Source organism: Taudactylus pleione, unplaced genomic scaffold, assembly GCF_031769625.1.
Source record: "Taudactylus pleione unplaced genomic scaffold, aTauple2 ptg000602l, whole genome shotgun sequence".
NCBI lineage: Eukaryota > Metazoa > Chordata > Amphibia > Anura > Myobatrachidae > Taudactylus > Taudactylus pleione.
The window spans coordinates 4,182,308-4,326,486 of record NW_028285004.1 but is presented as its reverse complement, the minus strand read 5'-3'; the positions used below and the strand labels follow the sequence as shown (position 1 = coordinate 4,326,486).

At 42.9% G+C, this 144,179-nt stretch overlaps 1 protein-coding gene across 5 annotated transcripts; it reads left to right on the top strand.

The window, feature by feature from the left end:
* Positions 1 to 75,534: 75,534 nt before the first annotated feature.
* On the top strand, positions 75,535 to 136,123 carry LOC148480751 (beta-1,3-galactosyltransferase 2-like). Of its 5 annotated transcripts, none has more exons than XM_088453890.1 (3): positions 76,083 to 76,119; positions 96,808 to 96,910; positions 134,830 to 136,123. In XM_088453890.1, the coding sequence occupies exon 3, from the start codon at positions 134,949 to 134,951 to the stop codon at positions 136,101 to 136,103; it is 1,155 nt and encodes a 384-aa protein (XP_088310016.1). In that variant the 5' UTR covers positions 76,083 to 76,119; positions 96,808 to 96,910; positions 134,830 to 134,948; the 3' UTR covers positions 136,104 to 136,123. The 5 variants fall into 5 exon arrangements, with proteins under 5 accessions (XP_088310020.1, XP_088310019.1, XP_088310016.1 ...); XM_088453889.1 differs by lacking the exon at positions 76,083 to 76,119 and adding an exon at positions 76,211 to 76,330; XM_088453894.1 differs by lacking the exons at positions 76,083 to 76,119; positions 96,808 to 96,910 and adding an exon at positions 75,535 to 75,606.
* The last annotated feature ends 8,056 nt before the right edge of the window (positions 136,124 to 144,179 follow it).

Sequence of the window (144,179 nt, the reverse complement as noted above, 5' to 3'; positions counted from 1 at the left end):
TCCAATTAGCAGATAACTGCAAAAAATGATATTGATGGTAAAGACTGGTATTGAATCTTCAGTCGACAGGGATGGTCCCTCAGGATTAGGTCCACTTAGCAGGTCACTGCAATGCTGGTCGTTGGTAGAGGTGTTGGATAGCAGTCTCCTTACACAAAAAGGATAGAGCCTGGTAGATATTGCAAGGCTCACTGGATCCACAATTGGAGATTCCCAATGTCCATAGAGAGACTACAAAGTGGCTTAACGCATTTCGCTGGATGGCAGAACTCTAGCTTCATCAGAAGCATGACTGGACTGACTCTAAAATGCTCCTTATATACCCCTTTAAAGGATACAACAAGAAACACCTGTGTGTATAATCAATAGACTTCCGCTTCACTAAACTCATTACAAACCAGAATATTTGATGCATCAATGAAGGCAATCCTTTTCTACATGACAATACTACATATCTTTATTTCAGACATAAAAAATGAATTCACCAACCTATCTTAGTTGTGCTGTGTACTATTATTTATCGAGCAGTTCCGGATACTCGTCCGCTCACGTGACTCCAGAGTGTCACATGATCAGATTGGAGCCAATAATACTCGTATCATGTTTAAGTTTGTTGCTAGGTAACTAAAAGTGTCATAAATTTCGCCGGTCATATGACCGCATCAAACATCTATAAAAGACTAATGTCATTCCACCAAGTACGATCAGACCTGTTCTAATAGTTGTCACATGGCAGACAATAGCAATATAGACTTATATAATGCACAAATAAATCAGATTTAACAACCCATCTCAATTATGCTGCACACTGTTATCCATGGACCAGCTCCGGACACTAGTCCGGTCACGTGACTGCAAAGTATCACATGATCAAATCAAGACCAGCTACACTCGCATCATGTTTAGATAGGTTGCCAAGCAACCAACTGCGTCATAAGTCTCGCCGGTCACGTGACTGCATCAGATGTCTACAAGAGACCAATACCATGCTGGTAACAGTAAACCATGGTTGCTAAGCAACCCTTTGCGTGCCACTGGGTATGAATGGACTTGTTCTCATAATAATTACATAGCATTCAAACATGTAATAGACTCCCCAGTCACATGACCTTATCAGGTGTCTAAAAAAATCAATGATATATAAATAACATTACACCAGGTTGCTAAGCAACCATATCAAGGTTAAGAAAACTAATTTACATAACTGTCTAATTTATAAAGATAATGATTATCTAATGAATAAAATATACTAAATAAATAAATGGTAAGTATCTGAGAACAGCCATCGATTAAATCACGACTTTATGGTTGTCTCATCTTAATTGCCAACTAAAAGTGTCTACTTGGCAGATAGATATTCCAATACAACATCTAATAAAATTAATGGAATTAACATATAATACAAAGTTTATATAGATAATAATAATACATATTAGATATTTAGTATATATCTCCCATCTTAAAAACTATAAATATGTATAGGTTATATTATGATCATATTATATATATAAGTATAGTCACATTAACTGCCTATTAAATGATATCTAATAATTACATAGCCCCTGTACATGTCATGTTTGGAATATATATCATCATCTTATTAGCCAATAAAGAAACGCCTCATCATATTTATGTATTATAGAATCTGAAGGGATATACATGAAATGTTTTAGATGACAGTGTTTAATTTGATTGTTTCATTCAAACCTGTCGGATGTAGTTTTAATTGATCTATTTTTCTTATAAATTATCTGTGGATTTGTAGGTAGAAGAGCATTAAGTAGAGAGTCCTGTTTTAATATATGATAATTATGTTTAATAATACCTTTAATAGCCGAAGCTTGGTTATTATACTTGCAAATGAAAGATAGATATTTATTGTCCTCATTATCTATAAACCTCGGTGTCTTAGGTTGACATAATTTTTCCCTCTCCATTAGTAAAACCTCTGAAAAAGCTTGTTGTAATAAATCATCCAGGTAGCCACATTTTCTGAAAGAATTTAACATGCTATGAGCTTGTATCTTAAAAGTCTCTGTATATGTGCAATTGCGCTGAAGGCGCATAAGTTGGCCCTTCGGGATATTGCGTTTCCAAGGGCCATAGTGTGCACTGTCAAAATGTAATTAATAGAATGTATTGACTTCCTTTATGTAATTTGAAGTCACAATCTGATTATCAATGATCTCGAGGGTCACATCCAGGAAGTTAATGCGGGTGGGGTGAAAACAATGAGTAAAGGACAAATTATATGTGTTACAATTAAGTGATTGAATGAAAAAAGTGGCAGAACAGAGATCCCCGTCCCAAATAATATAAAGATCATCTATATAATGGCCATAGAAGACCAGAGACACAGCCCAGTCACTCTCCCACACACATGGGCGTTCTCAAATTTGCCCATGTATAGGTTCGCATAACTGGGCGCGAATCTGGTCCCCATGGCCGTTCCCATCACCTATAAATACATGTGATCGACAAAAATTAAATAATTGTGTGATAATATAAAAGAAATTGAATCCAAAAGAAAAGAATGGTGAGCATCACTGAGGTCTCCATCCGAAAGTAACCTCCTCAATATAACATCACATCCCTGAGAATGAGGGATGTGTGTATAGAGGGCTGACACATCTAATGTGAGAAAAGCAAATGTATCTTTCCAATGAATGGAACGGATGGATTGAAGAAAATGTGTGGTGTCCTTCAGATGTGACCTCAATGTGCTCACCCGTGGTTGAAGAAAAGAGTCAACATACAAAGAAAGATTGGAAGTAAGAGAATTGACACCAGAAACTATAGGGCAACCAGGAGGTGAAGAAAGGGATTTGTGGATTTTAGGAAGACAATAGAAAGTGGGAATAGTGGGAAAAGATGGACAGAGACACCTGCGTTCCTCCCTGGATATGGCCCCCGAGTCCACCGCTGCCCCCAGTAGTATTTTTTAAGATGTTAGATATTCTGATGTAGGGTCATTTTTAAGGATGGTATAGAATCTTGAATCTTGTAATTGACTTAGGGCCTCAGATATGTAATCTACTCAGTTCATAACTACCAGGGCACCCCCTTATCATCCTCTTTGATAATTATCGATTTATCTTCAGTTAAGATTTTTATAGCTCTTTTTTCCTCCCTAGAGAGATTGGTATTATATTTAGTTGTATTTGACTCCTACAACATAGGTTTTTAAAATCCTGTAATGTAATTTTATAGAAAGCTCCACTGTTACTATTTTTAGCAGAGATGGGAAAAAAATCAGATTTTAATTTGAACTGTTTTTGGTTCTTCTGAACATCAAATATTTTCTCCATTACTGGAGATATTTCATTAACTGTATTGTTTTCCTCCCAAAGTTCCTCAAGGGAACATAAAGCAACATCATCTGTTTTGTCCAAAACAATTGGAATCCTTTTGTTTCTTAGCAAAAAATCTTTTACAACATAACGTTCTAATGAACCTATTTAGGTCCACAAACAGATCGAAAATATCTGGTTGCACTATTAGATCATTACGTGTGCGATTTATGGAACATAGGCGTAATATCTTGAGATGCTATCATAGCATTTCAAGACATTACTCCATGAAACATGATGGTAATCCCAGCTGTCTTTCAATTGTAGGGATCGAAATAATCCCACATACATTACGAGGAGGAGACAGATATAATAAATTATGTCGCCAAGAGGTGTACTGGACCTTGCAATTTAATTCTCTACATCCGACAGGTTTGAACGAAACAATCGAATTAAAGTCTGTCATCTAAAACATTTCATGTATATCCCTTCAGATTCAATAATATATAAATATGATGAGGTGCTTCTTTATTGGCTAATAAGATGATATATATTCCAAACATGACATGTACAGGGGCTATGTAATTATTAGATATCATTTAATAGGCAGTTAATGTGACTATACTTACAGTCAGGTCCATAAATATTGGGACCTTGACAGAATTTTCATATTTTGTCCTCTATTCACCACCACAATGGTTTTGAAATGAAACAAACAAGATGTGATTTAACTGCAGCCTTTCAGATTTAATTTGAGGGTAATTACATCCAAATCAGGTGAACGGTGTAGGAATTACAATGGTATCTATATGTGCCTCCCACTTTTTAAGGGGCCAAAAGTAATGGGACAAACTAAACAATCCTAAATCTAACTTTCACTTTTTAATACTTTGTTGCAAATCCTTTGCAGGCAATTACAGCCTGAAGTCTGGAATGCATAGACAACACCAGACGCTGGGTTTCATCCCTGGTGATGCTCTCCCTTCCCTCTACTGCAGATGTCTTCAGTTCCTGCTTGTTCTTGGGGCATTTTCCCTTCAGTTTTGTCTTCATCAAGTGAAATGCATGCTCAATCGGATTCAGGTCAGGGAATTGACTTGGCCATTGCATAACATTCCACTTTTTAGCCTTAAAAAACTCTTTGGTTGCTTTTGCAGTATGCTTCGGGTCATTGTCCATCTGCACTGTGAAGTGCTGTCCAATGAGTTCTGAAGCATTTGACTGAATATGAGCATATAATATTGCCCGAAACACTTCAGAATTCATTCTGCTGCTTTTGTCAGCAGTCACATCATCAATAAATACAAGGGAACCAGTTCCATTGGCAGCCATACATGCCCACGCCATGACACTACCACCACCATGCTTCACTGATTAGGTGGTATGTTCTGGATCATGAGCAGTTCCTTTCCTTCTCTTCTCTTCCCATCACTCTGGTACAAGTTGATCTTTGTCTCATCTGTCAATAGGATGTTGTTCCAGAACTGTAATGGCTTTTTTAGATGTTGTTTGGCAAACTCTAATCTGGTCTTCCTGTTTCTGTGGCTCACCAATGGTTTGCATCTTGTGGTGAACCCTCTATATTCACTCTTGTGAAGTCTTCTCTTGATTGTTGACTTTTACACATATACATCTACCTCCTGGAGAGTGTTCTTGATTTGGCCAACTGTTGTGAAGGGGTTTTTCTTCACCAGGGAAATAATTATTTTGTCATCCACCACAGTTGTTTTCTGTTGTCTTCCGGGTCTTTTGGTGTTGCCGAGCTCTCCGGTGCATTCTTTCTTTTTAAGAATGCTCCAAACAGTTGATTTGGCCACAACTAATGTTTTTGCTATCTCTCTGATGGGTTTGTTTTGATTTTTCAGCCTAATGATGGCTTGCTTCACTGATAGTGACAGCTCTTTGGATCTCATATTAAGAGTTGACAGCAACTGATTCCAAATGCAAATGTCACTCCTAGAATCAACTCCAGACCTTTCACCTGCTTAATTGATAATGAAATAACTAGGGAATAGCCCACACCTGTCCATGAAATAGCTTTTGAGTTGATAGTCCCATTACTTTTGGCCCCTTAAAAAGTGGGAGGCACATATTGAAACTGTTGTAATTCCTACACCGTTCACCCGATTTGGATGTAATTACCCTCAAATTAAATCTGAAAGTCTGCAGTTAAAGCACATCTTGTTTGTTTCATTTCATAGCCATTGTGGTGGTGAATAGAGGACAAAATCTGAAAATTCTGTCAATGTCTCAATATTTATGGACCTGACTGTATATATATAATATGATCATAATATAACCTATACATGTTTATAGTTTTTAAGATGAGAGATATATACTAAATATCTAATATGTATTATTATCTATATAAACTTTGTATTATACGTTAATTCAATTAATTTTATTAGATGTTGTATTGGTATATCTATCTGCCAAGTTGACACTTTTAGTTGGTAATTAAGATGAGACAACTATAAAGTCGTGATTTAATCGATGGCTATTCTCAGATACTTACCATTTATTTAGTATATTTTATTCATTAGATAATCATTATCTTTATACTTTAGACAGTTATGTAAATTAGCTTTCTTAACCTTGATATGGTTGCTTAGCAACCTGGTGTAATGTTATTTATATATCATTGATTTTTTTTCAACACCTGATAAGGTCATGTGACTGGGGAGTCTATTACATGTTTGAATGCTATGTAATTATTATGAGAACAAGTCCATTCATACCCAGTGGCACGCAAAGGGTTGCTTAGCAACCATGGTTTACTGTTACCAGCATGGTATTGGTCTCTTGTAGACATCTGATGCAGTCACGTGAAGGGCGAGACTTATGACGCAGTCGGTTGCTTGGCAACCTATCTAAACATGATGCGAGTGTAGCTGGTCTTGATTTGATCATGTGATACTTTGCAGTCACGTGACCGGACTAGTGTCCGGAGCTGGTCCATGGATAACAGTGTGCAGCATAATTGAGATGGGTTGTTAAATCTGATTTATTTGTGCATTATATATGTCTATATTGCTATTGTCTGCCATGTGACAACTATTAGAACAGGTCTGATCGTACTTGGTGGAATGACATTAGTCTTTTATAGATGTTTGATGCGGTCATATGACCGGCGAAATTTATGACACTTTTGGTTACCTAGCAACAAACTTAAACATGATACGAGTATTATTGGCTCCAATCTGATCATGTGACACTCTGGAGTCACGTGAGCGGACGAGTATCCGGAACTGCTCGATAAATAATAGTACACAGCACAACTAAGATAGGTTGGTGAATTCATTTTTTATGTATGAAATAAATATATGTAGTATTGTCATGTAGAAAAGGATTGCCTTCATTGATGTATCAAATATTCTGGTTTGTAATGAGTTTAGTGAAGCGGAAGTCTATTGATTATACACACAGGTGTTTCTTGTTGTATCCTTTAAAGGGGTATATAAGGAGCATTTTAGAGTCAGTCCAGTTATGCTTCTGATGAAGCTGGAGTTCTGCCATCCAGCGAAATGCGTTAAGCTACTTTGTAGTCTCTCTATGGACATTGGGAATCTCCAATTGTGGATCCAGTGAGCCTTGCAATATCTACCAGGCTCTATCCTTTTTGTGTAAGGAGACTGCTATCCAACACCTCTACCAACAACCAGCATTGCAGTGACCTGCTAAGTGGACCTAATCCTGAGGGACCATCCCTGTCGACTGAAGATTCAATACCAGTCTTTACCATCGATATCATTTTTTGCAGTTATCTGCTAATTGGACTGCCATCCCAAAGGATCTCAAGCTGGTAATTATCTGCTGTAATTGAACCCTAAACATTGTCTCCTTGACTTTTTCATCTGGACATTAATTTTAACATCTTTACCCAAGATGTCCATAGATAGAGATTAACTATCTGACTCACCATCGATGCCCCATATCAGTGATTTTATCATTATTCCTTTTAATATTATATTTTATTTTTGTTTATATTTGCATTGGTATTCATATGTATAAACTGTCATTAAATGTGCTTATATTATTCATTTAGACTTCCGCTTCCTACTCATTTTACTATATTCCATCAATTGTAATATATATCAGTCCTTAGCGCCAGTTATTACATTTTCTATATATACTGGGTTAGAGGCTGACTACCTCTGTCTGGCTGCTTTAGTGACAGCGCACCTAAATACTTTGCTATTTTAAAAGTAGATTAGGGACTGAAATGTGATCCTATATACTTCCTATATACAGAGCAGGATTGTAAACATTTATTCAGATACATTCTCCTCTACGGGAGGTTTCTGTCCACTCTGAGCTTGCCTTAGGACACCTACAATACGGTTTGACAGGTGTACCGCCCAAAATACACAAGGACATGAGCAACCCTCCAGGCCCCCCGATAATTATCACCAGGAATTCCATCTATTCTACAATCGCCAAATATCTGGATTTTTTTTACAGCCCATTATTCAATCACAGGAGACGTTCCTGAGGGACATCTCAGACATTTTACTTAAATTACAGGGTTTAACTGATTTACCAGAGTCCTATCTGTTCTGTTGCATTGACATAATTAGTCTTTATACTAATATACTGCATAAACAGGGTTTAGATGCAGTTCTTTCCTTATTGTTTAACAATGGTGACTATAGGGGTCCTGATTTGTCATTCTTTTTGTGTTTATTGGAGAAGACCTTGACACGCAACCTCTTCTATTTTGATGGAGTATTTTATTTGCAACCGCAGGGGTGTGCTATAGGCTCTAATGTGGCCCCTGCTTTTGCAAATGCTTACATGTTTCAGGTTGAGCCGAAGTAGTTTTTATCCAACAGGGCCTTCTCTGAGAAACTGTTGTTCTACACCCGCTACACTGACAACATTTTCATCTTGTGGGCGGGTGATAAGAATCAATTTTAGTCAGATATGCATGATATCAATCAAATGGATGAAACAATTAAATTCACGTTTAGTTGTGATAATGTGTCAACTAACTACTTGGATGTTAACATTTGTAGAGGTGGGTCGGGCTTGACTACCAGTCTCTTTACTAAACCTTCTGACAGAAATACCCTGTTACATGCCAGCAGTTATCACCCCCAGCTATGAAAAAGGGACTCTCTTTTTCACAGTTCCTTGGAATAAGGCATATAGCAAGCAATTCAGATGATGCCAGGTCACAGGTGGACCTGATGCTTAATACATTTTTGGATAGAGGCTATCCTTTTAAAGAACTAGAGGCAGCCAAATATAGGGCATTAAATATAATGAGGGATGATAGTTTGAAAAAGAAAGATAAACTCAGGGAATTCATCTTTCCCCTGATTACTGAATATTCAAATGTCAGTGCAGTTGTGAAGAATACTTACAAAAAATTCTGGTCCCTTATTCATTCTGACAAAAGTATCCCTTCCTTAAAAAATTCTCGTTTACTACCTTGTTTCAAAAGGGGTAGAAATTTGAGGGATTGTTTGGTCAAAAATTATGTAACTGATAAACCTGAAAATTACCAACATTTCCTTTCCAAGAAACCTGGCTCATACCGATGTACTGGGTGTATGGTGTTCGCTACATAGAAGTTGGAGCATTTTTTACCCATCCTCACTTGGGCACTAAAATTCCTATTAAGCATGTATTGAGGTGCACTAGTAAATATGTTATCTGCTTGATTAAATGCCCGTGCGGTCTTGCCTACATGGGTAAGACGATCTGCCCCTTTAAGGAAAGAGCAGCATAACATAGGTCTTCAATTAGACTAGCACTGGAGGAAGGAATTCCCCAGAGGGGGAATATATAGCAGCACGGAGGCATATAGGGGAAGAAAGTATACATGCATAGACAGAGTATGATATTTTTAAAAATAAGGGAGCTGAACATGTATTCTAAATTAGATAAATGTATGCAGTGAGAAGGATGTTGGAAACCAGTGAGATTGTTTTGGTGATCAAATGGGAAGATTGTGGGCACTAAGTGGGATGTGGGAGCCACATAACTGCACAAACCTCAGTTGCATAGACTGCATGTGTGTATTTCAATGAGCACACAATTATGTGAATTAGCAGCTCCACCATTTTGTGAGTGACAGCAATCTCATTCTGTGAGAGTTCTGAATCTGCAGTTAACCACAGGATGTGATGGCATACCACATCTGTATTGGACAAGGAACACATCCATTATGGCATCAGCCTTAATGATAGTAATTTCATTGCTTTTTGAAGTTTGAGTGGCAGAAATTCAATAGGTTTTGTGAATTTTCAAATAATGTCTAAGCAGCCTCAATGGGACATGTGAAACCATAAGGTATTTTGTCTATAGAACTTCATAGCTTTTTTAAAATGTATTAACTATCAGGGTTTGGATGAGCAAACCGGGCCACCTGCATGGGAGAAGGGCAACAAAATGGTACACTAACACAAGAGGAACAGGGGACAGCACACAGGAGGTTGGTTTTGGAGGTGCAGAGAGCAAGATGGCTGTAGGCATGTGGGGTAGTGGCAGCAGCGGGAGTGGTGCAGTGCAAAGGGGGCATCTGTGGGTGACAGAAAGCTCATTGGTAGTGCATATGCACATGAGAAAATCAAATCAATAAGTCACAGATGCACGAATGCAGCAGTGAGATCCAACTATGCATCTGGTTAAAAATGTAATGTGTAAAAAAAAAGCATAGCCCTGCCCCCTAGGGGACAACCAGCACCAGGCTTCCCAGTACTAGTTGTGCTAAATACAGGGGGACAAATGACATAGGGGTCCCCCGTATTAAGCACAACCAGCACCAGGCTTTTCAGAACCTGACCGGGTTGCCAAAATACGGGGTACAAATGATGTAGGGTTACCACGTAATTAGCGCAACCAGCACAGGGTTCTGATCCAGTCCTGGTTCTGGAAATACAGGGGGAAAAAATGCATAGAGCCCCCCTGTATTTCTCAGAAACAGGACTGGACTCCTTCTAGTGGGGGGGTGATGCCACAGCCAGGGGAGCCCTTTCACCAGGCCCCCCAGCCACAGCATCACCCCTGACTGCTATTCAGCCCAGGCTGGGGATCCCTGGGGAGTTGGGGTCCCCCTCCTCAGGGAACCCCAGGCTGATAGCCCAGGGCTATCCCCAGCACCCCTAGGCGGTGGGTGCTGGGTTGATTTGTGTTGTGTGGTGCATATGAATATATAAATATTGTCTTTTGCAGTAGTACTACAGGTCTGAGCAGGCATCCCCCGCATACTGGCACTTGGAGACCTAGTATCCCTGAAGCCAATCTGTCCTCTTCTCCAGTAGGTAATCCAGAGGTGTACCTGTAATAAAAAGTCCATACTCACCTCCTCCTATGCGTAGATCTGTCCTCTTCAAAGTAGGCAAATCCTGGGTCTTGGCAAAAAAAAAAAAATTACCCAAGCCCATGGACATTAGTAGTGTTCTCTAAGGAACTGGCTGAATGACACGATTGTGCCCTTATAATATATATGTATTATAAATATATATATATATATATATATATATATATATCATATATATATATATATTCATTCTCAAACATTACACTTAATTTACCAGTATCCGACTGGTATTATTTACAGAGTGTCACTTCACTATGTTTTTATTACTAGGTATAAGGTGATAATGAGACCATATTGCAATTATACACCTACAAACAAAAAAAAAATGTCCATACAGACTTGTATTGCTGAATGGTTAATATGATTCTTCCCTCTCACCTAGTAATTCCTGTCTCTAAATTATTGTGGAAGGGGTGCACCCAGGAACCGAAATAACTTGTAAACAGCAAAAGAACATGTGTTCCTATCTCGCGGCATTCACAGAGTCATACAATATATTTATTTATTATTATTATCCAATCTTGATCTGGGAAACAAGAATAAAGGCAGTTGTACCATTCTATGGTCAAACTGCGTTTATTCTTGTTCCCCAGATCAAGATTTGATTATATACCCATGGTAGTTCCATCTCACAGCCAGCATGGTACCGTGAAAATAGAAGAGTGGCAGTAGAGTTCCTGACCCTGGAGGTGCCATGGCTATAGGCATTGGTGTGTCCATTCTGGGCATTCATATGGTGTTGGCAGTGTTTAGGGAGACTGCCCTCACCCTCCCTGTAACTGTCCCCTCAGTGTCCCTGCTCTCACTCTCCCTGTAGCTCCCCCTCAGTGCCTGCCCTCACCCTCCCTGTAACACACCCTCAGTGTGCCTGTCCTCACCCTCCCTGTAACTCCCCCTCAGTGTCCTGCCCTCACCCTCCCTATAATTCCCTCAGTGTCTCTGCTCTCACTCTGCAACTCCCCCTCAGTGTGCCTGCCCTCACCCTCCCTGTAATTCCACCTCAGTGTTCCTGCTCTCACTCTCTCTGCAACTCCTTCAGTGTTCCTGCCCTCAACCTCCCTGTAACTCCCCCTCAATGTCCCTGCCCTCACCCTCCCTGTAATGCCCCCTCAGTGTCCCTTCCCTCACCCTCACTGTATGTGCCCCTCAGTGTCCCTGCCCTCACCCTCCCTGTAACTCCCCCTCAGTGTCCCTGCCCTCACCCTTGCTGTAACCTGCCCTTAGTGTCCCAGCCTCTCATATTCCCTGTAACTTAAAAAAGCATCTAAATTTAATTTCACTCTGTCATAATCCTAAAACTCCTGGGGTCCTCGGCCATTCGCCTCAATCAGGAGTCAAAAAGGATGACCTGATAATAGGGATATGGCTAAAAATCTTTACTGATGCACTAATGGTCATAAAACAGAATGGAAAACTTTCAATGTAACATAAGTTCTTGCAAGGTATTGGAAATGGGGCTACCCAATTGTCTAGTTTCACCTATGCTATCACATTTATAGCAACCATGACATTTCTTCAAGCTGTTTAACACATATGTGGTATCTGACCAAAGGAGACTTTGGAGGCAGTATTTCATTTAGGTTCTTAGTTTTCCTAAAGAAAATATTTGGTTACAAAGGGAGGACTTGACCATCACGACCATCGGACTTGCGAGGGAAACCATGCGGTCGGGTTTCCCAGCCGCAAGGCCAGGAGTGATTTTGGCTCTATCAGAGCCAAAATCACTCCCACTGGCATCACTAGTGATGTCAGTGGGGCCGGCTTCAGACGGTAGGCGTTCCCATGGGAACGCCTCCATCTGGCATGCACGCCCCCGGCACGCCCACCAAAGGGGGCTTGCTGTCAATCAACATCGACAGCACACCCCCTTTGGTGCAAGACCCCGAGCAATGGAAAGCCCGTCGCTCACCGGGTCTCGCGCATGCGCACGATGGAGCTCCCTCCGTCGTGCGCATGCACAGTGGGGAACATCGACCCACTTGCGAGCATACTGCCGCTTGCGAGTGGGTCTGAATGACCCCCATAGTTTCCAGTTTCTGGTGTGGCAGCTTATAATACGCAGGTAGATGTTGGCATCTACCTCTTTTATAAAATTGCAGGTAGTATTCTTCCCTTCTTCACCTTTTATAACCGTCCAAATTTTTTTTTTTATTATGTGGTTGATGAACTTTAAATTAAAGCGGTTTGTAGAGATATCTTGGAAAAATTCTATAAAAGGAGGAATTACTTCCCTCCCAGATGATGAGGATATCATCAATATATCTAAAACAAGATGTTCATAAAAAGGGTTGGACAAATATATTGACTCCTCTTCCCAGCTTCTCATTAGCAAACTGGCAAAGCTTGGGGCAAAATTGTCCCCATAGCTGTCCCACAGGTTTGTATAAAAAAGATATCCAAAAACTTAAAATAATTATGACTTAAAAATAATCTAATAAAATCAAAAATTCCTTTCTTGTGTAAAACCAATACATTTGAGTCTCTATCCAAGTATTTCCTAAAGGCTGTAATACCACTTTTGTGTTCAATGCAGGTATATAGGCTCTGTACGTCAATGGTGATCCATAAATATGTATCATCCATTCTATATTCCCAAGAAGATTCTGTACACTGTTTGTATCCTTCTAGTATGATGGCAACTCAACAACATATTTACTTAAAACGATATCTATATACTCTAACAAGTGTGAGGCTAGCGAATCAATGCCTGTGATAATTGTTCGGCCTGGTGGATTTACATGAGAAAACTACAAATAAGGAATTTGTTCCTTTTATTACTATCTATAACTGTTAGGCAGACATGATTAAGAAATCTTTGAATAAACACTGGGACATTCTGCTTATGGATCCGGTATTATAGGAAGTCCTAGAATTAGTGAAATTCGGAGACAGAGTTGGTGACATTCTGAATAAGTTAAGCAAGAGAGATATTTAGAATTTTTGAACTTCAGACAATGTTTCCTTTGGGTTTCAATAAGAGTTTCGAGATTGCACCTTTTATCATTAAACCATTTTTATTCACTTTTTTATCTGTTGGAATATTGTGAGGTTTTAATCTATTTTACCTCCATCAAATGTAATAATAAATTTTTGTAATTTGTTAATTATAATCTGACTTTTTTAAGTACATTATAAATTGATCTTAACTATATTAACTTATTATATATATATATATATATATATATATATGTATATAATATATATATATATCAAAGTATATCCCTGATAAGAATTACCACTAACCATACTCTACTGTTTTAGTCACAAAGTATTACTTTCCCATCCATGCCACTGTATCACTGTGTTTATTATATCTTTGGACTGGACTCGTTAAAATGGCTTTAGTTTATATAAAAAACTTTAATAGAATATCCCTCACAAAATTACTGCCACAAGCTCTGGAGAATCAGAGTCACCTTCCTCTACATCTAGGGAATTTACTGATAAACATGTCAGTGAATGGGAAAAAGTATCTAACAAAATGAAAAAAAGAAGAAATACAAAGCATCTAAGATCTCCAGACACTCTTTTGACCAAAACAGCAAGGAAAAGAACAGCCATAACTGATTCTTCAACCAAACAAGGAAGCACTATAATATAAATGCAGCCAGTGAGGGTCCTTACTATGCAAGGGAAACACGGGACAACCTCACCCGTACTGCAGTCATGGAAGTCCCGTGGACCAGAAGTGAACTGCACACTGTCACGATTGGAGTCTGAGAATTACCTGACTCAGGTGTTGAAGTGGATTCAGTGGAGACCGGCTTGACTGGAACCAAGGTTGAGGTAAATAGCTCTATTTGCAAAATAATTGTATAGCAGTGAGAACTGCCTTTGGTGATAAATGACAGGAACAGTAAACTTTTAACATTGGAGTGGAACCAGTAGAAGACTTGGAGGAACCGGACTGGGACTGGCAGGACGACTTGCTGAACTGGACAGGTATCAGTAGGTGACTTGGAGGAACCAGACTGGGACCGGCAGGAAGATTAGCTGAATAGACTGAAGGAAAGAGTCTTCCAATAATCACTGAACCTGGAAAAGAAACTGTAGACTTGAAACTTAAGAGAACTGGTACTGGATCTCCGGACAGGAGTAACGAGGTTTGAACTTGAAGGATTTGGAACTTGACTCTGGACTGGAATAATGAGGATCGGACTGAAGGACGGACTCCGGACTGAAGTAACATGGACTGAGATGGTGAACTTGGAACTTGACTCCGGACTGGAGTAATGAGAACTGAACTAGTGAACTTGGAACTTGACTCCGGACTGGAGCAATGTGAATTGATCTGATGAACTTGGAACTTGACTCCGGACTGGAGCAATGTAAATTGACTTGGAATATCACTCCAGACTGGAGTATCATGGAATGGACTTGGAATATCATTCCAGACTGGAGTTTTGTGGAATGGATTTGGAATATCACTCTGGACTGGAGTATCATGGAATGGACTTGGAATATCACTCCGGACTGAAGTATCATGGAATGGACTTGGAATATCTCTCTGGACTGGAGTATCATGGAATGGCCTTGGAATATCACTGCAGACTGGATTATCATGGAATGGACTTGGAATATCACTCCGGACTGGAGTATCGTGGAATGGACTTGGAATATCACTCTGGACTGGAGTATCATGGAATGGATTTGGAATATCACTCCAGACTGGAGTATCGTTCGCTGTGCTGGGAAGCACTGGTAACACACAGGGAACTCAGGATCATAAGTCATGCAACAGCAATGGACATTATGCACTGGCCTGGGAACTAGTAGGATTTCTGGATGCTCCAGGTATATTCGTGTAGCAGGGTTACTGATAGAACTAATCTGGGAACCAGCAGGAGTTCCGGACGTGCCAGGTATAGTAATCAACAAATGCCTGGAATACACTTGTACATGGACGAAGCACAAACAATACACCATGAGAAGTAATGAGATGTTCAGGCACTGAGTGCTATCAGAGTAGGATCTTTATACTCTGGGTCTAGTAGGAATTGGTGGATACAGTCAGATGGTCTGGCAGTAGCATTCAGAGTAGTGGAGGGCAAACATATCTGCATCACTGAGAGTCAGAACTACACCTGCAATTCCAATCAAGCCTAGCAGTGGGCCTGATTCAGAGCCAGACGCTATTTGCGGATGGTCATTCTGAAAAAGGGGCCGGATATTTAAATTAAGTGCTCGCTCTTTGCGCTCTGTTGACGTCTCTATGTAAGAACGAGCGAATGAAACATGCGCTCGCTATTTTGTAAAGACGCCCCCTGGCCGCTCGCATCATACATCATCTCCGCTATTTATTAGATTAATCGAGTACATCGAAAGGCGTATGAACTGCTCGCTATTCTTGGGGTAGCATTTTCCTACTGCAATCATGCGAGCAGTTCAGGCTAAAAGACAACCAAGTGACGTGGTCGATGACGCTGCTTTGTTAATTATGCACACCCTTAAAATGCCAGTTTTGACCATTTGGCACGCCTGCGTTCGGATCTCCACTCTCCGTTTTCAAACACCTTCCCCTGTTACCACCCACAAACGCCTCATCCTGTCACTCAAATTAGCAGGCATTCGCTATTTTGCGAGCACACGATTTCCAACCGCACTGACTGGTTGGCGCATGCCCATTACAACCCATACGCATGCGCAGATGTGCGAACATCGCTCGGAACAAACGAGCAGCTGCTTACGAGCGGCTCTGAATCAGGCCCAGTGTTCACAGACATAGGAGAGCTCAGGTGAATAATCAATGTGGAAAGGAGCTCAGTCCAAATGCAATCACAGAAGTGTATCAGCCAGTATGACTTAGAGCAGATCTCCCAGGCGAATTGCACACACAAATCCACGGGATAGCTGATAGGGGTAAGTCTCAAGGCAACAGGTGAAAAACTAGCCAGGGTTGTGACACACTCACTTCGTACAGAGGGCCTGATTCAGAGCCGCTCGTAAGAGGCCGCTCATTCGCTGTGAGCGATGTTCGCACAACTGCACGTGCATATGGGTTGTAATGCGCATGCGCAAATCAGTTATTGCAGTTGGAAATCGTGCACTCGCAAAACAGTGAGAGGCTGCTAATTTGATTGACAGAATGTACCGTTTGTGGGTGGTAACAGGGGAAGGTGCTTGAAAACGGGGGAGTGGAGATCCGAATGCAGGCATGCCAAACGGTCAAAAGGGCATTTAATGGGAGTGCATAATTAGTAAAGGAGCGTCATCGACCACGTCACTTGGTTGTCTTGTAGCCTGAACTGCTCCCAGTGATAACGGTAAATAAAAGCTACCACAAGCACTGCGAGCAGTTCAGATGCCTTTCAATGTACCCGATTAATCTAATAAATACCGGAGATGACGTGTGATGTGAACAGCAAAGGGGCATCTTTAAAAAATAGCGAGCGCATTTTTAGTTTGCTCGCTCAAACATAGAGGCGTCAACAAACCGCAAAGAGCGAGAGCTCAATTTAAATAGCCGGCCCCTTTTTTGGAACGACTGTCCGCAAATAGTGTCCGGATCTGAATCAGGCCCAGATTTCCCTGAACCTGGGGAGAACTTGCCAGCATGCTGCATATTTATTAAAACTATAGAAACTTTACAATCAACAATAAAGATTGGTGGTCTTTCCTGAAGTGGCCTTACCAGAGTTTGTAAACAGAACTTGAGCATGGACAGACATGAAAACAGACAGAGAGCAGAAAATTGACAAATAGAACAGTGACAATATAAAAATATAATAGATGAGCTGCACAAATTATTCCCGACAAAGGTAGACTGGCAGAAGCTGTTCATAATCAAATAACCACATCAGAATCAGTCGGAGACTATAGTCACAGGCAGTGGCGGGCTGGGCCAGGGGGCAGGGTGCCATGTGCCCCTCGGGCTGCAGCGTCATGTGGGCCACAGGCCGTCTGTGTCACTGTGACACAGACTGCACCGCATGTGTAGCGCTGACCGGACGGAGTTCGGTCAGCGCTACACAGCACAAACACACAGACGCCGGCTCCGGCAGCTGTGTGTTTGCTTTAGCAGCTGATGAGAGTCAGACAGACTCTCATCGGCTGCTGCTCCCACTGTCAGAGCCGGACATCTTCCGGCTCCCGCAGTGGGTAATGGGAGTGATGCGTCACTCCCATGACGCGTCACTCCCATAATGCAAAGCGGCGGATGGAGGAGCTGATCTCGGCGGCGGGACCAGGAGCAGGAGCGGGTGTCAGGTAAGTGTGTTTTTTTTAATTTTTTTATTATGTCTCTACTGCGGGGGGGACTACTGGGAGCACTACAAGGGGGGACTCCTGGGAGCACTACAAGGGGGTGAATACTACTGGGGGCACTACAAGGGGGGGACTACTGGGAGCACTACAAGGGGGGGAATACTACTGGGGGCACTACAAGGGGGGGCACTCCTGGGAGCACTACAGGGGGGAATACTACTGGGGGCACTACAAGGGGGGGAATACTACTGGGGGCACTACAAGGGGGTACTACTACTGGGGGGGACTACTACTAGGGGCACTGCAAGGGGAGGGGACTACTACTAGGGGCATTGCATAGGGGGAAGGGGACTACTACTAGGGGCACTACATAGGGGGGAGGGGACTACCACTGGGGGCACTGCATCGAGGGACCACTGCTGGGGGCTCTATATAAAGGGCAATAGTGGGGGTACTGCATAGGGGGAAGACTACAACTGGGGCCACTATTTAAGGGGCACTGCATAAGGGTTACCACTACTGGGGGCACTATATAAGGGGCTTACTACTTGGGGCACTACTGCATAGGGGGGATCACTACTGGGGGCACTACTCGAGGCCTGCATAAGGGTGTCCTCCTGTGGCACAGGGTGGCACTACGACAGGGGGCTGCCCCTAATCTTTATTTTTACCTAACATTAATCCCATATGGACCCGCCTCCTCCCTAGGACACTTCAGGGGGGGGGCGCCGTAGCACGCACGTTCTTTCGGGCACCCTGGCTACACGCTACTCCTCTGCCAGGGCCTCCTGCATGCATTTGCCCCCCAGGCTAATAGTTGCCAGCCAGCCCCTGGTCACAGGACAATTATTGAAATGAAGTGCAGCACTGGCATAGAAGATGTTGATACTAATGTGGTATATCAACCTTTAGTTATCATAATTCTAGTGGGAGGAATTTGTGAACAAATTAAATTAGTTTGCAAACCCAATTCCCCACCTGGAGAGTTTATACTCAAAATGAAATTGCAGAATGGGCAGTTTTACCTGAGGTGAACATAAAAAAAACAGGAAGAAACACAGAAAACAAAATTGTTAAATATGCAACTACAGAATGTAGGAATGCAGAATAAACAGATTGCTGCAGTCAAACCTAGAGTAAATTTTAGAACACCAGAACTACATAGAACCCTAGCCAAACAGTTAGGCCAACGAATAAACAGATTGCTGCAGTCAAACCTAGAGTAAATTTTAGAACACCAGAACTACATAGAACCCTAGCCAAACAGTTAGGCCAACGACTGAAAACATAATACGAAACCCACAGCCAGAGTTGTAGTATGTGGCCAGGGCGCCCGGAGCACATGCGTGCTATGGTGCCCCCTCCCACCCTCCAGCCCCAAGTGTGCCAGGGAGGAGGCATGTCCAGCAAGTGGGGATAAATTAAAGTGAAATAAAAATAAACATTAGGGGCAGCAATAAACTGGGGCATAGAGGGCAAGAGATATTCCAACCGACTAATTCCACTAATAAAATAAATTTTTTTATGTGTGTGTGTGCGTTAGCTGCGCTATTATTGTTTGGTCACACTGCCGGCCAGACCGCAGTTTATCATCCACGTATTTGTGACTCTGCAGGTGTTCTAGCAGCACCTCCACCAGCAAGGCCACCTCATTTCTATTTGATGTATTAAAATGTAAAAACCTCCTCCAAATCAAAGATGTCTTTTAGGAACTGAAGATCTTGATCATAGATTGATTTTCCCTCATACATTTTTTACAAATTAAAATATTAAAATAAATAAATTAAAAATGAATCACTCCTTCCATCCTTTCCCTGTCTTCAGTCCAGAAACATATTCCAAATCCATCGGGCCTCTGACCTAGTTAAGGAAACATTCTTGGATTTTAAACTTCCTAGGGCTCGTATAGTATATTAAACTGCCATCCTGTCTACCACTGCATTGCCACTCTGTGCCATGTTGTAAGCTGAAAAACCACATGTTAGTGCAGCCCACTGCTGTCACTTAGCTTAGTCAGCCAGCTACCTGGATGCAACCTTTTGGCCCTAAACTAGAAGAAATCAATATGAGCTGTGAGGTTGTCAAAATTAACTGGAAATGACTGGAAATAAATGTTATTGAGGTTAATAATACTGTAGGAACAAAAACAGGCCCAAATTATGTGATTTTAGCTGTTTTATGTTTTTTTCTTAGAAAAAAATACAGATCCAAAATGAAAACACGCAAGGGGAGGTTTTGGCACAACCAAAAACCAGATCCAAAACACGAGGAGATACAGATCCAAAACCAAAACACGGGGGTCTGTGCACATCCCTAATATGTATATACATACACACAGCAGCTATATAATATAACCTATACATATATATATATATATGTATATATATATACACAGGCAGGGTCTAACATACATACAAGCAGGGTCACACATACATACAGGTAGGGTCACAAATATATTCATATATATATACATATAGTCAAGGTCACACATACAGGCAGGAAGGTACACACATACATAACTGGGGTATGTACCTCTCTCACTTTTATGTGGACCTGGCAGCTTCTTCCTCCATGTTACAGGATAGATTCAATTCACATACCCCTGATGTCGACATGCTGCTGTAGCCCCACCATCTGCTGGGGTCAGATGGGGTCAGATGAGCATGTGCTGAGCTTCACCAATCAGGGCTCAGCACATGCTCCTCTGAACATGGAGTCTCACTAGAGCAGCGAGAAGGCAGGACTGTGGGCCTGATTCAGAGTTGGGAATAGAGAGAGAGATATCACTTAACTGTGTACCTGGACAAACCTTGTTGCAATGCAAGGGGTGTAAATACATCATTTTCTTTTTAGCATGTGGGGTGAATACTGGCTGCTTTTACATGTAGCCCACAAATACTGCACAACTTTATTATTACTCTACAGTTTAGATGTCAGTTTGGACACCTCCCTCCCAAATCTAAATCTCTCTGCACTTTTTGAATCTGCCCCACCTGAAGTACAACATGGTTTCACCAAGATGATCAGTTGAGAGAGATATCTCTCTTTATTCCCAACCCTGAATCAGGCCCTGTATCCAGAGCACCTGGCAGGCGGGACACAGACTCGGCAGGCTGTCAGCTATTTGACAGCTGCTTCCGGAGTCTGACTTTAGGGCTCCCTCTGGTAACTTCAGCGACCAGAGCTCGCGCTCCGGTGGAACCGCCCTCCCTACGCCCCTGCCCTCAGCTAACTAGTTACCAGTGTGACAGACCAGGTCATCTAAGCAGATACTGTTCCTCCTCAGAGCATCCTGTGCTCTGTGCTGTGGCACTGGCTGCACCGACCTAGTTATGATTCCTGTATTAGGAATAAATATAACGTTACTACTAGTCCTACTGCTAGATCAGCCTTAGGCAATCTGCTGCTGCAGAGCAAATATTGCCTAAACCTAATCTAAGCAGCAGGACAAGTGTGTTCTTTAATCAGCAGCACTGATTGACAGGAACTGGCTTCCAGTCATCTGAAATGAAGGAGTGAGTAAATCTGAGTAAAGCTGTGGAGCTGTCCTGTGATATTGGGTCCTGAAAGAGAAAAGCAGGAGGTGTGTGCATTCACATCTTATTAGGCCCACACATTCAGATCAGGATTATTTCATTAAGTAAATATAAAATTAACAGTAACCTCTGCAGGATGTATTTTTGGGAGTACTTGCAGGTACTTTCTATAGACAGGAATACAACACGGAATTTACTATGAATCGTGATTATAATCATGTATGTAATTTTAGCAAACTCGGTCCTTTTTTGCCGATTATCCCCGATGTTTTTTTCCCCCTATCCTATTATTTCAGATGAAATAATAGGATATTTTTCCTGAAAACACATAGGATCTGCAATAAGCTTGTTGACCTATGTGTTTTTGCCATTTAGGTGGTGAAAAAAATGGCACTTATAATGGGTTATTATTCGGGACATATCAGGTCCCAAAAAATATCCACGATAAGTACCAGCATCGGGAAGCACTTTGGGACTAATTGGATAGCCCCACAGTGATCAGTTAGAAGCCCTACTGTAGTGCTGCTAATTGGATACCCCCCTGTGCCTGTACATGAATCACAATGGTACTTGGCATGGAAAATAGCTGTGGCTGCTGCATCATAGCACTTCATATATAGATTCAGACTCATTTGCACACAGACATACAAGTGCATCTTACAGTAGTTGCATTGCATTGAGACTGAGATGCATTTTCAGGTGAAAAAGACATAAAAAGATGCTCACCACAAGCAGAGGCGCCAAGAGAGGCTGTTTGGCATGACTACAACAATAGTGTATTAGGACACATCTATATACCAAAGCAGTATGCTCAACCTTGCCTGTGGACCGTGCCTACTTTCTTGAGGTTATCTGCAACAGTACTAAGGAAAAGACAAATCACTGTATTTTATCATTATTATATACTACAAAGCAAAATCTTGGTTCAGATCAACAAATATATACTTATATGTGCACTAACAACATTCGATTTAAAGAAGGATTTATCTGCTAGCAGGGCCAGATTAAGCCTTCAATGGGGAACTTAAGTCAGGGGGCCCAGACCCACTCCTCTGGCCCTCCCCTTATGTCAGTACTGTCCCATTCATTATCTGTCCCACTCACACTCATCATCCAGCTCGCCCTTACTCGTACAGTCCTTGGAAAATGCACAGTGCAGCAGTGTGCTCTGGCCATGGGGCAGAGGCATGAGAGAGGGGACTCACAGGGGGGCACAGGCATGAGAGAGGGGCATGCCTGTGCCCCCCTTAATCCCGCTCTTATGCTGCTAGTAGAATAATAAACTGTTGCATAGAGGAATTAATATATAACATCAATGTGCTGTATGTTATTGTAATAGATGTAGCTCTCTTATAATTATAGTGTGTGTATGTGTGTTTGAGGCATGGGATTAGTGCACTTTAGGGTTGTTTAGTGAATAGTAAAAGTTGCTGTTATATGGGGCCTGTAGAAGGAGGTTATTCCAATTGATGCTTGTGCATAGAACATTATAATAAAATGTATTATCATCTTTGAAGATTTTGGACAACAGTTATGCCAGTAAAATTGTCAGGCTACATACTTTGTACTTCCTGAACAACAAAACCTGTACCTGTACAATGAAACTCTGTTAGTGTCAGCAACCGTATGGGAAGTTTTTCAGGTCAGGATAGAAGCCAGGGGGTTATGGTGGCTAGGGAACAAGCAGGAGAGTGACAATACTAGGTCTCCCTATTGTGGTCAAATCCAGGTTTGCCTATACCTGCACAGAGACCATTGCGACCATCGGGGCTTGCAACGAGACCCTTGCGGTAGGGTCTCATCTACCACAAGCCCCAGGTAGCTTCCTGCTCTAACAGAGCAGGAAGCTCCCTACTAACATCACTGGTGATGTCAGTAGGGCTGCCTACAAATGGCAGGCGTTCCTTCAGCCACCCCCCCACCCCGCCTACAAAACAGGGCGAGCTGTCGATCAACATTGACAGCCACCCCGTTTGTAGCGAGCCCCAGAGTGAGTGAATTTGTCACTCACTCCCGGGCTTGCACATGCGCACTGCGAGCGCTGTGCATGCACAGGCCCTCACCATCAATCCGCTTGCAAGCGCATAGTGCTTGTTAGAGGGTCTGAATGAGGGCCCAAGTGAGCAGGTCGCAGCCCTCTGGACATGTACCTGGGAGTGGCAGCAAGACCGGTAATTATATTTATGAGAGTTAATTCACAGGAAACCAGCATGGAGACAAAAAAAGGTATAACACTAAGGTCCAGCATAAGAATTAAATAAATAGGACACAAGAGATCAGATAGTGAGATGAATATTTGACCACAGGAGATCACCATATGAACTGAATACTTGAACACAGGAGAACAATGTATAAACTGAATACTTGAAAGCAGAAGATCAGTGTGTGAGCTGAATACTTGACCACAGGAGATCAGCATATGAATTGAGTACTTGAACACAGGAGATCAGTGTGTGAACTGAATACTTGAACACAGGAGATCAGCGTATGAACTGAATACTTGAACACAGGAGATCAGTGTATGAACTGAATACTTGAACACAGGAGATCAGTGTATGAACTCAATACTTGAACACAGGAGATCAGTGTGTGAACTGAATACTTGAACACAGAAGATCAGCATATGAACTGAATATTTGAACACAGGAGATCAGCATGTGAACTAAATACTTGAACACAGGAGATCAGCATATGAACTGAATACTTGAACACCGGAGATCAGCATATGCACTGAATACTTGAACACAGTAGATCAGCATATGAATTAAATGCTTTAACACAGGAGATCAGCGTGTGAACTGAACACAGGAGATCAGCATGTGAACTGAATACTTGAACACAGGAGATCAGTGTGTGAACTGAATACAGGAGATCAGCATGTGAACTGAATACTTGAACACAGGAGATCATCGTGTGAACTGAATACAGGAGATCAGTGTGTGAACGGAATACTAGAACACAGGAGATCAGTGTGTGAACTGAATATTTAAACACAGGAGATCAGCGTGTGAACTGAATATTTAAATACAGGAGATCAGCATATGAACTGACTACTTGAACACAGGAGATCAGCATGTGAACTGAATAATACTTGAGGATAGATGCCAGGTGGTTAGGGTGGCTAGGGAACAAGCAGGAGAGTGACAGTACTAGGTCTCCCTATTGTGGCCAAACCCTGGTTTGGCTAGACCTGCCAAGAGACACAGAGTGTAACTCACTTGGTGATCTTCACCAGTGACCACTTCAAATAGTATATGGGTTTTGCTGCACCAAGTGAGCAGGTCATGGCCCTCTGAACAGGTACCTGGGAGTGGCAGGAAGACCAGTAATTATATTTATGAGAGTTAATTCACAGGAAACCAGCATAGAGACAATAAAGGTATAACACTAGAGGCAAGCTTAAGAATTAAATAAATAGGACACAAGAGATTAGATAGTGAGCTGAATATTTGACCACAGGAGATCAGTGTATGAACTGAGTACTTGAACACAGGAGATCAGCATGTAAACAAAATACTTGAACACAGGAGATCAGCATATGAACTGAATACTTAAACACAGGAGATCAGTGTGGGAGCTGAATACTAGACCACAGGAGATCAGTGTATGAATTGAGTACTTGAACACAAGAAATCAGTATGTGAACTGAATACTTGAACATAGGAGATCAGTGTATGAACTGAATACTTGAAAACAGGAAATCAGCATATGAACTAAATACTTGAACACAGGATATCAGCATGTGAACTGAATACTGGAACACAGAAGATCAGCTTCTGAATTGAATACTTGAACACAGGAGATCAGCATATGAACTGAATATTTAAACACAGGAGATCAGCATATGAACTGAATACTTGAACACAAGAGATCAGCGTGTAAACTGAATACAGGAGATTAGTGTGTGAACTGAATACTTGAACACAGGAGATCAGCGTATGAACTGAATACTTAAATACAGGAGATCTGCATGTGAAATTAATATTTAAACTCAGGAGATCAGCATATGAACTGAATACTTGAACAAAGGAGATCAGCATGTGAACTGAATACTTGAACACAGGAGATCAGCATGTGAACTGAATACTTGAACACAGGAGTTCAGCATGTATACTGAATACTTGAAAACAGGGAAATGTAACACAGAAATGCACTGAGAATTGTAAAGGAACCAGTCACTGACTTGCACTGAGAACACACAGAAATGTAACACAGGAAAGCACTGAGTATTGTTAAGGATCCAGCTGACAGCTAACTAGCAATTAGCATGAAAGCAAACATCAGTATCACAGGGAGGCAGCTGGGGAACTGAACAGCACAATAATAACAACACAAGAGCTGTTATGAAAAGAACTGGAGTTCAGTGAGAGAACTGAAATGACATACTGGAAGTCAGCTGGGGGCTGATGCAAATAACACTTGAGAACAGCGAGAAGGCTGAAGTAACACACTGAGCAATTAACACGGAGAAACACTGGTGAGTATCACAGTCACTGGAACAGCAAAGTTGAACAGCAGCTTCCAGTTCCTGGAGTCAGACTTAAATACCCTTAGGTAGCTGGTCATTGGATCAGAGGATCAGCTGAGTGACCACAGGACTACCTTGGGAGAGACTAGTCAGGTGATATGGACCAACATGGCTGCGCCCATGCTCAGCAACCCAGCAAACCAGGATGCACGCACGGAAGCCCTTGCAGACACTTGGGAGAATACTCAGTCACCACTCACCTCCACTCCCAGCTACTGAACACCTGAGCCCAAGGACGCTGGCACGGAGGTGAGTAGTGGCTGATCCCAGGCCGCATCCTGACAGTTAGTGTTTCCTGTCAATTTGCTGCTTGTGTCTAATTATTGCTAAAGAGACACAAACTAGCCCCTGGTGGATTGAGAAATTGGGCGGAGGCACTGTTCATCAGCCAATGGGACCTACTACCAAGAGAGCGTAACCCAACCTGGGAGCAAGTAAGGAAGGGTTACACATAGAAAACACAGCATAATGAGACTGTAGGAGATCAAAATAACTGCCAATATCTTAGGTGGTGACATATCAAGCCTTGGAGAGAGATAAAGTGAAAATGTCATCCAAAGCAACCAGTCGCTTAACTGTCATTTAATTGACTGTGCTAGATAAAAGACGGAAGATGACTGGTTGCTTTGGGAAGTTTCTCCACTTTACCTCTCTAGAAGGCTTGAAAAGTCTTCCCCTTAGAGAATTAGATATTGCTGCTGATAGTCATCATTATCATTATTGTGTATTTTGACACCAATTTTCAAGTATCTTCGGATGTGCCCTTACTGTATGCTCCTCCATGTGAAAGTACATGCAAAACCACAATATGCATAAATGTATAACTGAACATCTACATGCAAATGTGCTGTGCGAATTTAACATCTTATGGAAAATAAAACCAAGTTGTATGCTTAATCTTGGACTTCATGAAAGCTGTTTACTGTTAGTGCTTGGCCACAAGAGGGAGCCCTAACCTAATACACAAACTTTGCAGACAATTAGATTGCTAAAAATGTTTTCAGGTTGGAAATACAAGCTGATTATAGATAGTTTGAAAATGAAAACTTTTGTGCTCTTTCACTGCCAGACCCCAAGTGATATCACTTCTGAAAATATATTTGCATTCAATATTTATTGCTTCACTACTGCAGGCACATTCATCCTTTCTCTTCCAGTCTTCATAAATAATCTAACCCTTCCCTAGTGTTTATTACTCAGAAAAGGTCAGTTACAGAAATTATTTGGACACTCAACACATTTAGTTTTTCCCATCAGTGTCTACATAATGTATACAGATGTAGCACTAACTTTGCAAATGATGAGTCATGATTTTATTGCATGATAAATTTAGGGGTAGATTTACGTAAGGCCCCCATACATGGAGCGATATAGTGGCCGATCCGACGTATTGGAATGATATCGCAGCTATATGTGTGGGCATGATATCGGCTACTGCGTGCTCCCATGAGGTAGTCTGTCGCTCCTACAGATCTTTCTGTCTGCACAAGAGATCTAGAAAGTTGACGGACAATCTCATGCTAGTCTATGCAGGGGGGGAGGAGGGGGCCGGCACATATGGTGGTCAGGCAGTGGATTGCTCCATGTGTGGGGACCACCCAAAATGTCGGCCGTCGGATTGTGCATCGCAACACTGTGTATGGGGCCCTTAAGAATCGAGTTGTCAATCACGGGTGTGTTTTGCCATTGTTTACCACTCGCAAATTTACTAAAGGCAAACTCGGGTGAGAAATCATTAAACTCTCTGTAAAACACGGCAAAAACACAAATTGAAATAAATACACCATTAACCAAACCAGGTACTTTCCATAGACAGAAATACAACACTGGAATTTACCAAGAATCATGATTATAATCATGGGTGTAATTTTAGCAAACTCGTTCCTAAATAGAAGTTTTAATAGACTACCTCCTGAGCTGCATGTATTGCAGAAACATACACATATAAGGGAGATCTGTTTATGTTTCTGCCTGTAAATACAGTTGGGGTACCGGTGCCGGCCACCTACTGGCACTTGTCTTTCCACAAGTGCCAAAGGGCAGGCATGCTGGCACCTGTAGTACCACAATAAAAAACAATAGTATACATCTATTCTTATCACTATTGCCACTATTGCCACTTCACCCACCAGCCAGGGGTGCAGGGAAGTGCCCCTGGTTTCAGCCCAAACCTGGGGTGGTCTGGAGAGGGGGGCTTTTATAGGGGGGTCCCTACCTCCCCTGGGATTGCCAGACTGGGCTGACAGGTTTGGGATGTTAATGCTTTGGCCACGGGACCCATTGAAAGGGTCTCCTGGCTTTGGCATTTCACTCTAGCTAGTTTGAGTAAATGGGAAACCCCACACCATTTTTTCCCCATATTTTTAAAACCAGTTTCGGCTCATAGAGCCCAATGCTGGTTCATAAAATTCAGGGGACCACTACGCATTTTTGGAACCAGGATTGGCTTCCAGAACCCGGGGCTGGTTATGCTTTTGAGGGGGAACTCCATGCCATTTTTTTTAACAGAATACACACATGCAGCCTGCACATATCGCAGTGATATGTGCAGGCTGCATGTTTGGTGTGTTTGGCTGTGGTCACACACAGGGAACTCTGGGAGAAACACGAAAACATACACCATCAAAAAACACAATTCAGCAAAACACGATTCTTGGTAAATTGTAGTGTTTCAGCTGTCAAAAGTCTTCCGTGTTTCAGTGATGTTGTAAAGGTGCCTACACACTAGGCGTTGTGGTCACGATGCGATATCATGTCCGATTTCCCCTTGAACTCTCCCCAGCAGTTGTGGGCATGATTTGGTGTTAAAAACTATCCAAATTGACCCAAGATCTATCGTGCATCCTAACTATTTCCAGTGCATGGTGACTGAGCTTGTCAGATCTTGCCTGCAGCAGGCAAGATCTGAAGATGCGATGTACGACCAGTAGGGTAAACACATCGGCAGCATGATGGTGAGTGTACACTCATGATTAGGACATATTTTACATGATCTCTCATTCCGATGCATCGGAATCGGGCGGATCGTGTAAAATATCGCTTAGTGTGTAGTAGAGATGTGCGCTGACCCCCGTGTTTTGGTTTTGGTTTTAGATCTGGATCCCCCCTGGTTTTGGATCTGGATTGGTTTTGCCAAAACCTCACCTCCGTGTTTTGTTTTCGCATTTTGGTTTCGGATCTGGATTTTTTCTTAAAAAATAAAAAAACAGCTAAAATCACATAAATTGGGCCTTTTTTTGTTCTTAAAGTATTAATAACCTCAATAACATTTATTTCCACTCGTTTCCAGTCAATTTTGACCACCTCACAGCTTATAATATTGATTTTTTTTTCATCTAGTTATAGGGCCAAAAGGTTGCATCCAGCTTGCTGGCTCAAAACTGATTGATATAATTATTAATAGAGTTGAGGACTGTGCAAAGATAATGGTTGGGATACCCTTGAGGATTGAAAAATTTATAGTTGGTGCAGCCCCTGGCTGTAAAATTGATAATAAATTAATTAAAAAACAATTCATTGGTGCAGCCCATGGCTGTAAAATTGATAATAAATTAATTAAAAAGCAATTCATTGGTACAGCCCCTGGCTGTTAAATTGATAATAAATTAATTAAAAAACAATTCATTGGGTGCAGCCCCTGGCTGTAAAATTGATAATAAATTAATTAAAAATAAATCATTGGATCCTAAACCAACCATAACATTAATTTAAAATGTCAGGGAGCAATGCCCCAATCAGCACATAATGGAAAGGAAAAAGGTGCAAGATGGAATAGTCCTTGGGCCCTCCCACCCACCCTTATGTTGTATACAAAACAGGACAGTTTAACAAACCAATTATTTTAGCGACAAGGACTGCCAATTGTGGCTGAAATGATTGGTTTGTTTGGACCCCCATAAAACAAGCTGCCGATGTGCATTGGACATGGAAATGAAAATGATCCCATATACAAACTGTCTTTACATTACAAGTTGTCCTCGTCCTTGTCATCCCCATCAGTGTGTACATCCTCTCCTTCACACAATATTAATTTGTCCCCGCTGCAATCCACCATAGGCGCCTCTGTAATTTTTTGATGTAATTGTTGGTAGAGGTCTACCTTGTGGAATTTGTAATTCATTTTAACGAACATCATCTTTTCCACATTTTGAGGAAGTAACCTCCTACGCTGATCACTGACAAAATTGCCAGCTGCACTGAACTCTTTCGAAGTACACACTGGAGGGTGGGCAACTTAAGTAATGCAAAGCCAGTTTGTGTATAGGACTCTAAATTGCCTCTTTTTCCTGCTAGTACTGAAAGGGACTGTCTGACATGCATACTAGGATGTTATCTATGAAATAGTCCTCCACCATTCTGTGAATGGAGACCATATCACACATAGTCACGGTAGAAGACATGTCACTAGTAGGCAGTTCTCTCAGGCCCGACCAGCTGTCATTTTTTGGTGAACAATCTGCATAACCAGCAGGCATTCTGTAAGGAAAGTTTAGTTTTTTCCTGGCAGCTGCAGAAACTGAAGGAGGAGATGATGGCGTTTCATGTGTGGCTGCAGCTGACAATTTTTTTACCAACAGCTCTTTGCACAATTTTAGATTTAGGTCTGTTGGAAAAAAAACTTACAAGGTAGGACTAAAACCTAGGATCCAAATATTTAGGATCGCCAAAATATATTTTTCAGATTTCTTTTAGATTGACGACTCTTGGATCCTGCTGAAGTGAATCAAGGGCTTGATCCACCAGTCAGACATACTTTGCGCAATTGCTCTGTTTCACCTCCTCCTTCAGCTTCTCCAGCTGTTTTTGCAAAAGTCTGATGAGGGGAATGACCTGACTCATGCTGGCAGTGTCTGAACTAACTTCACGTGTGGCAAGTTCAAAGGGTTTGAGAACCTTGCACAACACAGAAATTATTCTCCAATGCGCTTGAGTAAGGTGCATTCCCCCTCCACGGCTTATGTCATAGTCCGTTGTATAGCCCTGGATGACCTTTTGCTGTTCCTCCATCCACTGAAGCATATAGAGGGTAGAATTCCACCGAGTTACTACCTCTTGCTTCAGCTGATGGAAGGGCAAATTTAACAGTACCTGCTGATCATGCAATCTTAGACAAGCGGTCGCCAAATGTCTAAAATGTCCAGATATTTTACGGGCCACCGAGATCATCTCCTGCACAACCACGTCAGTTTTTAAAAAACGTTGCACCACCAAATTTATTGTGTGAGCAAAACACATGGGATGTGTTGGAATTCACCCACATGTAATGCTCTCACAATATTGGTGGCATTGTCCAAAATCACAAATCCCGAGGAGAGTCCAAGTGGGGTAAGCCATTTAGCAATGCTTTCCCTCAGAGGTTCTCAGTGGTATGCCTCTTAGTGAAACCAGTTATACAAAGAGTAGCCTGCCTCTGTAACAGCTGTCTTTTGGTAGATGTTGCTGCTGCTGTTGCTGTTGTAGGCAATACACCTACCCAGTGGGCTGTCACAGTCATATAATCCTTAGTTTGCCCTGTCCCACTTGTCCACATATCAGTGGTCAAGTGGACAGTGGGTACAATGGCATTGCTGAGGACATTAATAAGGTTTTTTTTAATGTCCTTGTACAGACTTGGAATTGCAGTTCTAGTGAAGTGGAATCTAGAAGGGATCTGGTAGCGAGGACACAGGACCTTAATTAACTGTTGAAAACCCACTGCAGTAATGGCGGATACTGGATGCACATCTAATACCAGCATGGCATCAGTAATCTGCTGTGCAAATGGGTGATTGCTGTCATACTTGTTTGCCCTTGTAAACGATTGTTTAACAGTTAATTGCCTGTACTACACATTGTCATTAATTAGATTAATTTTCATGTGTTTCCAAGTCATCACTAACTTATTCAATGCACTACTGGCTGTGCTGGGATATTTCAAAAGTGCTTAAAATGAATGTACTCCTCAAAGAGAACAGTTATCAATGGCTGACTAGGGACATAAGCGTATATACACCCATTATGTTATTTATTATAGCTCCCCCTACCCAATTTTTTCCCTGTACTTACACAACCAGGACTGACTATGAAAAGTCCGGGTCTGGCTGTGTATTTAGGATCGGAACCCATGTAATTTTTTTTTTAACTTTAACTCTAAGCTTTTTACAGTAAGATATATGCATGCATCTCACTGGTGTATGCATGTATCTGTGTGAACACAAACTGCTCATGCTAAAATCGAAAGCATAAAGCAGGTCTATTGATTTGGGGATTTGAAGTTAGATTTTGTGCTCGATTTCAAATCGATTAATAGTAAATAAGGGATTTGTGTGTTGGTCTATGTAAAAGAACCAATGTTTTTCCGATGTTCAATTTTGAATGGGATTTAAGTGAAGTTCGGTTTTATTTTTAATTTTACATTCGATTTTGCCTTTAGTAAATCTCCAAATGCAAAAACAAATGAAAATCGAAAATCGAACCTTTTTAAATATACCCTTAAACCTTGAGGGTTTTTTGAGTCTGAAAAACATGCAAGTTTGCATGTTCTGTGACTTTATTACATTGGCTGACTTTAAAAATGTGAGAGTTTTTTCTCACATTTTCTAAACTCTCACCCTATTACATTTGGCCCATTGTATTTGGTTTGTTTTATAGTGATGTGTAATGTATTGAATGTATTGTAGTCATCATGTGGATTTGTTTAAATTGGTGCAAAGTGCAGGTCTTTGTTTCTTTAACCAATATCTAATGCTGGCCATACATTAGCATGATTTCGGGTCGTTAGACGAATTGTGTGAAAATCGTGTAGTATTTAGGTAGGGATACAACCCGATGCACGTTCCTGCTGCTGTTCTATCGTATCTTATGATCAGATGTGCAGCCCGTATAATCCGGCATGATCGTATGCAGATCGTGCTGTGTTTTTGTGATGCATCCTGCGTTCGACCGTCCGAGCGGCGTCATTTGAGTCACATTTTCCTGTACACGCCCAAGCTCCAGTGGCACCGTGAGCAGAGAGGAGCAGCAGACACAATTGGGTGGTGACTCAACAGCATTTTGGTATGTATATTTGTTGCCCACCAATGCCCACTGCCCACCAATATTTGCCCAGCAATGCCCACTGCTCACCAATGTTTTTTATATGCATATTGAGGGTTGTTTTTGGCCCTGCAGACACTGATCACCAATGTTTGCACAAACACACTGCCCACCAATGTTTTCCAAGCAATGGCCACTGCCCACCACTGTTTGCCTAGCAATGCCCACTGCCCACCAATGTTTCTATATGCATAGTGGGGGTTGTTTTGGGCCCTGCAGACACTGATCACCAATGTTTGCACAAACATACTGCCCACCAATGTTTGCCCAGCAATACCCGCTGCACAGCAATGTTAGCCCAGCAATGCCCACTGCCCACTCATGTTTGTCCAGCAATGCCCACTGCCCACCAATGTTTTCTATATGCATAGTGGGGGTTGTTTTGGGCCCTGCAGACACTGATCGCCAATGTTTACACAAACATACTGCCCACCAATGTTTGCCCAGCAATGCCAACTGCCCACCAAAGTTTTACTATATGCATATAGTGTCCACAGAAAAAATGTGCTGTGTGCAAATATTCCAATGTCCACATTTGGTTATTTACCTGTAATGTCCACCAATGTATATGGGAAGAATCAGATCTGTTATAATGTGTTTATTAGCCTGCTGCTGTGCAAATGTGATTTACCACCCAGTGTACCCCAAAATAATGTTGTAATTGTGTACTATATGCCATTAAGCTATTAAGTATGAATTTCCTTCACACAATGGTCTTTTATATAAAAAATGGAATTGTATAATGATTTTTAATTAAATAAAAGAAACATCATTGTGTCAATTATTTTTTTTTTCTCCCCCTCCTATACATAAGCAATTATATGCATCTAAAATAAGTGACATGTGTGTAACCATTTCAACTTTATTAACAAGTGAACATTTGACCCACAAGTGAACCAAAGTCCAGTAAGGCCCCCATTATTTGGGGGCCACAATTATGCAGTTCAACGGCTACCCCCATTGTTGGGGGTGGCCTGAATAAGTCCAGTAAGGCCCCTGTTATTTGGGGGCCACAATTATGCAGTTCAACGCCCACCCCCATTGTTAGGGGTGGCCGAAGAAGTCCATTATTTTAAAATGTCCATTTTTTTTTATAGGAATGTCTCTGGATAGTGAACCAGATTTTAGAACTGACTTCATGAAGCTATACAGGCACCATGCGTGTCTGTGGCGCACAAAGTCCAAAATGTAGAGCAACAAACAGAAATGGTACCAGGCATATGCGGAGCTGGCTGACTACAGTAAACCATACCACGATGCTACATCCATAGATTGGGTGCACTGTAAGATTCAAAATCTCCTGACTTCCTTCATCAAAGAATACAAACATGTGGAAAATTCAAAACGATTGGGAGCTGGGGCCAACACCATATAGAAAAGCAAGCTGTGGTGTTATGAGCAGATCATGTTCTTGGTGCAGCAGGATCCTATCCGTCCATCTGTGCAGGTTATGGCAGAGACAGAGGAGTGCAGAGTGCAGCAAGAGGATGTGGGGGAATCAGCAGAGGCATCTTGTTATGAACACAGGGTTAGTTTAGCTAGACCTGGTTTGAAGACAGCCTTAGGGCTGGTTTAAATTAACTAGTCATTGCCCCTGGGATAAGGGTGAGATGCAGTCTTTGGACTGTGAAGCAGCCTTCGGGGCTGATTTGCAGGTACTAGTTATAGCCAAGAGGCTAAAGGTGAGATGCAGCCTTTGTGCTGTTGGAGCAGACTAGAGGGCTGATTTGCATGGACTAGTTGTGGCCAAGGGGCTAATGATGAGATGCAGCCAATGAGCTGTTGAAGCAGCCTTGAAAGCTGATTTGCCTTGGCTAGTTGTGACCTGTGGCTAATGATGAGATGCAGTCAATGGGCTGTTGAAGCAGCCTTGAGAACTGATTTGCCTTGGGTAGTTGTGACTTGGGGCCCCAGGGTTTGATGCAGCCTTTGGGATGAAGAGTCTTTGATGGAGTGGGTACAAAGGTGTAGAGCTGCTACCAATGTCACCGGGTTGACACTGGCATTGGTGCATCGGGTTGCGCACTTGGGATGCTGAGTTGCTACCAATGCCACCAGGTTGACACTGGCGATGGTGTGGTGGATTGTGCACTGAGGATGCAGAGTTGCAACTGGTGCCACTGGGATGACACTGGCAACAGTGCACTGGATTGTGCATGTGGGATGCTGAGTTACTACCAGTGCTGCTGGGATGACACTGGCAATGGTGTGCTGGATTGTGCACTTGGACCGTTGAGTTGCGGCCAATGTTGCTGGGTTGACACTGGCGACGGTGCGCTGGTTTGTGCACTAGGGACACAGAGTTGTGGTCAATGTCGCCAGGTTGACACAAGCCGCCAGACGTAGATTGGCTCTTCAGGTGGAGGAAGCGCACCGTGCCGCCTAGATGACACAAGCAGCACAAGCAGGTGGAATGCAGACTGGGCTGCCTGGATAGGACAAACGGCAGTAGAAAAACACAGACTGACTCTGGAACTTGACTGGAAAACAGGAGACTGGAACAACTGGAGGTATGAGAAACTATCACCAGCATGGAGTGAAGGGCTGGCTGGAATTTAACAGCACAGGGCTCAAACAGAGCAAGCCTTGCTTAATGATAGACTAGTGTGCACCTGGGCTGTACACAGGAGAATCAATTAGTGCCTCAGTAGCAACTAAGGTTGGAAACTGAAAATAATATGATCTGCTTAACTGCAGATCCTAACAGTACCCCCCCTTGATGAGGAGTTAAGGAACCCCTAAACCCTAGTTTGTCTAGAAAGTCCTCAATAAATCTCCTCAGGATAGAAGCATGTAATGACCTTTCTGAAATCAAAGAGCGCTCCTCCGGACCGTATCTTTTACAGTGAACGAGAAACTGGAGACAGCCTCTAGAAATTCTAGATTCCAGGATTTTTTCCACAACAAACTCTTGCCATCCCTGAACAAGAACTGGTGGTGGTCTGATTGAACATTTGAGAAAGTATCTGGAGGAGAGGAAAACTGGCTTCAGAAAGAACAGTGGAAAGTTTTATTGATCTTGAGGGACTGGGGTAAATCCTTCACCTTGAATTCACACTTCTTCAATTTGGCATAAAAATTGTTGTCCAAGAGTCTTTCCACACCTGCCTAACGTGCTGTTGATGTTGCTCCAAGGATTTAGAGGAGATGAGGATATCATATAGTTAGGGGTGAGCGGGTTCGGATTTCTGAAATCCGAACCCCCCCGAGCCCCCCCGATCCGAGTCCGATCCGAGTCAGGCTCGACTTTTCCCGCCTGACTCGGATCTGACATCGAGGCAAAACGTCATCATCCCGCCTTCCGAGTCTCGCGGGTTTTGGATCCTATATAAGGTACCCGCGTCGGCGCCATTTTCTCACTCGGCTGTGGACAGTGAAGAGGGAGGGTGGGAGTTAGTGCTGTGTAGTGTAGTGTAGTGTAGTGCTGCTGTTGTCCACTACTTCAAAGTCCATAGGGGCTGGCTGTGTTGTGCTGTGCTGCTGTTGTTAATAGGGGCTGTGTCCACTACTTCAAAGTCCATAGGGGCTGGCTGGACTGTGTTGTGCAGTCAGTTCTCCATAGGGGCTGTGTCCACTCCAAAGTCCTGTGCAGTGTCCCAGTCCTAAAGGGGTGCTGTAGTGTTGTCCAGGGGGTGCTCTGTCCATCAGGGGTGCTCCCCCCAAGTGCTAAAAAAATAATATATTTTCTGTGTTTGTGAATTGTGTGCGCAGTAGCCGCACGTGCATCAACAAAGTAGTGCCAAGCGTGCGCCTGTGTCATAAGTAAAGGGCCGGCTGGCTTGACCGTTAAGGGTGCTGTAACCCCCGAAAGTACACTCCAGTCCAAACCTAAAAAAAAATTATTTTCTGTGTTTGTGAATTGTGTGCGCAGTAGCCGCACGTGCATCAACAAAGTAGTGCCAAGCGTGCGCCTGTGTCATAAGTAAAGGGCCGGCTGGCTTGACCGTTAAAGGGTGCTGTAACCCCCGAAAGTACACTCCAGTCCAAACCAAAAAAAAATTATTTTCTGTGTTTGTGAATTGTGTGCGCAGTAGCCGCACGTGCATCAACAAAGTAGTGCCAAGCGTGCGCCTGTGTCATAAGTAAAGGGCCGGCTGGCTTGACCGTTAAGGGTGCTGTAACCCCCGAAAGTACACTCCAGTCCAAACCTAAAAAAAAATTATTTTCTGTGTTTGTGAATTGTGTGCGCAGTAGCCGCACGTGCATCAACAAAGTAGTGCCAAGCGTGCGCCTGTGTCATAAGTAAAGGGCCGGCTGGCTTGACCGTTAAAGGGTGCTGTAACCCCCGAAAGTACACTCCAGTCCAAACCAAAAAAAAATTATTTTCTGTGTTTGTGAATTGTGTGCGCAGTAGCCGCACGTGCATCAACAAAGTAGTGCCAAGCGTGCGCCTGTGTCATAAGTAAAGGGCCGGCTGGCTTGACCGTTAAGGGTGCTGTAACCCCCGAAAGTACACTCCAGTCCAAACCAAAAAAAAATTATTTTCTGTGTTTGTGAATTGTGTGCGCAGTAGCCGCACGTGCATCAACAAAGTAGTGCCAAGCGTGCGCCTGTGTCATAAGTAAAGGGCCGGCTGGCTTGACCGTTAAAGGGTGCTGTAACCCCCAAAGTACACTCCAGTCCAAACCAAAAAAAAATTATTTTCTGTGTTTGTGAATTGTGTGCGCAGTAGCCGCACGTGCATCAACAAAGTAGTGCCAAGAGTGCGCCTGTGTCATAAGTAAAGGGCCGGCTGGCTTGACCATTAAAGGGTGCTGTAACCCACAAAGTACACTCCAGTCCGAACCAAAAAAAAATTTATTTTCTGTGTTTAGCCGCACGTATATATCAAATCGATATAACATAAATGGAGGACCAAACTTTCTCTGATAAAAATAAAATAGAGAAAGATCAAGAACCACTTCCTCCTAGTGCTGAAGCTGCTGCCACTAGTCATGACATAGACGATAACATGCCATCAACGTCGTCTGCCAAGGCCGATGCCCAATGTCATAGTAGAGGGCACATACAATCCCAAATGGCAAAGTTCAGGAAAATGACCTTGAAAAAGACATTTAAATCAGCTGAAGAGAAACGTAAACTTGCCAATATGCCATTTACGACACGGAGTGGCAAGGAACGGCTAAGGTCGATCCCTAGTATGTTCATGACTAGTGGTTCAGCTTCACATGACGATGGAAGCACTCCTCCCACTAAAAAAATCAAAAGAGTTAAGCTGGCAAAAGCACAGCGAAGAACTGTGCTTTCTAAGAAGATATCACAAATCCCCAAAGAGAGTCCAAGTGTGGTGGTGGTTGCGATGCCTGACCTTCCCAGCACTGGACGGGAAGAGGTGGCTCTTTCCACCATTTGCACGCCCCCTGCAAGTGCTGAAAGGAGCACCCACAGTCCACTTGCTGATATGCAAATTGAAGATGTCACTGTTGAAGTACAACAGGATGAGGATACTGGTGTAGCTGGCGCTGAGGAGGAAGTTGGCGAGGAGGATTCTGATGGTGATGTGGTTTGTTTAAATCAGGCTCCGGGGGAGACAGTTGTTGTCCGTGGGATGAAAAAGCCCATCACGGTCATGCCTGGGCAGAAGACCAAACATTCCACCTCTTTGGTCTGGCAATATTTCTATCCAAATCCGGACAACAACTGTCTTGCCATATGTACCATATGTAAAGGTGAAATAAGTAGGGGTAGGGACGTCAACCACCTAGGAACATCCTCCCTTATACGGCACCTGCAGCGCGTTCATAAAAAGTTACTGTCAAGTTCAGAAACTTTGGCTAAGACCGTAAGCAGTCCAGGGACACCTAAATCCCGTTGTCCTGTTGTATCCAAGCGCCTGCAAACCACACCGTCAACTCCCTCCTCGTCAATTTCCTCCTTAGTCAGGATCGGAAGTAGTCCTGCAGGCCATATCACTGGCATGACTGACTCTCCTATCCGGGATTCCTCCGGAGGATCCTGCATTGCTACGCCTACTGCTGCCGCTGCTGCTGTTGCTGCTGCTGCTGGGAGTCGTTCATCATCCCAGAGAGGAAGTAGGAACACCACTACTTTTACTAAACAATTGACCCTCCAACAGTCCTTAGCGAGGAGGATGAAGTACGACAGCAGTCATCCTGAAGCAAAACGTATAACTGAGGCCTTGACTGCTATGTTGGTGTTAGACGTGCGTCCGGTATCCGCCATTAGTGCAGTCGGATTTAGACAATTGATGGAGGTAGTGTGTCCCCGGTTCCAAATCCCGTCTAGATTCCACTTCACTAGGCAGGCGATACCGAGACTGTACAGAAACGTCAGAAAAAGTGTCCTCAGTGTCCTGAAAAATGCCGTTGTTCACAATGTCCACTTAACCACGGACATGTGGACAAGTGGAACAGGGCAGACTAAGGACTATATGACTGTGACAGCCCACTGGGTAGATGTATCACCTTACGCAGCAACAGCAGCAGCGTCACCAGTAGCAGCATCTCAGAAACGCCAGCTCGTTACAAGGCAGGCTACGCTGTGTATCACCGGTTTCAGTAAGAGGCACACCGCCGACAACCTCTTAGAGAAACTGAGGGAAATCATCGCCCAGTGGCTTACCCCACTTAGACTCTCCTGGGGATTTGTGATATCTGACAACGCCACCAATATTGTGCGGGCATTACATCTGGGCAAATTCCAGCACGTCCCATGTTTTGCTCACACAATAAACTTGGTGGTGCAGAATTTTCTGAAAAGCGACAGGGGCGTGCAGGAGACGCTTTGGGTGGCCCGAAAAATTTCTGGCCACTTTCGCCATTCAGCGACTGCGTGCCGAAGACTGGAGCGCCAGCAAACACTCTTGAACCTGCCCCGCCATCACCTGAAGCAAGAGGTTGTGACGCGGTGGAACTCAACCCTCTATATGCTTCAGAGGATGGAGGAGCAGCAAAAGGCCATACAAGCCTATACATCCACCTATGACATAGGCAAAGGAGGGGGTATGCACCTGACTCAAGCGCAGTGGAGAATGATTTCCGTGTTGTGCAAGGTTCTTCAGCCCTTCGAACTTGCCACACGTGAAGTCAGTTCAGACACTGCCAGCTTGAGTCAGGTCATTCCCCTCATCAGGCTTTTGCAGAAGCAGCTGGAGAAAGTGAAGGAGGAGCTAAGACGGAGCGATTCCGCTCGGCATGTGGGACTTGTGGATGAAGCCCTTCATTCGCTTTGCCAGGATTCCAGGGTGGTCAATCTGTTGAAATCAGACCAATACATTTTGGCCACCGTGCTCGATCCTAGGTTTAAAGCCTATGTGGTGTCTCTCTTTCCGGCCGACACAAGCCTGCAGAGGTGCAAAGACCTGCTGGTGAACACACTGTCAGCTGAAGCGGAACGTGACACGTCAACGGCTCCTTCTTCATTTTCTCCCGCAACTGGGGCTGCCAGGAAAAAACTTAGGTATCCTAAGCAACCCGCTGGCGGTGATGCAGGGCAGGCAGGACCAAGTTTGGACATCTGGTCCGGACTGAAGGACCTGGCAACAATTTCTGACATGTCTACTGTCACTGCATATGATACTGTCACCATTGACAGAATGGTGGAGGATTACATCGGTGACAGCATCCAAGTAGGCATGTCAGACAGTCCATACCTGTACTGGCAGGAAAAAGAGGCAATTTGGAGGCCCCTGTACAAACTGGCTCTATTTTACCTGAGTTGCCCCCCCTCCAGTGTGTACTCCGAAAGAGTGTTTAGTGCAGCCGGGAACCTTGTCAGCGAAAGGCGTAGGAGGTTGCTTCCACAGAATGTGGAGAAGATGATGTTCATCAAAATGAATTATCAGCTCTTCCAGGGAGACCAGCCTCCAGAAGGTACAGAGGGACCTGTGGTGGTGGATTCAAGTGGGGACGAGTTAATACTTTGTGAGGATGAGGATGTACACACTGAAGAGGGTGAGGAATCGGTGGATGAGGAGGATGAGGATGACATCTTGCCTCCGTAGAGCCAGTTTGTGCAGGGACACATTAATTGCCAGCTTGTTTTGTGGGGGCCAAAACGAACCAATCATTTCAGCCACAGTTGTGTGGCAGACCCTGGCGCTGAAATGATTGATTTGTTAAAGTGTGCATGTCCTGTTTATACAACATAAGGGTGGGTGGGAGGGCCCAAGGACAATTCCATCTTGCACCTCTTTTTTTCTTTGCATTATGTACAGTTTGGGGCCTAGTTTTTCTAACTGCCATCCTGCCTGCCACTGCAGTGTCACTCCTAGATGGGTCACGTGTTTGTGCCGCCCACTCGTGTCGCTTAGCATAGTCATCCAGCTACCTCGGTGCAACCTTTTGGACATAAAAACACTATTGTGAGGTGTGAGGTGTTCAGAATAGACTGGAAATGAGTGGAAATTAAGGTTATTGAGGTTAATAATAGCATAGGAGCAGAAAAACCTACAAATTCTGTGATTTTAGCTGTTTTTATGCTTTTTTTCAAAAAAATACAGATCCAAAACACAAAACCCAGAACCCAAAACACGGAAGGGTGGTTTTGGCAAAACCAATCCAGATCCAAAACACGAAGAAAGATCCAGATCCAAAACCAAAACACAAAACACGAAAAGTGGCCGGTGCACACCCCTACATATAGTACACCACAGCAAAGCTCCCCAGGAAATCTATCAGGATCTCATTAATAAAGTCTTGGGAGATAGCAGGGGCATTGGACAGACCAAATGGCATTACCAAATACTCAAAATGCACAGAGTGGATGTTGAAGGCTGTCTTTCACTCATCTCCTTTACTGATGCGGATGATATTGTAAGCTCCATGCAAGTCAATCTGTGAGAAGATAGATGCCTCCCATAATTGGTCAAATAGAACTGAGATGAAAGGCAAAGGGTAGGCATTTTTCACTGTAATTTTATTAAGTCCATGAAAGTCAATGCAGGGCCGGAGGGACCCATCCTTCTTTTGGAAGAAGAAGAAACCAGCACCTACCGGAGATCTGGATGGCTGAATTAATCCATTTTCAAGAGCCTCTTGGGTGTATTGCTGCATCACCTTATCCTTAGGAACTGACAAGGCATACAGCCTACTGTTAGGAAGTTTGGCACCAGGTATCAGGTCAGTGGCACAATCGAAGGGGCAATGAGGTGGCAAAATGTCAGCTTTTTTTTAGAGAAAACCTCCACCAGATCACGGTATGGAGCAGGAACCTTGGGAGTGTCCACTGGAATGACTGCGGCAAGACAAACTGGATGAGACAAAAAATGAACAAAACAAGAAGGACTCCACTGGAGAATCTCCCCAGTCTGCCACTGGATAACAGGGTTGTGCTTCATAAGCCTAATACAACTGGAGCCATCAGACACTGGAGGAGAAGAAATGAGAGCTCCTCTTGATGCAGAGCACCCTGGTCAACTGTATAGGAGGCATCCAGAAATTAATAGGAACTGGAGAAAGACTTCTCCCATCTAGGCCAACGACAGTGACTGGATTATCCAGAGGTTCAGGAAGTAGACTCAAGGTCTCAAAGAATGTGTGGTCCATAAAATTTTCCACGGACCCACTATCGATAAAGGCCAAGACAGGAACCTGACCATCTGAATATGTGAGCAAGGTAGGTAAAATTACTGAATTTTTTGGAGAGATGGATGCAAGGCCTAGATGTAACTCTCCACAACCATCTAGATTCTATCTTTTCCCAACAAGACAGGATAGTGTTGGGCCACATACCCTTTACCTCCGCAGTACATGCATAGTCTCAGTGTGCGCCTCCTCCATTTCTCCTCAGCTGGAAGACGGTAAACCCCCAACTGCATCGGCTCCTCCTGGACTGCAGCAGGAACTGGGAGGGGAGTGAGGATACAGATGCTGTGCTTGTTCTGCAACCTGGCAAAACGAGATCTGGAAGAAATGTTAGGTTTAGTTTTGCGGAGAATTGTGCATTAGTGGATGCTTTGATTCCAAATTTTAATTGTTTATTAGGGATGAGTGCCAGAAAAACTTTGGCATCACGGAAGCGTGCCATGTGGCAAATTCCTGTTGATGCTGTAAATTCTGTTGGCATTTTTAAAAGACAAAAACAATTGTTTTAAAAGATTTTCAGATATTAAATGATTAGTGAAGCAAAATATGGAAGAAGAAAGGAACTGGTGGTGGTTCACCACAAGATATCACATTTAACGAGTATGAAGAGAAAGTGAAATAATTAATCCCTATAGAACTTGTTGCAGAGGTGAATGTGCATGACTCTGATGCACCATATCCAATGAGTCTCCCATATCCAATATTCTGAAATATGGAATATTCCGAAATACGGAATTTTTTTGGCATGACTCAAATAATGAAACCTTTGATTTTTGATGGTTCAATGTACACAAACTTTGTCTAAGGCACAAATTCTAAAAAATATTGTATACATTTACCTTCAGGCTGTGTGTATAAGGTGTATATGAAACATAAATGAATTTCATGTATGTACACAAACTTTGTTTGAGCCACAAATTTATTGAAAATATTGTTTAAAATTACATGCAGGCTGTGTTTTTAAGGTGTATATAACACATAAATGCATTGTGTGTGTATATATTTGGGGCCTATTCCCAAGATATTTCATTATGATATGGAATTATTCCAAAATACGGAATATTCCGTTATCCAAAATACCCCTGGCCCCAAGCATTTTGGACATGGGAGACCCAACCTGTAATGCATTAAACAGTATTAATGTTACCTTAGACAAAATAAATTCAAATATGCACAATATAGCCTCAGCCGTTCAAAGTCAAACAGCAGAAATCTACACACAACACCAGGCATTAGTCAGTGGGTTCCTCTCAACACAACAAACATTATTTAATAATATTAGTGACATTCAGCAGGGCCACACTAATGCTATAGTTGATTTAATCCAAAGTATCAGTACACTAGCTGACCGCATTTTAACTAGATTTCCTGAAACATTACCTTCTACATCCATTTGCAGTACCCCAACAAGTAAAGAAACAATTGTCCAACCCAGGTCTGGCCTTAGAACCCAAGGAGGGATAACAGACAGGAATGTGGATATTCCACTCTCTGTTAAATATCCTAAAAGAAAAAGATAATTTTTTGGATTTTTATTGTTGTGTTTATTTTAATTAATTTGTACTTTGCTTGTGTTTTCATTCTATTATGGCAATGTTTTCATTGTATGTCATTTCTCATTTCAAGCCACACTAAAGTTTGTTTTGAATATCTTTACTTGTACTTATTTATGCTAATAAGGAGTCAAAGTTTCATGTGCATTTGTTTATTAATCTAGATTGGTTTGGAATATGTTTGTATTGTGTTTGTTTATTAAACAAGTATACAGTTATTGTGGACTTATTTTGTGTTGGTTCATTTCTATAAAGTGTTTTGCAAAGTAATTGCTTAATAAAAATAATGATTCAGCTATTGTTTGTTTATTAAATATGTAAACTTGTATTATAAGTTTAATGTTCTGTAAGTTTCTGTGTAGGTGAAAAAGTATCGCGCCTTCAATCTTTTCACCTAAGCGGAAACTCATTTCACTGGTTAAGTTTCTGTGTAGATGAAAAGGTATCGCACCTTCACTCTTTTCGCCTAAGCGGAATCTCATTTCACTGTGTAAGTGGCTACAAAGTATAATGTAAGAGTGTTTTGTGTGTTTTGCTATTTAAAGTAATTGCTTAATAAAAATGATTCAGCTATTATTTGTTTATTAAATATGTCAACTTGTATTATAAGTTTAATGTTCTGTAAGTTTCCGTGTAGGCGAAAAAGTATTGCACCTTCACTCTTTTCACCAAAGCAGAAACTCAATTCACTGGTCAAGTTTCCGTGTAGGTGAAAAGTATCGCACCTTCACTCTTTTCACTGTGTAAGTGGCTACAAAGTATAATGTAAGCGTGTCTTGTGTGTTTTGCAATTTAAAAACCAAACAGTATCCAACACGTCAAAAATGAAAACAACATTAGCAACAAATACAAATAGGTTTAGATCATTCGTTTGAACCCAAATTATTAAAAAAAACATTACAACACACAAAATTCATATGTTCAAACATACACATATATTATTGATTATATACTATGGTTATTTGTAACAAAAGCCAAAGTGAAATATACTAACACCTGAAATAGTTTGAAATAAGGAAAGCCTTAATCTGCATTCCACTTTCTGAACTCACAGTCATTTCAGGGTAACAACACACCTGCTTGCTCACTGTCTATTGCATAATCTGGGGTAGTGGTTGATTTAAACACAAACTTTTTTTTTTACTGTTGCAAATTGCACCTCAAATCACTCAAAATGACCTTTAATAAATTTTACCCCCTAAGCTTGAAATAAAGCTTACAGCTCTCCTTAAAGTTTACAAAGTCGTTACGACTCCCAAAAAAACGGTCGGGCAGATTGAGCTTGGGCTCGCGAACCATGGGGTGAATGGGCCCTGCCCGTGTTTCATCCAACTTGAGGGAAAGTTCCTGGGACTTCTGGGTTACCACCTGAATCTGGGGGGCCAGAATTTGCACTGGATTCTGTCCGGGTTCCATGACTAATCTCTAGTTTATGGCCAGTGATAATGTTAAAACACAGGGTTAGTTTAGCTAGACCTGGTTTGAAGACAGCCTTGGGGCTGGTTTAAATTGACTAGTCGTGGCCCCTGGGATAAGGGTGGGATGCAGTCTTTAGACTGTGAAGCAGCCTTCAAGGCTGATTTGCATGGACTAGTTGAAGCCAAGAGACTAACGGTGAAATGCAGCCTTTGGGCTGTTAGAGCGGCCCTGAGGGCTGATTTGCATTGACCAGTTGTGGCCAAGAGGCTAATGATGATATGCAGCCAATGGGCTGTTGAAGCAGCCTTGAGGACTGATTTGCCTTGGCTAGTTGTGACCTAGGGCCCCAGGGTTTGATGCAGCCTTTGGGCTGAAGAGTCTTTGACAGAATGGGTACAAAGGCATAGAGATGCTACCAATGTCATCGGGTTGACACTGGCAGTGGTGTGTCGGGTTGCGCACTTGGGACGCTAAGTTGCTACCAGTGCTGCCGGGTTGACACTGGCGATGGTGCACTGGATTTTGCACTTGGGACGCTGAGTTGCTACCAGTGCTGCTGGGAGGACACTGGCGATGGTGCGCTGGATTGCGCACTTGGACCGCTGAGTTAGAGCCAATGTCGCCGGGTTGACACTGGCGATGATGCACTAGATCGCACACTCGGGACGCAGAGTTGTGGCCAATGTTGCTGGGTTGAAACAAGCCACCGGACATAGACTGGTGCTTCAGGTGGAGGAAGCGCACCGTGCCGCCTAGATGACACAAGCAGTATGAGCAGGTGGAATGCAGACTGGGTAGCCTGGATGGGACAAACGGCAGTAGAAAAACACAGTTAGACTGGCTCTGGAACTCAACTGGAGTACAGGAGACTGGAACAACCGGAAGTACGAGAAACTCTATCACCAGCATGGAGTGAAGGGCTGGCTGGAATTTAACAGCACAGGGCCCAACCAGAGCAAGCCTCCCTTAATGACAAACTAGTGTGCACTCTGGCTGTGTACAAACAGGAGAATCAATTAGTGTGTACCTAATGCTGCACACAGACAGGCAGTAATTAGTGCGGTGCCTCAGTAGCAACTAAGGCTGGAAGCTAAAAACAATATGATCAGCTTAACTGCAGATCCTAACACATCTTCGGTAAGTAGAGACCCAGTAATGTGGAATGTCAGCAATTAGAAATACAGTGTCCCTACCACTTTTTCAGATATACTCCTCCTGCCACAGCACTGATCGGTCCCCGATAAAGTAGGCCATATATTCCTCTCTGACCTTTTTGGCTGGAGCACGTCTGGTTTCCATCACTGATGGTACAGCCACTGAGGGGAACTGAGCAACCTCTTCTGGATGGTCTAGTCTTCCACTGCAGCTGTGCCCAATATCCTTTGCTGGGTGGCTTTCCTGTACAGGAAGTTGTGCAGGACACAGCAAGTGGTGACCACCCAGTCAATCTTCTCCACCTTTAAATTAATTGGTGTATGCAAAACCTGGAATTGGTTGCTCAAGATCCTGAAGGCGTTCTCTACAATTCGCCTTTGCCGAGATAACTGGTAATTGAAGACCCACTTGTCATGATTGAGTGCTCTCTGTGGGAATGGCTTCATGACATTCTCATGAAGGGTGAAAGCCTCATCAGCTATGAATACATAGTTCAGGCCATGTTTCGTTGCCTGAAATGGTGAGCCGTTCGTAGAATGCTGTGTTCTTAAACAAGCCACCATCGGAAACATGGCCATTTTTCCCCACATCTATGAACAGGAACTCATAGTTGGCATTCACCACCGCCATCAGAACAATGCTGAAGTACCCCTTATAGTTGTAGTAGTACAACCCGCTGTTGGCAGGTGGGGTAATCTGAATATGCTTGCTGTCCATAGCTCCACCACAGTTAGGGAACTGCCAACGGCTCTCAAATTCATCCCCAATGGCTATCCACTCTGTCGTGCTTGTAGGGAACTGTGAAAGAATTACTATATGAAATTGATTTTATTTTTCTCTGTTAACAGACTTCTGACATCCCCAGCACCCCAGACCTTTTGCCAGTGCAGATGAAACTGTGGTGCTTCCAACAACCCCCACCCCCCTGCATCCAAAGAACCCCAAAACATACACAGGAGGGGGAGGACCCACTACTTCGACAGGCCAGAGAAGCCCTATTACAGCCACCAGATGAATAAGACCACTTTTCTGCCTGTGAGCACAGTGCTGAATGCAATGGTCCAATACCAAAGGATTCAGTTTGAAAGACTGACATCACTGATATTCAAAGATCAGAACTCTCTACTCACATCTGATACAACCATTGTAACCTGGCCCCCAGTTCCTACCCCTGATACACTCACCACACTGCCACCCACCTACTATTCAACACAAACATACCTTCCACCAATGGCCAACTACCCACCCTACCATCTTGCTCCCCCACTCACCTCCTCCTTCCAACCTCCTCCCCCACCCACCACCTCCTTCCAAGCTCCTCCCCCACCCACTACGTCCTTCCAAACTCCTCCCCCATCAACCTCCTCCTGCCAACCTCCATCCCCACCCACCTCCTCCTTACAAATTCCTCCCGCAACCACCTCCTCTTTACAAACTCCTTCACCATCTACCTCCTCCTACCATCCTGCTCCCCCACCCACCTCCTCCTTCCAACATATTCCCCATCCACCTCCTCCTATCAATCCAGTTTTCCACCCTCCCAGCCCAATATTTTCTCAGCATTATTTGAAGCTGATGAGGAAAATGCCGCTTTTGCACAATTGTGATGTGGGTCCCCCTCGATAATGATACTTTTTGCATTTTATACAGTTGTTTACTACCAAAAATCCACCATGTTGGCATAGTTTAGCACAGTAATGAGGAAGTTTCATACTCCTGATAAGTATGGTGCTGTATGCAGCATGGTGTTTGTGACACAGACTCAGGTGGGTTAATGAACACATGCTGGAAGTGTATCTCAAAGGGGCCGGAACCACTGAGTTTGCACTTGCAGCATGTGTTTGTACCCCTGAAATCTGTGCCACCAACACCATAGCTCATACCGCACCATACTTATCAGGGTTTAGGTAGCTTGAAGATACTTTTTGCATTTTATAAATCTATTTATATATATATATATATATAATATTTTAAATAAATATTTATGTTTTAGACATTTTATAGGCCATGTTGGCCACAAAATAACAAAAAAAAACCCCAAAATACAGTTTTATTGAGTATTTAATATACTAATAACTAACAAATTATAGAAAGTTTAAATAAAACTTTTTCCTGGTTTAACTATAAAAAAGTGTGGTGTGTGTTTTATCTTACCTTACAATAATGGAACTGCAGCACCTTCATGATAGCCTTGCAGGTCTCAGGGATAATGTATCCCAAAGCTTGAGCCGAGATGCGGGTCCCAAACTTTAGGTCTTCAAAGGAGTGTCCCATAGCCAGGTACCTCAGCATAGCCACGAGCCACTCCTCAGCCATGATGGCTATCCGAAACTTGGAGTCCTGCTTCCGGTTATAGGGGGTCACCAGGCGCAGCAATTCCTGGAAGGTGGTGTCATCCTTCCGCAGGAAGTTGTAGTAGTCATCGGGGGGCATGTAGGATTGACTCTCTCTCTCCAGCAGCCAATCCTTGGTCCAGCAGGACCTCATCCTCCTCCCAGTGGTGGGCTGGGCCAGGGGGCAGGGTGCCATCTGCCCCCCGGGCCGGTATGCTTTCACTGTTATAGGGCCGCCAGTTGTGTTAGGCACCAGGGAGCAGTGGCGGATCCAGAGGGGGAAGTATCTGCACTTTTTTTAACCCTAAACAGACTATAGCGTCAGCGGGGCACTGAAGTGGCCTGCAGTGGCATTGACGTGCATTACTAATAATGAGTCTGGCTGATTCATACGCAGCTGCTGGCCGCAGGCTGTAACTAAGCAGCAGGAGGAGACGGTCCAGATATAGCAGAGGAAGGTGACCCCTCCTGCTTCCTCCCCTCCACTTAAGCTCCTCCTCCCTGACGCAGCTAATTGCCGGGGCTCCGATGTCACAGTCTAGTGATTGGCCCAGGCGCTTAAAGATTCAGAGGGGCCATGAGATAATCGGGACCTCAGCGCAGCACCCCGAAGCCGGAATTGACTGCTGCGGCTGCCCCTCTGTAACCATGGTTACCTAAGAGGAGCAGGTGGAGGCGAGGGTAAAAGTAACCGGGCACAAGCAGCAACATGCAGCATTGCCCACTTTGCACATCAATTACAGCAGTACCACGGGGCCTGGCACCTACTACACTCCCCACCCATGAGACAGAAGAAGTAGAAGAGAGGACCCTGAGCGACACTGCCTGCATCATCAGTGACAGTCAGCTATGTGTGGTAAGTGACAGTGTATTTTTACCTACCTACCTCTCTCTCCCCCCCATGGATTAAGCACACATATGTTGAGTGCACCCCTGCTGTTAGCCATTTGACTGTGAGTGCAATATATATATATATATATATATATATGTATACATTTTGTGATAAATGAAATGGGGGTCGAGATGGTTTCCCTATACCCATAATCTAACACTGCAGCCCTTTCCTGTCTCACCTCTGCCTGTCTGCTCCTGTCTCACTACCGCTCCATCTCTAACCCCTACAAATCACCTTGACATTCTTGTCCCACCTGCCCCCTCGTCTTCTTCCTTTCCTCGCTCTCTTCTTCATGCTTCTGTCAATGTTCCTCCTTTTTCGGTCTCCTCTATTATCCCCTTCTTTTCTCCTCCTTTCCTGTCAATCCTATCTCTTCCCAGCCATATCTATTCCCCCTCTACATATCCACCTTCCTACCTTACACATTTTCCATCTCCCCCCTACAAATCCCTTTCCTCCACCCCACACATGCTCCCACCTCCCCACTACAAATCCACCCTCTTCCCCCCTACACATCCTCTCCCATACACATCTACCCTCCTCCCATACACATCCTCCCTTGCTCTTACACATCTTCCTCAATACATATATACCCTCTTCCCCCCTACATATCTGGTATGCAGTCAGGAACCCGGCAATAGCAATCCCGACGGCTGGCTTCCTGACTGTTTTATCCCAGCGAGGGTTAAATGACAGGCGTCTAAATCTAGATGCCTGTAATTTTACCGACACCGGGAGACCGGTGCCCGGCATCCCGATCGAAGTGATGCCAGGCGCCGAACACGGACAGCCGCGGGGGGAGGGTAAAGGTTAGGTGTAGGGCTCCCGGGGGGGACTTAGGGTTAGGCACCCCCCCGGGGACTTAGGTTTAGGTGGCGGGAAAGGGGGGGTTAGGTTTAGGCACTTAGAGGGGGGATTAGGGTTAGGCACTGGGGGAGAAGGTTAGGGTTAGGCACCCCTAAGGAGGGGTAGGGGGGGAATTAGGTTAGTGAATACTTACCTTAAGACGATCAGGATTTTCATCCATGTCGGGCAGCCACTGTCGGGATTCTAACCATACAGATTTCACATATCTACCCTCTCCCTACACATTAACCCTCCTCCCGCAATACATCCTCTCCATGCACATCTACCCTCCTACACAACTACTCTCACTACACATCTACACACACATCTACCCTCCTGACCCATACACATCTACTGTCCTACCCCCTACACATCTTCCCTCCCCCACCTAGACATCTAGAGGGAGACACTCATTTGTCTGGACAATTGCATTATTCTTTTTTTTTTAGAAAGCCTGGGCCACTTGCTTGTGTTGCCCCCCAGGCTGAAAGTTGCCAGCCAGCCCCTGCCTCCTCCTATGCTGGGTCCTCTCCCTCTCCTCACTCAGCTTGACCACAGCATAGGACAGCAGTGCTCTATAACAGCAGGGATCCATCACCACAAAAAGCAGGATAGAACACAGGAAATAGAGCAGGATAAAGCACTTAAAGCCAGGCAATACAAAGCAATGCACAGTAGCTAGCAAGGTGGAGTGATCAGCAGGGTAAAAACCAAGCCTCACTAGTCATAGAGCAAACAGATAACAAATAGGATAAGAAATGACATATGAAAAAGTAGTACAGTGTGATTAAAATTGTACTACAATATAACCAATGGTGGATACAGCTGATTCTAGTACAGACAATGCATGTATAAATAGAGACAATTGTAACAATTTGTTTGGGAATGTCTTGTCTAGTAGAGCAAAGTCCTAATGCAATGCTGCATAGGGTGCTATAATTGTTATTTAAAGTTGGTAGCGGTGGCTACTGGATGCTGCATATGGTGCAGTATTGCGAGTGTCTGTACATGGGTGCATTCACCCCCTACCTCAACCTGTAGTGTCGTTTTGGTAGTTTGCTGCTGGTGTGGCACAAACGTGTGCCGTGATGTAAAGGAGGCCTCCTTTTACGCTGCCTGCAATGGGGGTGGGGGATGCTGCTTGCGGCGCTCCAACAGTGAGTGTGCACTGTGCCTCACCACCGATATGATGACTGGGGTACGTCCGGCAGTTCTAGAATGTAGAAGGGGGTGTTGAGAACGCGTTTCACCTGCTGAAATTAGTGCAGGCTTCGTCAGGGCTGTGTTGGTGTAGAGCTTGTGAGCTTTCTATTATTAGGGGCTTGATTGATTCCTTAATTGCTTAATGGAAGCCAGCCTGAGGTTTATTGAAGTAATTGGTGTCTTTTGTGATTCCTTTTGTTTGAGTAATGATGTTTCCATCCATAATTATATACCATTAACGGTATTGATATAGTAAATATATTATATTACAAATGCGCATATGATAGTCATTCTGTCAATCTATATACAATGGTTATATGACTGATAGTTTGGTTGCTTGCCTGCATGACCTGGAATAAGTGAATTCAGGCCTGGTGGCATTAATATGGGTCATGTAATTAATTAATTAGGTACATATGTATATGCATATTTTCATACATATATGTATTAGGTGTCTAATATATGTTAATTTGGGGTTACTGCTGTCAAAATCTGATCTGGTGGTGTAAATTATTAGAAGTAGGATAAAGTTTTGGTATGAATCAGTAGATGACTGGTGAGTAATTGGTTGATAGATGAAATTGCAAGGGGTTAAGTATAGTGAGTTTGTGAGCAGTGTATTGGTTCTGTGGTGATATTTGAGAGTATTTTGAGGATAGAGGTATATTATAACGGGACTGGGAAGTTGGAAGAGATATACTAATATTGGAGGTTTTTGATTAAATGGTTTTTGATGATGGAATTTTTTCATATATTTGTAGTTGTCCCTCTTTCTCGGGACAACTACAAATATAAACGAAAAAATTCCATCATCAAAAACCATTTAATCAAAAACCCTCCAATATTAGTATCTCTTCCAACTTCCAGGTCCCCTTATAATATAAGCAGACAAAACATCCCAAAAATAACACTAAACATATATCTAGCCTGTATATATGTTGACATATTAAAGTGAAGCACATTGTTTTTTAGGTACATAAGCAATAGTACATTACATCATGAAATATTTTTTAAAGTTATGCACGCAGGAAGTGTGTTTGTTTAACCCTGGGCCTAAAACATTTTAATGCTTATGAGGATGTTAATACAATTAGTTAATTTTTTTGAAAATACAGAAAAACAACAATGTGCACATCACCACAGTCAATTACTGTGTTGTGCAATATCATAACATATGTTGTTAAAAAAAATGGACAATGTGTTTCATTTATATTATTTGTCTGATGAGTTTGTTTTTGCAAGTGTAATGTACTACTTGGTACATTAGAAATAGTTGTAAATTTTTAGTCAAAATTAATATTACTTCTCGATTTTGGAACAAATTTTGGGTCCTCAATATGTTTATAGTGTGCAATATAGGAGCACATTATTTATTATTTATTCATTTTTCAGAATGTAAAAGTTAAAAGTATTTGTAATTGAACAAAAATACTTACACATTTCTCAATGCCAGTCTCACAGGAGGACAACAGTCAGGGTGATCAGCAACCAAAAATGTCACAACCTAATGTGGAAGAATACACATTTACATTACACCTAACAGCTGTTATTGAGCCTGCCACATCACCAATGCTGCGTGCAGCTCACCAAGTATTCCTGCCAACACCCCAAGCACGCCACACACACCAGCATCCACAAAAATGCCACGTGACATTGATGAGGAAAAGTTTTGGGAGACCTGGGGTCAACACCAAAACAAACAGCTTGAAAATCTCCAAAAACAAGTAAAAAAATAAGCACACAGACAAGACATACCCATTGTATGTCCAAAATGTCAGCCACTTAACCACTGAGTTGACAAGAGTAGGTAACTAGAAGAAATGCGCACTGACAACAAGAGATTCCATGATTCATTTGTGCACTTAATGGAGGACAGCCATAAATTTCATCAGGCTTACCTACATATGCTGGAAGCTAATTTAGCACATCAGCAATCAGTTATTAATATGATGGAATCACATAATAGTGCTACCAGGGACTTAAATAATAGCCTAAACAATGTAGGCAAACAAATAAATCATAAATTAACAAATGATGGTAGCAGCACTTGAAGGGATACCACCCCACATACAACACCAATGGGCTCTCCAGTACCGTGCAGATTGCACAATAGAAACTCAGCTGATACTCCACAAAGAGGACAATCCCGTTGTTGGAGTCATGTGTCTCACAAAAAATAAGCTAGTCATTTATTATGCCATGTACTGTTGTATACAAAATGTTTTCATAGTACACTTAGGGGAGTATTTGTCAAAGACTGGAGAGAGAGAACATATTGAGAGATAAAGCACTAACCAATCAGCAAAGCCGTAACTAGACCTTTTGGTGCCCTGTGCCAGAGAGAACATTCAATTTTAAATTATGGACCAATAATTTAGGTTACACCTATACATTTGTCTGAGTACAGTGGTCATAGTTTTTGAAAGTTCAAAAAGAAACAACATTTGAAACATATAATTGTATTTATTAATTTCAGGTTATTATGTTGTATGTTGTAGAAAAATGATGTCAATAATGTGGTTTCTCATCACTCTGTTATACACAAACACATTATGATTATTTTCATTATGACAGATTAATATCCAGGCCTAAAAAATATATATGTATATATTGTTAATTAAGATTTTTTTAAAGCCCTCAATATAGCCAAAAAAAACATGTACACTGAACATGTTTAAGGACTACTGGCAATAATGTGATTCTAGGACAAATTACATATACTTTATATATGTATATATATTTATTTTAATAAAATATTATGCAAACACAACATACTTAAATATTAAGATGTAGTCAAGTAGAATGGTTATCATTATACTACCCACGCGTCAGATATATATTAACACAAAAAAACATGTAATTAGTGTTATTATTTTATGAAAACAAACACATACTGGTAAAATGGTGTTCAATGAGCTCCTGCCTTATCTGCCTCCCACTGTTGTCACACTCAGGACACTTAAAACTACCCTCTGTACCTCTCCGTTGTCTGTCCTGGCTAGCTCTGAGGTCCGCTCATGCTGTGCATCACTCCTGGAGAGCACAGAGGTCCACTCACGCTGCACATCACTCCTGGCTTGTGCTGAGGTCTACTCCTGCCCCGTCTAGTCAGTGTCCTGTCATTGAGCATGAAGATGGCTCTCCACAGTCACTTGCTCGCATCCTGTATGATGGTATACAAACTACATGCCAGAGTTCCCTCCAGAACAACAGTATGTTCTGTCCCATGTTGGACTCGGTCACCTGACACTCTTCCTCCACTCAGAGCGCTGCTCTCAGACCAGCTGATTGCAGCATCCAATCCCTGGGGATCCACCCCTATAAATTCCATTCCCTGACTAGCCCTCAGTGCCAGTACAATGTCTCTTCTTGCTGAAGTTACAGCTCAGTACTAAGCTCCCAGGTACTCTGTATCTGAATGGTCCCAGGGCCTTATTCAGCAGTGCACACTAGTGCACTGCTGTAAGCAGATTCCCGATGATCAGGAAACTGCGCAGGTGCATGACCCGTTCTGCAGATGTGCAGAATGGGTCTGCGATCCCACAAGGAAACTGGCAGCAGACTGTCAGTGATTGACAGTCTGCCGTCATTTGTGGGCAGGGAGGGGGTGGCAATACCCTCTGTTTCCCAAAATGGAGGTTTGTCTCTGCCTTTGGGGGGAGGAAAGAAGCCAGGAAATCTCTGTCAGCTGACAATGCAGCTCGGATATGTAACGCAGCAGGAGGCGTGATGCATTACCATATCTGCAAAGACAGAATTGCAAAGCTGCTTGTGAGAAGCTTTGCAATTCTGTCTGAAGCTGAATCAGGCCCCCAGTCCATTTTATCCAGTTCCTAGATCTGGTAAACAAGTCTCCTATACCATCTTGCACACCAGTCTGGTTTTACCACTGAGACTTGTTCTTACAGCAACCATTGGTTCCAGCTGATACCTCCAACCATTAGTCTCATCCAATGCTTCCAACATCGGACTCTTATAAATGAAGTTCCTCAATTCATCCACATCAGTCCAACCAATCAAGTTCATCAATTCATCAACATCGGACTTATATCAATTAAGTCCTTCAATTCTTCAACATCTGTCTCAAACAGATCAAGTTCATCAATTCTTCAACATCAGATTAAATTCCATCAAGTTCTTGAAATCATCAACATTGGTCTCAAACTGATCCAGCTCTCAATCTAGCATTATCCGTCCCAATCCGATTCTGCTCATTCATTCAGTATTATATATTCAGTTCCATTCCAATATGCTGTTCAATAAAGACTTTCTATTCCTGTTCTCACCTTCAGGCCCATCATCCACTGCCATATCTCTACCTCCTCACATCTACACATGAGGAGGTCCTAGCTCAAACTACCTAAGTTTATGCCTATTCCAACCCAAAACAAACCCTCAGACGTGACAACTGTCAGATGTCAGATTGTTGCCTGATACAACAGAATCCCCTGCCTGCTGACTGTCTAATACGTAATCATGGCTAGCACCTTGCTGCAAACACAGATTATTTAAAGACCACAGCTTAGCACAATGTCAGAAATTTTAGATGGACTGTACAACAAAATGCCACCCAAGCTGTCCAGACAGCGGAACCACGATTTCAGTAGTCAAAGAAATATTTCTTCCACCTCTCTAGTGGCCTTATGCACATCATTATGCCTGTGCTCAGCAGGGGAAACTGGAAGCAACAACGGAGTCAGTAGCCAGGAGAAACAGACGTATCACCTAAACAAAAGAGAAAAATCATTTAAAAAACATTTACATAGAGACATGTGTGTTGGCCTTAAAGGGCCAATGATGTAATTACTCACCCTGTAGCCAACCCTCCAGCATTTGTCTGGCCTCAAATTGATCATGAAGGGCTGACTGAGGACAAAACGAGTCATGACATGAGCCAGGGTAACTCACCACAACATTATTGCTTTCAGGTTTGCATCACAAACCAACTGCACATTAGTGGAGTGTGCATGGTGCCTATTTAGATAAACATGTGCATGCACCCTAGGTGGTCTCAGCTCAATGTGTGTGCAGTCAATTGCATCCAGAACATTTGGCATGTCTGCTATATGATCAAAAGCTACCCTGCATGCCACTGTGACTCCTGGCTTAGGAAGCAGATAGAGTTGACAATTAGAAGCTGGAATGCAGCTATCACCTGGGTGAGAAACCAAGAGAAGGTGGACTGTGAGATCCCAATAACTCTACCAGTGACAGACTGAAAATACCCAGTAGCCAGAAAGTGCAACACAGCCATGTGTTTATGCAGGCCTAAAACAGAGCATGAGCATGCTGTGTCAGGGTCTATGACAAGTTTAACTAGGTCATACAGATGAAGTAAGTTGTTACGATTGAGCTGGAACATCAGTATGACCTCACCATTGACCAATGCATTCAGGTTCAAACGCCCTCTAAAAAAACAAGGCTTGTGCAGCCTTCATGGGACCTGCATAACCTGCTGACCTTGTTCAGTTTCTTGCTCCTGGGTACTTTCAGCCTGTTGGTAGAGTCTCAGGAATCTAAAGCACCCTGCATCAAACCAGAATAAACATATTCTGCCATCTTGGAAACAGAGAAAGGTATGCTGCAGCTTTTTGCCCTTTAATAGGCATCATAATTGTTTGCAGAATGCTTTCAAATGGATACACATGTGAAAAAGGATGTTCCAAAAGCAATTGCATATCCAAATTTCTGTCCAAAAGGTGGAACATTTGTAACTTCTATTTCAACACCATGTTTAACACGTTTATGATTTTGAAAACACAATTGATGGTAAATTCACATGTTCTGCAAATGTCTATGGAAAGTACTGCCCTGTTGAGTTGATGGTGTATTAATTTCTATTACTGTTTACAGCCGCATTTGAAGTCCCAAAACTCCCGAGTTCAACTCCGTAAGGATGGAAAATAGCCCCGTTTTTTGCCATAATAAATTCCAGTGTTTGTAAAAATGCCAAAATACTCATGTAAACGTAAATTTGGCCAAATATGGAGCTTAGTAAATTTACCCCTATGAGTGATAAGGGCTTGCATTGTCATAAGAGGCAGAAGAAAATGCCTCACTGACAGATGCAGAACCACCACTCATAAATAAAGGCCATGGTCTGAGCCTTTTCTTGCCACTGCGTGTGGTGCACGGCATGTTGGCAATTTTATGTTTTTCTGCATTAAACTTTCCCTTTATTAGATTTTATCACTACTGAAAATTATTGTATTTTTCTTTCAGATGCCCTGACTATTACCCTCTATTCCCTTGTGCATCGGTGTTAGTAGATTATGTTGAGGGACTAGTATCATCATGACTGGTAGCAGCAGCTGCAGCACTAGTAGCTGATTGCTTCTCCTGCTCCTGTACAAAAGCAACTACAGTGGAGTACGGCCTGCAGAGTCACAGTACTTATGTGAACACAGTGGGATACAGTCTGTGGAGTCACAATACTTATATATTATGTGAACAAAGTGGGGTACAGCCTGCAGAGTCACAGTACTTCTATGAACACAGTGGGGTATGGCCTGTGGAGTCACAGTACTTATATAAACACAGTACTTATGTGTACAAAGTGGAAAATTACCTTTTGTGTAACAGTACTTATGTAAACACAGTGGGTACAGCCTTATAACTAGGCATAATCTTCAAATTTAATAACAATGGGAGTTCAGTGTCTGTGTTAATTAAAGGCCAAAACTGTTTAGCCTTTTTAACTACTGATTTACTCCTCTTTGTGAAGGTATTAAACAAAGGTATGGTAAGAGATGGTAAGTTTCCTGTTCTTGTGGGATGTGTGTCTATACGGGGGGGTTAGTAAAACCTTTTGTTTGATCTTCTCTAAAGAACTTTTATCATATCCTATAATAACAAATTTGTTTACCATCTGTTCAAAATTTGTTCATCACTGGTGATATGTCTTATACATAGAAATCGAGAGTAAGGTAAACCCTTACGGAGAGGTAAGGGATGGAAACTATCATTTCTAAGACTGATATTTCTATCTGTCGGTTTGACATAAATAGATGTATTAAAAACAAGAGAGGGATGCAATAATCTGTACCATGCAGATTATTGCACGGTACTTGTGCAAAAAGCAGTCATCTGTGAAACGTACGTCGGCTTGTACTGACCGTATGAAGTCCATTTAAAGTCCGTTTAAATGCTAACCTGACATGTAAAACTCAGAGCAGCAATAGCTAGTTAGTCAGTCTGCGAGGGGTAGATATATTTAGATAGATATCTATAAATGAAATAAGAGCAATTACCCCGTACGCTCTGAACATATGCTGTCATTTTTTTTTCACTGTCCACTGCATCAGTTCACTATCAGACGCAGTAAACACAGTTAATAAGAAGACGCATTTACACAGCATATTTTGGATATACTGACTGCTACAGTCATTACCTGTATGTACACATGCTGTAGCGACCACAATATCCACTATACCAGTGCATTAGAGGAAGGTGGGCTTAATCTGCAGAAAGCACTTTCAATAATAAAATTAGATATATGTAACACACTCCGAATACACTGAAAATCAGTGATATGATTATCCTAGTTCCCTTTGTAAGGTTGGAATATACAATTATGCAGAATAGGAACAACTTGACAGTGGCCATAACTTGTAAGGAATAAACCATATAGCAATATGGTAATTTAATATTCCACTAATATAGCCCGTATATAACAACTATATTAGTACTTACTATACTAATTTACTGATAGAAACATATGAGGGGTATGAATCACTTCTAGTGAGAAGGTGGCATTTGTATGTAATACATCTTGGCAATTGTAACAAATAATAATCCTATTCTCTGTAAAGGATTAGCTATTGTTAACAACTAATATGCCACAACCCTAATTAGACCCCACCTGTCTACTGAGTCACAGTGATCAAATATTGTATTCCACCTTCTCAAAGACCAATGAACAGACAGCTATATATAATAACAGCACCACTGCATTACATCAGAGATGCAATCTAAGATTCTATTGGGAGAACACGGCAAGCTCAGTGGCCGTTTGATACAGTATAATATCTACACAGTGTGAATATAATTGTGCTGACACTGTGGCAATGACAAATTACAATCCTAGTCCACACCTTTTAGGCTACTTGATGGGGACTACAGTAAAGAATATTGATCCAGTATACATATATATAAATAGTGGAATAGATCCATATACTGTTCTCCCATTAACAGGAAACCAAAATTAACAGTATTTTTATAATCTTATTCAGGATCCAACTAAGATCTGTGGATAAGCATACAATATATACATACTGTTTTGCAGGGGTGTTTCTAGAGAGGAGGGGGCCGTGTGCAGTCTCCGACATGGGCCCCCTCCTCTCTGTCCAGCAGCCGTCAGCGCACTGAGCTGTGCATGGCCAGCGCCGGAGTTATATAGAGTATGCACAGGTCACCGGGAAAATGGCCGCAGTGGCTATTTTTCCTGTACTGTGCATGCGCAAATGACGGGAAAATGGCTGCGGTGGCCATTTTCCAGTCGTTTTTAGAGGGCCGGACCCCCGCTCCGACGTGGGACTCCGGAGAGGTAAGTATGCTATGGGTGCAGAGTGTGCGGTATGGGGCCCCCTGGACCCAGGGGCCCATGTGCCCCGCACACCCTGCACCCATTATAGATACTCCCCTGCTGTTTTGGTATAATACTAACAATACACAGGGTTTGCTTACATTAACAACTGGGAATACATGATTAACCATTTATCTGAGATAAGACAGTGAAATTCACAAATGAAAGCTCAGTATCACATCCATATCAATTATTGTGAAGAAAAACTAATGGTGCATACACACGGTCAGATTTAGCAGGATGATATAAACAATAACGATATCGTTTATCATTAGATTGTTTCTATCGTCCATTTTTTAGCCTCTTTCAACCCCCAAATGACAGTCGATGCACAGGCATGGATGGTTCATAACGATAACCACCATTGCCCATGCATGCAGTCCAACCTGGTCGATATTTACCAGGTTACTATAGGGACCCGCGATTGTTGATCGCAGGTTGTTTAGTCGTTTGGGGGTTGGTGCTGTGCTGGATGTTCGATAACGATCATCCAGCACATGCAGGATGATCAGACAACGATATATTTACCCTTATCTGATCTGACCGTGTGCATGCACCATAAGGAACAGACAAAATTCTACATGTTTACAATCTGCAGTTTTATATTAAACAGGAGTTTTCAGACTCCCTGAGAAGTGTGTGAACTGCAACATTGTAACCACATTTAGATACAGAGGAGTCTATTTACTAAGCAGTGTTAGGAGACAAAGTAAAATGAGGTAAGGTACCAGCCAAGCAGCTCCTAACTGCCATGTCACAAGCTGTGTTTGAAAAATGACAGTTGGGAGCTGATTGGCTGGTACCTTATCTAATTTTGTCTCCTAGCACTGCTTAGTAAATAGACCCCAGAGTCTATTATGGGGAATAATATTTAACATGGTGCAATCTAGCTTGATCACACCCAGCCCAAACAATCAATTTATACAGTTTTTGGACAGATATTCAAGTGGGAACTTGTGGATTTATACACAAACCAAGAGATACATATATATTGATAACAAACAAACAAATTAAAACACTGATCTGAAGTACAGGATTACAATAGCATTTATTGACTGTAATACATAATAAAATGTACAATTGTTATAAGAATTTAGAGATTCACATATATAGTGAACAAATGGACCCATATAGGCATAGATATATACATTTGAAAACAATTTTTAACACTATTCTTTAACTTCAAGTTATACTTTCTATATTTCTAATTTTCTATATTCTTATTCTTTTTTTAAAAATGTCACAGACTGTAATTCATTATACATATTTTAATGATAATTCCATAGACAAAAAACCTTACTGTTTCACGTTTCATTAAGGCTTCTTAGACATGATCTGAAATCTCACAAAACCTATTGAATTTCTGCCACTCAAACTTCAAAAAGCAATGTAATTATGATCATTAAGGCTGACACCTTAATGGATGTGTTCTCTGTATAATACAGATATGGTACACCATGTGGTTAACTGCAGATTCAGCACTCTCACAGAGTGATATTGCTGTCACTCACAAAATGGTGGAGCTGCTAATTCACAGAATTGTGTGCTCATTGGAATACACACCTTTCTGAGGCACCATTTTTTAAAAGGCCATGTGCAGTTCTCACCATTGAAGTCAATGGTGAGAACCACTCATTGGCTGAGAGGCGGAAGGCTCACCTCTCTCAGCCAATGAGCACTCAGCAGCAGGGTTTCCATAGGGAAATCCCGCCGCTAAGTTCTCATTCGGCATGTCCATGGGTCGCATATCACTTTTTTTTGTTTTACCAAGCCCGGGTATTGCCTACTTTGGACCAAAGGGGACCAATCCACGCATAGGAGAAGGTGAGTATATTTTGTTTTTTTTCAGGTACCCTATGGATAATCTACTGGAGAAGGGGACCGTTGGCTACAAGGATACATAGGTGAGTATGTGTACATAGGTGAGGTGAGTATGTGTACATGTGTGTACTTGTGCATGTGTGTGGCCCGTAATGCCCTGCATGCAGGTACTTGTGGTTCTCCAAGTACCAGCATGCGGGGGAGGCTTGCTGGGATGTGTAGTAACACAGCTAAAAACAATATTAACAATTCTTATTTTTGCACAACACATTTACACTATCAACCCAGCACCCATCGTCCAAAGGGTGCCGGGGATAGCCCTGGGCTATCAGCCTAGGCCTGGGGTGCCCTGGAAAGGCAGAACCCTTTATTAGGGGGGTTCCCAGCTTCCCAGGGATCCGGGCCTGGGCTGACTAGTACTCAGGGTTGATGCTTTGGCTGGGGGGCCAGGTGAAAGGGCTCCCCTGGCTATGGCATTAGCCCCTCACTAAAAAAAGTCCGGTGCTGGCTCTAGAAAATACAGGGGAACCCTACTCATTTTTGTCCCCTGTATTTCCAGAACCAGGATTGGCTCAGAGCCTAGTGCTGGTTGCGCTGAATATGGGGGACCCCTACATCATTTGTTCCCCATATTTTGCACAGCCAGCACTGGGTCACTAAAAGCCTGGTGCTGGTTGCTCTTTTGGGGGGGGCCACGCTGGTTTTTTTTACACAAGTTAAATTTTTTTCACACACAGATGCAGACATCAGGAGCCTTGCATCTGCCATTGATGCTGGCTACCTCCCCCGGGTCCTACTGCCCACCACTCATCCTGCCTAGCCTGCTAACGGCCACACCACTGTCACCGCCGACTGCAATCTCCCCCGGGGCTCAGCCGCTGCTAATGCTCGCTACCTCCCCCTGAGTCCTGGCCACAGCAAATGCTGGCTTCCTTCAACCCAGTCCCAGCCCCCGCTACTATCCACAGAAGACAGCCATCTTGATACACCCAAGTGAAGCCACAGTGAGCACACCTGCAGAAGGCTCCTACTGAGGCTATAATGGTGCAAGTGTGAGGTAATAGTTTAAAATTTGTATGTTTCTCAATTACCTGAACCCCAAAAGGCCCTACCCTGGAACAATAGCTACCTAATAAAATGAACCCAAGTCTAAATTTGCCCCTACCCTGAGTTATGCCCTCCCAAAAATCCCCCTTAGAGAACAGCAGAAAAGTGGTCCTATCTGAGAGTGTCAGAAAAAACTGACAGTTGGAACTTTAGATTACTTCCAAATCCTCGTGTTTTATTTTTTTAGCTCTGAAATTTGGCATGTAACACTGAGCAACAGTTCTACCTACCCTTGCCAAATTTCAGCTTGGTACCTTCAATATCTTTTGAGGTGTAGCCCCTTAAACACCATGCACCCCATCCAGAATTCTCTATGGAGATTTCCGTTTCTTTCAATTCAACCTTAATATAAGGGCACGACTTTGCCCTTATAATATCAAAAGTTATACTTTAAAATCTGTGCATCAATAAGAGACAAACCTTTCTAGCCCTTCCACAAAAAGTCATAAATAGATGTATCCAGGCCTCTAGCAGTTAAATTGATATTAACATCTAAAAAATGGATAGTGGAGGATTTTAGATGTGCCTCTGCTTCCATTCAAATTATGAGCAGATCATCTATATATCTTAAATATTATGTGAGATGATTTTGGATAGAATGCACTGGGGCAAATAATTTTGTTCCCCCAAGACTAGGCTGTTACAGATGTTTGGGGTGCTTAACTTGTAGTTCTATGTTGGTTGGTGATTTCTTTAACCATCCACACTTGAGTAAAAAAATATACTATCAATTACCCTGTCACTTATACCACAAAATTTGTAATTTACTTACTGTCAGAAATATGCATATATTTATATAGTGTCAGTCACTTGTGTATGAGGGCAGAGAGAGTGTGATTTTTGTCCAAAAATGACTGTGCTGCATTAGTCTAAATGACTGTACCACAAAACAATAGTTGCAATATATATACAGTATATATATTATACATAAGTATATATATATATATATATACACACTCTTTTTTTTCTTGTGTTTTAAAACTATTTCATTGTTTCTATATTAATTCAATAAAAATTGTGCTTTTTTCAGGAGTGTGTGTTTCCTAAAGGCAGAGTATATTACTGTGCTTAGTGGGTGTGTGTAGACTAGAAGTATCTGTGATAGCCACATGCCAAAAATAAATAAGTGGAAACCAGGCATTTTATTTTTTTGGTGTCAACATAAATCTCCAGTCTTTTAATAAAACTACATGTAAAGGTAAAAAGTGTATGTGTGTGTGTGTGTGTTTTGGATAGCCAGCATATATTACTGTGAAAACTGGGTGTGGTCATGTTCCCGTCAGCTGCACCCCAAAAATAATAAGTACAAAAATCCCATTATTGTTTGTTGTCAAAATACATTTAAAGTCTTTTAATAAAAAAAAAACATCGTGGTAAAAGGTAACATTCCCTCATTTCCTTATCTCATTGTATGTTCACTTGATATGGTGGCAGTTAAGTTAAACTACAGTAGCTTTACTTTTTTCCTGGTGTAAAAAATAGAACCAATCATGGATCAGTCAACAGTAGAGCAGCAGCAACCCAGTACTAGTGCTGCCAGTTATAGTACTTCTTCAACATCTACTAAAGGAGGTCAAGGGGAAAAAGGTATAAGAAAAGGTACCTCAAAACTAAACAGTATTTCACAATCTTCTAAAAAACAACTCCAACTACAAATGGAAAATCTATGGCAAAAATATGTAAAATTGCAAACATGCTATACACCACATGAAGTGGCAAGGAAAGGCTCAGACCATGACCTTTCTTTCTGAGTGGTGGTCCTGCTACTGCGGATTCATGCACTAGAATGCTTAATGCAGAATTCAAGACCAAACACAGTCAGGCATCTTCTGTAGCCTGATCAAAGGGTGGGGGGGGGAGTTCCTTCGCTTCTCCAACCTTTGCTGATTTTTTAGTGTAGTCGAACCTTTTACCTTTTAATATTGCACTTTTACCTGCTGGGGATTGTAGATTACACTGGGTGCTATCAAATCTTCTGGTAGGTGTTCCACAGGATTTTCAGAAAGGGTTACAGAAACAACAACATAGTGGCTACTGTGAAATATGGTGAATAGGACCAAATAAATAATTATTATTATCTTTTATTTATATGGCACCACAGGTGTTCCATAGCACCTTGCAAAGCACATAAGCAAATGAGCAAACAAGAAAACAGTTACTTACAGTACAAAACAATGCAGGACAAAGACATAGTTTATAAACATTGCTGTAATAGTGATAATAAAACTAAAAAAAAACAGCAGGGCAGCAAAAACCAAGTGTTAGGTGCCCTTGTGGTGAGTTTGGAGTAGATGATCGTATAAGTGAGGGAAGGAGAAGCACATGAGGGAAGAGGACCCTGCTTGTGAGAGCTTACATTCTAAAGGGGCGGGGCATCAGACAGGGGTGACCCAGATGGGGTAGACAGTTAGGAAGAAGCATAGAGCAGTGAGTTAGGATGAGACCTGGAAGGCTTTGATGAAGTAGTGGGTCTTGAGAGCCCATTTGAAGATTTGTAGAGAGGTGGAGAGTCTGATAGGGAGAGAGTTCCAGAGGTAGGGAGCCGCCTGGGCAAAATTTTGCAGGTGGAAGTGGAAAGAAGTAATCAGTTGGCAAGAGAGGGGGAATGCATTTGTTAAGCAAAGTGGGCATGCAGGAGTGTGAAGTGAGATGATCCAAGATGTAAATGGGAGAGAATTTGGTGAGGGCTTTGTAAGTGAGTGTAAGAACCTTGTATTCGGCTCTGAAGGGGAAGGGGAGCCAGTGAAGTACTTATAGGACAGGGAAGGCAGATGTAGAATGTTTGGAGGAGAGGACGATGAGCCAAGCAGCAGCATTGAGGACAGATTGGAGTGGAGAGAGGTGGGAGTCAGGGAGACCAGATAAGAGGTTACAATAGTCCAATCAGGAGATGACCAGTGAGTGGATGAGGGTCTAAGTTGCCTCCAGGGTGATAAAGGGTCTGATCCTGGAAATATTTTGAGATGTAAGTGGAAGGACTGTGAGAGGTACTGAATGTGTGGTTTTAAGGAAAGTGCAATTGGGGGCTAGAGGAGATAGTATTGCCATTAATAGATAATGAAATTGTGGGAAGTGAGGTTATGTGAGTGAGTAGTAAGATGATCAGCTCAGTATTAGACATGTTAAGTTTAAGAAAGTGCTGGGACTTCCAGGAAGAGATAGCAGAGAGACAGTTAGAGATACAAGGTCAGGGGCGGAAAGGTAGATCTGAGTATCATCAGCATAGAGATGATATTGGAGGACAAAAGAGCTGATGAGTTCAGCTAATGAAGATGTATAGAGGGAGAATAGGAGAGGTCCAAGAACAGAACCTTGGGGAACACCTACAGTTACTGGTAATGGGGGGGAAGAGGAGACAGAGAAGGAATGGTCAGAGAGGTAGGAGGAGAGCAGGAGAGGGCAGAATCACATAGACCACAGGTTCTCAAACTCGCTCCTCATGACCTCAAAGAGTGCATGTTTTCCAGGTCTTCTCACAGAATCACAAGTGAAATAATTAGCTCCATCTGTGGAATTTTTAAAAGGTGTCAGTGAGTAATGAATACACCTGTGCACCTGCTGGGTGACCTGGAAAACGTGAACTGTGTGGGGTCCTGAGGACCGAGTTTGAGAACCACTGACATAGATGAAGGGAGTGAAGGATCTGCATGAGTAGAGGGTGGTCCACAGTGTCAAAAGTAGCAGAGAGGTCAAACAGAATGAGCAGAGAGTAGTGACCCTTGGATTTGGCAGCAAGAAGGTCATTGCTGATGTTTGTAAGGGCAGTTTCAGCGGAGTGGAGAGAACAGAAGCCTGACTGAAATGGGTCAAGCAGGGAGGGAGGAAATAAAGATGGTAAGGTGGTTGTAGACAATACGCTAAAGGAGCTTGGAGGCAAAAGAAAGGAGTGAGATGGGTTGGTAGTTGGAGAGAGTGTTAGGATCAAGGGTAGGTTTTTTAAGAATGGAGGAGACAAGGGCATGCTTGAATGCAGAAGGGACAGTGCCTGATGAGAGGGAGAGATTAAGGAGGTGGGTAAGATGGGAGAAGGCAGAAGGAGAGAGGTAGTGGAGGAGGTGGGAGGGGATAGGGTCAAGGGGAGAGGTGGAAGGGGGAAGGACCAGATGAGGGCCATGACTTTCCCTCCTAATACAGGGGAGAAAAATGTCAGAGTTGGTGAGATGGATGTGGAGAAATGATCAGGGAGAGGAGGGTGTGGAATGCTGGTAGTTTGGTGGGACATGATGTCCAGATATATGAATTCAATGTTAGATGTAAAGTAGGTGGCAAAGTCAAGGGCAGAGAGTGTGGAGGGAGGATGAGGATGGGGCCAACAGAGAAGGGAGATGAAAGTGGCAAAGAGATGCTGGTGGTTAGAGGACTGGGAGGAGATGAGGTTCTTGAAATATGACTGTTTATAGAGGGAAAGGGCAGCATTGTAGGATGAGAGCATACATTTGAAATGGAAGAAGTCAGCCTTAGAGTGTGATTTCCTCCACTGTCGCTCGTCAGTTTGTGGACACTTTTGCAGGTATCTGTTTGTATTTGGAGAGCAGGAGTTAAGGTGTGGATCTGTGAGGGTAGTGATTGCCAGAGTATAGAGTCCAGAGCAGAAGTAAGGGAGGCATTGCATAGGAAAGCTGCTTGTTCAGGGCAGGAGAGAGAGAGAATAGGGAAGAGAAAGGAGTCGAGTAGAGAGGATAAGGAAACTGTGTTGATAACGTCAATGTTATGCTTAGTAATGGGAGCCTTTGGAGGCAGAGGCAAAAAAGGAGAGAGTGATAGGTTAAAAGAGAGAAGGTGATGGTCAGAGAGTTGAAATGGGGAGTTGGAGTAATCAGTAATATCACAATGGTGAGTGAATATCAGATCAAGAGAGTGGCCACTCACATGGGAGGGTGAGGAGGTACATTGGGAGAGACCAAATGAAGATGTAGGGGTAAGGAGTTTAGAGGCAGAGGATTCTGTAGGGACATTGATTGGGAAATTGAAGTCACCTAAGATAATAGAGGGAAGGTCTGAAGAGAGAAAGTGAGGGAGCATGAAGCAAAGTTGTCAAGAAATTTGGAAGGAGAGCCAGGGGAATGTTAAATGACAGCTACTCGCAGGTGTACTGGTTGGAATAGGCGTATGGCATGAACCTCAAATGTAGAAAATGTAAGGGATGTTTCTGAGGGTATGGTTGGTAGGAGTAGCTGGAGGATAGAAAGACCCCAACACCACCATCATTGCGACCTCTGGGGCAGGGGGGAAGGGCAGCAGGAGAATAGGTGTCAGAGGGGGAAATACAGGTTTACAGTAATGGCTAGGAGATACAGGGAGTAGGAGATGAAAAGGTCTCAACCTCATACTCACTCTTTAATGCGTTATTCACCTTGGACATTCAATTATACTTCTGATGTCTGTTGGTTTAAACATAATTGACTAAAGTCCTGTTATCTCAGAGCCGCTTGTAAGTGGCCGCTCGTTCGTTCCGAGCGATGTTCGCATATCTGCGCATGCATACGGTTTGTAATACGCATGCGCGAACCAGTCAGTGCGGCCAAAAAACGTTAGTTCACTAAATAGCGAATGCCTGCTATTTTGAGTGACAGGAAAAGGCGTATGTGGGTGGTAACAGGGGAAGGTGCTTGAAAACGGGGAGTGGAATTCAGAACGCAGGCGTGCTTGTAGGTCAAAACGGGCGTTTTAAGGGTGTGCATAATTATTACAGCAGCGTCATCGACCACGTCACCTGGTTGTTTTATAGTCAGAACTGCTCGCAATATAGTGGTAGGAAAAACCAACCACAAGAATAGCGAGCAGTTCATACGCCGTTCGATGTACTCGATTAATCAAATAAATAGCGGACATGACGTATGGTGCAAGCGGCAAGGGGGCGTATTTTTCAAAATTTCGACCGCAAGTTTTGCTCGCTCGTTCAGACATTGAGGCGTGAACAGACCGCAAAGAGTGAACGGTTCATTTGAATAGCCACCCCTTTTTTTTGAACGAACGACCGCAAATAGCGAGCGGCTCTGAATCAGGCGCTTAATCATAAACCATAATAAACCAGCCATGTCCAGGCCCCACCCCACGGTATGCCCATTGCCTGGTATGTGGATGTAGGCAATGAGGCCTATGACAGCTGTCATCGTGCATCATCCTGCCTGACATCAGATTCCCGTGGTCATGTCTACTTTCAGCTGGCTGCTGCGAGGGTTGCTCAGCCTGCACCACCAGCACCTAATTCAGCTTCTCTTGGGACTTTCACATTTTGTCACATTTTGTCTACTCCTAGCTCTGGGTACGGTGGGGGCATGACATCACTGACATGGTGGCAGCTCCTGGGCTTTTTCTGGTACTAGCCGAGGTCACAGTGGTGAGCTCTCCACTGGTTGTGCACTGGTGCCTGCAGATTTTGGTTCCTCCCGTCAGCAAGATTCTCAGCTCCGCCAGTGGACAGCCCGTATCTCTGAAGGTGGTAATTGGAGTTTAGGGGATGTCATCATCAGGAACCCCTTTTTACTCAGTCTCCTAGCAGCTCCCAATGTCCTGTAGCTCACAGTGCACCACTTACTACCCCCTTTGATGGGCAGGCAGTGCCTGGTTTGTTAGTCTCCTTAGTGGGTGCACTTACCCTTCTTCTGAAGAAGCAGTCACAAGGTGCTGCGGAATGCTCCACCACAATGGATGCTTCTAACCTGGGAGTATCTATTTCACCTATAGTTGTGCAGCTTAGTTCATTGTGTGGCACCCCTGCGGTGTCTTCCTAGTCTCCTTTCTCTTCCACTTCCTCTGCTGTCTATGTCTCCATGTCCTCATAGCACACAGCCAGTATCAGGCCCCAGATGTCCCCTGCATCTCCTTTTAATCTTTCAGGGGCCAGTGACCAGGGTGCTGTGTTGAATGTTGATGCTGAAGAGATGGTTGCTGCTGCTTTAGCTTGGCCTGTATCTGACTCCTCATCAGATGATCGATTGGGTGATGTGTGAGGTGCTTGCCTTCATGTCATCCTTGAGTAGTAGTTCAGGAGTCACACAATGGCATAAGCCAAAGCATGTAAGGAGGGGGCACTATTGCAAGCATTTGCATTACTATAGTCACTGCCAACGAGATAGTAGCAGTGAAAGCGAGTTGATTATCCTAGGTGAGGATGTGACCTGTGCTAATATTTTAGTTCTGCAAGGTTTGTCTCTGTGGATGCACGAGCGCATTAATAGGGGAAAATATGTGGACGTGTTTTCCCTAACCTCCAAAGAGCAGAAATCTTTGGTGGCAAGCAAGAAAAAGGATGGTGTGAGTAAAGATGTTTACAGTTCATATTTAAATTGGCTGCATGGATTTTATGTTTTCACCACCTGTTGCCTTGAGATAAGGTCAGCAGAGGCTATAAATGTGGTGCGTTACCTGCATCTTATTCATAATCTCTATCGGTCATCCAGTGATGCAGTTTGGAGGAGTTATGATGAGTGCATACATACACTGGCTCTAAGTCAAAAGGTTGTTCAGATTTGGTTAGAGTTGACTCTACAGTATGTGATGGCATTTCCCTTAGTCATTGCAGCCTACTTTTTCAGCCCCCAGGGCATCCAGGAATAGAGGCTGTTGTTATGTCTATAACAATGGCAATTGTACGTCCAGGTCCAGGTGTCGTTTTTGACACCTCTGCATGTGATATGGAGCTTCTCACCAGGCCAAGGAATGTTCCAAGACAGCAGGACCTTCCTAGATTGCTAAGTCTGCAGATGCTGGGGCTCCTAATTAAGGCTTCGTGATTGATATACACCAGGTTGTTCTGGAAAAGTGATGAAGGAAGTTCAGCTGGGGTTCATGATTGCGCCTTTTGCTGACCCTCCTTTACTGGACTTGGTACTTTCCACAGTCAAAGTTGTCCCCTAAAAGGATACAGGGATGTTCTGGTTTATTTAGAAGGGTCAATGCTGTAGTGCAGCATATAGAAGTCTTAAGGCCTAAATCCAGGCATTTAGTAGTATCCTATTGATGTGAGATGGGCTCCGATAAGATCCTGTAGTGCCAAAGTGCTGGAAGCAGAGTGGTAGCTTATGCTATCGTTCTACTTCCTGGTTTTGGCCTTCCATGACTTATGTGCATACACATTGTCAGCTGAGGCGTTAGCAGATGGGGTCAATCTTCAGAGTGTTTTGCATTCCAGAGCTTGGTAAATCTAAAAGCAAAGTATACAACATAGAAACCTATAGGGGCTACTCTGTTGTCAGAAATGGAGGGAGATATCAGAGATATCTACTGCAGGCTCTCAGTACCCCACAAATATTGTTTAATAAATGTGATAGTGAAGAAATGTAGTGTGGGGATGTTGTGCAGCATTCAAACCCCCAAAAAGACACAATCCCGCACCAGTCTTACTGTATCAATGTTATTGTTCTCCTGATCCTGTCCTCCTATATTTCCATGTCCAATTCCACCTTATCAAAAGGAGATATCTTTTTAATGCACACTAATATATTTTCACCTTATCAAAAGGAGATATCTTTTTAATGCACACTAATAAGGATATATTATTTTAAGCAATCCTAGTGCACCCTATGGAATGCTCTTCATTTCTAGTTCTAAATGTGAAATGTTGTACAGCATTGTAGGGTTGAAAAGTTGTGCTGTGTACTTTATATAGGAGTTAGTGAAGTAATATAGATATGTAACGTCGTTAGGAAATGCAGAGTATAGAGCAGGCCTGGCCAACATGTGGCTCTCCAGCTGTTGTGAAACTGCAAGTCCCAACATGCTTTACCAGCTGATCAGTGAGAGGGCATGCTGGGACTTGTAGTATCACAACATCTGGAGAACCACAGGTTGGCCAGACCTGGTGTAGAGGTTCTTTGATGTATTGCAAGGTATAGAGATGTCAGTGTTGAAGTGCAATCTAGGGCAGGATGTAAGAGGAGTCAGTGATGTAGTTCAGCAGGGAATAGAGGTGTCAGCAAGGTAGTGCAGAGAAGTAGTATGAATATGTAGTGAATATGTAGTGCAGTGTATGGAGCATATTCAATTTTGCGCCGAAAACATAATTTTCGCTGATTTGAGTTATCCCCATATTCAATTTGTGTGACTTTTCGCCGGTGCGAAAAGTAAATGTATCAGATACTGCGATAAAGTATCACCTTTGAATAGGTGGCATAAAAAAGTGCAGAATTGGGGTTTTGGGGTACAGACTTCCAAAAACCACCCTGCACCCCTTGGACAGTCCCCCAAAGTTATTCTGTGTCAAAAAAAATTGAAAAAAAAAGGTACTTTCATTTTGGGGGCAAAAAAAAGTTAAAGGACAAACTTTTAAACTAGGGAAATAGACTCAGGGGGGGTCGCCAAGTATGCCCCATGTGTTTTTTTGATTGCAGGTCCTTGCGACAGGTGGATTTTTCTCGATTTTTACAAGTTCACTTTAGTCACTTAAAAATATGCTTGCACCCATTTTCAGGTGCCCCAAATTTGAAGGGACTACTTATTTTCCCCCAAAAAAGTGGCTAAATGCTATTCTTCACCACTGTCCCAAAGACACTAAATAGCACCTATTGAGACCATTCAAAGACCCCAAATACCTTTTGCAGGGCTATTCGGTGGTACACATAGTCAGGGGTGCCGAGGGGGGGAGCGGGTACAGATTACCCGTCCGACGCCGCCCCCCCCTCCCTCACAGCAGCCCAGCACACAGCGTGTGCTGAGCTGCAGTTGGAGACTGCTCGTGGCTGCTGAGCTGCAGTTGGAGACTGCTCGTGGCTGCTGAGCAGCAGCCACAGCAGTCTCCTATGCCTGTGCGGGGGAGCGATCACACTGATTGCGCCCCCCCTGGCTTTGCGTCGGGCTGAGGGGGCTCAGAGCGCCCCCCTCCCCGGCGCGCAGTGCCGCGAAGCGGCGCTGCAAATCTTTATTTATTTATTTTTTGGCAAGGGGGCATGGCCATGCCTCCCGAGATTAGGCCATGCCCCCTATTACCGGGGCCCGCCTTGGCTCTTGGCTGCCCTGCACATAGTGAACCCCCATGTCAGAGCATCTTTTGGGGGTGTCAGGCTGATTTCCCCAAAAATTACAAGACTTGTCACTGAAATCCTTTTCGCCAGGTCGCGTTTTCACCAATTTGAAATTGAATACGGGGAATAACGAGGATGAGCGTGATAAGTTTCGACCTGAAAACCTCCGATGACGGCGAAAAATCTGGCAACTGACTTTTCGCTTTAAATTGAATATGCCCCATAGTGGTTAAGGTTAAAAAGCAGTGATGTAGTGCAGGGTATAGATGAAATAAGAAACCTTTCAGACCTCTCTTCTGTTTTCTATGGTCCCTGCACACATATTTTTCCATACATCTATTTTCTTTACCACTTTGGTGTTGTGCCGATAGCTGCCAGCAGTCGATTTTCAAGGTGACCAAAGGAATGTTGCCACCCCATATAAAGGTGCTTGAGGGGACTCTGAGGCATGCAAAGGGGTATGAGGGGCTATGATGCATTATAATGGGGGGGGGCATGAAGAGGTTCTGAGGGATATAAAGTGCCTGTTGGGCAAATGGCATAAAATGGAGCATTGATGAGCTGAAATCTGAGAAATAAAATGGTTGCAACCCTACTGTAGTTTTGTCCACGCCTCCATCTGTGAATCTAAAATTGAAAATGTGGTAGCCCAAACTGAAGCACAGTTGGTATTCAGGAGCTGAGCAACAAAAAAAGGCTCAACTCTGATTCTGGATAAACAATGTTGCAATGCAAGGGGTTCAAAAGCATTTATTTATTTTTGTATGCAGGTAAAATGCTTACTGTTTTCGCATTAGCCAATGCTTGACAGCTTTAGTTGTACACCAGTTGTGTCAAACTCAGGCCCTTCAGCTTTTGTGGGACTACATATCCCAGCATGCCCTGCCACAGTCTTAGCATGCCCTAATAGCAAAACTGTGGCACTGCATGCTGGGATGTGTAGTTCCACAGCAGCTGGAGGGCCAGAGTTTGACACCACTGTTGTACACTGTAATTTGTTAAGACACACCTATCCAAATTCTAAAGGTGCATACACACGGTCAGATATGTCAGATGAATGATTGCACGACTGGATGATTGAACGATCTGCAAGCGATTGAACGATTTCAGCCTGTATTAAAATTAATGGAAATCGTACAAAACTGACTGCAAACACATAAGAAGTCAGATTTTGTTATCTGACAAACCGGAACGCTCATCGTTCATCGTTCATTGTTGCCCACATGTCAGATTTTTCTTTCAGATATGAACAATTGAACGATTTTTAAAATCGTTATCGTTCAGATCTGAAGAAAAATCAGACCTTGTGTATGCACCATTAATCTCTCTATACATTATAAATAGGCTTGTTATATCATCCCTTTAATTTTGGACACATGAATAACACAAATTCTGTGGCTGGTTGTCATCACGTCTCCCTTTCACCTTGTTTTTAATCAGCCATAGAACCTGCATAATTCATGTGTCCCAAATTAAAGAGCTTTATGACAATCTCCTCCCTGCTGTGAAAAGTAATTTTGCCAACATGGAAATTTGCTCCTATTGTTTTGTATTGCCTAGAACCCTGCATAAGCCGCATAGTTTGCTGAAATATCTCTGAGAGCTGAAAGTAGGTAGATGTGTTGCTTGAAGGGCTCTAGGCAGGCCATCCAGAGATTCACTGGTGCAAATCCAAGTTGGTCTGCCATGTGGACTTTTTAAATGACCTGCAGCCTGTATACCATGTAGGCATCAGGCTTAAGCTGGCCACACATCTAAAGATTATCTGTCCAACCAGCCAACTAGTAGATTGGTTGGAATGAAAATCTGGTAAGGAATACAATCAGCAACTTGCTCCCAGACGCTGAAAAATGGACCAAAACTGTTGTATGAACAAATAGTTTAGATCAAACATTTAACAAACTTGTCTGACGACCATTTTCATCTGTTTTCAGGCATTTAGGAGCAAATTGCTGATCATCATTTACTCCCATACGTTACCAGATTTTCATTCCAACCAATCAACTAGTTGGCTGGTTGGATGTAAGTTGGTCTAGTGCAGGGGTCTTCAACCTTGGCCCTCCAGCTGCCGTGGAACTACACATCCCAGCATGCACTGCCACCTTTTTGATATAACAGCATGCTAAAACTATGGCAGTGCATGCTGGGATGTGTAGTTCCACAGCAGCTGGAGGGCCAAGGTTGAAGACCCCTGGTCTAGTGTGTGGCTAGCTTTACACACAGAGGTAAATGAAGTGAGCAGAAATAAATGTCATTTGTGTTTTATGTAATAATACAGAATAATGTGTTCTCATGTAAGTCTTGCACTGATGTTAACATGGCAATATGCAGTTTATAACAAACAAATCAAATAACAGGCTCAATTAATTAGTAAATTATAAATTCCTGTACCAGCAGGTAAAACCAAAGGGAACAGTAATAAAAACATACATTTTATAAACTCTGCCTTTATCTTTTCTCAATAACCCCAAGATTGTTCTTTACATTTGTTCTATAACAGTTCTGAAACACCAGCTATTTTACCACAGCATATATTCTTGTTATAACATACCTCCCAACATGACCCTCTCCAGGAGGGACAACATTCTCTGCTCCTGGACTTCCCTGGTAATTTATGATTGCCATCACCTGTGGTGAAACACCTTTCTTATCAATTACCTAGTGACTGCATTCATAAATGAAGTGGGAAGTCCAGGAACAGAGCATTTTGTCCCTCCTGGAGAGGGTCATGTTGGGAGGTATGTTATATAAATGTGCAGCTGCAGTCCCTTTTAACAATTAAAAGTTTTCTTGAAATGTAAAAAAGGGTTAAACAACTGTGAGTGGTGTAGCTCCACTGGGCTGCTCCTTTATCTCATTCCTCTTGGCTATACAGTACATATAACTCTCATGCCTCTTGGCTACACATTACATATAACCAGCTTCTGTGTAGAGTTCTCAGTAATCCTGGTAAGTAAACATTAATTAATTTAGTAGAACATAGTTTTTTTTTTTTTTTTTTAATTAAAGATATCCTGAATCACTAAGCATATATTCAAACAGTAGTAGTTAATGAATTCTAATGATACAGAGATATACCGATATGTATGTAATATATCCACATACAAATGCAAAGTGTATGATGTTTCCTAACCTATGAACTATCATACTTTTAAAAAAATTATGAAACATGTTTTGTAAACCCTTTGTACAAAATCTAAAAATATGAGTGTTGTTTATTATAAACACCTAATTATCTAACTGTTCTATTTAATAGCATCTGAAACTAATCTACGAAAATAATACATTTTCTGCTAATAAAAAACAAAAAAAATTACATTGCTCTTTTAAAAATATTGAGAATCATTGCAAAAATATAAACCCCCATCTCATAGGGCCAATATTGTTTTTCTTTTGTTTGCAATTGTTTTAAACATCCTAATCATTACCTCTAATATTTTTCTCCTAAAATTTTGTTTGGTTTAATGTAAATTAATTGTGAACGTGAAAGGGCATATTGAGTCTCCATTACATATTTGGTTTATTTGATGCTTGCTTTTAGACTGAGCAAAGTCTTCCTGCAAATGCTCTTTTCTGCCAAAATGCAAGTGGAAAATGCAAGATGCATCCCATTTAAGGCTTAAGATAAAACCAGATCTCTCTTAAGCTAGCTACACTACCCACTATACGGTATAGTATACGATCTATCGTTCCGATGCAGATTGGGATGATATATCATACATGTCATATGGTGTCTTCGTCCAATCCGTCATTCACCGCATCGTCCCATCTACTGTTCTGAACAGGAGTTGGGATGATGCAATGAACGTGCGACTGGCATCGCATCATCGCTGGGTTGCATCATCGCATGATGTGTAACCAGCTTTAGTTTACAGCTTTTCTGGAAATCAATTTATTTTGCGGGTAAAGGCCCCCATACATCAGCAATTGATTGCAGCAATCGTGCAATTTGCAATCGATTGAAAAAAGGAAAAAAATTTATACACAATCGTTTGCAAATTGCATGATTGCTGCAATCAATTGCTGACGTGTGGGGCCCTTAAGAAATTACAATATATCTGATTGCACAGAAACACACCTAAAATTCCCACTGTCTACCCTTAATGTGCATCTTATTTATTTATCTCTGAAATCTAATTGTTGTACTGCTTCATAAAGCTAAGTGTATAGGTGTTTCTACCCCATACTTTGAAAGAAACATCCTTCCATCAGTCGGTGAAAAGTTCTGCATTTGTAAATGATGTCATTCACAAACCTATTGCATCTGCCCTGCAGCAAAGCTCATGCAGATATCTTGCAGATATATCGGCACGTTTGGCTGTCCATACACCTGCTGCAGGGACCGCTGGTAACGGGCATCTCAACTGGGCAGGGAAATTTAAATATAAAAATGAATGTAGGGGCGGCGGCAACGGGTACCCAATATCTGTGTCCTAAGAAGAACAACGGTGCCTTGGGAAGTGGCCAGGTGCTGTGAAATGCATTGCACTTTTAAGTGAGAATTTAATTATCCTTTTATGCTTTCTTTTTTAAGCCTGATTCTTTAACCATTATTGTTTTAAAATAGTGAAAACAGTTTTGTTATTTTTAAATTTCATTTATCCATTACAATACAAGTTGAGTCTCCCAAATCCAAAATGCTTGAGACCAGAATTATTTTGGTTATCGGAATATTCCGTATTTTGGAATATTTGCATACCATAATGAGAGATGTTTGGAATGGGACCCAAGCCTAAACACAGAATGCATTTATGTTTCATATACAACTTGTATATGAAGGTAATTTTATACAATATGTTTAATATGTTTGTGTACATACATGAAATTCATTTGTTTCACATACACCTTATACACAAAGCCTGAATATTATTCTATATGTGATGTACCGACTGGTGCACTACTAGCACCAGGTTCAGGTGTTCGGAATGCTTTGGTAGACTATTTCCCCGTAGCTAAGATAGGACACACCGTGACAGAGAGGCAAGCCTGTATTCCCCTTTTGCAGACACAATGACCAGTCAGGAGGGAAAGGTGCAACGCAATTTTATTGCTGCCAATCAAAGAATAACAATTGATACAGGAAATGTTTACCATTCACAGATTAGATGACATGAATTACACTTTTCAATGTCAAGGTATTTATTACCTCCCCGTCCTCTACCGGTGACCCCAGCTGGCAAGCATGTGAAACCAACAAGAACCACAATTCCTGCAGAACTTTACTTTACCTAAAACAAATGCGAGACCTAAACATGAAACCTGCTGGTCGAGCTTGTATCAATAATGCACCGGCAGCTTATAGCTTTAAAATACAGTCTGTGCTACGCTTCCTTTTGCTGAGAAAAACATCGAAAAACACATGTAGGTTAGGCTTGTATCAGCAGCCTATAGCTTTGAAATACAGTTTGTGCTGATAACAGTAGTTCACCGGCAATTTGCAATAATTTAAACAATCTTTGAGCCTTGAGAAAAATAAGGACATCATTGAGGCTATGCTGATAGCAGTAGTTCACCAGCAACTTGCAATAATGTAACACAGTCTTTGAGCCTTGAGAAAATAAGGACAACAGTCTTCCTAACTGCCTATGCCGCAAATTACTACCACCAGAATTGCCAGCCGGGGTTACACAGGGCTAAATAAACAATTAGTATACATTACACCATAGAAATTAACAAGGGTGGAAAATCACAGCTGACATGCACCTTGTGCGAAGAGATGACAGCAAAGGTAGTATACATTACATCAGCATGAATGTACTTTAAAATGGATACCCGCAACAAGCAGTGTATAAAAGTCACTTTACATTAACACCAATACCAGCAAGTGATCAAACATTTCATGGCAAGCAAAATAATAATCAGCATTGACAACAATAACACAGCAAGCAGTGAACAGCTTTACAGAGTGTTATAACAGATAAAGGGCCACGGAGGGCTACTATCAACCACTTTAGCTAACACACGAGTCAAACAGTAAACAGAGCCAAATACATATCACATGGCATTACATTTAGTTTAAAGAAAGACCTAAAATACTTTATACATCACCCACAGTGGCATTGGACATGAGCCGACACCCATAAATCACGTCCCCTCCTGGACATGAGCCAGTGGTTCACAGGAGAGAAAAATCCACCAATACAAGTCTTGGGGGACAGAAGAGGTGACCTATCTTTCACTTCCCCCCCCTATTTCAACACGTTACCTAATTTAAAGACACTGTCAATGAGAGTTTATATGGCAGGCTAGTATAAACTGATAAACCCCCTGTGTGGGCCTAAGAGTAGGTACTGGGTACAAGTGCACGGCCGCAGCTCCTAGGAGGGGAGAAGGAACCCACTAAAAGGCACTATGGGAAGAGGGTGAGGGGGTGTCCCAGCTGGGTGATACTAACTAAAGGCAAGAGCTGCACTCAGGGGAAGAAAGGAGGCAAGAGCTTAGCAGAGGGAGGTCTGGTGTTCTTACCCCTGGCTGTGGCTGCTCAGCCCCCCCACGATGTCCAGGGAAACTCCGGGATGCTAGGCACCACACCGGAGCTCCCAGCTGCAGACCTCTGGCAGGTATTTTACAAAGGGCAACGGGTGCAAAATCCCTTTCCACAGGGGCTCTGTCCAGCAAACAAACACAGCAGCGGGAGGGGTCCTGAAGCACTCTTCCTCTGGGACTGTCTTTTCTTCTGCCCATGCGGGTGCCAGCAGTGTTTTCATCACTGGCGGGACCTTTTCCTCAACTGGGGCTTCATCCGCAACGATGGAGCGATGAGACCTCCTTCCCGGCCAGCTCCTCTTCTCTCCCAGCATGTGCAGACTTCCACATGCGGCACCTCCTGATAACAGGCACTTAGGAAGGCAGTCCTTTATTCAGAGGGGGCTTCTTCCAAAGCAGGGTCCTCTATGCAAGTCCCAGGGCAAGCTTCCTCCAGGGACTCACATCCAGCATCAGAGCACCTCTCCTCGCAGATTGGATAGATAGCCTTCCGGGTTAATGTAAAGTCTGGTAATTGTAATCTAGGGCAAACATAAGAGTTATAACATTCTTATTTTTACAGCTCCAAGGATACTCCACTGAAATTCCTTACAGACAGCGCCAGATGCAGTATTTGGAATCCAGGGTAAATGAGAGGGGTTACTGCACCCCTATTTGTACAGATCCAGGGACACTATACAGAAACGCCTCACAGACAATCCTTTTTTTCAGAAATTCCTCCGAGACTCAGCACTGACAGCCCTGGGGAGGGTATTTTATAAACTCTTTCTCACTCTCCTCCCTGTCAGTCTGGGATCTATGAGTGGACAGGGGGACCCCAGCAACAGGCCGCCTACAGGGATCTCTGCCTGGACACCCAGGCTACCAATCAATGGGGCAGGATTTTCCCTCTTAAATGGATCGCTGACCAAGGGGCACTTTCTACCTCCCTGTTTGCACATGCTCAGTGGGGTTCAGGGAGAGCAGGGTCAGTCAAAGTTCACTGTACTATGTGAATGGGGCTGATATCTCTCTATATAAAAAAAAATTGGGGGACACCTATTTGGGAACAAACTTGGGGGTACCACATATACAATATATTTAATAATTTTGTGTCTTAAATAAAGTTTGTGTACATTGAACCATCAGAAAGCAAAGGTGTCACTATCTCAGTCATGCTAAAAATAAAGTCTGTATTTTGGAAAAAAAATTTTTGGGGGGGGGGCTCTAGACTGCACACCCTAATAGGTCCTTTCATGCTGGGCTGTCTTTTTCCAGATGTGAACCCGAGTGTTAGGGACCTGCTCGACGAGGTGACTTGGACGCTGGTGGGCAGGCCCGTATAATTGGCCACTGATCTGCTAACTACCTCTGAAATTATATTAAATTACAAAATGCATTTAAATTTAAACTGTAATGATAGCATAGTGCATCTGCAATTTAATTTCTTGTGATATCAACCTGTAGTAAGTTTTAATATAATGCCATTAATCTAACTAATAAATCATTTGATTATTGTTTAGCATTTTTTTGTTTGGTCATCCCTTATTTGCCATTTGCAGCCCATATTTCATGTTTGGGTAAGATCGTATTTGACCAGTTATACCTTCTGTGCTGACACTAACTTTAACAGTCCTATAATGCTAGGCTCCAGGGGTGTCGGAATGATTTCATGATGGAGGGGCAACATAAAATTGTTCTGCCGCACTCCTCAGTCCCCTCTCTCGCTCTTACCTGCGTGCACAGCGCGAAGCCAGCACAGAGACTTGCCACTGTAGCAACGGCTGCTGATGGTCGGGGGCTGTGCTTTACAAAAGGGCTGCACAGCCCCTGCACTGCACGGCAAAGGAGGAGGTGTAGTGTGCGGTGTTTTAACTTAAAGACCACACATCACACCTCCTCCTCCTCTCCTTGACTATAAAAGTGATTAGAATAATACAAAGAAGATATTTATAATATTGTCTTTCAATTTAACTTATAATTTTTATAGTCAAAACTCTGGAGTATACTGAAGTATGACAGGAAAGGCTCTGCCTCACCTGACCTCTGGTAGGGGTCCACCATAATTAATGAACCAGCATGGAGTTCTTGGAGCTGGCCCTGGTTCTAAAAATATGGGGCAACAATTACATAGGTATCCCCTTTATTTTTAGAACCAGCACCAGTAACTTGCAGGGGGTACTGCCACAGCCAGGGGACACACTGGATGGGGTCAGAGCCGGCCCTAACCAGTTTAAAGCCCTAGGCAACATTTTGGGTGGTGCCCCCTAGCACCATCGCTAGTTCCGCCTCTGACCCAGCACCCCTCTCCAAGCACAGCAGTACAGATCACAGCAGCAGCCAGCAACATCCATCAACCCCTCACCCGTTTGTAATCCTCATCCACAGAGCTGTAACTAGAAATTTCAGTGCCCTGTGCCAGCAAGAGCATTGGCGTACCCAACCCCCTTTGGCTCCCTGCAGGCAGGCCCAGGCTACTGGACTCTGCAAAGGTCCATGGGAGGGGGAGCTGTTGTGGCTGGGCATGCCCAGCAGCCCTCCTTCAGTGTCAATTTTTGTTACTGCCCGGTGCCCCCACAGTCTCTGCTCCCCAGTGCCGCTTCTGCCAGCTGTAAGAGCTGCCGCCTGATCAGAGCTGAGCTAAGAGATCCAATCGCGTTAGGACAGCAAGAGCAGAGGTGCGTCCACCTGTCCCGGTCCCATCATTGCTGGCTGTCAAGCTGAGTTGGCTCTAGGCTTGGAATGCATGCCCCCAGGCATTTACCTAATTTGTCTATGCCTAGGGCTGGCTCTGGATGGGGTCCCATGGCCAAAGCATTAATCCCCCCTCCTAACTAGTCATTACAGGACAGGGATACCTGGGATGTGGGGAATCACCCAATAAAGAGGTCCCCCCTCTCCAGCTAACCCCAGGCCAGGGCTGAAGCCCAGGGCTATCCACCACACCCCTGGGCTGTGGGTTTGGGATTGATAGTTTTTTTTAAAGTTAGATTTTAATTAATATTGTCCTTTACATGGGCACTATAGGTCCCAGCAAGCCTCCTCACATGCCAGTACTTGGAGAGCCACAAGTACCAGCATGTGGGGCATTAGGGGGGCGCTGGTACCTATAGTCCTCCTGTAAAGGAAATATTAAAATAGTACTCATACTGTAGAAATTGTTTTTAAAATAAACGGTATATACATACACACACTGTACTCATCTTGTCCCCGGTGCTGATAGGTCCTCTTCTCTAGTAGAATCCTGCTATATGGCTAAAAAAAAATAACAGACTCACCTGACCCTTGCCGCAGGTCGGTCCTCTTCACCAGTAGCCATTAAAAATAAAAAAAATGCAATCCCAATCCAACCGAACACAGAAAAGCTGCATGTGTATACATACACAGCTCTTTTCCGCAAGTAACAGGACCCACGAGGTTTCCTGCACTTGGGGGGCTGCTAACCATTTAACAGCTGCTACTATAGTAACCAACTGCTAATTGGCTGTAAGTGGCCTGGCTGTCAATCCACAGCCAGGGAAATTGAAATGCCTGCCCAGTTGTGACGTTAGTGCACACAAATCAGGCAGATGATTGGTAAGTGTCTAAACACTTACCAATTTTTAGATGTCAGCCAGGTGTCTACCCACCATAAGTCTATGCCCTTGCATAAATCAATGCGGATGGCCAGGGGTGTAGGAAGGGTGGTTCCAATGGAGCGCAAGCTCCAGGTGCCGAATTTGTCTGTAGGTGCCGCACGCTGTGTACCTGGCAGCTGTCTAAGCTGACAGTCTGCCGGGTGTCAAAATTGCCCTGTGAACGCTGGCCTCCTGAAGTGATCGGAGGCTAAGGAAGCCTCTGATCGCTTCAGAGGCCAGCATTCCCAGTGATGCAGTGCATGATGTCACCCTACGCAGCCACACCTGCTGGATCTAGTTAGATCCAGTCAGGGCGGCAGTGGCAATGACAGCCCGGACAACAGCCTCGATGGATGAGGTAAGTGCTGGGAGGGGGGGGGACAGAACTAAAGTGGGGAGAAACAGAACTACAGGGGCAGAGCTACAAGGGGGAGAAACAGAACTACAGGAGGGGAAACAGAACTACAGGGGCAGAGCTACAAGGGGGGGAAACAGAACTACAAGGGGGGGAAACAGAACTATAGGGGGGGAACAGAACTACAGGGAGGGCAATACTATAAGGGGTGCCTATACAGGGGCACTGCATATATGGGCACCACTACAAGAGGCATTGCTTATGGGCACTACTACTGGGGGCACAGCATGGGGGGCCACTACTTTAAGGGGCATTGCATATGGGCACCACTACAGGGGGCATTGCATATGGGCACCACTACAGGGGGCTGCCCCTATTCTTTATCTTTACTTCCCTTTAATCCCATATGGACCCGTCTCCTCCCTGGAACACTTGAGGGGGGAGGGGGGGCGCCATAGCATGCACATGCTTCGGGTGCCCTGGCTACATGCTACTCCCCTGTGGATGGCATCCCCAAAGATTAGTTTTCCCTGAACTTTATTAATAAATCCTTCATTATTATTTGCTCTTCTATGTAGATTGGGTGAAGACCTTGTTTTTCAATTTGCAAGCATATACAATGTAATACTCTATCTACAGGAACCTCATACTAAAATAAATATGGTAAACACTGCAGTTTAGTCAAATTGAAAAGCTTAACATATTTAAATCTTGGTGAAGTTTATGCCATGTACAATATGTGTTACTTATGCCTTGTTGACATTCAGTATCGACAAGCAGTATGTGGACCGTGGAATGTCGATGTGGTAAAGAATTTCACGGGCGCTGCAGTACAACTGTTAATATGATGACTAATGATCATGTTTACAATTGTAGTGCTGGCGCACATAAATTGCATTTAGGAACACTTCACACTTGCTGATCTCCAAATGCAGGCGTAACCAGGTTGACTTAGGTCTTGTTGACATTATTAGAATAAGGGTTCCCTGCGCACTAAGGTGTGTTATCTAGTGTCTCTGGTTGTGCTGCTGGTACTCGCAGAGGTTGCCCGACCTCCTAAGATATAAAGAGATGTAGCGCCAAGTCCCTATATCTGGGTGTGATGCAGATAGTGTAATCCATCTGTTGTACTACCTACATGTTGTTCTGGAGTCTGATTGGTGTGGTGCTGTGCAGTAATCAAGAGGCTGGATGCCAGGCTAAAGTACAATATACGCAGGATGTCAAGGTGCAATATGTGTAGTAATGTAGTCACAATACTGTATACAGGTATATGGAAGTTTAATAGTCCCCCACAATTGGTGGGGAAATGAAGAAAGTTTCTGCATGGGTGCACTTGTAGGCATATGTGGTAATACCACTGATGTTTGATGTGGCAGGTTATGCAATGTTTGAAGTACAGTAGAGAGCTGTGCCCTGCGTCTCTATGTGCTGGGCTCTTTCCGTGGATGGGTCCTGATACAGTTTTCGTTTTTTGGCTTGGTTCCCAAATTAATTTGCCAGGGGTGACTGGGAGATGCTGCCACAGTGGTGTTGCTGATTCCCTCTGAAGTATAGGTCCTCTGTGACTTGTGTCTGGGATACCTCTGCTGTTCAGGAGATGCTGCCACTTGTAGTGTTGTTCATACACACCATGGGGCATCGATCCTGTCTCTGAGTGTCCCCTGCTGTTGTAGGAGGTGCAGCCAATGGGGGACTTGCTAGGAAACACCTTGGGGCATTAGGATGGTCCACTTTAACATTGTCAAAAACAAAGATGCTTGAATCATGCCTCCACATAGACAAATATAGTCTATTATAATGTAGTAACTTGTGTACCAAACTTTAGCTTTGTACACTGTAGTTTAGTGGTCGCCAAGAAGTTTACTTTCTGGAAGCTGACACAAATGGAGATTATGCTTTCAAATGTCTTATTTATATTTGGTTCTAATTGGGGCCCAGAAGTTGGAATTTTCAACTGCTTTTAGAAAGAATGGAGAAGTACTGATAAAAATGTTTATAGTGCAGTGGATATTGCCCTCTTCCAAGATCCTGTATTAAATAGATTACGACAGGAAATGTTAGAATTTACCAAATGCGCTAGAAAAACAGCAACCAAGAGACGATTATCGAGAGCTTTTGCATTTATCTCTTTTATTTGTTGGTGGTGGAAATAGCAGGGAAACATTTAGTGCTCCTGGTCCTACTCACCACGCTTGATGGATGGGTAAAGGTATTTACGCTCTGAAAGTGTCTCTTTCTAAATCAGTTCCAGTTAACACCTAGAGAGGCAAACAACATGGTGAATTTGGCTTTGTTTGTAAGTCTGGTTTATGTAAAGTATTGGAATGAAGCTCCATTGGGAATTAGAGCACCATATAATGACATCGAGCTCTTAAGTCTCATAAAAATCTATCCCGATGTAACAATTGTAAGAAAGCTTACATTGCTTTTACCAGACACCTCTGGTTTCTTCTGAACACTTAGTAGCTTTAGCATTTTTTCACAATCGAGTGTACGAAAACCAAAGAAAAAATGGTAAAAAATCTGAAAGGTCCACAGCTACCTGACTTTCCACGACTTATTCAACTATCTGAGGATGCAGCTCTAAGTCAGAAAAGTTAAGTATAGGGCGACTTCTAAATATTGTTTGTCTGGAAAATGTTTTGGTGTTCTACCCATTTATGTACTAAGGAATAAAAATAACCTTGTGGAGAAAGACAATGTTTTATTTTTTGGACCACCCTAATGGGGCATCTATCCTGCCAGAGGGCTTGTTCACTGGCATTACTTAGGTGCTGTCACCAGTCACTCCTGTGATGTGTTTTTCAGAAGAGCTGTAGTTACACATTCTCTTCTGGATGCCTGATTGCATGGTGCTGCAGCTGCAGCTGCCGATCAGGGTTATGTTTTTGAGGGGTGTTAGATGTGTCCCAACGCCTTCCTTTGGGAGACCACTGTATACCATGCAACACACATGGAAATACTGGTTAAACATGCTAACAGTGGTCAAATGTCATAACAATCCACACTAACATATTCAATAAAACTATAGGATATAAGTCTTTCCTTTTGTGGTACATAAGGCCATGCATTCATCACAGAAATGTTCCGTCAAGCTGCTGTATATTAAGATCGTTTCAAAAGTGATGCAACATAATTCTATAAGTAAAATGGAATTATGAAAATTGACTAATCTGTATTTTTTAACTGTTATAAGAGTGTGTGTTTAGCGGTAATGGTGGATGAACATTTGGGTTGTAACACCTAGGGGTCAATCCGATTTGCTGATGCCACAGCATTAAAACGCTGGCAACACCACTGCATCTCTCACCCCATGTGGCCCACTTTTACCCAAAGTCACCCATTTTTGCTCACAGTCCACTGTGGCTGTGAGCAGTGTTAAGCAAATTTAGGCTGCAGTAAAGTGTGGCTATTGCAGCATTCACTCGTACCAGTGATGGATTTGCAGCAAATTGAATTGACCCCTTAGTGGGTTATTGAATAGTTGGTGGTTTTTAAGGTCAATATTGACCAAAGTATTTGGGTGTTCATGGAGAAATTAGTTTAGCAACCTTATATGGCTTATAAAAAGGTTGGTGGTTTGCGAAATCCATGTTAACTGGGCTGTTTGTCTGTTTGGAGTGACGGATCAAAATTTTAAAATTAAAGGACAGTTGGGAATGTTGGTGGCTTGTGCTATCAATTTTCCTAAAATATTTGCCAGTATTTTGCTTTATTATTGCTTCATTGTGATGGTGGGTGATAAAAGTGATCCCAGGGTACAAAAAACAGATGCATATACTTCAAGTGGTCACCCTTGGATGTGCTAATTAAGCATGAGGGGTGGGATTTCATATTGAAGTTAAGACCTTTCATACAGCAATTATCTAATATAATATTTTAAGGAAAATAATTGTATAAGGATTATTATGATAATAATGGCAAAATAGAGTATGTATAATTATGTAAACAATGGTTGTCAGCAGCATATAATTAAATGTATTTGCAATATGAGTTCTAAAACACTTTAATAAAGTCCAGGAGTCTGTAGGTGTAAAAAATATCGATAGAAGGTTTCTTGTCAATATGAGTTAGAAATCTGCCGCACACTTGTCAATAGAGTGAGGGGACCTATGACTGACTGATGGTATTGTGGGCCTGATTTAGAGGCGCTCGCAAAAAGCGAGCGCTCGCTCTGAATCAGGGCGGCCGCCTGTTTTTTTTAGTTGCGGCCTCCTGGCTACTCGCATAGCTGTGGGTTACCACCCACACATTATGCGAGCGGCCAAGTGATGGTTACGATGGTCAAGACCATCACGACCATCGGGCTTGCGACGAGACCTTTGTGGTAGGGTCTCGTTGCCACAAGCCCCAGTGGACTTCCTGTTCTAATAGAGCAGGAAGTCCACTTACTGACATCACGAGTGATGTCAGTAGGGCCGCCCACAAACAGCAGGCGTTCCTGCAGGAATGCCTCCTTTTTTCCAGCCACCCCCCGCCCCACCTTCCAAACGGGGCGAGCTGTCGATCAACATCGACAGCCGCCCCTTTTGGATGCGAGCGCCGGTGCGGGTGCTTTTTGCTCTCACTCCGGGGCATGCGCAGTGCGCATGCACTGCCTAACAATCGACCCGCTTGCGACCGGATAGCGCTAGCGAGCGGGTCTGAATCAGGCCCTGTGTTCTAGTTTTGCTAATTAACAGTCAGGGAAAAGGCCCTTGTTTGCCGATGGAAGGTTTGATGTTAGCATGTTAATTCCACTCATATGAAGAGATTCATATATAGGTCATTAGAATGCATCTCTGAAGACATCCTGGCACCAGTATGTCCAAGTGAACTGTACATTGTTAGGGTAACTTTGTCAGCAGACAATGGGGTCAGTCCAATTACACGTGATGTACTCATGGGTGTGAGTCATCTCAACAATAGGCACACTTGACGGCAGCCAGAATTTGCATAAAGGTGCTTGCAGCCCCATAGGGCTCAGAGCAAAATTATGCAAATTCGGTCTCTGAGCCGGCTACGAGGCATGCGAAATGCGATGCCATTGCAATGGCAACTCTCATCCTTTGCGTGTAATTCAGTTGCCCTAATGTGATTACCTGACAGTATATTAAGAGACACACAGCCTTTCTCTGTCAGCAGCCAGAGGAAGCCAGCACAGTATGGGGTAATAAAACGACCAAAGTGTATTCAAGCTCACACAGCTATGTCGACACATCATATTTAATATGGTTTACAACATAAAATGGATATGTGTATGATAGCTGGGACAGTACAAAATCAGAGATATATATGAAATATAGATGCAGGTTAGGCGCAATTTAGAAATAACTCAGACATATAATTTCCAAGGTATGATGTACTGCCCCAATACCACATCACACAGCTTCCTATTTACAGTAGAGATGTGTTTGGACCCAGCACAGGAAAATTGAGTTGAGTATTTATGTAGTGGAAGCCAGGTAAAGCATTGATTTATTACTAACCATCATAATTATAAAGTAAATAAAATTTGAGACATGAAACAAACTCTTAAAAAAAATAAGTATGCAAATGTGACTTTTCTAATACAATTGCAAACGAATCCATGCAGCAAATCACAGGAGTCAGGCCAATACAAGAGATTCAAATGGCATTGTAAGAGACAGTAGACCATAATTGAGGCCCCAAAATACAGTATTATTATACAATTATTATAATTTATTATACACTACCTGTCAAGAACATACAAGACAGGAGAAGAAGGATGATCTGGTGATGGCTGGCCTTGCAAGAGTCAGAAGGCTGTCAACAATGTCCCAAAATACAATATTATAAACATTGCTATTTTTCAGCAGGAACTCGGTTCCTGAACCTCTTCTAACTATGGCTTAGGGGTCTATTTACTAAGCTGTGTTAGGAGACAGAGTGAAAAGTGATAAGGTGTCAGCCAAACCGCTCCTAACTGCCATCTCACAGGCTGAGTTTGAAAAATGACAGTTGGGAGCTGATTGGCTGGCACCTTATCACTTTCTTATCACTTTTCACTCTGTCTCCTAACACTGCTTAGTAAATAGACCCTTAATGTTCTGGTCCAAAATGTATTTTCCCTAAAGTAAGTGTTACTTTAAAGTGCCTTTTTTTTCTAAAATTTTTTTATTATATATATATATATATATATATATATATATATATATCTGTACAAATAGTCCGGCACTCTAATAAATCCACCATCAAAACGATTCTCAGGTGCCTCCTAATGAAGGAAAATATATTGTATAATGAAGTGGCACTCTGAGACTGAAAGCAGGTAACGAATGTTGTTTATTCCATGAGCTGGAAAAGCGACCAACGTTTCGGGGCCACACCGCCCCTTTGTCAAGGTGAGTAGTCTACTCACCTTGACAAAGGGGCGGTGTGGCCCCGAAACGTTGGTCGCTTTTCCAGCTCATGGAATAAACAACATTCGTTACCTGCTTTCAGTCTCAGAGTGCCACTTCATTATACAATATATATATATATATATGTGTGTTTTGCTTTAGCTGCACCCACAGTTCCTGGACCTATTTTTCCAGAAAAATAGCCCTAGTTATACAGTTATTATTTATTGTATACTTCCAGCCCATCACACACAAAAATGTGTGAAAAGAAGAGTACAGCCCATAATGAATAGTGCAATATGGAACTGTCCTTGGGCCATCCCATCCACCCTAATGTATATTGAAAAGGATATGCATAGTTTAAAAAATGAAGCACTTCAGTGACAGGAACTACCACTTTTATGGCTGAATTGCTTGGTTTCTATGGGCCCCCACAAAGGAAAACGTCTTGGTGGTTTGTTTAAACTAAGCTAATAGTGTTGTTAATTATCCTCACAGTTAGAGGATGTCATCCTTCCATACTTCATTTGGCAAATCGTAATCTGGGGCAGGTGGGTGGGATGGAGGAGGAGCACCATTACGCTTGTCATCACAGCCCCAACACCTTGATGATTTGCCAGTATTCCTGGCTTTGAGTGGGCAGAATGGGGCTGAATAACATGGATCACATAATCACAGTTCCGCCCCCTAATGGTTTGTTATTGTTAGTCTTTTTAACAATGATGCAATCCACAGCCAATCACATCATCACCCGCACCCTGTCCATTTCACAGTCAGCCAGCTGGATGCGGGAGATTTGTCCACTTTACCAGGAGCTGGGAGAGACTCCCTACCCCCCCCCCTTCCCCCCCAAAAAAAATATTTATTTGGGACCTTTCTTTGCCCATCCTAATGGCATTTTGGGGGTCATTCAGACCCACTCGCAAGCGGCAGTACGCTCGCAAGTGGGTCAATGTTCCCCACTGCGCATGCGCACGATGGAGGGAGCTCCGTCGTGCGCATGCGCGAGACCCGGCGAGCGAAGGACTTTCCTTCGCTCAGAGTGTCTCATCAAAGGGGGCGTGCTGTCGATGGTGACTGAGGAGGGAGGAGGGCCCTGATTCAGAGCAAGCGCTCTGGTCAGAGCGTCCGGCTCTGAATCAGGGCCCTTGTTTACATAGCCCACACCCTCTCCCTCTGCTCTCCAGTGTTAGATGTCACCTGATCACAATACAAAACATGCAAGATCTGAGATTTCCGAGAAAACCATGTTTTGCCTTGTTCCGAGATCCAAACTTGTCAGGAAGACATGAGCCAGAACTACAGGTATCCCCCAAGTCTTTTTTTTTTATTTTTTTTTATTTATTTACCCGAACTGAACAAGCACATCTCTAATTTATAGGCATATTGTACTGTAGCTAAAATAGCAGAGAACAATATGGACATTGCATATTTTAGGTAAGGATGGATGCTTCTTTTTGATACACCACAATGATACTGATTACGGAGTCTTCTGGAATGCACTAATAGACCCTGGTGCTAAAAAGAACTTGCATCATTTAAACCTACTTGTAAGGATGGCTTACTGACTTCTGGTGCTGCCTGAGGATTTTAAACTGCAGCAACAGTGAGTGTAAAGGTTGTGCACAGGGCCGGTTCTAGACATTGTGGAGCTCAGGGCGAAAGTTCACAGTTGCGCCCCCCCCCCCAAAAAATAAAATAAAAATAAAATTAACATTTCTAGATGGCATTCCTCTGCGTATGCTGAAAGCGCACGCACTTCCGGAAAGGGGGCGTGTCCTTGCGGAACACCCCCCCAATTCATCACATTATGGGGTGTGCCCAGCACTTATGAAGGTGCTGGGCTTCCCCCAAGCTCTCCCCTTGTGGCGAATAATTGTCATGTACAGTAATGCGCCTTACACAGTAATGCCCTTTTATAAACACATTAGGCCACATGCAGTAATGCCCTGTATAACACATTATGCCACAAGCAGTAATGGCCTTTATAACACATTATGCTGCACAAAGAAATGCCCTGTATAATACATAATGCCACATGCGGTAATACCCTGTATAATACATTGTGCCACACACAGTAATTCCCTTTATAATACAGTATCCCCAATTCAAATTACGCCACACATTAGTCCCTTATTCATGTTATGACACACAGTGGTGCCCCTTTTACACAATGCCCAAATTAGTGCCCCTAATACACAAGGTCCATAGTAGTAGTGCCCCTAATACAATGCCCACAGTAGTGGTGCCCCTTATAGAATGCTCATAGCAGTGGTGCCCCTTATACAATGGCCCCAGTAGTGGTCCCCCCCATGCAGTGCCCTCATTAGTAGTGACCCCACTGGTAATGCCCACAGTGTTAATGCCCCCATTGGTAAAGTCCCCTATAGTAATTCCCCCAATAGTAGTGCCCACAGTAGTAATGCCCCCTTATAGTCATGCCCCCAGTAGTAATGCCCTGTTAGCCCACCACTAGAACCGCCACTGGTCATGCACCAGTTCCAGTGTAACCTGTGAAGCAGAGGATAAAGACTGGACCAGTATTCTCCAATCTGATCTGTCAGGAGGAGGCTGGGTAAATATACCGGGATACTTAATGCTCACAATAGTGCTGCTGGCTATTTGGTCTTAAACAGGATTGGAAAGCTTTTTTGCCAACATGCTCTGCAATCCAACTAATCTGGATGTGGGTCTAATACTTTTAGTGCTAATCACACAGACTCTACCTATATGTGGAAGGGTAATTAAAAACTCCCTTTTATTTCAGCTAAAGCAAATCATATGCCTATATATAGAGGAACTTTTATCTACATATCCCTAAACGGAGCCTGCAGTATTTCTGTTGATAAATTGTTTCATCATTTCCCCTATCGGAGGTTGATACATTCAGGTGGTGTGTCTTTTTGAAGCATAAATTGGCTTTTTATTATATATATATATATATATATATATATATATATATATATGTATATATATTAGTATTAATTTTGTGTAATAAAATATTTTTTGTTTTTATTTGTGTCTATTTAACAATATATGTGCCACCATTGCTATAACATGTCTAGCATCCTTTTTCTATAGCTGCAATTGGTAATTCAGAGTTACTTATTGGGAGGCTGCTTTGATCTTAATATATAATTAGTTAGATTTTATCCATATTTGTGCCTAGTTCAAATAATTTTATTTGGTTTTGTCATATTTTAGGTAATCATTCCAAATGGGAGGTTATGAAGAAATATTTGATTTTAAGTTAAATGTGACTGGAGCAGTTTGGGGAGTGTCCCAGGTCTAATTAACTAATCAACCAGTCAGCAGAGTCTTGGATGATAGAATTCTAGGTGTGATGCTCTGCTGATAAAATGGGTTCATACTCTGATGTTCAATCTGATTAAGAGACTGTTTCATGACTTCTGCTATGTCTCCAGCACAGATTTTCTGACTGTTGATCTGTAAGTTTATACCTTTTTTTTTTATTGAAAATTGCAACACAAGTATGTACCTTGTAACCATTTCCTTTGTAACATTTTTTTTATACCTAAGCATTGTACTCTTTTTGTAAATAAAGTATTCTCAATTTATTTCATATACTGTATGCTCCAAAACCTAGTCTGTGAGTAGACAATTAGACCAATAGAGCTATGCTATATCTATTAGTTGCTAGAAGCAGGGGGTGATCAAATAACTGAGTGGGAGTTGTGTTGCTGAGCCTGCATAATTGTGTTCTAGAGTGAGGGGACTGTGGCCTCTTGTCAGGTGGTGACAGTAAAAGGAAGCATTGTTTCATCTAGGTATTCAAATTATGGTGCTCTGCCATAGTCAGAGTGCACCAATGTCAGGGATACTTGCTGATGTCCCTGACATTAGTTTATAGCTTGTGGGATAAGAGGGCTTTTTATTTTCTGGAGCATATAAGTGTGAGGCTTAGGAATTATATCTGACACAAACTGATTATATGAAAGAGACTTGGGGGTAAATTTACTAAACTGAGTTTTTAGAAGTGGAGATGTTACCCATAGCAACCAGATTCTAGCTATTCTCTTCTAGAAGGTGCTTGGGCAACATATTCACTTCTAAAATCTCTCACCTTAGTAACCATTTAAAAGCACTAAGGGCTACATTTACTAAGTCATACATGCAAGCAATAGCCCCCCCCCCCCCCCCCTTCTCTTGTATTTTTTCTTTTCTATCTTTTTTTATTTGGCAAAGTAACTGCAGAGAAATGACATCTGCTTACAAGCCACAAGAATGAGGCGCTGATAGCATGATACAAGCAACATGGTCTCGCCTGGGTAGCCCTTCCTAAGGAGAGACTGGTCCACGCACGTTTCAAAAATGATATCGAGCATCAGGATAATGGCGTACCCATACGTGGAGAAAGTTCACCTGCAAGAGAGGTTGAGGTTGCAGAGTGAAATTAATAATGGACATTTACTTTCTGCCATGGAGAAGTGGATCAGTGGAGAAGTTGCCCATAGCAACCAATCAGCTCCTATTTTATAGACTGTACTTGAGAAATTCTACTTCAAAGCTGATTGGTTGCTATGGGCATCTTCTCCAATAGGTCCACTTTTCCACGCTTTTCACTGCTTGATACATAGACCCTATTGTAGCTAAAATATCCATCAGTCAGCAGAGACTTCGATAAGATCATCCTTTTTGTGATGATCTGCTGATAAAATGCATTGGCAGCTTTTGCTCTGAATTCAGACTCTGGGATTGAAACTGATAAAAGGACTGTTCCATAACTACTTCTGTGCCCCCAGCATGGATTTTCTGAGTGTTGATCTGTACTGTTTTGGCAGTAAAATCAAGCATTGTATTTTCTATGTATTCACCATAATGGTGCTCTGGCCATAGTCACTGCACCCATGTCAGGGATACTTATTGAGGTCCCTAACAGTAGGAGATTTCCTTTTTGGGGCTAATGCAGAAGTGAACACAAGTCCGCCATAATTACACCAGCATTGCAAGGAATTAAATGTTATTCGTCAGTATGTAGAGCTGTAAGCGTCTATGAGACCGCATTGCCCCTATCCATACACTTGTTCAATTAGCTGTTCTAATCAGTGCACGTTAGCAGCAGCCATACACCTGCTCCCAAATTTTTTTTGAAAACCGACAACTCTGCATAGCTCACAATTCCCTTACCATGCCCTCACTAACATCATACTATATGTGAACACCCCTTTACTACCCAGCTATGAGAGGAATGCGACTCTACTCCTGTGCAAGTGCAGTGTGAAAACACCAGATTCATCTGCAAAGTTCACTTGTTTTCAACTCTAAATTGTCCCTGTATGTCTAAAGCTGGGTACACATCATACGATGGGGAGACCCAACAATGATACAATATAACGATACATTGTGTGCACCGTACATCCAGTGTACAATGGCGCAATGTGTCATTACATGCTGCATGTAACAGAACTGAGTCATTCATTGCATCGTTCATTGCAATGCGATGAACGACCATTGTGAACGATGTTCTGAGTGTACACACTATACGAAGTGTACAATATATCATTCCTATCTGCATCAGAATTACATATTGTACAATATATTGTATAGTGTGTACCCAGCTTAAGTACTCTAAATTGATTATAATACTTCATATCCAAATACTTCAAATTGCCCTCAGTGCACATGCAAGTCAAGGAAACACAATACTGTATAAAAGCTGTAATATGTAAGTGAAAACAAAGTAGTTATTAGTACAAAGCAGAAACTGTATAGTTTGGTCTTTACTGATATATGAGCTTTCAGTCCCTTCCTTCCCTGAGTATGGCATTTCTGTTGATAGCAGCTGAAAATTGGAATTACAAAACCTGATCTCTTATGTTGTGCTGCTGAGTTCATTTGATCTGATAGCTGGTACTCTGTTTCGCCCTCTGGTGGTATGGGAGTCACAGTGCATCACAATACAGGTCTCATAACAATAAAGCACAAATCCCTTAAAAACCTATACAAAGAGACCTACAATTCTAAAGTAGAAAGTAAAAGAATAGTTACCTTATTTTGGAAAAATTTGCAGCACAATAGTGCATCATAAAGAACACTTATTCATGAAGTCTATTGAATATAATATATTGAATAATATATATATATATATATATATATATATATATATATTATTATTTTTTTTTTTTTTTTTTTTTCTTCATTCAATCAGATGAGTAAAATTAGTACAAAATAAAATTATATTGTCAATAAAAAAATGATCCAATAAATAGACAGTTGCTATAATATGTTATGTTAATCACAATCTAGTGTTTTTCACATAATAGTAAATGCTATTGTAGAGTCATATGAAATGAGTACTACTGTTGGATTGGGGCGAGTTGGTGAATATGTTCAAGTGATAATTTTGTACATTCAGCTTATTTTTGTGGTGTATTTCAGGAAGTGTCCTACTTCTGTTATTTGGGATCAGTGTGTGCATTTTGTATATCCATTTTATATCCTCTATTGCTGGAATATGGTATCACCATTTTCAGAACTTTGAACCTACTGTATTTCATACCCATGAACGTCAATGAAGATGGATGACATGATTGTATACACTTGGGGCTATATTTCCTAATGGTGAATTTTAATTAATAATGGTACAATATGCCAGCTTTATATAATGTGTTATTACATTTTCAGGATAATAAGCGAGGAAGACAATTAATGGATCTGTAGCTATTGGTGCTTCCTACAAGGAATGAAAGAGTCTATGAACCTTATCAAAGAAAAGGAAAATACTCAGGTAGATCACCATATATTATTAAAAAAATCCTCCCTGGTCATAGTTTTTCCAACAAGTCAGATGAGATGTAGCATGCATCTTACAGGGTTTATCAGGACTAAAATACCACTGGAGGTATATTTGGTAAACTGTCTCCTTTATCATAGTACAAATGGACATTTGGGCTATTCTATCTCTAATATTTATTAAAAGTCTTTTACAGGAGGAGGATTAAGGTTAGATTCCCATTTACTGTATGTTCATGTCTTCTATGAGCTACTGTTAATATGTCCAGTAATATTCACCTCCATAAGGGAGTTCATAGACAGAATTTCTCAAAAGGGGAAGATGTTGTTCTAGTACAGAAGGGAGAGGACAAAAGTGCTTGATCTGTTTTTTTGTCTAATGCAGGGTATTTGTTAGATGTTGACTAATGGAAAGAAATGTCCAATTTCAGAGAGCTACACCTTTTAATTTGTATTTGGGTCCAGGGGGTAGCCTGGATTATCACATACTGCAGGTAAGAGTGGTAACAAAAGATTGCATTTTAGTGTATTAGAATTCTATACATTTAAAGCAAGTTAAAGCAACAAGTTCAACTTGGATATATATATATCTAAGTAAGAAAGTGTGTATCTCTATCTCTCTGTTTGCCTTTTATGCACGGCCAGAGTTTTGTACCTAGCTGCACCAAATTTGTCATGGAGGTGTAGTTTAACCAGGATTAGGTTAGTGCCTAGGTTTGAACTTCATCAGGACCACACACTGTCACAAAATCCCATAAAATGGGGACACTCTCTTAAATTACACAGGTTCTGGGGCTGAGGGGCTGGCTTCATACACACACTCACACTTTCATCTCTTCCAAAGTGCTGTGTTATATCTCTATTTTCTACCGCCGCATACATGAAATACAGAGCTAGCAAACCCTCTGTGTTTGCATGATGTACTTTGACATTAAATAGTGTCATTATTACAATTTCACTCGCTGTCTCATATTATAGCAGCTGCCCCGGGGGTCTTGGCAAAGTGCCTAGTAGGCACATGAGCAGCTCAGCACTCAATGCATTCAGACTGTGGCAAACAGCATAATCAATCCACAATCTTTGATCCTGGCAAAGCTTAGCATTTGGTGATTACAAACAGCAGCAGAGATTAATTGCAGCCACACAGTGCCAGTGCGGGCGGGCCCCCTTCAGTCTTGGAATGGGACTCCAGTCCCAGAATTTCCCCCCTGTTGGCAGCCCTGCTAGTCATGGTCTTCAATGTTGGTCTGCAGAGTGATTTCAGCTAGTGATTCAGCTATGGACGCAGTGACAAGGGTTGCTTACATTCTCAATAGACGGGAATTTGCGCATGCGTTTGACCTGTACTGCACATGAAGACTGCAGGTATAGTTCAAGATCCAGTCATCAACACGGGTAACAATGAGTATCCCAACTAGTATAATATAATGTATTATACAAAATTTACTACTGGATGGTCAAAAATTTAATAAATTGTTTATCTAGTAAGCACAGTCTAAGGGGCAGATTTACCAAGCAACAGTTCTGCCAAAACTATGAATTTTAGTAGTTTTATGGGTGATTTTAAGAGTCATATTTTATTACAGACAAGACCACAAGAAAATGACTGTAAAAGTGCTATTTTAAAATTTACTACAAACCATCTTCCTAATTTTTTTTATTTATATATATTTTTTTTACATATTAATAATACAAAGTATTAGCTTTATTGAACTGTGGTTTCACAAACTACAGAAAAATCCACCAGAAAGACTGTGGCAGGTGAGATTGCTGAAATCGCAATTAAAGCTTGGAAAACCTTTTAAAAAAATATTTTTAAATACATTTTTAAATGTGGTAAAGAATGTGGAGAAGAAGGCCAGGAGGGATGAGGAGGAGCCACGCCACCATTCTCAAGGTCAACAGGGAACTCACACTGGACGTGAGAGGATACATTGGCAGGAATGCATTCCAAAGACATGTTCATCGTAACATTCTTCATTATGTACGTAAGTGTTTATTCAGAATTCAATGATCATGACTTTAAGGTTTTTTTTTATAGAAAAAGCTTATTCACATTGTTTTTATTTTCTCTATATTTAGAGCATTATCCAGAATAATGAGTGTCATGTGAGCTAAACCTGTGTCATCCTTCACCTGGTATGTGTATTATGAACAGTATTGTCAAATCTCTTGAGCCTTGAGAAAAATAACCATATAGCATAGCACACTGATGCTGTTACTTGTTCTAAGTCTAAAACTATCCTATCCTAAACATTGTTATATATACACAAAAAAACAAGGTTATGCTATGAACTTCAGAGATATGAAATGCATTATTTCAAAAAGACAAAAAACAATCCTTTGATTGCAGTAGGCCTACATTTTATTTATTACTTTACTTACTTTACTTTAAAATTCTTGTTAATGTTAAGTAGCAACAGTGGTTGCAATTGTTCTCATCATATGCACTATTTTTTCATTTGTAAAGGTCTTTCTTCATTGAAGTAGTTAGGCCAAATAAACAAGACAGTAGGAAATGTTACATTTGGGCAGTGGTGAGGCTATATCGGAGGTGAGCTCACACAATTAATTTGCTAATTGCAGTAAATGAATGGGTATGGTTATTTGGACTAGGCATGTGTTGGAGTGATCTAGAGAATGTTTGTTTCTGTTTTTTAAGGTTACTTTGTCATCTTCCTCAGCTTGCTGAGTCCATGGTGGTAAGCCCTAGCTTTGTAACTTGCTGATGTAAACTTGGGATTTAAATATTATTTGATGCAGGGATCCAACCCCGTCCCCCATTTTGAAGTAAAAACATGTGTTAGTCATGCATATTCATATACTTAGATGCAGGGCTGTCATCAGAAATTGTGGGGCCCGGGACTGTCAAAACAGGCAGGGCCCACCCCCTTCCCATACATTACTAAAACCGTTAGGCGGAGAAGGGCGCGGGCTGCAACTGACGACAGGTTCGGCTACTACACCCTCCTTACACCCTGTATATAGAAATGCAGCTTGTTCCTGGTTTGCTGCTGCTAGATGCCGATGTTATGTCTCCAAACAGATAAATAAAAACCCATTTTTAGTTATATATATATATATATATATATATATATGTGTGTGTGTGTGTGTGTGTGTGTGTGTGTATATATATACACATATACACACACACACGATGTACACACACTATATATATATATGTGTATATATATGTGTATATATATATATATATATATATATATATATATATATATATATACGAAGGCCACCTTCCTCTATGCAGGTATTTCGCACACTCTTATAAGAGAACCTTTTAGGTTACCGCCTGTAATGTATTCATACAACAGGGGCAGAGCCGCCATCAGACACACATTTTTTTTTTACTAATTCTATATAGCCTATGTGACTAATCTGACGTTTCCAGGCCCTTTTCTGCCTCACTGCAGCCTGCACACAGTGTCGGTCCAGCCTGTCCCCTTCTTCCCCAGCCAGGCAGCATATGAATTTACTTTTTATTCCAGGTTAGGTCCAGGCTTCTACTCCATGGTTGTCTAGAAGGGTGCTGCGGCTCCTCTCTCTCTCCTCTTTAGTGGCGCGGTGACGTCATGACGTCGCGCGTGCCGGATAATAAAAATTTATTATCCGGACAGGCACTGATTACATGCCGGGCAAGGCAGTAGCGTCGGGGGGGTCACCATTCATTTGCGATGGGCAGGCATCAAACAGGAGGCCCCTTTGCCTTGCTGGTGGGTGGTAGGAGCGGGCCGGGCCCTCCTTGTTTGGCGGAGTGCCCGGGACAGTAGTCCCGACAGTCCCCCCTGATGGCGGCCCTGCTTATATGTGCAAGATTGGTAGCATTAATAAGTGAACTTTTTTGTCATGCAGGTGAGGCAGTTATTACAGTTGTTCTGTCGTTCCAAGGTTTTGTAAGATTACATGGTAGATCTGTTTGGGTTTTTTACCAAGCTGGTACACCTCATAATTAACCTCATCCACTTTTTCTATTACTTCAAATGGGAGGAGAGGGTAATACTTAATTAGGCCAGGGCCAGCTGATGTGTCCTCGCAGTTGCCCAAGTCAGCAGCCTCTTTTATCTCCATGCATGTGTTACAGGGGTGGGTGATCACACTGATTGCCCCTCCCCCTCCCTGGATCTGTCTGCCAGCTGAGGTGGACAAATCCACTCCCTTTACATGATTTGGCCATGCCCCCGAGGACACCCAGGCCCATCGATCATCTTGACAGCCCTGGTCCTTAACACTTGCCCAAAAATGTACTTTATACAGTGAGAACGAAAATAAGCACTCTGTCCCTAGGAGCAAAGGGACATTAAGGCTGTTCACTCTTGTTGTGCGTGTTCTAAATGCTCTCACTATCTGCACCACTGTGAGCTATTCTTTTCATGTACTAGTTCACAAGCTATTATCGATGTTGTTTATTTATGCAATTTTTCTATTTTATGCTCATTTTTATTCTATATATCTACATTTCTTTGGCCAATTGGGTTATATTTTATTGTAACTGTTTAATTTATGCAATGTACATACGGATTGAAGTGTCATTCTTCTGTCTGGTTCAGGTATTTGCAGTGATGTGCGGTGAGGTAAATGGCTTTGGAGGTGCTGGCTAGTATCAGAGCCAGATTTACATATACATATATGCACCCAGGGTTTCATGTGGGCATTATACTAAGGTATACTGAAGCATGACTGGAAAGGCTCTGCCTCACCTGACTGTACATCACTGGGTATTTGGCGCTGCCATATTCTACATTACCTGATGTATTGTGCAATAATATTGCTTCTAGGTATCTGGTAGCGTAGTTCATTACCACCAAAATTTACTGACGACCCTGGGCAGACTTTATTAAAGGTCCAACCAAATCCATAGCTACAGTATTCTCTCAAACAGGACCTCAATAATTGGTATGGAGCAAGCAGACTTTTATAATGTGGCCTGGGAGCAAGTGTTGACACTCAGAGCAGGATGCACAGTATTCAGATACATTTTTATGGACCCCTGGCTAGAAAAACACTGCACAATTCTCTCAGAAGCTTCTTCTACCCCCTAGATGTCATGCAGTTATGTGACCACGAGCAAAGTCTAACACCATTCTTCTATATGCCTCAATTGTTCCATAATAACTTCTCCTTTTTTGGACACTTGGTACATGTACAACAAATCTTGACGCACAACCATGTGAGGGTATAACAACCTAATATTAGGCTCTACTGGGTTTCAATCAACCACTTATTCATTCTCTCAGCCTTTACCAGAGTAGGATCTTGTTATTGAAAATGTGGGTACGGGCTTGGGGATATCGTAGAGTTTCTTTACACACCAGCGGATGCCTTACAACTATGAACAACCCAGTTAATTCACCAGTAGAGTAATTTATTGGTGTTACACAATGTGCAGCCATACTCACTGTTATACACTCTGGTCATGGAGCAGAGCAGGATGTCGCACAACTCACCATCCGGTGTGTGTATATGCAGCTTGCAGGTAGTGGTGCAGTATGCTGTAAACATTTTGGATGCAAGTAATTGCAGGTCTCACTAGAGCTAAGTGAAAGACTACTGTATCCCACTGTGACACTTTAACACAAATTACAAGATGGCAATATATAGGTCAGCAGCCATCTTGGAAAAGGGAATGAAGCCTCCCTGGAAGAACATGGAGTTTGTACAGTAGCACACTCCTCTGTTCTGAGGCAAATATGTTGTGTTTTTTTTTTTTTTTTTTACTTCAAGATCAGGCAACAGTCAACTGATTCAACAACATTTCCTACTTTAGTAGGAGGTACATCATTCTGCTGCACACTGCTGCTCTAGGAAAACTCCTGTGTACCTGCTGGATGACCTGGAAAATGTGACCTGTGTGAGGTCCTGAGGACCGAGTTTGAGAACCACTGGGTTACATGAACAGTTTTTCCTGACATTTTAAGGGGCTCGCCGACTCCACCTTTTACAAGAGTACCCAGGCTACTTGAATCTAACAGAGCCTCTTCCTGATTGCCCTCTATCTTTATCTGGCTCAGTCTGTCAGTCTACAGTGCAGGCTAGCTGAGGAAAGAAAGATACTCTGCAATTTACTTAAGCAGTATTGCATTGCAAATATTCAGAGGTAAGTGGACAATTAGCAGCAACATGGTCCAAACCACCCCATCTAAAACATCAGATCATATTTTTATCAAGTCTTATAAGAGGCAGGAACCTTCTGGGCACAGCTGGCCAATTTCCAGGTTCCAAGCCTACAATCTCTAGATGTTTAAGTTCATTCCACCACCCTGCACCATTTTCACCAGAACAGTCTTATCCGAAGTCACTGGAGATTGCTGTTTTGACTAGGGGCCATTGGGGTACAATCCAAAGTTCCTTTGTCACCGCATACCTCTCCACCATTTACATAAGGGTCCCTTTGGCTTACCCACTTGCACAGAAATGTAGATAGGGGCTATATACATTGGCCCATAATTACCTTTTTTGATCCTTGGCCCTGTTACAGCCTCTGTAGCTACTTCTTGGTAAGATGGATGAGGTCATGCATTTGAGTGCAGGGAGGTTTATCCACTTGGTTTCCCCAGCAATAAACTTATTGTGCTCAAACAGACCATGTGACACACAAATGAGTTAACATTTCATTTGTTAGTTTGTCATAGACCTTGGCATCAGGAAGGCTCAAGTCAAAATGTCTTACAGTTCCCCTGCCAGGAAGGGTGCAAAAAAGCCTGCCCACTGACCTTTTGGCTAACTTTCTCTCTCTCTCTCAGCAGTTCTTTCAAACATTTTTTTAAATAGGCTTCAACTACATCACATTGTCATCTTTTGCAGAATATGACTAGCCCATATGGAGCTAGAGCTAGTTTTGATATCTATTAAAGAATTTCCAGACGGGGCTGTTAGATTCTGCACCACCTCTTTCAAGGCTTTGCACTGTTTGCAGTCTTGGTTCTGTTGTTTCTGGAGTTGATCTATGGCCAATTTCGGTTACCTGTGGATCTTCTCAACATCCAATTGCTGTTGCTGCCAGGCCTCCTCAATGGCCAATTGCTGTATCCTGGTAGCTTCCTGCTGAACCACTGTAGCAGCCCTTCACTATGTCTTCCATGTTATCTCTTGGTGCAGGTGGGAAGCTGAATTTGGCTTCCCTAAGCATCTGATGATGACACCACCAAGACGTTCACCATATAAACAGTATTTTTAAAAAAAATTGTCTGTCACTTTAATTTTTTTTTAATTAAGATTTTTATTGCTGCAATTTAAGTGCATTATTTGAATTCCCCACAGTATGTCACAAGATCAGGTTAGGGTGCTGTTTCCTGGGGAAAGCAGGGCGTCTTGCGCACAGCAGCCAATTAGTAGTACACTAGCCCAGGGCCCTAGTACAAGTATCGTGTCCAACTTACTGAAACAGCATTTATCACAGCACTTTACATGTACAATCATAGGTCTCTCTTTCTCTGCAAACCTCAATCTGCTCCCCAGAGACAGATTATTGAAACTGACCCACCTTTTATCAGCCTCTCACAGGTGGTTCCTAATTAGCTAACTGCCTACCAGGCACAAGCTAGGAACCTGGGGCATATAAATCTTCCCTTGATACATGCAGGGTCACCTCAGACTCTTCCACTCTGCTCTAGTCGGCCAAATCCCCTCTCTGCTTTTCCTCCCCTTACACTCTCTTTGTCATGGCTCTTTCCTGACCCCCTCCCCCCCCCATGCTCTGTTCTGACAACCCCATTGATTCATTACAGATGTGCACGCTTCAATACTTATCCCAGTGCTGGTCCTACTCTTCTATGTCTTTCCCATCTCCATCGCAGTGGGGCCATTGGGGTGCATGCCCAGACTTCAACTGTGCACACATTGAGGAGACAGGCCAGATTATTTTGCTATTATTATATAGCTATATCTGTACTACATTATAAATAAGTAAATATTTATTGATATAGGAAATTGACTACAGAGAAACTAAATGGGTTGAAAATATAAATATATATTTACTAGTGCCGTGCAATAATTTAACTCAAGAAAAACACAGTAAAATTATGTACATATGTATAAGTACCGTGATAATACAAAATATATACTAAATAAAGTGCAAGTGCTGTGCCTAAATAGTAATAAAGCGATGTAATATCGATAATAGTGGAGGACAGTAATGATAAATGAATCAAATATACAAAAAAATATTTAATAGAGTAAAAACATGAAGAAGGCAATCCACATAGTATAAAACATAGTCTGATACACACAAATAGTATATACAAGAATACAAAAAGGAGCTGCTTATCTGATTAAAAAGTTAAATAGTTAATGTAGCAGGATGCACAGGCTCCAATGCATTTCATCCACTTAGGACTTCATCAAGGGAGTGGACGAAATGCGTCCATATCCAGGTAACCTCTGTAGGGTTGGTCCCTAACATACTAGGCTTCAAATCTAGAGCACAGGACACCACTAAATATGTGCAGATGAGCCACCTCAGGGCATCGCTATAATGAACAAAGTGAAATGTGAAGTAAGAAAGATAAGAGCAGTTATGGCTGCATAGATAGGTGAAAATACAAATATAATAAAAACAAACAGTAAAATGTTAAAATTGTGCAAAAAAAGAAAGAATGTGTTATATTGCGGTGCCCTGAAGCAGACCACTCGAAGCAATCCAGGGGACCCACACCCCATAAATCAACCCAAAGTTGCACTACAGTATATAACTTGTAGGACTTACCTAAAATTGTGCATATACAATACCAGACTCCATGCTTTTAAACCAATAAGGGAGGGGTGCTATTCCAGGCTGAAGGCGTCTCCTTTCCTTCAGGTGTGCAATAAAGCACATTAAATGGAGTGTATAGGAAAGATTCCTGGACTGCACACCCTGAATATATATAGTGGGTGGTGCTACCTGTTAAGACTTATTGCAGGCACAGAAACAGACAAATCACAGGTGCACAACTCCAAATTACTGATTATATATAAATACAATGTGCAATACAATTTTGCAATCATTAGAGGTTTTTAGCATATCTCATGTTAGCAGGTGGGCAAGTTTAGAGGGATGTCTGAAAGATAACTTTTGACAGTGCCATGTCATGGGAGGGGGACCGGTGGTGAGCTCTCTTCCTCTTTGGAGTCGTCACCTTTTTCGCATAACTAGTTGACCGGTATTGATGACCAGGAGGGAGAGCTGGTTGGAGGCTGGATAGTGATGCAGATTGCCCTAAAATATACACTCACACCAAACAAGAATCCTCTTTTAGTTTACAGTATAAATAACTACTATGGCCCTCATTCAGAGCCGTACGCTCTGAGCAGAGCGCACGCTCTGAATGAGGGCCGGGCTCCATTTTCATGGAGCGTCCTCCTGGACGCTCGTATAGCTGTGGGTCACCACCCACAGGCTATACGAGCGTGCTTTGTGATGGCCGCGATGGTCGAGACCATCGCGACCATCGAAATTGCGAGCCGGAGCCTGCGGTTGAGGTTTTCAACCGCAAGCTCCGGAGTGATTTTGGCTCTATCAGAGCCAAAATCACTCCCACTGACATCACTAGTGATGTCAGTGGGCCGGCTTCTGACGGGAGGCGTTCCCGTGGGAACGCCCCCGTCAGGGAGGCACGCCCCCGGCACGCCCACCAAAGGGGGCGTGCTGTCAATCAACATTGACAGCACGCCCCCTTTGATCGGACACAACGAGCGAAGGACTTTCCTTCGCTCGTCGCGTCTGGCGCATGCGCACGACGGAGCTCCCTCCGTCGTGCACATGCTCAGTGCATAAAATCGACCCACTTGCGAGTGGGTCTGAATCAGGCCCTATGTTAGTATAGTAATATTCTTAGCACCTACATTTTCTCTAAAGAAAACTACTATCCTTGTTCAAAGGACAGATACAACTTCTTTGTTAGGTGCATCCCCTGCCTCACTCTCAATACGCATACAGTACCCAGAGAAAAGGTAATTAATTCAGTTATCATCCTCTTAATGGCATATGGCTTGTTCTATAATGCTAAACTTTACTTTTTTAGAACACACAATGGGGAAGATGTATGACGCCCAGAAACGGTATCATCACACGTTATGTGCGCTGATACCGCTTCTCCCCGATGTATGATCGGGGGGCTGGGCGGTAAAGGACAGGGGCGCTATGCACCCCTGTCATTATCGGCGCTGCTATCTACAAGATAGCAGCGCCGATAGCCTGGGCTATGTATGAACGGTCAGATCGTCTGACCGTTCGGCTGGCTGTAGCTGTCGTTAGCGACAGCTACAGCCTGGCGCTAGCCTATCCCCACAGCAGGGACAGCGCTGTCCCTGCTGCGGCGGCTACCGGCTCCTGGCTGCACGCGGGGATCTCGCGATACTTGCGAGATCCCGCGCATGCTCACTGGAGCCGGCCAGGACAGAGACACAGCGCATCAGCACTAGGCTGATGCGCTGCTGTCTCTAGCGGGCAGCACCGGAGGGGGGAGTTAACGGTCCCCCTCTCCGGCCAATGAGATGTTTATACATCTCATCGGTAGTGCTTCCTGCTTCGCCTCGGTAAAGAGGCGAAGCGGGAAGCGTTATAGCGGCACGTTAAGTGCCGCTATAATACATCTACCCCAGTGGCCTAACATGTCTGATGCTTCAGACACAAGCAGTATGCAAAGGTTGAAAGCAGTTATTAGCCTGAGCCTCACCACCAGCCTCTGCATGTACAGTCTACAATGCTCAGGCCAATTTGAATCATATGCAGAGAGACATAACAGTACTTACTGCAGATATGAAAATATGTATATGTATTCTTCATTACTTAGGAACAGCACATTGTTTAATTTATGAAACACGGGCGGATTGGGCTGCCGAGACACCTGGCCGGTTCCCGCTCGGCTGGTCCCTACAGTGGCCGGTGGCCACCCTCCACTCACCCATGCCCACTGCCGTGATTGGAGCTCAGCTCCATCTAGCAGCTTTACAGCTTCTGTGCAGAACCTTGCTAAAAGTATTAAAGAAATGGCCGATGGGGGAGTTGCTGCGCATGCCCAGCCACAGCAGCTCCTCCCACAAGCCTTTGCGGAGCCTGTCAGTCACCATTGATGGCTCTGCCTCCTGCCCCTCTGTGGCCCAGCCCCGCCTCCAGGACAATCTCCATGCATACTGCAACAACAGGAAGCAGCCTGCATGATGTTGCCGGGCCAGCCACAGTCAGACAGCGGGCAACCAAACAGCAGAGCAGCAGGTAAGTGTTGGTGGCAGCTGGGGGGGGGAGGTTGGAGCTGATGACACATGGCTGGGGGGAGGTTGGAGCTGACAACACAGGGCTGGGATGGAGGTTAAAGCTGATGACACCGGACTGACACCCTGGGGCTGGGACTGACACCCAGGGGCTAGGGAATGTGGCTGAGGGACACACTGGGGTTGAAGAATGAGGCTGAGAGACACACTGGAGCTGGGGAATGGGGCTGAGGGACACACACACACACACACTGGGTTTGTTGGAATCAGGTTTGTTGGGTCAGGTTTGTTGGGTCTGGGGAATGGGGTTGAGACACACATACACATGCACACACACACACACTGGGTCTGGGGAATGAGGCTGAGATACACACATACACTGGGTCTGGGGCCGAGAGACACACACAGGGTAATGGGGATATACACTGGAGCTGGGGAATAGGGCTGAGATACACTGGAGAATGGGTCTGAGAGACACACACACTGGGTTTGTTGGAATGGGGCTGCGAGACACACACACACTGGGTCTGGGGAATGGGGCTGAGAGAAACACACACTGGGACTGGGGGAATGGGGCTGAGACACATACACAATGGGGCTGGGGGAGTGAGAGAGCCACAGGTGGTCCTTGGGATGGAGAGACGCAGGGGCTCCTTGGGATGGAGAGACGCAGGGGCTCCTTGGGATGGAGAGACGCAGGGGCTCCTTGGGATGGAGAGACGCAGGGGCTCCTTGGGATGGAGAGACGCAGGGGCTCCTTGGGATGGAGAGACGCAGGGGCTCCTTGGGATGGAGAGACGCAGGGGCTCCTTGGGATGGAGAGACGCAGGGGCTCCTTGGGATGGAGAGACGCAGGGGCTCCTTGGGATGGAGAGACGCAGGGGCTCCTTGGGATGGAGAGACGCAGGGGCTCCTTGGGATGGAGAGACGCAGGGGCTCCTTGGGATGGAGAGACGCAGGGGCTCCTTGGGATGGAGAGACGCAGGGGCTCCTTGGGATGGAGAGACGCAGGGGCTCCTTGGGATGGAGAGACGCAGGGGCTCCTTGGGATGGAGAGACGCAGGGGCTCCTTGGGATGGAGAGACGCAGGGGCTCCTTGGGATGGAGAGACGCAGGGGCTCCTTGGGATGGAGAGACATAGGGGGGTCTGGATTAATACATGGGGGCCTGCAGAGACAAAGAAATTTTTGATCAGGGAAATTCACATTTTGCCCTGCACAAAAACTTCTGTTACTATATATTATCTGGTTATGATGATAACATTGGTTATATGTTTACATAAACATGCATCTTCCAGACAATGTGATTTCCTACATGACTAGTGAATACCAGCTGAAGACGCTGCCTAGTGAGGCTCAAAATTCTTCAAAGGTTCCCCGTTGCAGAGAAACCACCATATAGGTAAGAAACTACTTTTAAACTTGCCTGTACCAAGTGCCGTTCTGACCATTAAGCATCGTATGCGGGTGTGTAGTGTGCCAGGCACCCTGAATGGCACAGACTGGAGTATAAAATCTTGCCCACTTGCCTTACCTCCAGCTCGATGTGAAGTAAGGGGAGAGGGAAGGTGGAGAGAGGCACTGGGAGGTGCATGAAAAATGTACAGCTTTCCAGTTGCAATCAGGTCTGTCCTTTCCTGCCTGTACCTAGTGCAGAGGGATGGGGGGGTCGCAAAAAGAGTGTATCATTGATCAAGATTTATGTTGCCGGCCCTGCTCCTCTCAGTTGCTTGCAAAAGTCCCTCCAGGCCCTAAGAGGAGGGAGTATCCTGCCCTCCTCAACAGACCCACCCCCTCACCAGATCCTCACCATTAGGGCTGCTTCAAACACCACCATTGGACTGTAGTGCAGTCCACACTACACAGTAAGAAACACCTCCACCAGTGCCAGGTAATACACTTGTACTTCCCGGCGACGGTGTGTTTGTTTTGGCAGCCAAAGAGTCAGACAGACTTTCACTGGCTGCTGTACCCACAGCCAGAGCCGGGCTAGATCCCACTCATGAGCTCCACCTTCTGGCTCCCGCAGTGGGTGATGGGAGAGACATCTCTCCCATAGTGCAGTGCGGCCCAGGAGGACAGAGGAGCGGACAGTGGTGGGCACAGGAGTGGGTATTCAGGTAAGTGTTTTTTGTGTGTGTCTTTATCCTATATATGTAAGGGGCACTGCATAGGGGTTGCCACTACTGGGGGTACTGCATAAGGGGGGATACTACTGGGGGCACTATATAAAGGGAACTACTGAGGGCACTGCAAGGGGTGACCACTATTTGTGGGCACTGCATAGGGGTGACTACTATTGGGGGCACTGCATAGGGGGACCATTACTGGGGGCACTGCATAGGGGGGCTACTACTGGGGCACTATATAAGGGCCATTGCAGAGGGGGGGCACTGTATGGGGTGACCATTATTTGTGGACACTGCATAGGGGAGATTATTATTGGGGGCACTGTATAAGGGACACTGAATAAGGGTGCACTACTGGGGCACTGCATAGGGGGACCACTATTGGGGCACTGTATAAGGGGCACTATTGGGGGCACTGCATATTGGGAACCACTATTGGGGGCACTGCAAAGGGGGGACTACTACTGGGGGCAGTATATAAGAGGCACTGCATAGGGGTGACCACTACTGGGGGTGTTGTATAAGGAGCATTGCATAGGGGGATGACTAATGGAGGCACTGTATAAGGGGCACTGCATACGGGGGAACACAACTAGCAGCACTGTATAAGTGGTACTACTGGGGGCACTGTAAAGGGGCACTGCAAAAGGGGCATTACTGGGGGCACTACTATGGGGGCACTGCATAAGGGGCACTGTTTCTGGGAACATTGCATAAGGGGGACTACTACAGTTGGCATTGCAAGAGAGGCACTACTACTGGGGTCATTAAGGTGCATATGGAATTGAAAGGAATGTTCCCAGAGTTCTGAGAAATGGTGATGTCATGTTGACACGGCCTATTTTCCAGTGTCCATGCCCCTTGTGGCATGTGTCCATGACCACTTTTTCAGTGCGTGCCTAAGGCGCACGTTCACAAGTGGGGCGGGGGAGGGGGTCCAACTTGCCCTGGGCTCCAAATACCCTAGTTATGCCACTGCTCCTATCTTCAAGCTAGGGTGCCGAAGTGGGCAGCCAATGTACGACAGCTGCAGCTATCATTGCTGCACAACACGGGTGCGAAACAGGTCCACACAAATTATTCCTGGAGGCCAGCCACATCATACATCTCCCCCCTGTGTGCCTCCAAGTTTGTTTTAGGTTAAGGAACAGTTTGGGGAAAGCCCTTTTCCATTTCAACATGACCATGTACGGGTGTGCTAAACAAAGTAACAAAGTCTGTCAAATGTTTTTTTTTCTTCATATAATTTTTATTGACCTATCAAAAATGAACAGAGGTTGTTGCTAGATCCAAGTTGGAGAAAGGACCTCTGATGTCACAACCATGTAACCACTTCAGCAGGCCTGGTCAGCTAACAGTGTTACTATTCACATGGGCATAGAGGGGAAATATAAACCTGCGGAGAGCAAAGCGAGCCATTGTGCCCAAAGCATGGCAAGCAAAATGAGCCCACCAGGGCACACTTTTGGGCCCCATTCTCAAGCCTGAACCTCCCCCTTTTGCCACAGGTCACATGGTTGAGACATCAGAGGTCCTTTATAGCACCTAACCATTAAACTAACCATTAAATGTTGGCACATAAATTATTGTGCGGAATCCTCAAAAATCCATATGGGGTAAAAAAGGTGAAATCAAGAAAAAGAGAAATCTAAAAAGGAAAATAAAAAAAATTGGGTATCAACCAAAAAATATAAAGAGAATAGTAGAATATATAGAAGTTATAAAAAAAATGGATATGGGATGCGGGGGAGTGAGCTGAGACAAGGAGAGAGAGAGAAGGGGACAAAGAGAAGCAAAAGAGGGAGTAGATCAGAGAGAGAATAGTGGTAGCAGAGAATGAGTGGTCTAGGAAAGTCCAGGAGGAGTTATACCCTGAGTCCTATACCCTGGAGACCAGACTGCATTAAACTTGTCTACCATGTTGTTTTGGAGGCTTGTTATATAGTTCATTTTGGCCACAAACCAGAAGCAGTTGAGAAGCTGTTGATGGAGGGTGCTGTTGATTTAGCAGTACAAGAGATGTGTATAATTTATTTATTCTTGTGTTTGGATAATTGGTAGGCTGGTGTGCACCGTAGCATCAAGGCTGGGGTAAAGGGAAAATCAAGGGAAACTAGTGAAGATTTTAGAGATTGGACCATTGGCCAGTAAGGGGTAATAAGTAGACAAGTCCACCAGACATGGAATAAATCAGATTTGTCCACAGTGTCTCCAACAGAAGTTAGAGGTGTTAGGGTATATTTGATGTAAATGCTCTGGGACAAGGTACCAGTGAGGTTTCTTTGATGGATACACTAATAGAGCATTTTGATATGTTGAGGCGAATTGCTTCTCACATGTCTTTTTCTAGAGAGGTACCCAAGTCTGATTCCCAGCATTGTTCATGGTCTCCAGGGGCGGAGTGTCCTGGACCAGAATAGAATTATAAATAGATGGAAGAGATGAAGCAATTACGTTAAAGGAGTCTGACCCTGATTCAGAGCCGGACGCTCTGTCAGAGCGCTCGCTCTGAATCAGGGCCGTCCCTGCTCCTTTTTGGAGTGGCCTCCTGGCCGCTCGCATAGCTGTGGGTGACCACCCACAGCTATAGCGAGTGGCCAAAATGGTTGCGATGGTCAAGACCATCGCGATCATCGGGCTTGCGATGAGACCCTGCGGTAGGGTCTCACTGCCGCAAGCCCAGGAGTGCTTTTGGCTCTATCTGAGCCAAAAGCACTCCCACTGACATCACTAGTGATGTCAGTGGGGCCGGCCCCAGATGGTAGGCGTTCCCATGGGAATGCCTCTGTCTGGACAGCCACGCCCCCGGCACACCCACCAAAGGGGGCGTGCTGTCAACCACCATCGACAGCACGCCCCCTTTGGTGCGAGACCCATAATGATGTCTTGGCCGTTGTTATTCGGGTCTTGCACATGCGCATGATAGAGCTTCCTCCGTCGTGCGCATGTGCACTTGGGCACCATTGACCCGCTTGCGAGCGCTCAGCGCTCGCGAGCGGGTCAGAATCAGGCCCTCTGTTTCTGTGGCAGCCACAGAAGGTTAGAAGCTGAGGAGTCCTTCCTGAGTGCAGATTCAAGATCAACCCATCATTTGGTGCCTTTGGGAGAGTGCCAAGCAATCAATTGGCTGATCTAGAGGCTTGGTAAATTTTAGATAATGATGGGAGACCAAGATCTCTATCTGTAGTACTCTTGAAGAGGATATCTCTGCGTATGTGGGGTCTTCTATTGTTCCAAATTTACCATAGAGAAACTGTAGAAAAGAGAGAACACTGAAGGAAACTGCTACAGGAAGAGCCTGGAATAGATAAAGAAGTTTGGGAAGCATGTTAATTTTAATCTCGCTTATATGGCTTCAGGATATGTAGGGGTAAGGCTTATGATTTATCGTTGTTAACTTTATAACCAAATAATTGCCCATAGAGAGAAAGCAGTTTAAATAGATTTGGCTCTAGTGAAGCTGCCCTTGAAGATTTGGTTAAAGGAGGAAGTCAAGTGGTGGATCAGAAAGTTCTGAAAGGTTTTATAGTAGGAGAAGGGAAGACCATCCGGACCAGATACCTTTTGAAGGCTTTTGTAGTTGGACAGCATTAGACACCTCTTCCTCAGTTTATAGGGAGCTTAAGTGTCTCAGAAGTAGAGGAGTCGATTTTAGGTAGAGCACAGGAAGACAGGTTATCAGTAATGGTAGTTGAAGGAAAGGGTTGGGAAGGAGCATGATCTTGAAGGTTATAAAGATAAGAATAATAATTTATTTAATAATAGAGTTGATTGTGGAGGGTTTGCATTGACGAGAGCTGGAGTGGTCCTTAAGCGCAGGAATTGCCAGAGTAGCCTTACGAGCCTTCAGGCAATTGGCAAGGAGAGTCTCTGCCTTGTTCATTTCATAGAATCACTGGTTTAACCACCGGAGAGATTTGTCTATCTTTTCAGAAAGAATGAAGTTTAGTGCTGATTTTGCAGAGCTGCTTGTATAGAGCATCAGTGGAGAGATTTTAAACAGTGGACCTGATCCATAAGGGAATACTTTTTTTGTTCCTTGTTTTCTATGTCAAGCAAAACTAATGATATGCCCTCGGAGGGCGGACTTGTGAGCCTCTCAAACAAGTGGGGAAATTCCGGGGCTGGAGACATTAAGGGAGAAGTGATCTTTTAAGACTTTTTTTTTAATTTTTTTATAGTCTGAAATTGAGGGATTTTCAGAAGGGTCTCATTGAGCCGCCAAGAGGGTCTGGTGACCAGAGCATCCGGAAGGTCAAAGGAGGAGGTTAGGATGGGGTGGTAAGACCAGGAATTAGGGGTAATATTTGGAAATATGAGGTGTTTGGAAATGGGAAGACTGCAGAGAATAAAGTAAATTCTGGAATAAATGTGATGGGTGTTAGAATAGAAGGTCTGATCCCTAAAAGAGGGATTAAGAGAACACCAAGTATCAAAAAGACTGGCTACTTTCATATGTTTATTGAGAGCTCTAGATATAGAACAAGTAGAAGGGTGGTTCCTGGGAACATATTTATCTAGAATTGGGTCTAGAACAGAGTTGAAGTCACCACCGAGAAACAGGTGACCTATACAGCATTTGTGTAATATATTAAAGAAGGAATTAAAAAAACAGTAATGGCCTACATTACGGGCATATACTGTGGCGATAGTGACCTCTGTGTGTCTAAGCCTACCAGTTAGGATAATGTCCTGACCATCCTCATAAGTAGGAACAGATTCTTGAATAAAAGGTTGTTTATTAATGAGAATGGCTACCCCGTTATGATTAGATCTGTTGGAAGAGTAGAACATGGTGGAGAAGCATCTGTGGAGCAGAGTAGGGTGACCGGGTTAACGAAAATGGGTTTCCTGCCAAATCACTATATTTGCCTTTTATTAATTGAATTGAATGGAACAAGTGTGATTGTTTCTGTGGAGTGCTAAGATTATTGATTGATCGTTGAAGCTATAGTAAAAGGCATGACACAGATTGGGACGCACTTGTCCAGGGAGGTCTAAGCTAAAAAGCCTAAGAAACCTCTAGGGAGAGAAGGAAAACAAAAATAATTATGCTGACAGCATCACAATTAAGAGAGAGGAGGATGGAGAGTAAGAAAAGGAAATGGAGCTGTCTGGTAGAAGTAGCATCTCCTGGGTGTAATGGGGACTGGACAAAAATGATGTAAAGAAAAGAGGGAAAAAAAGAAAAAGGAGGAAGTTAAGGTGCTAGAAAGAGAGTAACCAAAATAGAGGAGGGAAGTGTGGGGTAGGAGGAGATAGGGAAATATAATACATTGGAGATGGTAAAATGAATGAGTTGCAGCCATTGAGTTTCCCCTTAACTTGTTCACTCTCCATGAGCAAAACTCCTAGTCCAGACTCCTAGACAACCTTAAAAATGAGCTCACTAAAGTGACGTTACATAGAAAGAGGGAGGAAGCGAGTGTAGTTTGAGGGAACGCATCTATAGTGGGGAAAAATAGAAGAAAATTTGCTGCCATACTTTTTAGACTTTAAAACACTTCATATGTAGTAAATAGAAACCTAGTAGGAAAAAACAGTGTCTAAATAGTAGCCTGTCCATTTGAATGCCGTTGCATGGGCGTGCATAAATTGGCCACTGTTATTCCCTATGCTGCCAGAGTATTCACTGTGTGTGACGAGACTTGCAAATTCTGAGTCAGGTCAGGCCTGCTGTAATTGTGCGTGAGGGGCCGGTTTTCTTCAATATTACAGAAGTATATGCAGGACTGTGATATATTACTGATGTGAGAAGGCAATAGTGGGCATCTCTATGCGGGCTGAGCGGTGGAAGACATTAGCATATTTTCACTGATTAATTGCGTGCGATTACGCAGCTGCGATCGCAGTTGCAATCCATACTGAATCAGGCCCTTAGTGCAGAGATTGGAAAGTTCAGTAACAATGTGATCCAAATATCTACTGGTTTCATTGAGGGCTTTCTGGAGACAATCTTATCATGATTTTTTAGCGGTTCTCGCAGCAAGGGTTGAAACTTCAGCTTTGATGGTAGCAACTGTTTTGTCAAGTTTAGATTCAAGAGAGTCCTTGAACTCCATCATAAGAGAATGAAGAGCTAAGATGTACTCTTTGGTAGAGTGGGTGATTGAGAACCATCCTTTTCCATGGCACTGGGAAAAAACATAGTTGAGAAGATTTTGTACCTCTGGTAAAGTTTTACGAGATGTCACCTCCCCCTTGTTTAGGAGCCTTGGCAGTAGATTTCTGCATGTGTGAACAGCCAGAGATGGAACAAACAGAGCTAGTAGTTTTATCTGGGGGAGAGTGAGGTAGAGATGGGGTAGAGTAGTTATGTTATGGTGTGCACATCGGGGGGATTTGTTGAGGTGAGGTCACCCAGGGGATTGGTGGCTGCCTGATAATGTGACATTGGATTTAAGCAGTCGGGGTTTAGTAAAACCAGGAATAGTAGTAATAAAGTCTGGAATGTAAAAAGTATAATTGGGTCCCGTTTGATTTACTGTGGAACAACATAAATATTAAGCTTTCTAGCTGTAATCAAGTTAATACTATCAGCAGGTAATGTAAATAATACTGTCAGGGAGATACTGAAGGCTGCTAATGTATAGTGTGATTACAATTAAGAGACACAAGTGGGAGCTTAATTTAAAAAAAAAATACTTGAAATCCTATTAAGCCACTTCACCCATGTAGTGGTATTAAAAATAACAAGTCAGGATACATATAGTCCCTTCTAATGCCTAGCTCCTGGGCCAACAGCTGTAGCCTTAAATAGGGGAGGCAGGTAATGCAGGCAGTAAATTAAGGAATAGGGTACACATCCAATGGACAGGGAGTGTCCAGAATACAAGGGGGGTGTATTTGCCTCACTGAGACCTACTGCTGCCACACAGGGAAGGAGAAGGGGAAGAGTTTCCTCTGATCCCAAGGCATGGATATGGAGCAGTAGTCACAGTCCAGCCTGCAGCTGCTGCACCCTAGGAGTATACCCCACCTCAGATACCATGCCTGTCTGGAGCAGGGTAATCCCAGATGGCAGGCATCTGTTTCTGGAGGCCAGCATCTTCAGACCCAGGGCACAGAATCCAGGGCAGGAGTCAGAGTGACTGAGTGGTAAGTGCTGGGTCTACTGAACCGGGTGCTGCAGATCAGCTGGGCAGCCAGGGATCATGGTGGGCACAGACAGAGTTGTAGACTATGGTGTCAGGGCCTCTGCAGAAATCCACATCCGGCTTGGATAGGGATGGTAGGCTACAACTTGCAGGGGGTCAGTGGGTAACCCCTGGCTTCGCAGACACTACCACCCGCTATGCGCTTGGTGTAGAATCCAAACATGGCACTTTGAGTCTCAGGGCATGGACAGAGAGAGATAGTGTGAGCTTTACATATAATGGCCAGGATCCCTGATGCTGCACGTCCGTCCCAAATTGCAAGGCCATGCCCGCCCCCCCCAAAAATAATGGTTTTCTGTATCAATTCTAGGATATATCATCTAGTGGAGTGTTTATATAGTAACAGTTTGAAGATAAGGTCTATTTCTAATTTCTAAATCAGAAAATTTTGACATTGGAGGAACATAGTTATTTTTGTTATTCACATGAATTGGAAATGCATTATCATGGGTACATGAAAACTATTGTAATGTATTGCTATTAAAATTATAGTAAAAAGCTTTGCCAGTATATAGCAATGTTTAACTGCTGATCACTTGTTATAGTATCTTTCTTGGAGTATTCCAGGAAATAAAATAATTCTTATTGAACTGCATGATCCAGAGGACACAGGATATCAGGGCATGCAGTGTTAGTAGAAGTAAGATCCAACTTATCAGCGTAGACACTGTGATGCTGGCATCTTTAGAAGCAAACTGCTTCCGAATGGCTAATTGCAGAATCACTTTTGACACTGGTTGGTAAGTGCTTTCTTGCATTGCTTGTGCATTTATGATTTCTGTGAGCGTATTTTAGCAATTTCTCTAGTCTTACATGAAAAGGAGAGTTGTAACTTCTGTTGCCAAGAATTTTTTAAAATTTAGAGTTTCTGTCTCTGGCGGATACTGCCAACTGGATCCTGCTTTTCTCCTGCTAGGGCTGTGAAGTGCTAGGACCGTGGGACCACTGCCATCTTGGTCACATGGTTCCTTTCCTTCAGACTCTCCTAAAGCCTGTTGGAATCTCCCACTTGGCCTCTGATTTTTCTGGTGGATGTTGATGACTTTCCTCTAGAGTTTCAGCCCCCAATGTGCAGTGACCCCCTCCCTCATGTTCTGTCATCTTAGTTCCCTTGCACACCAGCAACACTCTACACCTCCTCCATAGAACTTTGCCTCCATACTCCACTCCTTTGTTGCTTTTGCTCCTCTTTTCATCAGCACTAAACCGGTTAGTTACACCCACGCTAATGGGTACAAGTTTCAGCCTTCGCTGAATATACCCCTTGCACTCAGTGATATGTGTTCAGGTCAATGGCTGGGGAAGCACAGTACTGTGCTGGGAGGCTGTAACACCCCCTACTCACTGTAACTCTCTCCTCACTACACTAAGCTTCAGTGTCCATTGATTCTCCTACCAGCATCACTGTGTCTTCTCTTGCTTCTGCTGACTGAGCTCCGATCACTGCAATGCACTTCCTAGTCACATGACACATCCAAGGTGCTATGTGCTGTCTGTATACTCCATGTGCAGCACAGCAGAGAACTTGTGGTGTCCTATAAATAAATAGTAATAATAATAATAACATTCCACACAATTTCAAAATCATTTAATGACTGTAAAGTTGTAAACAAATGCTATCAAACTTTAGCAGTAAACTCACGTTGGTCGAGTTTTATTTTCAAAATGGAAAAAAATCTGGATGAGCGTTTTTTGAGTCTAAGGGGCCTATGTATTAAAGCTATGAGTGATAAAATTGTGAGAGATAAAGCACTAACCAATCGGCTTCCAATTTACAGTTTGCAGACTGTTTAAAAAATTAGTTAGGAGCTGATTGGTTAGCACTTTATCTCTCACAATTTTATCACTCTCACAGCTTTGATACTTAGGGGCATATGTATCAAAGCTTGATGTGAGATATATATCACTAACCAATGAGCTCCTAACCAGTGATCATGCTCAGCAAAAAAAATTGTAGGTCCCAGGGACCCCTAACTCTAAAAAATGTAGGTCCTTCTCCACTGATTCTGGGTCCCATCACATATTATGCTTTTGAGCTCCCCATAAAGCATCAGACCACCCCACATGCCTTACACATACAAAGTCAAACTCTCATTACAGTACAGATAATGCTTATAATTACATGCCATGATCTTACATAGCCAACAGGTGCAGTGCTGAGGACAGGCAGCAATTGGAACAGTGCTAGGGTCAGGTGGCAGCATGGCTAGTGCTGGGGGCAGGTAGCAGTTGGGGTAGAGGGGATTAAGTGAAGACAGCAGATGAGACTGCTGGGGTGTGTGTAACAGTTGGGATAGAGGGGGGTAAGCACAGGCAGCAGTTGGGGTGGAGCTGGGGGTTGAAGCAGGGAGCAGTTGGGCAGGGAGGGGGTAAAGGCATGTGGCAGTTAGGGTAGCAAGGGGGGGATTAAGTGTACATAAGGTGTTGGGATAGTACTGAGGGGCAAGGAGATGGTTACAGGCAGCCAGGTTGGGGGTAGGGAGGGGGTAAGGAGGTGATGAATGATGAACAACAATAAAATGACAGTCCTGTGGACTACCCTGAGGAACCCTCCCTCCCCCGCCTGCAAGACTGATGCAGTGTGTTAGCCTCTACGGAACCCCTAGTCCCCACCATTTGTATTATTAGCAGCACACATTAATATAACCAATATAACCACACCAAAACTCATCACACCTAACAAACCCCCACTGCACCTATGTAACTCCCACCCACAGCGCTACCCACTTTACACTTATCTGTCACTCCTCCTTGCAGTGTCTTGCCCGGTCTGTCTTCTGAATACAGGGTGCCGGGTGCTGTGGCAGTCTTCACGCAGGGGCCGGAGGGCAGCAACAGTCCTCATGCGGTGGCTGCGGCAGCCTTCATGTGGGGGCCGGAGCAGTCCTTATGCCGGGGTCTGCTGAAATCTTTATGCCGGGGGCCACAGCACCCTTCATGCGGAAGCTGAGGCTGTCTGCAGGCAAGGGGCCGTGGCAGCCTACATGCGGAAGCTGGGGCAGTCTACAGGCTGGGCTCACGTGGGGGCCAGGGCTGTTTTCATAGTGGGGGGTGGCGCTTTCATCACACCGAGGCCCGGACTCATGTGCGGGGACCAGGGATGTCTTCATGCCAGGGGGCCAGCGCTGTCATCATACCGGGGGCCGGACCCACGTGCGGGGACCAGGGCTTCCTTCATGCCGGGGGCCATGCTCACGCGGGTACCAGGGCTGCCATCATGCCGGGGGCCAGGGCAGGTACAAGAGTAGTCTTCACACCAGGTGTTGGGGGGCCACTGCATCAAAGAAAGGCACCAAATAACTTGCTTCACCTCCATTTTACAGACCTCCCTGCAGCCGGGCTAGGGGAGACATCAATCAAGTAATGTCCGCAGCTGAGCGCATCCCAGGGGACCCATCCATTATGCAAAATTTAGTCCCTGGTTCTCATTTGCGGGTAAAATATGCGTTATAGCGCATATTTGCGAACACTGCTAACTATCATTTTTTTAAACACAGCCTTCAAAATGTAAGTTAGAAGCTGATTGGTTGGTCATATACATCTCACAAATTTATCTCACATCAAGCTTTGATACATATGTCTCATAGGCCCTTAGAAACATGAGAGTTTGCATGTTCTCAGATTCTATTACATTGGGCGAGTTTAAATGTGTGAGAAAACTCACACATTTTCTAAACTCTCACCCTATTACATTTGGCCCAATGTCTCTTTGTACCCTTTTGTCATTTTGCCCAATGCCCTTACCTTCCCTGGTAGTTAGTCTTGCCTTATCAATACTCCCATGTTACAACAATATGCACTTGTCTAGTTGATGTATCCATGACTGCCCTCCAGGTCTCGCAGGATCTCAGCTTTCTGCATGAACAAATCACTGTTACAATTTAAATTGACTTTAATGCTGGAAAAAAATGAGTGTATTGCTTGTGCGTTATGAGTCTAAGAAAAAAAATAATAAAAAAAATTACTTTTAAAAAGTTATAAATTAAGTTAGTCATTGTGCTATATGTCACTGGGGCAACTGCATGTATTTCTGTACCTGACATTCATACACACAGATGAATAAATCACAACTTGAGCAATAAAATTACTGTGATGTTTTATAGAATTATCAAAGTCAATTATAAGCAGAACAGGTGTGTAGTCTCAATGGGCATACATTTATTGTGTCTCTCAACAAACACACCCCTCTGAGGAAATCCCCAATGGGAAGAAACGCGTTAGTGCATTGATGATCTCTCATATCCCTCAGCACAACTTTTAGTTTTGTCCAGATAACTTGCCAAAGGACTGACACCGCTATTTACCCTGCATCCTAAAATCCACCTGTTATCCACAGCCGATATATGCGGTCTCCGCTCCAGGAAGGAGATCCAGAGCTCCCGGTGGACCGTGGAGTGGGTAATCGCCACACTCCGGCCCATACACTTGTGATGGGACCGATCCCTCATTTAACAGCAGGCACCGACCTCTAATCAAAGCTGATGCTGTACAGGAGACACAGCATTGGACTGCGGGTACTGACAGCCTATTAAGGTTTGTGCCCACTCTGAAGTAGTGAGCAACAGTGGATGGGCTGCTTAACAGAGAGCGGAGGCTTGCAATTGGCATATTTAAATTGACTTAGCCTGACTATGAGCATGTTTATATAAGGACTTTTTCATATGGAGCTAGCAATTTAACCTGTTACTGGACTTCAATTAAGATTGAAACCCTTAGCTGGACGCGGCTGTTACATTCTCTGCTGAGTTTTTCATATGGACTTTGATGTATGCATCTAGTCACCCTATGAAGTTTTATTTGTGCTTGGGATATACAAATTTCTTCTACATGTTATTTTTTTTTCCAGCTAAATTCTCAGTGAGCGTATTATTACACTGAATGCTACTGTTGACACTTTTTATGTATTATATTGATACAAGCCACATTGCTGTGTCACAGATGCATCGCTTTCTTTATCTCTAAATGAAATGTATGTTTACATGTGAAATAAATTGTGTATTTTATTGAACACATTTGCAGTTGTAAGTATTTCTTATCCGCAGAGCTGTTTATTGATTTATTTATAGTTTATTGCATGAGCGTTTGTACCTAACATTCATACACACAAATGAATAAACACAACTTGAGCAATAAAATTACTGTGGTGATTTATAGAATTATCAAAGTCAAATATAAGCAGAACAGGTGTGTAGTCTCAATCGGCATAAACAATAGTTAGTGGGAGTAATGTTTGCATTTGATGCAGAGCAAGCACAGTTATACAGGTCAAGGTAACATCTAGTTTATTGTTTTGTTTCAGTAGAAATACATTGGGGGAGATTTATCAAAGCTTGGAGAGAGAGAAAGTTTAGAGATAAAATACCAACTAATAAGCTCCTAACTGTCATTTTTCAAACATAGCCTATAAAATGACAGTGAGAAGCTGATGGGTTAGTTCTTTATCATGCTCTACTTTATATCTCCAAGCTTTGATGCAACTCCCCCATTTATTTGAATAAATATTTCAAGTTGAACAAAATAAGATTCCTTTAAAATGTGATCCTCATGCACATGCTAGTTTTCCCATAATTCAACTTGGGTTCAATTAAGGAATTCTTTCAAAATGTGTATAACATACAATCAGAGGCAGATTTAGACCTCATGGGGCCCTAAGCAAGACATCGATTTGGGGCCCCCCTTCCTCAAATTTATATATACTATATTTTCGTTTCTGATTTATTCCCTTTACAATATGTTATCTTTCCTCCTTATACTCAGCTTTTAAAAAATGTTCCCAATTGACCAAGCCCTAGTTTAGCAATTGTAGAGAATTAGCTAGTGTTCACTGTAGGATTTTTGTAAGGTAGGGAGTGCTGAACACAGAGGAGGACACATCTGTGCACACTAAAGCAGATCCCTGTGTACATAAAGAGCATTGGTGTCCTCATCCACAATGGAAGTAGGGAGAGCGTGCGCCAAAGCCATGTGCTGAAAAATAACAGGTGTGGTCTCGCTGGGAATGGGTGTGACCACACAATAGTACCACCAATTAAAATTATGCCATGCATTAGTGCCCCTTACATTCCACCATGCTGTAGTGCCCCGTAGTCACATTATACCACACAGTAGTGTCCTTTATTCACTTTCTACCACACAGTAGTGCCCATTCATGTTATGCCCCCAAAGACCAGCAGACTGTCAATCATTGACAGTCTACTGACGCTCTGAATACGATCACGCAGGACATGTGCACTGCTGAACGAGGGCCTCTGACAAAGTGTGAAAGCTACATAGTGTTTCCAAGTAGCATTTTTAATAAGCTTTTCACTTTTAAATCATAACATATAATGAAAGTACAACATGGCTTTTTGCTGCTAGTTACCAATAACAAAGGCAGACAAAATTCAATACAAATTCTCTTTGCAGTGATTTCCTCATTACACAATCTCCCAGTGACTGCATGCTGAACAATAAGATTATTACCCAGCAAGAAGGATGGGTCACATCTTACATAGTTCTTGGTAAGACCCACTCCTCACACTCACTACACTACCACTAACCCTGCTCCTGCTCTCTGCACAGACTGTACTACCTCTACCCCTACTCCCACCACACACTACACTACCACCAGAGCTGCTCCCGCTCACTCCATACACTACACTACCACTAAACCTGCTTCCGCTCCCCGCACACGCTGTACTACCACTGTCCCTGCTCTGGCTCCCTCCTCACACTACACTACCCAAATCATGCTCCCACTCACAGTTAACTACCCCTAACCCGGCTCCCTTCACATACTACACTACCCCCTAACCCTACTCCAGAGGGGGTGGTGGTGATGGCATAGGACTCTGTCTTGTACTGGACCGTGAACTTGCCTTCTATTTTTGCAATGCATCCTCTCTGGGTCTGCACCTTGCCTTCTAGCTGCTACTTCTCGGCTCTGCTCCTCTCCTCTGTGCATAAGACGTCACGCACAGCACACAGTGCAGAAGAGAGGAAAGAAGAGTGAGCCACCAGAGAGTGGCATCCGGCTCCTCTCCTCTGTCCGTAAGACGTCATGCACAGCACACAGTGCAGAAGAGAGGAAAGAAGAGTGAGCCACCAGAGAGTGGCATCCGGCTGCTGTCCAATGTGCTGACAGTCGGCCGGGCTGGTAATTTATGATACAAGCCTCCATTACATAGCCCTGTCAGTGGGCCCCCTGGGACCCGCCAGGCCCTAAGCAGCTGCCTGTGATGCCTAGCGGTAAATCCACCCCTGTATACAGGGATCTACTTCCTAGAATTCTTGATATTCACATTTTAACAGATAAAGTTTTGTTTTGGAACTTAGATAAAGATGAAGAAAATATATTAATTACATTTTAGATTTTGCCCTATCTCTTACTGCTTTGCCCCTGGAATTATTCTCATCATTACATAGTATTGCTGTGCCCCTCACTCACATTGGGGCTGATGTACTGTAGAGTTGATCACAATTGTGGCGTGTATGTTGTGTGCTCTGCGCATACAACTGGACCAAGCATATGCAACTAGGGGTAATACAGAGTCATATGCAAACAAAACATGGAGTGAAGGGGGTATAACTGGGCCCCAATTGGGTGTTCTCTTAAGCAAAGATTAGAGATGGTGTATCAACTAAGCAAGGTTGTAATTATAGATAATCCTAACTACAGAGCATTACCTGCTTCTGAACCCAGCCCAGTGATACAGCCACCTGACACTGGTAAGCCCCCTGATGTACAGCACGGACTCTGTTTCTACACTTACAGGAGCAGTATTTACCCCTTCAACAACCTGCTAGAGCGCGCTGCATGCTAGTAGGAGCAGCGGTCCCACTGCACTACCTATGTGCAGCCTGACCAAACTCCAGCACGGAGATACAGACCTCGGTGATCACTGTCTCCATACTAGAATCCTGGGCATGTTACCTATGCTGCTGAGCCTCCCACTTATGAGTAGACCATGATAATTTCACGAGCAGCGTGGAGACTGTCAGGCGGCCCCTGACAATAAGATGGATGAGCAGACTGCACTTTATTTGTCATCCAACAGCTTTGGATACTTACTGCTCCCGGATCCATTCGGTTTTAGGGGCATATGTATCAAAGCTGAGAGTGTATGCAATCGGGAAGCCGACAGCCTAAATACCGGCAGCCGGCTTCATATCCCGGCAAGGGTGAAATGCCGGGCGTCTAGATGTAGACGCCCGCATTTCCCCGACGCCGGGAGACCGGCGCCCAGCATCCTGATCGTAGCGATGCCGGGCGCCGCGAGCGGACAGCCGCGGGGGGGAGGGTTAGGTATAGGGCTCCCGGGGGGACATAGGGTTTGGCACCCCCCCGGGAGGGTTAGGGTTAGGCTCGGGGGAGGGAGGGTTAGGGTTAGGCACCCCCAGGGGGTACTTAGGGTTAGGCAGTGGGGAAGGGGGTGGTTAGGGTTAGGCACTTAGAGGGGGGATTAGGGTTAGGCACTTAGAGGGGGGATTAGGGTTAGGCACTTGGGGGGGAAGTTAGGGTTTGGCACCCCTAAGGAGGGTTAGGGGTAGGGGGGTTAGGTTAGTAGATACTCACCTATCCACGATTGGGATTTCCAATGCTGTCGGGCTTCCGCTACTCCGAACTCTGCTCATGTCGGGCTGCCGCTGACGGGAGCCCGAGAGATAAAATTGTGAGAGATAAAGTACTAACCAATCAGCTTCCTATTTACATTTTGTAAACTGTTTAAAAAATGATAGGAGCTGAGTGGTTAGTGATTTATTTGTTACAATTTTATCTCTCTCCCAGCTTTGATATATATGCCCCTTAAACCGTTATCTATCACTGGCATCCACTGAACTGCTACTATATTTACTATGGACATATTGTTTCCAGGGATACAGATAACTTAGAACCAAGCATAGGATACAATGTATGTATCCATCTCCCAGCTGGTGAGCATAGTTATTATGTGGATTTATCTTTTATATACATTTATTATTTAATTATTATATGTATCTTATTTTTATGAGGTGTACTTAATGGGTTGTGTATGAAATACAGACGTCTGAAGCCAAAACAAGAAGATCCCGAACCCTCCCTTTTGGTGCCTAACCCTAAGTGCCCCTGGGGGTGCCTAAACCTAACCCCCCCTTCCCCGCAACCTAAACCTAACCCTCCCGGAATGGTGTCTAACCCTAACCTCCCCCTAGTGCTGCTTAACCCTAACAACCCCTCTCCACAGTCTAACCCTCCCTTGGGGGGTAACTAACCTTAAGTCCCCCCCTGGGGTGCCTAAACCTAAACTCCCCCGTGGCTAAGAGCTAACAATAGCTGGCTTACCTTTGTACAGGAAGCTGTCTTTTGGGATTTCGTCATCAGGTTAAAGATAGGCGTCGGAATTTAGACGCCTATCTTTAATCACAATTTAGACATCTGGATTTCGTCAGATGGCTTCCCGGCCATCAGTATTTTGACTACATCCCATATTTTATGTGTATTCAATTATTGTTTAAACTTTTTCAATAAACCCTTGAGGGTTGTTAATTATTGAATTCCAGTCTATTTACTTTGTGCAGCGCTATCTCTTTTTTATATATGGAGAATTATGCTTGTTTTTAGATGGATCTTTTGCTACATGGTCAGGGATCGTGCAAGTGTACACTGATAAGGATGGCTATAAATGCAAGCGTATGGCTAGGGTTGGATGCATGTGGACAAATATACACATTAGTTTTGTGCATGCAATGCATGATCAACCTTTTTACCAGGCCCAGTGTCTGTAGGCAGAGTAACATGGTGATAAAGCAATTATTTATTCTTTAAGATGTGTTTAATTAGGATCTGAGCTTTATTCATCGTGTTATGTTTTTTACAGCTATTTTAGATGCCATATGCTAATACATTCTTATTTTAAGGACTTTGATATATTCTTATTGAGTGATTTGAGGAGAATTAAACATTTAAGATTTGAATAGTTTTTTGTTTGTTTTTTAATATTGCCACAATTTCCGTGGAAATATAGTGTTAATGATCTCATTTTGAATTTATTCATAACTATTTTTTAGTACAGTGTTATTTTTTCTTTTCTATAAATTGCTATCTAAAAAATTGCTACCACAAAGCATCTGAATAACAGGTTATTACTGTACTTCACTGTGTAGCCCTAAATTTTGTTTTGGGTTTCAAGTTCAACTTTTGTTTTGGTGGTACAGCTGTTATTATTCAGTACCCTATCAGAACAATGTATGGCTAAATCTATGTGTGACAAGTGCATGTCAGTGTGACTGTACCAAAAGGGAGAGTCCTGTAGGAATTTATGTATTTGAAAGCCAGAGTTCTAAGAATACAATGAGGTGCTAAGGGAGAAGTTGGTGTGTCCACTAAGACTTGCTCATGAAGCAGGAACAATGGCACAGGCAAGTGAGATGGTTTTAGCCTGATAGTGAGTCTCTGATGCATCTGAGAGCAGGTGCTGTTAGAGTCTCAGCCTCTGATTAAGCAATGGATGCAAATCCTGTCATGAGTACATCTCTGTACAAAATATGCAAATGTAGCAGCTTCATAGATTTGTATTGAGACTTCCACAGGCATCTTTGCTTCATACTCCTGAAGAAGCTGGGTGTTAACATTATCCAGTGAAATGCATTGAGACCTGTCTGCCTATTCCATTACTGGACCATTGTTTGGACCCTGCCATACTCCTCCCCAGGACTTGTTGCTACAATTTGGAACTTTCCATGTGGACTCCTTACACAGCCAATACAATTGCGTCTTGGATGCCAAAAGGACTGTGTGGGTGATTGCTACACCATCGCATGGTAAACCAAGTGCCTATCTATTAAAGACATTATATATCCACAGCCGATAACTCTGCGTCTTTGATGCTAAAAGGACTGTGAGGGTGACTGTCACACCACCGCATGGTAAACCAAGTGCTTATTCACTAACAATCCATTTTTTCAAGTTGGGATGGATAGGAGTTTGTCCTAGGTCCAGTCATTTATTACAGGCATAGACTTTTTACTTAGTTCTGTTATGGACTTTTTATATTGACATCATTCATACAATTGTTGGTTTTAATAAATTGTGTTATATTGTGTTATTGCACCGTCCATCTCTTTCCTTTTATATAGCGATGGTTTTTGTTTTATAGAGTTCTAAGAATACAATGAGGTGCTAAGAGAGAAGTTGATGTGTCCACTAAGACTTGCTCATGAAGTAGGAACAATGGCACAGGCAAGTGAGATGGTTTTAGCCTGATAGTGAGTCTCTGATGCATCTGAGAGCAGGTGCTGTTAGTCACAGCCTCTGATTAAGCAATGGATGCAAATCTTGTCATGAGTACATCTCTGTACGAAATATGCAAATGTAGCAGCTTCATAGATTTGTATTGAGACTTCCACAGGCATCTTTGCAAAACCAAGCGATTACAAAGAAAGTCTTATTATTGGACGTAGATCAGTTGATTATTGAACTTCTGAGTAACATTATGGCTGTCATAACTGTAGCCTGACTGGCTGCCAGAACTGAGATGCTGGAGCCTGTGCAACTGCGCATGGAATCGCAATTGCAGGCTAAGACACGGCCAGAAATCATACATGACATGCCAGCATTTCAGTTGTCATCCCCCCGTTGTTGCCCATACATGGTCCCTGTCTGTCAATCACTTTGCGTATAAATCATCACTGCGAGTGACAATGGTAATCCATCAGGATGCATGCACCATGTGACTCTGACCCATGCGTAGTAATTAAAACATCAGCCAACTGCGAAAATATTGGGTTTGCATCTATCTCAGGCCCTCATTCTTTTATGGTGTGTTTCTGATTCTCTGTGTGACTAACCTGCTGAGATTTCCACTGGAAATAAAAACTGCCATATTTTCTGGATACCACCAGACATGCCAAATCAAGAATGTGGTGTGTATTTTTCCAGTTGTCTGTAAGTAGGGCTATGGAAGTCGGGTGTGCCAGTGGTAAAGTCTTAAATATACTACTTCACCACAAATACCTGGATGAGCAAGGTTGCTATAGACCAAATGATGGAGAATGGGAGAAAATCCTCTTACTAAAAATATTGCACCTACATCTTGCCAGAAGAGCAGTTAAGGACCAGATAATTGACTTGGCTGTAACAGAGTTCTTTAACGGGTGATTATAGCTCTCTGGCTAGTGCATACCAGTTGCTATTTAGACTAGAAAAGTAACATTGAACACAAGCTTTTGTTGTTTACCGATCATGAATGTGAAGCAGGATATTATGGATACTATCCCATGTCATAAGTGACTACAATATACATGCTGCATCAAGGCTGTTCTAACCATTTGGCCCACTAAGGTACCATTTATGTATATGTATTGGCTGTTTACATAGTACTTAAATGTAGACATGTGGGTTTGCAAAGCACCATAACACTCAATACCAAGTCCCCCAAAGGAGCTATCTTCCCCTGGTCACACTTTGCATCCTAATTGACTGGTGCCACATAAACTGTTAGCACTGAATTGTAGAATCTAGTCTGCTGGGACTCGTATATTAAACAGCTGACCACATAAATTTGCCTAAGAAAATTGTAAGTGATTTTAATTTGAAGGTGTCCCAAGACTCCCTATAATCAGGGTAATCTTTCTTCTTTGAATTAAAATGTCCTTGTGTTTTACAATGCGCACAATCAGACTTTCCTGAGCCAAACTCTGAATGGGACCTGCTGCCTTTGGGCTTGAATGTAAGTCAACCATAACTGCTCCTGCATTGTATTCACCAAAAAGTGTGTATTTTGTAAGACTGCGAAAAAACCGGAGAGACCTATACCTTGGTCACTGCTTTGCCAGAAGCGCAGTTAAGGACCAGATAATTGTCTTGGCTGTAACAGAGTTCTTTAACTGGTGATTATAGTTCTCTGACTAGTGCATACCAGTTGCTATTTAGAACATGAAAAGCTAGTCAGCTGGCAGTTAGCAGATGGTTGCAGGAATAATGGGCCTGATTCAGACCCACTCACAAGCGGCTGTCCGCTCGCAAGTGGGTCGATGTTGTGCACTGCGCATGCGCACGACGGCGGGAGCTCCGTCGTGCGCATGCGCCAGACGCAACGAGCGAAGGACTTTCCTTCGCTCGTTGTGTCTGATCAAAGGGGGCGTGCTGTCGATGTTGATTGACAGCACGCCCCCTTTGGTGGGCGTGCTGGGGGCGTGCCTCCCTGACGGGGGCGTTCCCAAGGGAACGCCTACCGTCAGAAGCCGGCCCACTGACAGCACTAGTGATGTCAGTGGGAGTGACTTTGGCTCTGATAGAGCCAAAATCACTCCGGGCCTTGCGGTTGAAAACCACAACCACAGGCTCCGGCTCGCAGTTTCGATGGTCGCGATGGTCAAGACCATCGCGGCCATCAAACTGCACGCTCGTATAGGCTGTGGGTGGTGACCCACAGCTATACGAGCGTCCAGGAGGACGCTCCATAATTATGGAGGGCGGCCCTCATTCAGAGCGTGCGCTCTGCTCAGAGCGTACGGCTCTGAATGAGGGCCAATGTGCCTAATGAGCTTATATTGATGTTTAGTGATAGAGGAGATAGGAAGTCAAAGCAAAAATCCATTTTGTGTTAAGGAAAACATCAAACAATATGATTAACATGAGAATGTTCTTGACCTTTTTACAGAACTTAATTTATTAATTTGGGTGATTCCCACAAAATATGTAGAAGGTAACCTGCAGAGGACCAGCCTCACCTACAGTAGTAGAGGTAGAAGATGATATTTTATGTAATCTATGAGAGATGATATAACTTTGAACTGCTTGTGATATATTCACAGATGTTTTCCCAATCCTCAACAAACTTTTTAACTAGATCAGGTTGTCTACCCCTGAATTAGATCATCCCACTTCACTTTGGGATGATCTTGAATATCTGTTTTAGAGATTGCTCCAACCCTATCTTCATGTGTCCTTAACAGCGCATGTTTTCCAGATCATCTAGCTTGAGTACAAGTGTGTTAAGTGACAGAGTTTGAGAAAACATTCAATATACTGTAAAATGAAAATCAGACTTGGGATGATCATGTAGCCCATCTGCAAAAGAGAAATTCAAATCTCATCATTGGTCTAACTAGGATGGGGGTTTGAAAAAGGCTTTTTAAGTGCAGGTCTTCATAAAATCCTTTGGTGGGAATGGGAAATCTCTGAAAATTCATAACAGAGGAAAAAAGACTGCATTGGAAATTCATGACTAAGCCACTATCAGGGGCAAACACAAGATTTTTACATGAGGGTTTCCACACACACATGTGTGTATGTATATGTGTGTGTACATGTGTATGTATGTATGTATATATGTGTGTGTATGTATGTGTGTGTGTATATATAATAAATATATATATATATATATATATATATACGCCACACATACATTACACACACTTACCTTGCAGCAGCTGTCAATTGTTTTGCTTTTGGATCTGAATTTCTTTAAAAATTGATAAAAACAGCTAAAATCATGTAATTTGGGCATGTTTGTGTTTCTACAGTATTATTAACCTCAATAATGTTCATTTCCAGTCTAGTTTGACCACCTCACATCTCACAATATTGTTTTCACCCATGGAACCTGTTTAAAAAAAATATACTGTAGCACATCTACAGCAGTGGCAGACAGATGGTGGTTTAAATATAAGCTATACGATACTATAGAATGTTTTTATTAATCAAGAACTAAATCAAAGGCCTGAGGTCAGCACAGGTAAATGGAGGTGGAGTACTATTTACTGGAAGCCAGGTAAAGGATTAATTGATTCACTATCTGATAATGTGCTTGACCACTAAAAACCTGCTGTTAATGTGCATTCAATTTAATGAGTGTTTCTTTTAAGGAAATATTTCACCAGTAGGCTTAATAAGCAAAATAATAATATTTTGTCTTGTGTGTTTTCGTTATTGTTTTCATGTATGAAAATGACTGCTAAATTTTATACTAAATGAAGCTTAATTTGACCACCTTAATTAACATCATTTAGTAGATGCTGAAGTACTATGACTGGCAGCAGCCATAGCCCTAGAGGTTGCTGCTCATACTCTTCTATCGACTGACCCATGATTGGTTTTATTTAAAGATGAGAGGGAAATTACAAATACAAACTGGATCAGAGTTGGGCTTGGGTCTGCCAGCCTGACTCAGATCTAAAAATGTGGCTAAATGTCATCATTCCTGTGTTGGATTCCTGTAGGCTTTGGATTGTATACAAGTCCCTACTCGTGGTGATTGATGCCATGCTTCACTCCGGCTGTGTTGTATGGGCTGTGCTGTATCCATCCAGGGGCTGTGCTGTTTCCATCCAGAGGCTTTGCTGTGCTCAGTGCTGTGCTGTGTCTATCCACTCTTGTGCTGCCGACGCATCTGTCCAGTGTCCACCTGCACCCGTACAGCTGACTCTCCTGTCCGGTGTCCATCCGCTCCAGTGCTGCCAATGCACCTGTCTGGTGTCCATCCGCTCCAGTGCTGCCGAAGCACCTGTCCAGTGTCCATCCACTCCAGTACTTAAAAAAAAATAAAAAAATTTACAAATGTTAAAAAAAAAAAGTTTAAAAAAAAGAAAAATGTTTAAAAAAAAGTTATAGTTGTTTTTTATTTGTGCCGTACCCCAGTGTATCCATATATAAGTACTGTGACACTGAAGGCCGTACCCCCCACCCCAATAGCTCTAATTTTATTTTATACCAGAACAGGAGTGAAGCTACTGTTGTTCAACTTATCTGCCACCACACCAAGTGAATATACAACAAATAAAGAGCGAGTGAAAGGAGGGGGTGTTATCTTTACCATGCAGTTTTATTAAAAGAATTGTGTGTATCAGTGTGTATAACAAATTAAAGAAACACACTGACAATGGGAATGCCTGAGTCACCCTGCCCCTTTCCTCCAGGCACCTACTTCAGCTACCACTTAAAAACTATTTGCACTCCTACAGTACCTACTCTTCCTACTACTAATGGCACCCTAATGGTGTTTTTTTTCAACACAGTGCTCAAGCCCACAGTCCCACACCCTCTCTCTCCACTCTCCTGTGTGAAATGGTACCCGATCACAAAGGTGGACTTTTATATACAATCCAAAACACACAAGATTCAACTCCAAAAGATGGTGTTTTGCTTCATTCTGGGATCCGAACTTGGCAGGAAGACCCGAGTTGGGACTCTGATACACTCATAACCCTTAAGTATGGGTGTGTTCAGATTCCAGGGAAACTAAACCACTTATCTGTAATTTTAATGCATTTCCCTGCTCTATTTGCAAATTTGGGTATTAAAGGTGTGAAGACAAGAACAAAGTTGTACCTCTGGTACATTTGTTTTGGTCCTATGGCTGCCCTATCCAATTTAAATTCTGATTATGCTCAACATATTCATGATCCTTCCTGAGTGGTTACTCTTCCTATTTCTTATCCTACACCAACATGTCAAGATACTGTTTTGTCACTGAAAGTTGATGGGTCAGTTAACCTGAGCACCACTAACCTCTTATTTACATTTTTAAAGGCTGCTATATCTTCCAAACATAAATCAACATTGAAATCAATGCTGAAGTGATGGAACTGGGTGAATGCACAGGGCATGATATAAAGATTTACACAAGGCCAATAATTACACAAATCAAGAGATTGTTTGCCATTGCGCATGCATGACCAACCTAAAAACCAAAAAAATACATTTACACCATTGTTCTATTTAATTAGAAACTGGATAATGTAAATATTATTGTATACTATAACATGTAACATAATAAATGCAGCTCTTTGTGTTAAGCTACTGTTATAAGGTGTGCAAAATCTGAGGTAATGTCATTCTTCAATTTTTCTGCATTTACTTTAAAAAAACTTTGCATGAAAAATTCCTGTTATCTATCTGGTTATTTGTTTGGCTGCTTCATTTTCTGTACCTCTTGCTTCCGCTTGTTGTTCTTCTTTAGTGTCTCAACAAGTCATAGGGGTAAATGGAATAGCCTGTGAGTGTTCAGCAATTTAGCCACTAGATATTAAATCCAGATTGAATGTAAGTATTAGTCTATTGTGTAATAAAAAATATATTAGAACAGCAAAGTAATGGCCTCTGGGAATTCTGGAGTCTCGTGCATATTGTAATAAAGTAGTTTCATACAATTCCAAATTTCAGGCTTTTCCTTCCTGTGCCTCTGAATGCTTTGATATGCCACTTACATCATTATGGTGACCATGTTGTGTGCTTTGGGATGAACACCTACTGCTGTAAAATAAAGAGGCTCATATGAGCATATATATATGTATCTGCTATTTCATGGTGTGATGTCTTGAACAAAGAGAGAGCAATGGTCAAGTGTAAAGATATATACCAGTGCTGTATAAAAAGTTAATGATAATAAGGAGTAGGACTTTGAGAACAAAGGAATGTCCCTCTACGTACTGTGCTTATATGTATTTTTCTTTCTGCTATGCTTTTAGGTGACATTTCCAAGATTAGCAGTGACGGATGCAAGTTCTGTATGGACTCCACTAGAAACAAACATTACAACAATTAATGACATTTGTAGAACTGTGAAGCACTTCTGACCAATTTCATCATGATCTTGTTGAAAAAGTCAAACTGTTATTTGTATGCAAAGAAGAATACCAACCATGTATTGTTCCTGTTCTCGGTTCTTCTTACTTTGATATTGTTGATCCTAAGTAATTACACCTGGCTTCCCTTGAGATTAGTTAGTTTAGGCAATTCTGTACGCAGCATTTATCCTGTTCTGAAAGTTAAAACAAACAAGTCTCTAAAGCTAGATAACCCTTACCTTATAAAATCACTTAATGGATCTACAAGTTCTTCATTTACTACAGTTGAGGTGCTAGAAAATATTTCATCTGAAGATCCTCCTAAAATACCCCATAGATACAAGTATATAATCAATGAGCCTAATAAATGTAAAGAACATGATCCATTCCTTATTCTGCTTGTGACTGTGGAAAGATGGCAGCAACAGGCTCGTCAAGCTATAAGACAAACATGGGGAAAAGAAGATTTTGTATCTGGGGTCAAGATATTAAGGCTATTTTTATTAGGTCATGACAAGAAGATAACTATTGATGCTGAACAGGCTCTGAAGAATGAAAGTCAGGAATATCATGACATTATCCAACAGGATTATTTAGACACCTACAACAACCTAACCATTAAGGTAATGATGGGTTTGATCTGGGTAATCACGTACTGTCCACATGCCTTGTATGTAATGAAGACAGACAGTGACATGATTGTTAATACAGAATATTTAGTGAACAAGCTTCTGAAACCAGATCAGCCCCTAAGAACTAACTATTTCACAGGATATGCAATAATAAATGCTCAACCCATACGTGACACAAACAGCAAATGGTATATGCCTCCAGATGTTTACCCAGAGAGTAAATATCCCCCATTTTGTTCTGGGACTGGCTATGTGTTCTCTGGAGATCTGGCACATAAGATAGTCAACATCTCCCCAATTATTAGATGGGTACACCTAGAAGATGTGTACATTGGTCTTTGTCTTGATAAATTGGGAGTTCAGCCTGTAGCTCCACCAAAAAACAGTGATTTCAATGCCTGGAGAGTTACGTACTCAGACTGTGTATATAACCAGATTGTCACATCCCACATGTGGAGACCTCGGGAGATAATATTTTATTGGAATATGTTACAAAAAAACAAACATCTGTGTCTAAAACATTATCAAACACACATTGGTTAATAAGCAATAAAAAAACTATTTTCAAGCAACTTCACTTTATTCTAAGTTTTGTGGCTTGCACAACTCCTTTTATTCAGCAGTAATTTGCATAATCACTGAAGCTGATAGAAATACACAATGGGGTAAAGGTAATAGCCTTCTACTTGCAAACATAGGGAAGTTCCAGGTGAGTCTACCCAATGTTTTAAAGGGACAATCATTTATAAGACAAAACCCTGTACGCGTCATCCACACCCCGCCAGTGTTCGGAAAGGCTGCCCCCAGTAGGATGAGAATGGGTGTGAGACACGGTCAAGCCCTCAAAATGACACACATCAGAACGTGGTCTCACAGGCACAAGCCCACACCCCCTTTAATGCGCTCATGTATCAGAATCTTGACTGAGCAAGGAGTTGTTTCAGGAAGCTGCAATCTGCCAGGTTATGGCTGATACAACATGTTGGATGTCTTTTTTTTTTTTTCATGGGAAGTCTTGGAAGGTACATTTTGGGGAAGAAGAAAATATACAGCACATATTTTTTTGAGAATTGATTCTATGGGCCTGATTCAGCAGTGTACGTAATTGCAATTACATACGCAGATCGACCGATTGTTCACCACTGCACATGCGTATGCACCACACTGCACCTGCACTGCAATTATGGACACACTGAGGAAGCCATCGCAGAGTGAGTGACAGGCTGTGAGCATTTCGGGGTGGTGACTGGGGAGTGGTAAAAAAAACGCTGTTTCAAGGGTGTGCATAAATTAGCCACTGTGATTGCATATGCAACTTGCATGCGAAGAGACTTGCAGTTTCTGCGGCTGGTCAGACCTGATGTAAATTAATATTTAGGCTGCTGCATTCCATGCATAATCACAGCTGTGTACGCATTAGTGATCTTTACTGAATCAGGCCCTATCTCCAGAATGGAGACTATATTGGTCGTTTTCTGCAAAAAGGATTGTAAGGGGAATGTGTGTGTGTGTATGTATATATGTGTGTATGTATGTATATATATATATATATATATATATATATGTGTGTATATATATATATATGTGTGTATGTGTGTGTATATATATATATATATATATATATATTTTTTTTTTATCCTTCTGACAATCCACTGTAGAACCCTCCAAGAACTTGTGATTTGCTATTTTATTTTCCATTTAATAGGTATTTTCCATGTGGTTTGTCAAACAACTTTTTAATACATTGCCCAATGTCTATGCTTTGCAATTGAAAAAAACAAGAATGAAAATTTTAAGTCAATCAGTTTTTACAAACACTGGCCCTCATTCAGAGCCACTCGCTATTTGCGGTCGTTCGTTCTAAAACAAGGGGTGGCTATTCAAATGAACCGTTCGCTGTTTGCGGTCTGTTGACGCCTCTAGGTCTGAACGAGCGAACAAAACTTGCGTTCGTTTTTTGGAAAAATACGCCCCCTGGCTGCTCGCATCCTACGTCATGTCCGCTATTTATTAGATTAATCGAGTACATCGACCAGGGTATGAACTGCTCGCTATTCTTGTGGTTGGTTTTTGCTACCACAATTTTGCGAGCAGTTCTGGCTATAAAATAACCCAGTGACGTGGTCAATGACGCTGCTGTATTAATTAAGCACACCCATAAAACGCCCGTTTTGACCTTTAAGCACGCCTGCGATCGGATCTCCACTCCCCGTTTTCAAGCACCTTCCCCTGTTACCACCCACAAACGCCTCTTTCTGTCACTCAAATTATCAGGCATTCACTATTTTGCGGACACATGAATTTCGGCCGCACTGAGTGGTTCGCGCATGCGTATTACGATCCGTACGCATGCGCAGTTGGGCAAACATCGTTCGGAGCGACCGAGCAGCCACTTGCGTCCGGCTCTGAATCAGGGCCACTGTTTGAAATGTTGTTTGGCCTTTAGTAAATTTCATGGTTTACAAACCATGCATCAAATCACAAAAAAAGTGGTTTGATAAAACCACTCTTTAGTACCGTAAATCATACCCAAAATCTCCCAATCCAGTGTCCGTGTAATGGTGAAAGTAATTTCCTCATACCTTGGAAAACAAAGCAGACCCAATATATTAGCAAATATATCAATGTAATTGGCTAGCGTCCATTTGCATGTGTCTAGATGAATCTATTTGGCAGTTCACTCTTATTGTGTAGGTGTATCCTGCACGAGACGGTTTACTTCAGCACTTATATTAGATATGGGCTAATAAAGTTCTGCTGCTTTTACATTATGGGGCACTTATCAATGCTCCCATAAAGCACAATGATTACACAAAAGGAAAACTAATAGCGCTGGTCAAAAAGAATCCCTAAAATAATGACATTAAAAATATATGCTGCAATTTTCTACAGATTCACAAAGAGACAATCTATAAATAATTGATTACATTCACAATAAAAAAAACTTCAATACCAATTGACAACAACGCTCAATAGAGATGAAATAATATAATTATTGCAGGCATAAAAGCACATAAAAGCTGATACTATTAAATATAGTGAAAAGCAAAGCAGAAAGAGTCCAGCAAAAAAATAGACAATAACAAATTACACTGGTAGAACGCCCCAAGAGCCGGCTCTCAGCATACCAGATTTATTCATACTGTTAATTCTGTGCATGAGCTATGGCTAAAGTACTTGAGTACAGATGACCCTCATGGCTTTCTCTGCTTAAGCATATGCTAAATAATTATATAGGAGAGAAAATAACACCACACTGTTGCCTCGTGCAATGTAAAATCAATCTCTGCTTAATGATGCAAGAGTAGGTGTGTGTGTATATATATATATATATACACACACTTGGAAAACACATCTGTATTTCATTATTTTCAGAAAAAACTATAGTGCTGGCTAAACATTTGAAATTGCATTCCTTACCATATATGTACATATGCTTTTCTGTTCTGTGAATATGTGACAGTCTCTGTACAATGAATTAACTCCCTCCTGTCCTTTGCATGTACTTTCTATGTATACGTGGCATACTTTAAGATGGATTCTGTCGAAGCTGGATAATTGGTTAAGACAGAATCTGTTAAAATTAATATCTGCACGACGCCATTTTGCGAATGGCAACAAGACGCCATTTTGCAAATGACCGCTCGGCACCATTTTAGCGAAACTCACACATTATAAGTACATACGGCGATGCTATTATTTAGCAATGTGAGATTCCCATGCAATAGAACAATGTTAAAAGTCCTCATTATATAAATACATACCTTTACTAGAACATATAATATGACCAACCCTGCAAAACACATACCACGGTGTACTTCACAAACATGTAGACGCACAACGCTAACTAGCATATTTTCTTAATATCCCTATACTTACACATTAACACAATTACACTAAAAGGTTCCGTAGCATTTAAGGTTAATATTTAAGGTTTTATTCATTATCAGTAATGTTGTGAAATACATGTTATTTGATATCTAAGGTTCAGTACATGATAAGCAGACAGTGTTTGGTGTCATTCTAAACCACTGTGTATTTGCAGATTTCCGGTTCCATCGGCAAGGAAATCGCAACATGCGTCTGCACGTTATGAATTATGGAGAATTTAGTGATATAATGTACTTTGTATGTACGGTCCATTCATTAGTTATTCAGCGGGAAGATACACACAAAGAGCCGTTGGAGGGATGAGCTACTGCTGTACAAATGGACCAATGAACTAAATCGTAACAGAAGATCCACAAGGAAGAACCAATGGGATTATGCCAGCTCATGTCTATTGTATTGCCTATCTCTGTAAGGGTATATATGCAAGCTCTCTGAATCTAGCTAGTCAGTCATCTTCTTCTTTGTGACAGAGGTTTCATCTTTGATGCCGGGATCCAGAGTGCATGCGTATGTAACGACTGTACCTAGTGATTGTATAATTTGTTTGCGCTAATTGTATTTAGATCACAGCATGTAACTATCTGCATTGTGGTGAACAATATCTTTTTGTGCTTTGGAACCACAATCAAAGTTTGGAAAGCAATTATTTCTTGTGCGACTAATTACGCTAAATAACGACATTTTAGAGTGCATAGATAGGTAGGAATCAATAGTTGGGGGCTCATAGAGTGAAATCACGCTACCATTCATACGGTAACACATGGTTATCGATCTCTCAGCAAAGGGTGGAGGCGCCATATGCAGGAAAGAATGCATTGTGCCTTCGAATACCTGCTACCACTTTGTTGCTGAGAGACCACTACCTGTTATTGTGTGAGTTCAAGGAGTGCTGATTAGAATCCAGGAACAAGAAAGAAAAAGTTTGTTTTCCTTTTGTTGATAAAATTTCATGTTAAAAGGGGAAGTCACATAATAGCATAAGGCTAATAATACGTTTTGTGTAGCAGTCGCATTATTGTGTATGCGACTAGTCGCACAATAGCGTATTAGTATTTCCTGTATTGCTGCTGCATGTTTAAACAAAGCCGTTGAGATTGCATTGTGATATTGATAGCGTGATAGCATTGTTGTAAATATCTTAGTCAGTGTTGCCATAATCTGGGAAAACATTTATTTTTCTGCGCAGGAAAAGGGTGTGTAACAGTGAATGTGTGTTGGTACTGGTAGGGGTAACATGTTCCCTAGCTAGGGGTATCGTAAGACCTTTAGGGGCCAGGCGCCTGGTGTCGGCCTAGTGGCTCGGTAGTAGATACAGAAGTCTATACACACAGCAGGTGTAGTTGTTGTTTTGTGTTAGGTATCGGCTCTCAGTGTGATCGCAGCATCCAGTGATCAGTTAAGGTTATTGGGCATTGTGATTGAACCGCACAGTTGCGGTATATTGTGATTATTAACTGAGTAGTGGTGGACGAAATCACTGAAAAGGGTAAGTGTTATTGGAATGCCTACATGCTAGCAGTGCAAAGTACTCAAAAAGGGCTTAGGTGCGTGGAAGCAGCCTGGTTATTCTTCCATAGGTGTGTGGGCGTGGCCTGTTAATATCGTCCACAGGTAAGTAAAAGTAGCCATTCTTTCACCGATTTAAATCTCTATTGAAAAGTTTAGTGTTATTTTCCCAAGATGGGAGACAGGCAAACGGTAGAGATGTTATATGATGTGCTGCTCTTGGAAGCACCGATTGAGTCGGCATGACATATTATGCATACTAAGTACAGTGCGTATGCAACTATGTACTGTGATGTATGGTTTAAAATGACGAGAATGAGTGTGAAACAGTTTCCCAGAATTGGCAGCTTTGATAAGGAGGTATTGAACAATGGCCCTGATTCAGAGCCGGACGCTCTGACCAGAGCGCTCGCTCTGAATCAGGGCCCACCTCCATTAATATGGAGCGTCCTCCTGGACGCTCGTATAGCTGTGGGTCACCACCCACAGCATATACGAGCGTGCAGGATGATGGTCGCGATGGTCTTGACCATCGCGACCATCGAAACTGCGAGCAAAAGCCTGCAGTTGGGTTTTTCAACCGCAAGGTCAGGAATGATTTTGGCTCTATCAGAGCCAAAATCACTCCCACTGACATCACTAGTGATGTCAGTGGGGCCGGCTTCAGATGGTAGGCGTTCCCTTGGGAACGCCTACGTCTGGCAGGCACGCCCCCGGCATGCCCACCAAAGGGGGCGTGCTGTCAGTCACCATCGACAGCACGCCTCCTTTGAAGAGACACTCCGAGCGAAGGAAAGTCCTTCGCTCGTCGGGTCTCGCGCGTACGCACGACTGAGCTCCCTCCGTCATGCGCATGCGCAGTGGGGACCATCGACCCACTTGCGAGCGGACAGCCACTCGCAAGTGGGTCTGAATGAGGGCCAATGGCCGAGACAGCATCTGTATGATGCACTCTTGAAGGAAAAAGACAAAGTATAACGATTGTTTAAAGTTGTGGCAGCACGAGGGGGATATGTGGTTTAAGGGTGTGCACGCGACGCAAACCAGCGTCGCGGCACGATGCAGGGGAATGTGCATGCAGCACTAAACAGCATTGCGCACGCATTGCAAAGTAGCCCGCATGCACAGCAAGGTAGTGTTGCGGAAGGTAATGTCAGTGGTTCACGTGCACCACCACCACCCTATGCGGATAGGGGTGAAGGTACAGTCAATGTAAAAACTCATAAAAATGTAACCTGTACCCTCTCTTGAGTAATTACAAGGAAAATGTTTATAATGCGGATGATGAACCTATTGTTATGTCTGCCATTTCCCATGCCATACAAATGTTAGATGTTCCATTACAACGAGCACGGGAGGTGGCCCATCCTCATCAGTGGTAGTACAGGAAGAGTTAACATCCACTGTACCCATAGAGGAAGTTAATCCTATACGTAGCAGTAATAGACTGAATCTCCAGCCAGGTAACAAAGCCAAAGGTAGCAGTGTGGATGGTCTCCATCCCATCCGGACAATAACTGTTCCCAATGGGAATCCAGATGCAAATGGTGTGGTGCCCACAAGGAATGTAGAAATGCATTGTCCTTGGACAAGAGCTGAGCTAAATTCCATAATGACAGACTTCCTTGATCCTAAGGAGGAATTAGCAAAATGCCAAAGATTTGTGAAAAATTTGGGTAATGCTCACAAGCCAACCAATAAAGATTGGTGAGTGGTGTTAAGAGCATGTCTTCCACACAATACTGATGTGAAAAAGTTTATCACAGATTGCGTATTGGAGGGAGAAGGTCCCTTAACAGACGAGGATAACCAAGGTAACATTACCCGCATAATAACTCAATTGGGTGTATATTTTCCGGTAGTAGTTAACTGGACTAAAATTTTCACCATAAAACAAAAAGAGAGTGAATCTGCAGAAGATTACTGTACCCGAGCTATGCAGGCTATCACCCAGTACACTGGGATAGAAGATATTAAAGATAGCACTCATTAAAGGGAAATGGTCATCATGGTACTTATGGATGGTCTTAAAGACAATCTAAAGACCTGAGTCCAGACCTTTCTACCTGGCTGGAGGGGAGTTACTGTAGACACACTCAGAGAGTCCGCTATTGAACACAATAAAAACATCCTCAAGAAGAGAGAGACCCAGAGCGAGAAGCTAATGGCTGTTAGCATCCAAGCTCTAGAAGGAATGAATATAACACCACAGCCACCAGACACATACACCTGCACAGCTAAATGCCCTCACAAATCCTGCACAGCCACAAACACAGCCCTTCCCCACTTATCACACACAGCCACAAAACACATACTAACCACAGCCACCATATTACCCTCAAAATCCCTATCCACACTCTCAATCTTTCTCTACCGCCCAACCCACACAACAACCTTTTCCCTCCCACCCCACTCATGAAGGTGCTTTAACTGCAACCAAATGGGACATGTAATTAGGAACTGTAAGGTGAAGAAGGTAGGACCCCCGAACCAGGGAGTACCTAGATATCCACATATATGCAGAATGCAGGAAATTTACCACAGTCACCTGCTCCAATTGTGGCCTTAAATGCTGTATTGGAGAGTGAGAGCCAACGCTAGGGGTCAGATCATACCTGTAGTCTACAGCTAGGCAGGTTAACTGGAAGTACTAGGGAAGAACCGGTAATGATGGTTGATGTAGCTGGTACTAACATCCTTTTCTTTTAGACAGGGGTGACCAGATCAGTGATAAAATCCCCAGCTAATTTACAGGTGACCAGCAAGACAGTACCAGCAATGGGTGTGATGGGTAAAGTGCAACATTATCCTTTAACCAAATTCACAGAGGTTACTATCGGGCCTTTGCATACTAGGCACTCTTTTCTTCTGGCAGCAGCGACTTCTACTAACCTATTGGGAAGGGATTTGTTATGTAAGATGGGATGTATCATATATTGTATCCCTGATGGTATATTCTTAGATACCCCTGAGAGAGTGGCACACAAGGTAAGGGATATATTGGACACTCCTCAAAGGTTAATGTATTACTCTACTGGTTCAGGTAAAAATCCATCTCAGGTAGATCAAATGTTATCCCAAATTCCAGGTTCACTGTGGACCAAAGATGGACAGGACACTGGATTGATGGCAAATGTAGCTCCCGTAATGGTAAATCTAAAAAGTGGTAGGCAAGCTCCAAAAATTCCCCAGTACCCATTAAAACAGGAGGTAGAGATAGGG

Coding starts and splice junctions, on each gene's coding strand:
- LOC148480751 (XM_088453894.1), top strand. CDS start 134,949: ATGATCTTGTTGAAAAAGTCAAACTGTTATTTGTATGCAAAGAAGAAT.